The sequence below is a fragment of the Chelonia mydas genome, chromosome 4 (genome assembly GCF_015237465.2).
Source record: "Chelonia mydas isolate rCheMyd1 chromosome 4, rCheMyd1.pri.v2, whole genome shotgun sequence".
In the NCBI taxonomy this organism is placed as follows: domain Eukaryota; kingdom Metazoa; phylum Chordata; order Testudines; family Cheloniidae; genus Chelonia; species Chelonia mydas.
The window spans coordinates 132,502,891-132,647,069 of record NC_057852.1 but is presented as its reverse complement, the minus strand read 5'-3'; the positions used below and the strand labels follow the sequence as shown (position 1 = coordinate 132,647,069).

At 43.4% G+C, this 144,179-nt stretch overlaps 1 long non-coding RNA gene across 1 annotated transcript; it reads left to right on the top strand.

Annotated features, from left to right (window-relative positions):
• The first annotated feature begins 28,048 nt into the window (after positions 1-28,048).
• Positions 28,049-141,034, top strand: LOC119566154. Its single transcript, XR_005225262.2, has 3 exons — positions 28,049-28,196; positions 29,975-30,029; positions 140,922-141,034. It is a non-coding gene; the product is annotated as an uncharacterized LOC119566154 (long non-coding RNA).
• Positions 141,035-144,179: the final 3,145 nt, after the last annotated feature.

Genomic DNA, 144,179 nt, shown 5'->3' with positions numbered 1-144,179 from the left:
CATAACCACACTCTGTGCACATATCTTAGGACTATCAAGTTCAGACCATCACGAAGTTTCCTAAAAGACCTTACTCTGTACGCTTTAATAGTACAATACAGTATGCGACAGCTGGTTCAATGGCTCGTTTTGGGGTTTAAGCTTCTGGTCTCCCTGTGGGGTGTCTGGACCCTGATTGCCACAGCACTATGGGCCTGATTCACCGAATTGACATTGCCATTCAAATTCCATGCTGAACATGTCTGTAGTACTGAGGCTCATGTTGTATTTGATGTTATTTATTACTAGGAGCCACAATCATGAGCCAGGACCCCACTGTCCTAGGTGCTGCACAGACAGCCCCTGTCCCCAGAGAGTTTACAATCTCAGTAAGGATTAAGAAGGTGAATTATTAGGAGATTTTCATAACATGTGATGATTTATTCCAAGGAAACTCAGTATTCTGTGTGTGGGATTATATGTAGATGGCAATAGTGGGCTTGATTTACCACTCCATCACTGCAGGTCTCAGTACAGTACAATACAGAAATGGGGTTTCACCAGAGACTGCACTCGCCTTGAAGCAGACTGTGCTGTTGAGAAACAGCTCTGAAGGAGATGCAGCATTGCACGCACTAGTCGTGGCAATAAAAATGTATGCACTCTTCTCTAAGCAATGAAAAGTTGCAAAGGCAGTTGTCAGTCCCCAAGTGATGTTCTCCACTGGGGTAGATTGTGCCTACCTCAGGGACAGCTTTGTCTGTAAGAAGGTGCCATTTTACATGAACCGAGATTTACAAGTGCCCACTGACCCAGATTTCCAAAAGAGCTTGTTTAGACACCAGGACATTTCCTAGCGTTCTCAGCATAGAATCATAGAATCATAGAATATCAGGGTTCGAAGGGACCTCAGGAGGTCATCTAGTCCAATCCCCCGCTCAAAGCAGGACCAATCCCCAACTAAATCATCCCAGCCAGGGCTTTGTCAAGCCTGACCTTAAAAATATCTAAGGAAGGAGATTCCACCACCTCCCTAGGTAACGCATTCCAGTGTTTCACCACCCTCCTAGTGAAAAAGTATTTCCTAATATCCAACCTAAACCACCCCCACTGCAACTTGAGACCATTACTCCTTGTTCTGTCATCAGCTACCACTGAGAACAATCCTCTTTGGATCCCCCTTTCAGGTAGCTGAAAGCAGCTATCAAATCATAGAATCATAGAATATCAGGGTTGGAAGGGACCCCAGAAGGTCATCTAGTCCAACCCCCTGCTCGAAGCAGGACCAATTCCCAGTTAAATCATCCCAGCCAGGGCTTTGTCAAGCCTGACCTTAAAAACCTCTAAGGAAGGAGATTCTACCACCTCCCTAGGTAACGCATTCCAGTGTTTCACCACCCTCTTAGTGAAAAAGTTTTTCCTAATATCCAATCTAAACCTCCCCCATTGCAAATCCCCCCTCATTCTTCTCTTCCGCAGTCTAAACAATCCCTGTTCCCTCAGCCTCTCCTCATAAGACAGGTGTTCCAGTCCCCTAATAATTTTTGTTGCCCTCTGCTGGACTCTTTCCAATTTTTCCACATCCTTCTTGTGGTGTGGGGCCCAAAATTGGACACAGTACTCCAGATGAGGCCTCACCAATGTCGAATAGAGGGGAACAATCACGTCCCTCGATCTGCTGGCAATGCCCCTACATATACATCCCAAAATGCCATTGGCCTTCTTGGCAACAAGGGCACACTGTTGACTCATATCCAGCTTCTCGTCCACTGTAACCCCTAGGTCTTTTTCTGCAGAACTGCTGCCGAGCCATTTGGTCCCTAGTCTGTAGCGGTGCATGGGATTCTTCCGTCCTAAGTGCAGGATTCTGCACTTGTCCTTGTTGAACCTCATCAGATTTCTTTTGGCCCAATCCTCTAATTTGTCTAGGGCCCTCTGTATCCTATCCCTACCCTCTGGCGTATCTACCTCTCCTCCCAGTTCAGTGTCATCTGCAAACTTGCTGAGGGTGCAATCCACACCATCCTCCAGATCATTTATGAAGATATTGAACAAAACCAGCCTGAGGACCCACCCTTGGGGCACTCCACTTGATACCAGCTGCCAACTAGACATGGAGCCATTGATCACTAGCATCCAGCTGTGACACTTCTGGCCTGACTTCCACTACTTAAACCATGACCCCATTGAGTTGCTTGCATCTTGGATGCTTTGTTTTTTCTCTTTGCACTGGTGTTGGCTTCCCCGGAGCCAGATCCAAAGCTCATTGAGGTCAACAGAAAGTCTTCCAAAGCCCACTGAAGGCAATGGATCAGGACTGTTATGCACTATTTTCCCAGGGAATAAAAGTCCAGTGCCTTTATACATTTACGAGTACATTAAAGAATGCTGCTGCTCTATGGTTTTATTTCCCACTTTCAGAGACTTGATAAAGTGTTTTTTAAAAGTGGCTGTTTTTCAGTTCTTTTCCTTTTCTGACATCTCACTGAAGAGTTATAAATTTCAATGCCTGGTAAGCAGCATTGTAAGATAAGGTGGAAAGTCATATATTCTTTTACCTCAGTGTCATTTCAAAATACAATGTGAAGGTGAGGGGTTGCGTGAAACCTCAATGAAGCTGGTGAGCATAACGGCCAGCCATCATTCAGGATAAATAAAAGAAGCAATTATAAGCTTTTTTTGGAGAAAGCTGAAACAACAGGAGCCATCCCCCAGCAAAGGCCACATGCAAGGCCGGTGAGTGAGTAGCTAAGCTGTGTGAATGGACAAGTGTCTCTGGAGGCTGAAAGCAAACAGAGGGCAGGGTATTGTGTGTGTGTATGTGCGCACACACAGATGCAGCCAAATACGCCACAGAAGCAGACTAAAAAAGGCAGCACAGTACAGGACAGCCATAGAAATACCTTTGTAGTATGATCCAGAAAGAAAGCGAAGAGAGCTTTTTGGACGAAGTGCTGGCTGGAAATTAGGCTTTGAAATATTGAGCAAGGAAACTGTCTCCTGTTTGATTTTTTTACTGTGTTCAGGGAAACAGGGCTTTGTGTATATTCTTTGTAAATAAACAAGGTTGCATCTACAAAATACCCGACACCACCACTTATTTCTCCTTCTAATGAAAACACCCACAAGGCCCCAGATATTGGCTAACCAATTAGCTCTAAAGAGTAATACTAACAAGAATGTTTACACTGATAAGGGGCACAACAGGTTTATCTGAAAAACTGAGTCATGATGATAAACATGTAACAAATTATGATTCAGATACAAGAGCCAGATTCTGCTTTAAGTTACCTCCATGTTGATTTGGAATAACTCCATTGAAGACACATGATGGTGTAAATGTGGAGTAATTCATAATAAAGAGCAGAAACTGGTCCAAAGTACCTAGAACCGTACAGAGAGCAGAATACAGGCGTCTAAAGTATCGACCAAATGCCACACGCCATCTTTTAAGGTCTTTGAGATGTTTGGAACTATGTGAGGCATTATGCAGCACTTATTTCATTTATGACTAAATTCTCACTGCGGAGCTAAATAATTTTTCTGAGAAAGGGTGGGGGGGCGGGGAATCATTTGGTTGCAAATCCTAATAAGGCAAGGAGCCATTTCACCAAATAGAAGAAGCATGACTGAGCACTGATGAGACAAATTACAGAAACAGGAGTATGTACAAACTAGCCCAGCCACGCATAAGGCAACAATTTAACAACTGAGTATCTCCGGTTTGATAGTTACAAAAATAAAATGTGTGGCATTGTTTTGACACCTTGTGTACAAATACAATTGTTCATAAAATTACATCCCATGCTTTACTTTGCCCCTGTGTGCTGAAAAGGCTCATGCCCTGAAAAGTGGAGTGTTCCCAATACTTCACCAGCTTTTGAAATAAGTTGTTTGCAAAGTGTGTAGAAGATAAGTATCATTATATATATCCTAAGAATTATGAAACAGTTCATCCTGATTAATGATCATATGTTTTCAATACACAATCTGATAATCTCTAATCAGACCTGTAATGTTATCATGGAGATTCAAGGGCACGAATGGCAGTTGGGTGCCTGACTCCCAATACTGTCTCTACAAATCTCCCCGTTTACCCATTTGGGTAATTCTTCCAATAAGGAGTTTGATTTAAACTTTAGGCTCTTGGAGGCAGAGACTGTCTTTTACTATGTGTAGACAGTGCATAGCATGATGTAGACCGATCTCAGTTAGAGCCTCTAGACACTAATAATAATATTATGGCTTCTTAATCAACTATTAAATATAAGCTAAGTCACATCTAAAATTATGCCCCAGTCCTGCCATTGGAGTCGTAATGGTGGACTCTTGTGCCCATGCGTAGCTACACTGGTTTCCACAGGACTCCACACAGGCATGAGGGTGCACTCCTGTAGATCCAGCTTCATGACTGGGACCTTTTAAAGCTCTTTGTGATAGAGACTGTCTTTCTATTTGTTGTGTCAAGTGCCCAGCACTACAGAAATAACGTTACCCCTTTCGACCCGAGTGGGTAGCCAAGTTCAAGGTGTTGTTGGGTTGTTCCACTTAGGAAGAGAAATTGCAATAAAGAAAATAGCTGATTCCATCAATCTTAGAAAGTACAACATAGGAACCAAATGTAACCCAGGCCCGCTTGGTGTGACATGCCGTCCTTCTAGTGGCAGCTAGACCAGCTAGAGATCGATGGGCCTGCTACAGCCTTGGCTAAGAGAGATGTGCTTTTAGCTCATAAAGTAGAGGTTCCTGCATTAAGCACCAGAGGTCCCAGGTTTGATCCTGAGGGCCGGGGCATGTCGGCGTTACACAAACAGGGGATGTCTTCACTTACAAACTCAAGCCTCTTTAGTCAGCACCCCCACTCTAGACTTCTCTCAAAGTCCCACACTATGCTTGTCTAGGCTGTGTCTGTTTCTCTCTGTGTGCTGTCTCCTGCTTCTCTTTTCCACCCATCCTCCCCTGGTCAAATACGTAGAGGATCCCTCCACCAGGTCATTCACATTTCTGGGCAGAGCAATGTGACTGTGTTTTGGATTTGTAGGCTACTATTATTTCAGTCACTTCTTCAGATTCATCCTGAATGAAAGATGATGTTATATCCAACCTATAACAACAAGGTTTAACTGAACCTGCAAAAATAATCAATGGGAAGTGTTCCTATGGATTTCCTCAACTTTAGGTCTAGCCCTCCAACAACGCTGCAAAAGTATATCTGCTGCCCTGTCTCACTTCCCAGTTTACATAGCCTAGCAACAACTGATAATATTTATGTCATAAAGAACAATAATGCTTCCTTATGCTTGAGGACATTCATAAAGGAAACAGTGTAATGAAATTCCTATGGAATCACACATTTGATCCAATCTGATAACCAACATTGTTCATTGCAATTAACATGACTGGAATGGTGACCTAAAAGATGTATTACACCAGGCATGTAAACTTCATCAGCAAACAGCATGCTTGTTGATTTCTCTGCAGCCTGCTAGGTGTAATCTAATTTTATAAACTTTCTTTTTGTAAAATCTACATTACACATCACTCTTCCCTCCGCACTTAGGTAAACACATATGAAAACAACAGCTGTCCAATAACACTAATGTCTCTAGTTTGATGTGGGACATGGAGGCAGCCAATACATCACAAACACTACAGTTAATTACTTCCCACTTAGCTTTGAGGCCTGCACGCAACCAGAAGCTGACAAAATGGAGGAAGCCAAAATGCAGTTGGGTTTAAAGAAAATACACCAGTGACAGACAGTAATGAACTCTGGGCGAGCAATAACGGATGTTTAATTGTAACAGCAGCAAGATTGTTTGTGTTGTGATGCAAAGCTCTGAATCCAGTTGGGCCAAGACGCTGAATTTTCAGCTGATGTCATTTGGTTTTACGAAGGGAAACAACTGCTGATCAGAATCTAGAACGGTCTCTTTTGGTACCATCATGGGCTTAATTCTGTGACCATTCTCCACTAGCCCGACTTAGCAGCGGTATGATTTATAGAGTTTAAGGCCAGAGAAACCATCTGATCTAGTCTGAACCCATGAAGAGCACAGGTCACCATCACTACCCAGCACCCACACACCAAACCAACAACCAGAATTAGGCTAAAGTATTACAGCCCACAGGATATTAAGCTATTGTGTGCCACAGGCAGATAACAGGAGGGACCAAAGTACACTGACGTCCTATGCCCCTGCACTGGCAGGGAATTGATTAAGCGAGACATACCCAGCTGATTCTGTATGATGCATGGAACCTCACAGCATCATCTCAGGCATTGGCACCCTGACAGCAGGATTGTCCGGCTATGTAGACTCACTCCTCAGGCCCTACGCTACCAGCACTCCCAGCTACCTTCGAGACACCACTGACTTCCTGAGGAAACTACAATCCATTGGTGATCTTCCTGATAACACCATCCTGGCCACTATGGATGTAGAAGCCCTCTACACCAACATTCCACACAAAGATGGACTACAAGCCATCAAGAACACTATCCCCGATAATGTCACGGCTAACCTGGTGGCTGAACTTTGTGACTTTGTCCTTACCCATAACTATTTTACATTTGGGGACAATGTATACCTTCAGATCAGCGGCACTGCTATGGGTACCCGCATGGCCCCACAGTATGCCAACATTTTTATGGCTGATTTAGAACAACGCTTCCTCAGCTCTCGTCCCCTAACGCCCCTACTTTACTTGCGCTATATTGATGACATCTTCATCATCTGGACCCATGGAAAAGAAGCCCTTGAGGAATTCCACCATGATTTCAACAATTTCCATCCCACCATCAACCTCAGCCTGGTCCAGTCCACACAAGAGATCCACTTCCTGGACACTACAGTGCTAATAAACGATGGTCACATCAACACCACCCTATACCGGAAACCTACTGACCGCTATTCCTACCTACATGCCTCCAGCTTTCACCCTGACCACACCACACGATCCATCGTCTACAGCCAAGCTCTGCGATACAACCGCATTTGCTCCAACCCCTCAGACAGAGACAAACACCTACAAGATCTCTATCAAGCATTCTTACAACTACAATACCCACCTGCGGAAGTGAAGAAACAGATTGATAGAGCCAGAAGAGTTCCCAGAAGTCACCTACTACAGGACAGGCCTAACAAAGAAAATAACAGAACGCCACTAGCCGTCACCTTCAGCCCCCAACTAAAACCCCTCCAACGCATTATTAAGGATCTACAACCTATCCTGAAGGATGACCCAACACTCTCACAAATCTTGGGAGAAAGGCCAGTCCTTGCCTACAGACAGCCCCCCAACCTGAAGCGAATACTCACCAACAACCACATACTACACAACAGAACCACTAACCCAGGAACCTATCCTTGCAACAAAGCCCGTTGCCAACTGTGCCCACATATCTATTCAGGGGACACCATCACAGGGCCTACAGATATTAAGAATTATAACATTAATAAACCAGTCGGAGAACACTTCAATCTCTCTGGTCACGCAATCACAGACATGAGGGTCGCTATCTTAAAGCAAAAAAACTTCAAATCCAGACTCCAGCGAGAAACTGCTGAATTGGAATTCATTTGCAAATTGGATACTATTAATTTGGGCTTGAATAGAGACTGGGAGTGGCTAAGTCATTAAGCAAGGTAGCCTATCTCCCCTTGTTTTTTTCCTACAAACCCCCCCCAAGACGTTCTGGTTAAACTTGGATTATTGCTGTGCACATTGTAAGATGAGCTATTGCCAGCAGGAGAGTGAGTTTGTGTGTGTGGTTTTTGGAGGGGGGTGTGTGTGGGGGGGTGAGAAAACCTGGATTAGTGCTGGAAATGACCCACCTTGATTATCATGCGCATTATAAAGAGAGGTTTCAAAGAGGGATGAGCTATTACCAGCAGGAGAGTGAGTTTGTATGTGTGTGGGGGGGGGGGGGGGGAGAAGGGTGAGAAAACCTGGATTTGTGCTGGAAATGGCCCTACTTGATGATCACTTTAGATAAGCTGTTACCAGCAGGAGAGTGGGGTGGGAGGAAGTTTTGTTTCATGGTCTCTGTGTGTATATAATGTCTTCTGCAGTTTCCACGATATGCTATGCATCCGATGAAGTGAGCTGTAGCTCACGAAAGCTCATGCTCAAATAAACTGGTTAGTCTCTAAGGTGCCACAAGTCCTCCTTTTCTTTTTACGAATACAGACTAACACGGCTGTTACTCTGAAACCTGATATTAAGAACCTTGTTATACACTACCTCCCATGGCTCCCAAGTACACAAAGAGCACACTCATTGCTAAACCCATTAAGCCATGCCTGGTCCAGCCTCCTTTCTCTGCCTCTGGAAGGCACTAGGAGAGAGCCAAAGGGTCTGTAACTATGCCCATTTGCTAAACTCTTGGCCCAAGGTGAAGGAAGTTACCACCCATCCACACAGCAGCCAGTCACAACCTGCCTCTGAAATTTGTCCTGATTATTGTGGCCTTTTATGTTCTACTGGACAAAGGACACCTCTCCATAAGCAACAGTGTTCCTCCTTGTACTCATAGATAGAGTCATAGATTATCAGGGTTGGAAGGGACCTCAGGAGGTCATCTAGTCCAACCCCCTGCTCAAAGCAGGACCAATCCCCCATATTTCCCCCGATCCCAAACGACCCCCTCACGGATTGAATTTACAACCCTGGGTTTAGTAGGCCAGTGCTCAAACCACTGAGCTATCCCTCCCCCCTCATTATATTTCCTTGTGATTTAATAACAGAAGTAGCACTCAAGCCATGTGTGAAATAAATTAGATACACAAACTTATTCTGGGTGAGAATCAAGTCAGAGGCTGCTTAGCATCCCACAGTAACTTATGGCCTGTGCTGTCCTACCAAGTTCCATGCCAGTGAAAAAGTTAAAGTTGCAGAAACTTGATCCTGTGGTTTAAAAATATTCACTAGTGTATGAAAAGTTATGGAAAGGAAGGAAAACGATAGATTTTAAATGAGAAAAGTAAACCACTTTCCTTCTCATCTCCAGGCAGCATGTGTTTGGACACAACCCCAAAGTAAAATCTTGCAGTTGGTATTTTAACTCTGTAAACCCTTCAGGATAAGTAGACAATGTCTATTGTGTGTATTATTCAGATTCTAATATATAAACAGTATTGTTAAATCTATTCACCTAAATCTGGGTTATTGCCGATTATGTACTCTGTGTATCATATGTCTTTTAAAAACAAACTTTATATTTGTAGATAATCTAAGCACTATACCCAGATGTACAGACACTCTTTTCCCAACCTATGTACTATATATTTTTTTTAACATCACCCCTGCTGTGCCCACACCACAGAGGAGTCTTTTACAGCTGTCAGGTAGGAGAGCTCAGAGATTAACGCTGAAGGACCCACATTCAAACCCCGGTGATGACCAAGACAAATATTGTTTCACAAATGCTACATCAAAATTCTCTTCTGCCAGGTTTGTGTAATGTTACGGATAGTTTTCCCCACTTCTCATCCCCTTTCAATCCCTTCTAGGTCAATAATTGATCTCAGCTGACCTGCCCAGGCCGAGTTTACAAAGGGTGGCTACCCCAAGAGCCAAAGAATTCTTGAACAGAATTTCCTTTGTTGCAATTAATAAATCACAAGTAATGAATGTTAGAGAGACCCTGGAGCTCTCTTTCCAAATGCTTGCAGATCTGAGCTCAGCAGGGAAATTCATGACCTCTAACCGCTGACCCTTTCAGGATCATCAGCGAGTGAAGAGCCAGCGCAGCACTACAAAAACGGATGTTTGATAACATGTGCTGCCTTCCTCATTACCAAGAGCTCCGGCACAGAAACGCTGGGAGAAAATATACCTAAGCAGGCTGAGCCAGCACATAACTTTATGCATCAGTCTATGGTAAGTGGCCCGGATAGCTGCTGCAATTACAACCAGCCTCTCCATGCTGTGCAAGAAAAGTGAATTGTGTTAGCGGGCATAAGTACCCCCTTTCTAACTGCAAGGAATCTAGATTCTCTTTTCAGTCTTGGTTCCCCTGTGGATACTAAACTCCAAAACAAGCAACCCAAAATATGTCAAAATCTGAAGGGCTCACTTAGATTTACTCTATGCTAGGACTGTGTGAAATATTCAGTTTGACCTTCAAGGGAGCTGAGAGTCAGCCTCCGTTTGGAACCAGCTGTGGCTTGCATTCATGAGCTTTCTGTTGGACTTTGGACACAAAGGTTTTTTCGCTTTAATTAGGTATGTGTTGCTGCTCACTGGAGCATTGCTGTGGAAGATCACATGGTATAGGTCATATGCCATGTTCTGACATTGAATCCCACTTCAGAATCCAGTGAACCAAGATTGACCCTGTACCAATATACTCCATTCAAACAAGCAGAGTCTGAAAACTAGAGCTGGTTGGAAAAATGAGATGAAATTTTTGCAAAAAACGTAATGAAATATTTTCCCCTTGTTTTTTTGTAGTCTAAAATTGTGATGAAAAAATTATTCAAATTCCAGCTGCTGTTTTTCATCAAAATGTCAATATTTTGAAAATTTCAACCAGCTGTACTTAAAATTTAAACTTACTGTATTATCTCAGAAAGAAATCCAAACCGATTTGCCCTGAACGAAATATGTCAGCTGTAAGACTGGGGAGTCCATGAGAACCAGTTGTTGCTATGAAAATACACACAGAATATATCTAGATTTGTCACTGTCTTTGTCCCTTTGATTCTCATTTCCAATTTTGTGGAGCATTGACTTCAAAGGAACTACTCACAATCTTCACTTTAAGGATATATGTTAGTGCTTTGCTCGATCAGGACAGAGTGCTCAGCTTCTTGCAGGATCAAGCTGATGCTGCTTGATTTATGGTTCCTTTGAGCCTCTCCTCTTATTCACACTAATAAATACATCTCCAGCCTTACAGACACTTACTAAAAAAAAATTGATAATGGGTTAGCTTCAAGTTTTAGAATATAATGACGAATACAAGGGGCTTATAGATAACTTTTCAACACTAGATCTTAAAGGATTATGCAAATGTGGGTAAGCACTCTGTTTTACAGATGGGGAAATTGAGGCACAAATGGGGTTAAGTGACTTGCCCAAGGTCACACAGGAAGTCAATAGAAGAGCCAGAAAGGGAACTCAGCTCTTATTGCTCCAATCTAATGCCCTATCCATTGAACCATACCTCCTTACATTTTATTTCAGGCTAGAAAGCCTCCAAGAACAGTCTTTCTCATTTCAGAGTGGTAGCCGTGTTAGTCTGTATCAGCAAAAACAACGAGGAGTCCTTGTGGCATCTTAGAAACTAACAAATTTATTTGGGCATAAGCTTTCATGGGCTAGAACCCACTTCATCAGATGCACAGAGTGGAAAATACAGTAGCACGTAGTACATGTAAAGATGGGAGTTGTCTTACCAAGTGTGTGGGGGCAGGGGTCAATCTAACGAGACAATTCAATTAACAGTAGAATACCAAGGGAGGAAAAATCACTTTTGTAGTGGTAATGAGGGTAGCCCATTTTAAACAGTTGACAAGAAGGTATGAGTAACAGTCTTATATTATTTTGACATATTTCCCCAGCCTGGTCAGAATCAGGAATTAAAAATAATTTACTTTTTACTCGAGGAGCGCGTGTTAATTTAGCACTAGAATGACACCCCTGGAGACTGAAGAACATATTCATCCACAAAACAGGTGTAGCACAGGCAATGCCAGTGAAAGCTTCTGTACCTTTTCCCAGCCTGAAATCTGTGTGAGGGATAGGTTGCAGTCCTTTGCCTCTCTGCTTAGAGTGCCACTTGTGACAGTATTTTTATTTTTAATGCGGATACTAGTGCACTGGGGCATGGACTGAGAGCACAGAATTCATTTCAGCTGGACCGCTGAACAGCCATCAGCTGGTAATAGCTTTTTCTCACTGCCAACTTGAGCTTGATTTGAACTGGCCTACAATAGGGTGAAGATTGTGTATCCCATTAGCAGTCCCTGAGCTATCCAACCCTTTTGCATTACATTTTCCCTTTGGTTTCCACAGTAGATTCAGACTTCTGGTCTGCACTTACAATATTTCACACAATTCCGTTCGTCTTAGTATCTCTTTTTCATTTCTTTGTTCCTCCACCTTTGCTCCCCACCTAACTGTCCCTTTTGTATCTTGCTTCCATCTTTGTCTTGGATTCTACTTACACTGTAAGCTCTGTAGGCCTTGCTGGAGCCCTAGCTAGGGTGACCAGATGTCCCTATTTTATAGGGACAGTCCTGATTTTGGGGTCTTTTTCTCATATAGGCTCCTATTACCTCCCATCCCCTGTCCCGATTTTTCACACTTGCTGTCTGGTCACCCTAGCTAAAAGCATGAACCAAAGTAGGCCTTGTCAGAATAGTAATACTAGGTATCAGCGAACCAAGTAAGCACATTCCTGAGAGGATGGTACAGGAACACACAGAACCCTCATAAAGATAAGGACGGGATGACAGGATAATGGATGAGGATGTTGTGTTCAAACTATTAGGTGCAAGGAACATATGGAATGTAATATGTAACATCTTCGTATCAATATGTGGAAGGAGGGGCATCTTTTTATTGGCCTAAGGCAGGACATTATGTTTATTGATCTTATACTTTGTCACGGGCATACATACGTTAGTGTACCTGTAACCTGTTGGACAGGGCACTAGGGCCATGCCTTGTTGCAATAAAACTTTGCGAGCCTTCACCACTGAATTGAGCCTGTGATATTTCTTTATGGGTAACACCAGCGTCTGTTAAATCACAAGCTACAGTCTCCATTCGTGCAGAATATGCAGGAGTCCCAACTGCAGCAGCACTAACTAGCTCTTTGGGCTGTGTTTATACAGTGCCTTGCATAGTGAGGCCCTGCTCCCTGACTCCTGGGTGCTACCGCAATATAAATAATCTTCTGGACACATTCCTTTCTGGCCCTGGCAAATATAATATCCTAGAGCTCCACACGCACCAAATGACCAGCTGGTCTTCACGGAAATCTTTCCATGAAGCCTTCCAATGACACCCCATCACAGGAACAATTCTCATTTAGGGAAAATGAGCCAACAGCAACAAAATTCACAACATTCTTGAACTTGGATGCTTATGTGGTAACTTGCTGTGCTGTATGCCTGACATTGTTTGTCTATTTCCCACTGCAAGTGTAATGCTGACAGACGCCGGTTGTCAGCAGGCAGGATCGAACCGGGGACCTCTGAAGCTCAGTGCATGAGCCTCTACTGCATCAGCTAAAAGATAACTTGCTGTTACCAAAGGCTGTAGAGCAGACTTATTTTCTCTTTCTTTCTCTAAGTAGTCTTGGTGCCACTAGAGGGGACAGAACACCACACCCAGGTAGTGTGTGGGTTACACAAGCTCTGTGGAACAAGGACTGTGCCTTTCTCTCTTTTGTATAGAAATAACCACACTCTCTGGCCTCACTAAATAATAAAACATGACTTGAAAGCAAGTGAGGCCACCATGCACGGATAAACATATGTGGGCTAAATTTTCAGCAGCCCGAAACAAAGCCTTTGAATTTACACAATCCTTTGCAAAGTCAAATATTGTGATTGCATGTGCAAATAGGGTAGGTTGGCATCTAACTACCTCTTTTGTATAGAACTAAATCAAGATGCAGCAAAGCACTTAAGCATGCAGGCATGTCCCATTGAGTTTAATGGAACTATTCACATGTTTAAAAATAAACACATATGTCAATATGTCACAGTTACAGGATTAGCTACACCTTTGGCCGGTCTTCAGCCTCTTCCCAATTCACCTTTCAGGTGACAGGCCCTAAACCTTTGCTCCTATCATGGTATAATCCTGCAATTCTCCCACTAATGAGCAGGTCTCCAAGCTACTGCACATATATTTACCAGCCAGGCAAGTCAAACTGAGTCTGACACCTTCAAGAGAGTTCCCGTCCGGACATGTGACAGGTAGTATAATACTTGCTTATAGAAAGCAAAGAATTTATTGGGACACTCCAAATAACAACTCCAGCATGCGCAGGAAAGACTTACTTCCTCCTAGCTCCCTCCTACTTCCCCCTGAACCAAGGCCACATTGTCATCTAAACGAGACAACTTAACACTAAGCTAAATATACAGCATCACCTGTTGGTGGAGGTGCTTTCACTGATCATTACAGTCAGTAAATGCAGTGACCCAGAACAGCTTCTTCCAAACACAGTATTATTTATTCATCCATCCATAGGAACATCACATTCAGAGAAAGGGGTTCAAACATCAAAGGGCCTACATGCATGTCTTACCTAAAGCGTAGCATTTCCCTTCCTGCTTAGGCTATTCCAGCTTTTCCCAGATGTAGTGTTCTTTTTAGTGCTCTAATGAAGGCACAGAGTATGAGAAAGATAATTCTTTATTGACATTAACACCTACTCTGTTCCAGCATGTCTGAATAGGAGGGAGAGCTGCTAAGAACCAAACTGAAACCTTTTCAGGTAAATATATCAACTCAATAATAATAAGATAATATTTAGTCCTGCGTTGAGTGCAGGGGACTGGACTAGATGACCTCTTGAGGTCCCGTCCAGTTCTATGATTCAAAGCCCCTGGGGAGACAGGGGGAGAGAAAGAGGCATCACAGGCTAACAGATAACCCTGCTTCTGGGAACTGGGGTTCCATTTAAGTCCCTGGAGACACCACTCACCCCTGTTCTTCCAGGCTCCCCTTCTTATTCCCTTCCAAGTTCCTTTGTCTGTCTTGAATTTCCTGAACCTAATCAAACTGGTTCATGCACCCCACCAAGGGTTGGGGCAGGGATAGACTTAAAATAAATTAGTTTTCTGCACTGACTGGTAAGTACTGGTGATTGGCTTATCTAAAGCCCTTGTCTGCCTTCCTGACGATGGACATGACTTAAGCTCTTGTAGGAAGTAACCCTTTGAAACCTGTAGGCCCACATGCTGATCTCTACAGTGCCCCCTCATGCCTGGACGCAGCATTGCCTTCAGACCTGCAGTGGTTTTTTCCAGACTGCATCTTCTCTCAACTCCCGCTCTGGATGTTCTGTAGCTTGGTCTCCAGCCAAGTTAAATAAAAGTCTAAACCCTTTCCAGGGTAGCAGAAATAAAGCTAAATAAAAAGTCCAAACACATCTTCAAATTAACAGCTCTTCCACCTCTTTCAGACTCCGCTATAGTTCCCCTGTTGGCCCTACCTCAGGGCCAGGGCCGTCCCTACCAATTATGGTGCCCTACGCAGCCTGAGCACCTGCTTCTGCCAGCGGTGCTGGGGAGGCAGGAGCTGTGGGGGGCCACTTTGGGGGACGGCCCCAGGGATTAGCGGGGGGCCTGGTGCTGGCATCAGGAAGCAGAACGACCCCGCCCCATCTCGCTCTGCTTCCCCCGCCCCAGCTGTGTCACTTGGGGGAGAGGGCTTGAGGGAAGGGGTCCGCCTCCCCGCACTCACCGGCGGGGGGAAGTGGAGCAACTTGCCCCAGTCGTGTCGCTTGAGGGAGGGGGAAGGACCTCCCCCGCACTCACTGGCAGCGGGAAGTGGAGCGATGTGGCTGGGAGCTGGTGAAGTGGAGCGGGCTAGGGCCGGGTTGCTCCCCTTCCCGCCGCTGCCGGTGAGTGCGGGGTTGCACTCAGCTGCCTAGGGCACCATGAAATTAGGGGCAATTTGGTGCCCCAAATTTCATGGTGCCCTACGCAGCTGTGTATTCTGCATATGCCTAGGGATGGCCCTGCTCAGGGCTTCCTCTGCAAAAGCCTTGCCTGGTACTGTAGTAGTCATCTTACATTGTATCCGGTCAGCTAACCCTATCTCAGGGCTTCTCTCTGCCAGAGAGACTTGCCTATACTGCAATCTTTCCCCCTCCCATCTGAGGGCCCTCAGTCTTCTTTAGGGTTACCATACGTCCGTATTTTCCCGGACATGTCCGACTTTTTGGTTCTTAAATCGCCGTCCGGGAGGAATTTTTAAAAATCTAAAAACGTCCAGGATTTTGCCATTATTATTTTTCCCCAAAGAAGAGTTGATCATTCAAGAAAGAGAGTGAATGTTGATCACTCGAGAAAGAAAGTGAATGTTGATCAGTTGAGAGAGAGTGCCTGCTTTCTCCCCCTAGCTCCCAGCGCTTGTGCCACAAAACAGCTGTTTCGCATGGCTGGGAGGGAGGGCGGAGGAGGGGGAATGCAGCGTGCTCAGGGGAGGAGGCAGGGCTGGGGTTGGGATTTGGGGAAGGGGTCCAATGGGGCAGGGAGGAGGTGAAGTTGGGGCGGGGACTTTGGGGAAGGGGTTGGAATGGGGGCGGGGAAGGGGTGGAGTTAGAGCGGGGCTGGGGGTGCGAGCAAATACCCTCACTGTTGAGTGTCCTCTTTTTTGAATGTTCAAATATGGTAACCCTAGCCTTCTTATAAGGCCTAGCTCTGCCTCCCGTGGCCAGGAGGCAATTAGTTAGTCACCCCACCTTCCAGGTGCAGAGCATGGCTAATTAAAGTTCTTCCCCTGGTTTCGCAGGTGGTTGTGGTTAAGCCTCATCACGAAGCATCAGACAAGCAGTATAACAATAATCAAATAAACAGCAGTATACGTAATATTCATAAAAAATAATAAAGTCAGTTCCTGCACTTTTTAGAGTGCTTTGCTGGAAGGGGGCCATGGAAGCCACTTTTTGAAAATTTGGTCTATTGTTGTTATCTTGCATTTAAAGTAGATAATTCTGTCTTCTGTATATTTGAGAAAACAATGAGGAGTCCGGTGGCACCTTAAAGACTAACAGATTTATTTGGGCATAAGCTTTCGTGGGTAAAAAACCCACTTCTTCAGGTGCATGGCTCCATGAATCTGAAGAAGTGGGTTTTTTACCCACGAAAGCTTATGCCCAAATAGATCTGTTATTCTTTAAGGAGCCACCCGACTTCTCGTTGCTTTTGTGGATACAGACTAACATGGCTACTCCTCTGATATTTTGTATATTTATGAAAATTCAGCGGCATCTTGAGGGCAAATAGCATTACGGTCCATGGGGAAATGGCTTTTGTTCTGAGTTATCTGTGACTCTTTTCTAGAGAGGGGTGTTTTTTGTTTCTCAGGAAGTCTCTCTTAATTTTTTTTTCCCAAATATCTGCCTAAAATTTCTTATTCCCACTCTTTCTTCTTCCTCTTATGTGGCATCTCCATTACTGGAGGTTTGCAACAACGGTAAACCATTCTGCACGATGCTCTGCTGATTTTTGTATGGATCAATAGTCCTTCTGATTCACCTAATATACCTGATCATGCATCCAAGATCCTCTTTTTCTGCCTTGTGTTCTTCTGCCATCATTTTTTCCTTCCAGTGCCCATAAATATACATTTCCTGTTAAATCCCTTAAAATGTATCCTGCAAATCATTTTTTTCTTTTCATTAGCTCTCTGGCTAGAGTTTCTTGTGTTCCAGTCATCCATAATACTTTTTTCCTTGTTTACATGATCTATCCATGATAATTTCAGAATTCCTCTATGACACCATAATTCCAAGGATTGTAGTTTCTTTATTATCGATAGTTTGTCTATGTTTCAGAGCCATAATTTAACACAGACCAGTCTTTACACAAGGAATTTCTCTGTGTTCCAAATAGTTATACTATGTTAAATAAACAAACAAAAAACCCCAACCTATATCTAGCTGCATTTTTATTGTGAAAGATATTTTTTATGAATCCTGTCGTCATCATCCTTTTAAAAAGTCAAGGTAACTCATCTGTTTTAAGTAGATTAAATATATATTTTTCTATTAAAAAATCTAGGACCCAGTGGGAAACTCTTATCCATTCAAAGGCTCTTAATTTGCCTGCAGAGCACTATCAGAGAGAGAGAGAGGAGTGCTCTCACCCCCAGTCGGTCGTGCTTTAAAAAAGCACTGATGAGCTTCAGAACAGAGATAGATTTCACATGCGGATTGGGACTGAGATGATTGACCTTTTAGTCAAGATTTACCAGAAAGTCTCTCAGACAATAGCAAATGCTGATTTCCTTCGCAACAGGGGATTTAGAGTCAGCATTCTGGGGAGGGATTGACATTTGTGGCATGAATCCACTCTGCAAATGAAACTTGTTTTTTTTAAACGTGTGACCCTGCAAAACAATCAAATCACAATTAGTAAAGATTTCCTCCAATAAGGAAAATCAAAGGCAATACGGAGGGATCACTGTTACTAGATAGTGGCATTTTTGTATGTGGTACTTTATTGACAAATTAAATACAACGTACTTGCCTTGAGATCCAAGGGCCAAATCTTGCTCCCCTTAAGCCCAATGGGAGTTTTTACATTGCCATTTCCAGACTTAGAATAATTTTAAAGGAGCAGAGTTTTATTCATCATTGTCATCTAGTGGTTAGCGCATGTGCTAGGTGTTAGGAGCCCTGAGTTTTAAACCCAGCTCTGTTACCCTCGCACTGAGTGGTCTTGGGCAAATTATTCATCCTCCCAATACCTCAGTAAATCCTTCTGTAAAATAGGAATATTGCCTTCGTCAGAAGTATGTTGTGACACCTAGTTATTAGGGTCAGCTTCTGATATGCTTACTCAGGCTGAGTAGCACTTTACTCCATGGCCTTCAGTGGGGCCAGTCATATGGTAAGATGCAGTGTGAGTGAGGGCATAAGAATCGTGGCCTTTATCGTTCATAATGGTTTTGCCACTTCAGAAATACCTACAGCTTATTTAGTGCTTGACATGTGCAAAGCACTGTACATCCTGTTGCCCCTCAATGCTCCCATAAGAGAAGCATTTTATCCTCAGCATTTTATAGCTGTAGACATTTTTTTTTGAAGCGGGGGTGGTGTCTGGCCCAGCCAAGGGAGCAGCTGGAGTAGCAACAGTGAGAGCTCAGGGCCTAGCAGCACCAGGAGCAGGAGCAGCAGCCCTCTCCCTCCTTCCTCCCTCCAGGCCCGAGGGCTACAGGAGAGTGATCCTATTGGGATCCAGGAAGTGGGCGGGCGGAATTGCCTGAAACATCACTGTGAAACTGGAGCCAATGCAGGATGAGAACCTAGCTCTCTCCAGTTCCCAAATTCTTGCCCATTCCTCAGTCCAGACCAACTGCCTTGAGAGTAGCCCCACTATTGAGCGTGGTACATTAGAGAAGGGTAGACCTCAATGGGTTTTAGACTTAAGTTTTGACACAAATAAGCACCTAACAGTTCAACTACTCATGCAAACACTCCAATCTTCTTTAGTTTGTAGAAGCTGGGTAGGAAAGCCTGCAAGATCAAGCTTACTCACTAAATTGCTTTGTCCTTCTGCTTCAAACATTTCAGAACCTTAGTAAAGGTTCTATTTCAATTTAGGCATATGTGTGGCGGAGGGGGTTATTTTATCAAATGACAGTGAAACATGCTTTCATTGACCAACCCAGTACCAGCAAAAAATTATCTGAGACTATTCTTTAGCTACAGATTCAACAACATTGTTCTGGAAACCTTGAGGATTCTTTAAAGTTGATTTTTTAAAAAAAGTATCTCTGGAGAATGTAAAACAGATAATTTGCATCTAAGAGTTTTAAAAGAGCTGGAAGAGGAGCTCACTGGACCATTACTGTTGATTTTCAATACTTCCTGGAACACTGAGGAAGTTCCAGAAGAGTAGAAGAAAGCTAATGTGCCCTTTTTTTAAAAGGGAGAATGGGATGACTTGAGTATTTATAGGCCTGTTAGCCTGACATGAATCCTGGGCAAGATAATGGAATGGCTGATAAGGGACTCAATTAATAAAAAATGAAAGGAAGTGAAGGTTGCAGGGTATCCATATGTCTGGATTTTCCCAGCAGCCTCCCACCTGGGTTGGGGGCTGAAAGCTGGAGCCAAAGCCTCCCGCCTGGGTCGGGGACTGGCAGCTGGAGCTGCAACCTCTCCACACCAGGGGGCTGAGAGCTGGAGCTGCAGCCTCCCCGCCCAGATCAGGAGCTGACATTCACCCTCACTTCTGCACTGCCTTCAGAGCTGGGCTCCCGGCCAGCAGCCACAGAGCTACCTGCAGCCCGGGGAGATTCCCAGAGGTGGGTCTGACCCAGCTCCAGGAGTGGTCCCTGCAGAGGAAGAGGAAGTCCCATCCCACACCAGCCGAGGCTGGGAGTAGCAGCTGGAGCCCGGCACACATAGGAACCCCTTGTTGGGGTGCTCCCAAACTTGCATCTCCCCTACAATAGCCAGATTTCATAGGGGAGATCAGATTTCATGATCCGTGACACATTTTTCATGGCCATGAATTTGGCAGGGCATTACTTATAGGGACAAACTCAAGAAAATATCCCCAATGGCCAGAGATGGGACATGAGATGGGGAGTGCTCTGAATTACTACACCAATTGCTGTTCCAGGTGTCTGGGTCTTGCCAACATGCTGAGCGTCCTTCTGCCATATCTGGAGTCGGGAAGGAATTTTTCCCCAGGTTAGATTGTCAGAGACCCTGGGGTTTTTTTGCCTTCTTCTGCAGCACAGGGCATGGGTCATTTGCAGGTTTAAACTAATGTCAATGGTGGAGTCTCTGTAACTTGAAGACTTTAAATCATGGTTTGAGGACTTCAGTGACTCAGCCAGATTATAGGTCTATTACAGGAGTGAGTGGGTGAGGTTCTGTGGTCTGCAAGGTGCAGGAGGTCAGACTAGATTATTATGATAGTCCCTTTTAGCCTTAGAGTCTATACATCTGTGAATCATTTAGCTCAATCTATTTAGTTTAAGAAGGAGAAGGTTAACGGGTGACTTGATTTGTTTATAAGTACCTACACGGGAAACAAATTTTTAATAATGGGTTCTTCTATCTATCTAACAGAATCCAACATGTGGAAGTTAAAGCTTGACAAATTCAGACTGGAAATAATATGTACATTTTTAATGAGGAGAGTAATTAATCATTGAAACATCTTATCAAGGGCCATGGTCAGTGTTCCCTCTAATTTTTCCCTTGCATGGGAGGAGTAATTTTTGTTATGTGCACCAATATGGAGGTGATGTGGGACTGGAGGTAAGGGGTCCGGCTGGGGGTGCAGGCTCTAGGGTGGGGCCAGGGATGAGGCTCAGGGCTGGGGCAGAGGGTTGGGGTGCAGGGGGTGCAGGCTCCGGCTGTGGGTGTAGGCTCTGGGGGTGGGGGTGGGGCTGAGGGGTTTGGGGTGCAGGAGGGAGCTCCAGGACTATGGTGGGGAGAGAGGACTCCCCCCAGCTCTCTCTCCCCACAGCAGCACCTGGGCTGGGGGGGAGAGGCACCTCTCCCTGCCGCAGCAGCTCCAGGGTTGGGGCCACGGGAGGTGCCCCTCCCCCAGCTGCGGCAGGTCTGGGCCGGGGCTGGATTCGTGTCAGGGGATGGGGGCCACGGCAGGTCTGGGCCAGGGCTGGGTTCGGGCTGTGGGAGGGGCGCCCTGGCTGTGGTAGGTCTGGGCCAGGGCTGAGTTGGGGCCGGGAAAAGGGCACCCCGACTGCGGTAGGTCCGGGCTGGGGCTGGGTTTGGGCCACCCCTCCCTTGGCCGCAGCAGGTCCAGGGCTGAGTTGGAGCCGGGGGAGGGGCACCATGGCTGCAGCAAGTCCCGGCCGGCCGGGTTCCCTGACCACCTGCGGGGCACTAAATAGGCTGCTGCACGGCCGCGTAGCTTACAGGGAATTTAGGTCATGGTGGATTCTCCATCACTGACCAATTTTAAATCAAGATTGGCTGTAATTCTAAAAGATCTGCCCTAGGAAGTTCTAGGGCCTGTGTTATACAGGAGGTCAGACGAGATGATCATAATGGTCCCTTATGACCTTGGTATCTATGAAACAACAACAAAAAAGGGTTTGGGGCCCAGATCCTCAATATTCTTTAGGTACCTACTGCCCACTCCCATTGAAATCCATGGGAGTTAGGGGCCTAAATACCTGTATAGATCTGGGTCTTGGTCGTTAGATTAGGCTTTACTGTATTACAGCGTATTGCTACCACTATTAATCTTCCCCCTCTTGAATGACATATGACACGGTTTCTTTTCCTTTTTTGACTAAAAGGATCCACAGCTGTCCCCCTTCTCAGATAAATGCTTGAAGCTTTGAAGGATAAAAATAACCTGCGGAGCTATTCTGTAGTCATGGCAAAAACTATCTTCTGATTATTCCCCCTCAACCTTTGACGATGTGGGGAATATGAGTCATTCTGCAGTCAGATGATCATCTCCAGAGCTATTTATGGCTTCTCCAGCTATGGCACATATTTAACAGAAACCTGTCACTTTTAGTTTCCTGTGTGCAAACAAACATATTCTCTAGCAGATCAAGGGACGTGATCGTTCCCCTCTATTCGACACTGGGGAGGCCTCATCTGGAGTACTGTGTCCAGTTTTGGGCCCCACACTACAAGAAGGACGTGGAAAAATTGGAAAGAGTCCACCGGAGGGCAACAAAAATGATTAGGGGACTGGAACACATGACTTATGAGGAGAGGCTGACGGAACTGGGGATGTTTAGTCTATGGAAGAGAAGAATGAGGGGGGATTTGATAGCTGCTTTCAACTACCTGAAAGGGGGTTCCAAAGAGGATGGATCTAGACTGTTCTCAGTGGTAGCAGATGACAGAACAAGGAGTAATGGTCTCAAGTTGCAGTGGGGGAGATTTAGGTTGGATATTAGGAAAAACTTTTTCACTAGGAGGGTGGTGAAGCACTGGAATGCATTACCTAGGGAGGCGGTGGACTCTCCTTCCTTAGAAGTTTTTAAGGTCAGGCTTGACAAAGCCCTGGCTGGGATGATTTAATTGGGGATTGGTCCTGCTTTGAGCAGGGGGTTGGACTAGATGACCTCCTGAGGTCCCTTCCAACCCTGATATTCCATGATTCTATGATTCTAGGCGTGAATTTAAAAAAATGTTACTCTCATGATTCGTGATGATTTTTAAAGACTTTTGAGAGACCAAGGAGGCTCCTTTTTCTCAGTGTGGCTAAACTAGCGACACATGCCTCCTTCAGAAAGAAATGCAGTTTACACTTTGCAGGGAATTAACAGGGAGGCAGAGGAAGGTGGAATCCACCCCATTTGGCGGGTAGCAGATCTGCCATGCTGCAGCGGCTATTCCAGCTACGGGCTGGAAAAGTGAGCACTGCACCCTGTGGGTCTGTCTATTCTCCGATCACAGGGTGTCATCACAGCTCAAGTAGATATACCTGAGCTAGCTACCTCAGCTACTGGAGCAGTGAAGCTGGAGCGCCAAGGTCTTCAACGAGGATTGTGCAAGCCCACCCAGAACCCTGGGGCTCTACTCACAGGGCTAGCCCATGCTCGGGCACTTCACGCCAGTACCGGAGCTAGGTAGGTTAAATCTCGAGTATGTCTACTTGAGCTGTAATCGCACCCTGTGATTGCAGGATAGACAGACCCGGTATCTACAGACTCCCTGTAAAAGATGTGTTGAGTCATCAGATCAATCATTACTGCTTTTATTTATATTAAAGTAGCGCCTAGAGCGGAGGCTCCAACTGAGATCAGAGCCCCTCTGAGGTAGGCACAGTGCAGACGCTCAGTGAGCGAGAACCCTGACCCTAAGTGCTTGCAATCTGAATAATAAAATCTGCATCTTTAGGCACCTGTCTACCTTTAAAAATCTGGCCCTCAGTGACTTGCCCAAGGTCACACAAAAAGCCAGAGCTGAACCCACATTTTCTGAGGCCCAGGCAAATGCCTTAGCCACAAGACCATTCTTCCTCATATATAAGTATTGTGGCCAGGCTTTCAATAATCCCCTCTTTCCTAGCCTATTTGTCGCTGCACAGAGAAGCCCCCCGGCAGTACATATGAAGTGAAAAGGCTGTTGTGACCATTCCTTCCCCACCCAAGGTGGGGTGTAAGCAATGCAAAGGGCCTTATGCTGACTTTCCATAGCTGGATACAGTTTGTACATGTAGAAATCAACCATACCTGAAAACCTTAAAATAATCATGAAGGAGAATCTAAAAGGATTTCTCTTCTCCATTGAAACCCTAGCCTTGGGCACCAAGTCTCCTGAATGTTACATGAAGAGTTGGTATCAGTAATAAGAGGATTACTTTGCAGGTAAAGACTGGGGGAAGAAAGTGGTGGTTTCAGTGTGGAGTGTTTGTGCAAATATTTTTGTTTGTTTCAGTTCACCAGAGATCCAACCCTTTGAGTTTTAAGGTTCAAACACCCAAACGCAGCGGATTTCTCCAGATTTATAACAAAATTCTACGACAGTCATTTGTCTCCAAGTTCATGGTCTGTGAAGCTTAGCAGATCTCGCATTGCACCTGGACTGAATGTCGAGTATGAAATGGAACACAAACCCAGTGAATTCACGTGGGTCTGGGTTCCTTGATAAAAAATGCCTATTATTCTAGTGTGGACACATGCCACGTGGTTATGTTTGTGGCGATAATACTGTATCTTACATGAATATAGTAGAATCTTTCTTCCTAAAGGATCCTGAATAGCTTTGCAAATTTTACATGGAAATGTAGATATTTCACCCATTAAGGCTCTAATTCAGGAAAACACTTAAACACATGCTGAAAGTTTTTTTTCCCCTGTACCAGGAATTGATGGCTTGAGACTATGGTATTTCCCTCCTGTAAAATATATAGTGAAGAGCACCTAGGCTGACAGAAGATGGCCCATGTAGGGGGTAACTTGGAAATAAGAAAGGAGCTAAGGCATTTAAATGCTTTTGCCCTTCCTTGGGGTTAGAGGTAAGAGTGACAGGAATGATAAAGGTATTGTAGGCAGGCTGCTGGCCTGCAACCAGACATTTGGTTAGCTGTGTTTTGTTCTGAAGTTTACCTGTATGTGCATGCGCTTAGTCCTGAATATCACAATCACATATATAGGATATGACAGATTGGAGGCATGTCTCCATTTTGTTCTCTGAATATCATTTTGATTGTAACCTTCCTTGTAACCTTCTCTTTGCATAGGAGCCTCCAGCGTGGGTAAAGCCATCCAGGTGGTGTTGAAAGCCAGCCAGTTCTGACAAGGACAGTCTATTCTGGACACTGTGGGCTTGTGCCAGGGAATGGGTCACCTCTTCAGCCCTAACAAGGGCCATCAACTCTGAACAACTCTTCCCTAGTGGAACAATGGGTTTGCTGCCGGTAGGGGTCATTAATTTTGGATGGACTCTCTACACAGAAACCAGTCTCTCAGGAGTGGGCTTGAATCCCCGATCTAAGCACATGGCTGGAAGAGCTGCCACTGACCACCTGACTAAAGAGGAGAGACTTTATTTAAGGAGGGAAGCCACTTCTCTGAGGAGGGAGGCTGCTCCAACACCACAGGCAGAAGACCAGGCCAAGTAGCCAGGAAGAGCTGATCTGCCTACAGATTTGGCCAGACTCGGGGTGGTGAGAACACTGATGGGGATTGTGTTCAGGAGTTTGTTGTTTTCCATGGATCTGAAAGTCTCTTGTGCTTAGTTAAGAGTAAAATGTATTTGTATAAGAAATTCCTTTGCTAAGCCTGTGGGCCTTGCTTTACTGCCATGTTGTCCCTGATGGGTATAACTAGGAAACCAGAGCTCCCTGTCAGGCAGGCTTGTGGGGGTGGGGGGAATGTGTCTAAGAAACTGGGGGTTCAGGGGGGCTGAGGTGCTGATTCTGGGGTCTCGGCAGTTGGACTGTGGGTCCCATTGTCCAAGAAGGGTGTCAGACATGGGTCTGCACCTAGGAGTGCACCTGAGAGACCCAGAGCCAGAACAGTGAGCGTTAACTGCCCAGGCACATGGGTTTTAGAGAGAGGTGGGATTGAGCGGTTGGATCCAATCACAACTGACTGGTGTCCATCCAGAGAGTGTGATGGGACCTGGTTGTGGCACAGAGTAATTAGTGAGACAACATAAGACAGGTAACTCTCTATTTAAACAGCTTCACAAGCATCCATCTTTACACCCATTTTACCTCTCTAGAATTGCTTCGATGGACAGCCTGGGTCTCCATGGCATTGCAGCTGCAGTAACTCCCTCTAATTCATTTTTTCCTCGGTTCCCCAGTGTGTGACTACAGCTCCTCCCCCCTCCCCCATTCCTTTCCTGACAAAGTCACCTTTTTAGAGTTAGCTCACCGTGCTTAAAAGATGAGTGCCCACTTCAGTGAGGAGACAATGTTCTCTGATGAACCATGTGAGGAAATTGCAGAGGGGAAGAATTGGATTCCGATTGCGTAATTTCCACAAAATACCGGCAGGCCAAACACATTTGTATAAAATGTGACCCATAATTGTTATCAGAACAGATTGGCTATGATGAGGCAACAGTAAGAGCAGTGCTTTTATGGCAATTGAAACCCTTTCTGGAAGCTCAGGGACCATTTAAAATTGAGACAAATTTGAACAAGCCAAAGATGAGGCTCTGTGGGATGCCCATGGTTAAGTTATCAGTCATATAAACACTCTTGGAATACTTAAGCTCTGATACAAGCATGCAGAAAAGCTATGGCACTCAGGTTAGCATCAGCATGGCTGTGAGCTACCGTTGCTTCTTACAAAGAGACAGGTGATTGCGCTGTCAGAAGTTGCCTCTAAATCATAAAGTACAATCCTCATTTAACAGCCCCTTTTCCAAAAGGAACTTGACGTGATCAGTACATTCAAGGAGAGCAGCTGAGGAGAGAATGCAGAAGTCTGAATCAAGGCTGATATTCATTAGGATAATTACCCAGGACCACCTCAAGAAAGTAATGCAGATGAGCAAAAGCATCCCATGTAGTATTTTTAAAAAATGCCAGTCGGGTTGAAATAAAACAGTAATTATATTTGAAATCAGCTCTGCAGATAGCACTTCCATGATGTGTGACTTTTTGTTCTGGTGACAGCCAGAGAAAAGATACTCAGATGCTTATGAAGGCAAAGATAAGAGATTGTAATAGACAATATTGCCTAATGTAGTTTTCATTATAATATTGGCTGAGTGTATAACAAGTTTCATGTTTGCTATGTCCCAAGTTAATGAGGAATCGAGACACTGAGATTCGACAGTGAGCTGAATCTACCTGAGTCATGTCAGTACATATATCTGGGGCTTTATTGCTCAGGTTTCCCCAGTATGCTTATTCACATGCATACAGAGAGAATACAGAAAAGAGCCACATCAATGATTTGAGAGCTGGAGAAAATGCCTTACAGAAGACTTAAGTGGCTGAATTTGTTTATCAAAAAGATCGAGAGGTTCTTCGTGGGAAGAAAATAGTGGATGCCAGGGCCAACCAGAGTGGGGCCAGGAGGCCCATTTGGCCTGGGCCTCAAGCTCAAAGGAGGCCTCAGATTTAGACACTTGTTAATTTTTTGGCATCTGATAAGTTTCGCAACTTGCTTTTATGCGCATGATTTTTCCTCAATAATTAGTGCATGTGCACAGGGAAAGGCTAGAAAAGCATTTGTTCAATAAAACAATATTCAGATTATGTCTCACTCTCTTTTTTTGGCACCTTATTTTGTTTTCATGTGTCGTCATTTTTTATTTTTATTATGGCTAGGGGCCTCAAAAGCTGGAAGTGGCCCGGGCCTCTGTGGGCCTCTGAGAGGGCTTGGGGGGTGCGAAAGCATTCTTTAATCTAACAGGAAAAGTCATAACCAGAACCAATGGCTGCAAGTTAAAATCAGACAAATTCAAATCAGAAATAAGGCATACATTTTTAACAGTGAGGGGCACTAACCCTTGAAACTAAGTATCAAAGGAAATGGTGGATGGATCCTCCATCCCTGGGTGTCTTGAAATCAAGGCGGGATTCCTTTCTGAAAGACATGCTTTAGCAAGTTACTGGGCTCAATACAGGAGCAATGGGGTGAAATTCTTTGGCTTCTGTTATATAGGAAGTCAGACTAGAGGAGGTAGTGGTCCCTTCTGGCCTTAAACCTCTGTGAAATCACACAGCATTGACTAAATTCCCAAAGTCCTGCCCTAGCATGCACTGGGTGAAATTTCAAACGGAGGATAGATTATCTAGGATCAGTGTCATTTTGTGTGGTTGGTGCAAAGTTCTGGGCCCTGAAATAGAGTGTAGAGACCCCATGTTGTGGCAGCCAGGAAGGAGTTAATAGATGAGCCAGTTACCTTTCCAGCTGCGACTGACTAGCCAATTAACCCCAGCTGGGATAAAAGACAGCAGCTGAGGCAGTGCAGGGTGATTGAGAAAGTACACCAGTAACAAGCTGGGTAAAAGATACATTGAGAAATGCTACTGAAATGCCAAGGTGAGATAGCTTGAGACTACAGCTCTGGGACAGACACCTACAAACAGGCAAAGGTAGGAGTGAGAAATCTGCTTAGGCAAAGATTGTAACTTGCCAGACATAGTTTTAGTCTTAGAAATGTATTTTTACGTTTACTTTACTACACTACCCCCTGCTAATATAACAAACATCCATAAGTAAGAGTGCCAGGAAAGGATAGTTTAATAAAGGGGCATGTGGAGAAGGATGGGCTGAGGGAGTTCAAATTGTGGTGTTTAGTCTTTGATGTATTATAGCTGTGATTTGTAGCAAGGTGTGTGCCGGTGGGTGGAGAATTAAGGGGTATTTACTGAGTTTTGTTATTGCTGAGCTGTGTGAGAACTCCTGACACACTTGTCGGCTTTGCCAGTAAACTCTTCAAAGCTCTGCCAGTCCAGATTTTGCTTTGCGGGTAACAGTGAATCCCAATTTCCCAAGGATGTCTCCCTGCAGTGTCCAGGCCTTTCCTGGAAAACTCTCAAACATTATTAATCTTGTTGCTCCTTTAAAGAGACAATACACTGCAATTCACTAATTTAACTGGAGTTTGACAAACACTCATTTCAGTTTTCAGAGTAGCAGCCGTGTTAGTCTGTATTCACAAAAAGAAAAGGAGTACTTGTGGCACCTTAGAGACTAACAAATTTATTTGAGCATAAGCTTTCGTGAGCTACAGCTCACTTCATCGGATGCATTCAGTGGAAAATACAGTGGGGAGATTTGTATACATAGAGAACATGAAACAATGGGTGTTACCATCACTCTCGTTACAGTGTGTATGGTAACACCCATTGTTTCATGTTCTCTATGTATATAAATCTCCCCACTGTATTTTCCACTGAATGCATCCGATGAAGTGAGCTGTAGCTCACGAAAGTTTATGCTCAAATAAATTTGTTAGTCTCTAAGGTGACACAAGTACTCCTTTTCTTTTTACTCATTTCAGTCACAGCACTGAACTGGTTTATAGTGAAAGTAAAGTGAGTTTATTAAACAGTCATAGGTTTAAGTGATACCAAGTATAAGGAATAAGGATAGAAATGGTTACAAACAAACAAAAGTAAAAATACATTTCTAAGACTAAAATTCTCCTCCCCTACCCCTTTGTTCTTATAATCAGTAAACCTTTGGAATCTATTCTTTGAGAAGTGTACTTGATACAGTTTTATAATGGTGATATTGTATATAAGCAGTTGAATCCACTGATTGTGTCATTTAAAGTTCAGACCCCTGTCTTCATAGCCATCTGTTACCCTGGATTTGAGGGGTGTGTACCCCAGAATATGATCAAGCTAATTGCAACCATATTATGTGCATTCAGCCACCATGAATTAATACAATAACTCGGTACTATGTGGTGTTCTAATTTGAAAGCAGGCTTTTAGAGACAAGGTCAAAACTATCTGGCAGTTTCTGCTAATCAGAATGGGAGGAGGGGAGAGAATAATGGACAAAAACCTTGAATTTGGGTGCCTTTGATATAGAAGTGTTATGATTAAGATTGTTAGGAATGTTAAGTAGTTTATTGAAAGTTAGGAAACGTGGTGGTTTGGTAGTGGCCACTATGACTTGTGTTTTTTATAAATTAGTTATAAAAGACTAGCTAATATAGTGTACTTTGGCACAGTCCTCTGAAGCTTTCTTGAGATGTTTTTCCTGACACCTTTCCTCCCTGGCAGGTAAGCAACTGGCCACTGAGAACCTGCAGTTAATAACTCAATACCATTCCAGATTTTAGATAAACATTTGTGTGCTTAAATCCAATAAACTGCAGTTTTAGATTAATGCAAGTAAGCATGCTCCATCTTTTCAGATGGAATTGCTGTGTTCCTATTGATTTACTCCTGAGACTGCCTGGAGTGAAACAGGTAAGTTACCACTGCTGTGGGTTCTGAAAACTGTGGGTAACATCTCCCTCATTTGTTAAGCTGATGGCTTTGTTCTATGTAAATATAACTTCATTGCCTCTGCCTGATGACTAGGCTGGTCAGACAAGCAAATACACAGTCCTTTGTGCAAGCCAGACTCTGATTATCCATTGCCTGTCAAACATATTTTAAGAACACAATTCTAGCACATATTTATAACTTTGTATACACATTGTACCTATATCACACAAGAATACTACTACACACAAGAATACTAATCCGTGAGTTACTAGTTTTCCAGTGAGGTGACATGCCACTTTTTGGGTATCTAGCATGACAACCGTGTTAGGTATAGTGAGTATGTTAGGCCTGAAGAGTTGCTGAGAGTGTAGCAAACCACTGGTGGGCCTCTGTGCCACAAACAGGTAAAGACTGATTAAACGTAAAATAACTAAATCCATCACTGTCTCCTAGTTCCACGCACCACAATAAAACAATCCATTCTTTGAGCAAGCTGGATTGAAAGCTTTTACCAGTGTTCCTTCAAATAATCCAGATCTAATAAGTGAACAGAAATTAATGTGGATTTGTTCATATCATTTGAGATTCTTGGAAGGCCCATGCCTCGGAAGGTTCTGTTGTGACTGTAAGGATTGCTAGAGGAGGGTGAAAAAACTTTATCCAGAAAATGTAGCACACTGTTTAAGAACATGGCATTTCAGTACTAACTAGGCAGGAATCACATTTAGATTCATTTCACTGAAATTTAATTTTACAAAAACACTAATCCAAAGCAGTTTAGAACGAAGTTGGAGGTGACAGCCTCAAGGATAAACAGAAGGCATTTAAAAGACTGGTAATGCATTCACAGTGAGGTTATTTGGCATGTTAAAATAAAAAAAAACTAAATGAAATTTAAATATAAAGCAAATGCAAAACAGAATCCAGTGGTTGAGGATTAAATCCTGCGGAATCTATAGGGGGCAAAAAACCCTCAACTGACTTAAATTGTGGTTTTGTTTTGCCTGAATAAGAGATTAGTTTGGCCAGAGATTTCTATTTAAGCTAATTGGTACAAATACCTCTGGCAGTTACAACATACCTATGATGCGGTGTACAGAACCCACAACAGTAGCAGCTGTGAACGGCTTAGTAAATGAAGCATTTACCTTTCCAACTGTGAGTAAGTGGCTGGTTGGAGACAGCTGGGATAAAAAGCTACAGCTTAGGCAGGGAAGGGTGGTTGCCGGAGGGTCCCTGTAGTAAGAGGAATGTAGGAAGAGGGCCTGAAACATAAGCCCATGTCTCAGAGAGCTGGTGTGAGGCCTGAGGCCTGGGCTAAAGTAATGGTCAAAACTTGCTAATATTAACAAGTTAAGTTGTGAGCAAGAGGCAGGCCCTGCTCACAGAATCTAGCAAGAACAGGGCTGATACTGCAGAAGCACACATTCCTAAGTAGTGCTAGGCATAAGAATATATATGCAAATACATTCCAGAAAGGTGGTATGAGAACGCATTGATACCAAACACATCCCCCAAAGATAACAAGGACATACTCACCCATCCTGAAGATAAAGTCAGGACGACAGCATGATGGATAGACATGTTTTGATCAAACCAATGTACAAGGCAATGGGTGTCAACCTAATACATCGGGGCAGTATGTAGCTTGTTTGTATCTGTGTATAAAGATGTATCTCTGAGGGAGTGTCTTTGGCCAGCCGAGGGGGCAGTGGAAAGTCCAGCCACTGACAGCTGTGTCCATTGTCATGGGCATACCTGTTCTAATATAACTGTAGACATTGATCTGGGGAGACAGGACCATGCTTCATTAACAATAAACTTGGCTTGGTGCCTTCGCACCTTAACTGATTTTGTGGCCATTGGATGGTTCGCTCGAGGTCTGCCGTGCCAGCTGTCTACGTAGAGCTGGGATGGCATATGGAGGGAACATGCACGCAGCCGAACATAGAATCATAGAATATCAGGGTTGGAAGGGACCCCAGAAGGTCATCTTGTCCAACCCCCGGCTCGAAGCAGGACCAAGTCCCAGTTAAATCATCCCAGCCAGGGCTTTGTCAAGCCTGACCTTAAAAACCTCTAAGGAAGGAGATTCTACCACCTCCCTAGGTAACGCATTCCAGTGTTTCACCACCCTCTTAGTGAAAAAGTTTTTCCTAATATCCAATCTAAACCTCCCCCATTGCAACTTGAGACCATTACTCCTCGTTCTGTCATCTGCTACCATTGAGAACAGTCTAGAGCCTAGACTTCTAAACATCTGACGACACTCCCCAGCAACGTACTGGGAAAAACCTGCATGAGGAGTCAGGCTTCCAGGGAGAGGGAGCCAGAGAGTACAGCTCTATGAAGGATGCCTGCAAGCGGGCACCAGTAGGAACAGCCTAGGGAAGCAGCAAGGGATCTTAAGAAACAGTCCTTGGCTGCCAGGATCTCTGAGCTGGAATGGGGAGGCCAAAGTTCCCCTATCACTTCCCACCCGACAGGAGTAAAAGTGAGAGCTCCTGTGTGCAAAGGGATAAGGGCTATTAAGTCTTCAGCACCAACCTGGAGCTCAACATAAGCTCACTGGATACTTTTTCTGTTTGAACTTTCTTGGTTACCCTGCAAGGGGCAAGATTACGAGCTAGCCAGCCAGAGTTTCTGAGAAGGGGTAGATTGCCATGAGCCTGGAGAGTGATGACCAGTGGGGGAGAGAAGGGAGGTGACAAACACTGCTGTGCTGGCTTGGCCACAAGGGGATGCACTGATCAGTGAGTGACCCTGCGACAGTACCTTATTTCACCATAGTATCCCTTTTGGCTCTAAGGTTGCAATTAGGAAAGTCAAGAAGGTATAATAGTAGCACCTAGCTCTTGTAATGCTTTTCATCTGTAGTTTTTCAAGTGCCTTACAAAAGAGATCAGTATCATTACTGACCATTATCTTAATGGATTGGCAATGGGATTGAGCCTCTCAATTGTGGAACAGAAACGTATTTCTGTCTAATGGCAGTTCCCTGGCTTTTTTGATTATAGCTGAGCTGCTTCGTAATAGTGACCATAACATTTAACATCTGCGGGAGGGGTGACACCACAATAGCCCACCAAAGTCGCATTTCATTTTTGTTTAGTTCACCTTCCTGAAATTAAAGTTTGTTAAATAGAAATTAAAGGTACAGTGCCAAAAATGAAATCCCTGCAAGATGCATGGACATTTTTAAAGACACCATGATAGAGGCTCAATTTAAATGTATACCCGCAAATTAAAAAAACAGAGAACCAAAAAAGTGCCACCATGGCTGAACAACAAAGTAAGAGGCCGTTAGAGACAAAAAGGCATCCTTTAAAATGTGGCAGTTAAATCCTCTTGAGGAAAATAGAAAGGAGCATAAATTCTGGCACCCAACTATTAAAAAAAAAAAAACGTAGGAAGGGCAAAAAAGAATTTGAAGAACAGATAGCCAAAGACTCAAAGTAATCGAAAGCTTTTTTTCTAAGTACTTCAGAAGCAGGAAGCTTGCTAAACAACCAGTGGGGCCACTGGATGATCAAGAGGCTAAAGGAGAACTCGGGGAAGACAAGACCATTGCACAGAAACTAAATTAATTCTTTTCATTGGTCTTCACAGCTGAGGATGTCAGGGAGATCCCCAAACCTGAGTCATTCTTTTTAAGGTGACAAATCTGAGGAACTGTCCCAGATTGAGGTGTCTTTAATTTATGCATTTGTTCCAAAACCACCTCTAAAAAGTAATGAAGTCATCAGGACTAGATGGTATTCACCCTAGAGTTCTGAAGGAACTCAAATGTGAAATTTCAGAATTTCTAATTGTGATATGTAACCATCATTTAAATCCACTTCTGCACCAATGACTGGAGGATAGCTAATGTGATGCCAATTTTTAAAAAAGTCTCCAGAGGTGATCCCAGCAATTATAGGCCGGTAAGATTAATTTCAGTACTGGGCAAATTGATTAAAACTATAGTAAAGAACAGAATTGTCAGACACATAGATTAATACGATTTATTGGGGGAAGAGTCAACATGGTTTTGTAAAGGGAAATCATGCCTCACTAATCTACTAGAATTCTTTGAGGGGCTCAACAAGCATGTGAAAAAGGGTGATCCAGTGGATATCATGTACTTAGATTTTCAGAAAGCCTTTGACAAGGTCCCTCACCAAAGGCTCTTAAGCAAAGTAAGCTGTCATGGGATAAGAGGGCAGATCCTCTCATGGATTGGTTAATGGTTAAAAGACAGTAAACAAAGGGTAGGAATAAATGCTCAGCTCTCAGAATGTACAGAGGTAAATATTGGTGTCCCCCAGGGGTCTGTACTGGGACCAGTCCTATTCAACGTATTCATAAATGATCTGAAAAAAGGGGTAAACAGTGAGGTGGCAAAATGTTGATACAAAACTTCTCAAGATATTTAAATCCAAAGCAGACTGTGAAGAGCTACAAAAGGCTCTCATGGTGACTGAACAACAAAATGGCAGATGAAATTCAAGGTTGATAAATGCAAAGTAATGCACATTGGAAAGCATAATCCCTACTATACATATAAAATGATGGGGTCTAAATGAGCTGTTACCACTCAAGAATGAGATCTTGAACTCATTGTGGATAGTTCTCTGAAAACATTTGCTCAATGTGCAGTGGCAGTCAAAAAAGCAAACAATGCTAGGAATCATTAGGAAAAAGATAGATAATAAGACAGAAAATATCATTGCCTCTATAAATCCATGGTACACCCACATCTTGAATACTGCGTGCAGATGTGGTCACCCCATCTCAAAAAGACATATTGGGGTTGGAAAAGATACAGAAAAGGGCAACAAAAATGATTAGGGGTATGGAACAGCTTTCATATGAGAAGAAATTAATAAGACTGGGACTTTTCTCTTTGGAAAAGAGATGATTGAGGGGGGATATGATAGAGGTCTATAAAACCATGCCTGGTGTGGAGAAGGTAAATAAGGAAGTGTTTATTCCTTCCCATAACACAAAAACTAGGGGGTCACCAAATGAAATTAATAGACAGCAGGTTAAAACAAACAAAAGGAGGTATTTGCTGTGTGATCTGAGATCTTCAGGTAACTGGTGCTGGACTACACCTAAGTATCAATAGTAGTAATACTCATTTGGTTTTATTACCAACGAAATTGTGTCTCAGGTTGTCCTGAGAAGAGAACTTGAACAAAGAAAGCAAATGATTCCTTTCTCTGAGGCTCCTTGCAGCTTTTCTTCTCTTTCCTCTGACTCAGGCTTTGGCCTCCTCCGAAAGAGACTGGGAGGGACAGATATGGAATAGGAGTCACCCAAAACAGTTGTGCAGTAGAACCAATGTTCAAGCTACTGGCCCTTCTGCCTTCAGTTTGCATTTGCTCTCTACAGCCCAGCTGTCTCCACGCTGAGGCAGGGAAGATGCAATCTGATCCTATTAGTGATTCTGAATGCTGATCTTGATATAGGTTCCAAAGCAACCTGGGTCAGCGAGCTGGGGAACCAGATCGCGTATCTTGATTAGCATTTGTATGGATTTGCATTTACAGTAGAACAGGCAAAGCAATAAGCCATTCCATAAATAAGTGAATGATGCACATGTACAGCACTGTAACTGATTAAAATCAGTGGTTATTGCCAATGTCTAAGTTAAAAATCACATCCTGAATTGTCCTCCTCCTTGCACGCTTACATTACAGTGTAATGTCAGCTTCCATCTTGCTGCAATGATAAGCAGGAAGACCTACAACTGGGGCCAGATTCTTGCTGCTTTCAATGGATTTGCACCCACTTGCACCAGCTGAGAATCTGTCCCCCTGGAATTTAAATACCTTGAGATGGGTAAGATTTGGACATGGCCTATTGTTTCTACTATTCTAATACATGATCCAAGCAGAATGCTAGGCTCTCGTCAGACAAGTCTAAAGACAGGGTGCCTGCATCTTTAAATAGACCCTTCAGAACAGGGCTTACAGAGCCAGAAATAGAATTAAATGGAGGCTCCTGGACTCTTGCACCAGAGAGAAGATAGAATAATGTGGTTCTAAGTAGGTTAAATCCAGGCATGTGTCACTAGCTTGCTTTCACAAAGAGAGCCTGTGGGCTAATGGGTCATGTTCTGCCACCCACCTAATTTCCTTAGCGGGTTTTCCAGCGGTAACCCCAGACACTCCATGGTAAGTGTCCCATCCATAAAGGATATGGGCCTGTTACAGCCATCAATTGAGAGTCAGGCTCTTTGAGGGGATTGTTACTGGCCCAGCTTTACACCTCACTCAGTGGCTCTCCAATGGAATTGAGCTCATGACACTCCTGCTAGGAAGCATGAGTATCTCTCTAGCATTCCCTCAAAAGCCAAGCACTCGAGTTGAGAGCTGTAACAGGCTCAAATCCTTTGCGGACTGGACACAAAGGGGAGAGACACTGCTGAGTGGGTTACATGGGCACACACTGGACGCCCCGCAACATCTTGATACATCCATTGCAAGATATTGTCCCTGTAATGTTTCCTGGCAGGCCTTTCCAGGATGTGCTTAACTTAGCCAGCAGCTTCAGTTGCGCACAGATCTTGTACAGAGCCTCTCTTGGCTCAAAAGTAGCCCCAGTCAATGCTGCATAGGCATCAGGAGCGATAGGCTAAATAGATCAGAAAAAAAAAAGGCTTTCCTGGACCTTTGCTTGTTTCTAAGGCTAACTGAAAACTCAGTATTCTCAGTTGGGTACAGATAACTTCCAACATGCCCAAACTTTGATTCTTATTTATTATGCAAAAAGAAAAGGAGTACTTGTGGCACCTTAGAGACTAACCAATTTATTTAAGCATAAGCTTTCGTGAGCTACAGCATCCGATGAAGTGAGCTGTAGCTCACGACAGCTTATGCTCAAATAAATTGGTTGGTCTCTAAGGTGCCGCAAGTACTCCTTTTCTTTTTGCGAATACAGACTAACACGGCTGTTACTCTGAAACCTGTTATTTATTATGATAGCCCCTAAAAGCCCCCATCAAAGACTAAGACCCCATCGCGGTAGGCATTGTACAATCACAAAATAATGGCCCCTGCCCCAAAGAGCTTACTATTTAAGTATAAGAGGAGACAACAACTGGATACAGACAGATGGAGTACAAGGAAACAAAACATGAGATAGCACGATTGGCAGTGATCTCAGTACACCAACAGTCTGGCCCTTCTCCAGTAATTTTTTTATAAACCTTGTGGCAAAGGAGATTTTTAATGAAAGATAATGAGTGAGTCTTCTCTCAGGTGTGAGGAGCAGCAAGGGAGAAAGCACAAAGGTTCTTGGTTTGACAGTCTTAATCAGTGGTCTTTAAATGAGGTCTTTCAAATCCAAATCTGGGTCCCTATCTCAATTTTGTGAATTGTCCGAGTCTTTCTAGCGTCCCTTACCAAAACCTACATCCAAACACGCACTAATTTTGGGATGTCTGCAATCTTGATCTGTGTTGCAGCTTCAGCTTATCTCAGGTTATTTCCAGGTGGAACCAAGTCAATAAGTTTTAAAAAACACTTGGAGAAACACCATTTTTGTGTGCGTGCCAGCAGGTACTGGAAAGGCCACTGTTGGGTGATTATAGAGGGACTCTTCTGAATAACTCATGAAGGTGAAGAGTAAACCATGACAATATTCCAACTCTAGCTGTAATGATTTGTAAATCCAAATAGTAGATCAGATTCCATTTTCAAAGTAACTTCTGCTAGGAAAGAGGCCAGATCCTCACTTGTTTCAAATCTGTCCAGAACTACTCAAATTAAGGAAACCCACTCTGTTTTTAGAAGGAAGCTAAGACCTTTGTTTACATTCCAAAGTTCACAGAATCAAAGGCCATGTCTTGGTGTGTGAGAATTCTGAACACTGGCCTGTATCCTTCAAGTTGTATGCCCCTGCTTTGTCCCATTGACTTCACCTGCTCAGAAGTCCACTTGCATTTAACAGCTTGCAAGATGAGAACCCTAGTTTGTTCATTTGCATTAGCATCGGGAAGCTGTTTGTTATGCTCTTATGTCTTCATTAAAAATGAATTAGCAGCATGGTAAAATATTAGAGCGCTATTTTTATCTAAATGCAGCATTGCTGGATGTTTTCCTTAACTTCTGGGAAAGTGTTTATAATAGACCATGATACTTTGAAAGGTAATTGAATTTACGGTTCATGTAATTTGACCATAAACTATCCTTTGTGGGAGGAATTTACTTACTGATAAATTGACCAACTAATTGCTTTTTGCTGAAGTTGTGTCATTTGTTCTGCATGCCAAGTTGCAATTTCTCTCTTTAAAAGTCATACTTGCCCTTAGCATGAGAATAATTTGCCATATTTACAAGAGCATGACTGCCTGTTATCCAGATGCATTAACATTTCCCTAGCAGCTTAAAAACAATAAGTTCAAGAGTAGCTTTTTAAATTTTTTTCCTGAGCCTGCTTTGCTCTCCCAGGCTGACCTCCGTAATTAAAGCTAAATGATTTTCTACTCTGAATGCCAAGTGCACTTGAGATCCTGACACTTGCCACGTGTTTTGGTGAACAGGTGTTCACCTTTCCATTTACAGCTTTGTAGAAAGACCACCCTATCACAGCCTGTTTTACCTGTGGGCTTTAACGTTAGGAACCTCTAGCAGACCCAGATTCCATTGTGTGCTTTTGATCAACAATATGTCTGTGGTAAGGTGGTCGTTCTAGAGAGCTATAAATGGAAAGGGAGGCTGGTCCTGCGGTTGCATCATTGGTATGGGATTCTAGACAGTAGAGTTCAAGTCCTGGCTTTGCCACAAACTTCCTACATGGCCCTGAACCAATCAGCTCCCCTCCATGCCTTAATTTCCCCATATATAAATTGGAAATAATAGTACCTACTGTGTCATGTCTACCTAGAATGAAATGTCTTTGGAACAGTATTCCTGAGGGCATTCTGCATATAACGTTTTAAAATTGTGTCAATGAATAAGTGCAGAGGCTCCGGCAGGGAGCACAGGCCATTGGCTGCACGAAGGTAGGAGACCTCCCTGCAACCTCCCCGGGAGACAGACTCGGTGGTGAGGCTGCACCTGACCTGACACAGCACAAGGCCTGGGCCTGCCCCTCTGTGCCTTGCGAACCAGGTGTGGGGCAGGCAGGCTCAACCAGGCAGTGTGGAGGGGCTCACTGTGGGGGGGATCAGGTGTGGAGTGAGAGGATTGTGTGTGGCACAATCTGGGTGCAGACAGCTCAGTGGTTGTGTGTGTGTGGGGGGGTCCTAGGTGTGGGGTATCTGGATGCGCAGATGCTTATGGAGGATGGGGTTCCAGGTTCAGGGTCAATGGGACTCTACAGGGGTTTCCAGGTGAAAGTGGTTGGGGCTCAGTGAGGGTCTCAGAAGGGAGGGTCTGAGTACTGGGGGAGTGGGGATTGGTAGGCCTGGGTGCAGCTAGTTGGGGGTCAGTGGTGTGGGGGTTCAGGGTGGTGCAGGGGGTGAGGCTCAACAGGATGGGGGTTTGAGTGCAGGGAGCTCAGTGGGTGCAGGGGTGGGGGTCTGGAGGCAGGGGGTCTGCATGTAGGGGGCTTCAGATGCAGGGGTTGCGGTTCAGTGGGGTAGGGTTTGGGTATGAAGGGCTAGGGAGGTTCTGGCTGTATGGGGTGAGGCTTGGCAGGGGTGTCTGGGCATGGGAGATCTGGATGCACTGGGCTTGAGCAAATGGGGGAACAGCTCCCCATACAGTGATCCCTCCCCCCGCAGCTGAGGAGCAATGGGGGCAGGAAACAGGGGAGGATGCTAAGCTTCCTGCAGCTGGGGGAGGTTTCTGGGGGTGGGTCTGACACAGCCCCAGCCACTCCTTGCAGGGGAAGAGGAAGTCCCGTCCTTTCCTGCCTCCAGCCCAGCCAGGAGTAGCAGCTGATCCCGGCTAAGAGTAGGAGTCACTGGCTGGGGTGTCCCCAGCCCTGAGGTGACTTACTTCTTGGCCGGCTGCTCAGGGTGCCTGAAACGATGTACAACTAGGTAGTGGTGTGTGACTGCTCTTCCCATTTCCCTGTCAGTCATTTTTCTACAGGAAAGTAAAGAAATCTGCGGGAGACATGAATTCTGCACATATGCAGTGGCGCAGAATTCCCCCAGGAGTAGAGCAAGGATTGTCTTCAGTAGCTTACACAATTGGCCTCTGATCTTGGGTCTGGAATATAGGGGCTACTTTAACACCAATATATTGATTTGGAAAACTGAGGTCTTTGGGAAGAGGGTTTTCAGGGGAATGAGTGGCAGGAATGGAGATCCTAAAAGTGAGGAACCTGAAGGACGAGCTATTCCTGTCAACCTTCCAGAGGCAGGTACCCTACAATGGTAGTACTGTTTCTGCTGGGAATCTTTTTCTGCTGCAAATGCCATAGGAACAAAGCATGAAAGAGATCTGTCACCCCCCTCCACTTTACCTCTACTTGCCGTGATGCATCTGCCACACCTTCATGTTTTTGTTTTATCCTTATCCCTTTGCTTGGAGTGCCTGGGGAGTAGCAGTCTCCATTAGGCCACACTGGAGTTAATTGGAAGGACCCAGATGGAGAGGCAACTGCTCCCAGGAAACTGAAGTCATGTGATCCGGTTGCCACAACAGCCTGAGCGGGACTTGGAACTTGGAGATGAGAGGAAGCCTGTTCTTAGCAAAAGATCTGTTCTGTTAATTTAGATGGAAGATGTGGGCTCAAAGCGTTGAAGGTGCTAACATGACCGTGTTACTGTCCAGCTTTGAACAAGGTTCAGGGTCTCGTATACAGAGACCATAGCCCGCTTAGTACAATGACAAGTACATTACTAAAAGATTTTTAATAAAGATACAGATAAGGAAAGAGTCAAAGCACTTGAAAAGTAAGGCTTTTATTTTAATAACATTTCTTGTTTCCTTTCTCTCTAGCTGGGGAGCGTTTCAGGAAACCTATCTGACAGTCTGGTAAATGGTATTAAAGATGGCAATCTTTCTTTTATTGGGTAGTCGGGGAAGAGAATAATTTGGCAGAAATGAGATGGAGCTGCTGCTGTTGCTGTTTGTTGAAGTCTGATCCTGTTTCCTAAATGACACCACAAGATGAACATAAAAAGCGAGAGGAAAGAACAACAGATAGACAATGCAGCATCTATTCTTGGTGTTGCCTCTTATTTGCAATCTCACTTCTGGAGAAACACAGGCCTGGCACACGGTCTTATTTGCCATTCCAAAACCTGACAACTTGAACCAGCATCAGGCCAGTTAGGGCATTGTTTGTTTGTTTTTTTAACTTCCTTTCTGGTCAGAGTTATAGCAGTGTCACAAAATTAGTTAGGCTGATGACTAAGCCAGGCTCCTATTAGACAGAAGGCAAAAGAAGAGATATAGGCTTAAAAAAAAAAAGGCGGGGGGGACAAAACATGGTGTGATGGGATGAGGTGCCAAAGTGTCTCATCCCCGGAGGTGGCTGGGATTTAACCAGAGCTAGTAGAGGTGGCAATATCATCTGAGGCCCCCTCTCTGGCCAGGTCTGGTCAAGACATCTCAAAGGCCCAACAGTAATGGTAGATAAAAGACACAGTGGGGTCCCAGGAGACAGCGAGTGGTAGAAGCCCCAATGGTAAACCTTGCTCCATTGGTTGCTGGCAGACAGCTGCTGCTTTAGCTAATTTCCCTCTCTTCTTCCCCCTCCACCACCCCCCACAGTTTCTTTAAGAACCCAGAAGGGAGTGATGGGTGGAATAGCGTCTCCCTCACTATTTTGTCCACCAATTAGGCTGAATTTCTGACACCCAAATTTTGGGTTCATTGATTTTTGGGTTCTACACGTTTTTGTTTCCCTGACATGACCTTAACACATTCCTTGAATTAAATCAGTAGGCCTCTTTGTTTAAACTAATCCAGTCTGTCTCCCATTTTCACCTTCTCCGATGAACATTTATTATTGTGACACTTGGTGAGAAGTGAGTGGAAGCTCACAATTGAGTTTAGAATTAGGGTAAATTTGCAGGCCCAATTATTACAACCTGTGCCCCACACCAGCTCCTTACCAGTGAAATTTCTGGAGTGCAATCTCAACTAGTCTAAATAACCTTATTAAGGCTTTCATGGGCCCTTCATGCTGGGTTCTTCTCCATTATACCCTTCCTTTGTAGCTACTGCAGTCATATTCGCTTACCTTGGACCTGGCAACTTCTGGAAAGACCATTATGCTATGGCAAAATCAACTGTACCTAGGAACAGAGAATCTTAACATCTTCCTCCTCTCCCTCCTGGTGTTAAGTTTCTTCATGTATGATAACTCCCCCCACAGCCATTGTGAAATGAACAGAGGTGTTCAGACCTATGAACATCACAAAAATGATGAACATTCATCAATGAACATTCACCTATGATGTGTGACCAATACTTACACAGACGTGGGCCTGAGCCAGAATCCTGGAACTGGACCATTTCAACTTGGAGGATTTGGATAATTATTTGTATTACTGAAACACCCTCATCATGGACCAGGACCTCACTGTGCTAACTGCTATATAAACACAGGACAAAGATGGTCCCTGCATCCAAATAGCTCACAGTCAGAGCTTTCTTCTAGACAAGACCACAAGGAAGAGTAAAATGTCCTTAGACCTCAGGAAGCTCCTGTGCTCCTCCTAATAACAAAGGTCTTAGGCACCACAAAGCGGCTCATGCCGCATGCTATGCAGCGGAGGAATATGCACAATAAACATTACAGTAGCATTTCAGCCTATTGTGGAGTGGGTCACCTGTATCCCCTCCGCACCCACCAAGGCCACTGATTTAACAGCCTTGGTTTTGGCAGCTGTTGTTCTTACAGGGCCCTGGAGGAGCTGCTAGTTGAGAGAGACCAACATCCATTTGGTATACTTAAAACTTACAAAAGGTAACTAACTGCAAAGGACTAAACCAAGACACAAGATAGGATCAGCGGCAGATACCCTTTTGGAAAGCTGCCACCTCAAGCTTCCATCACACACTGTGAGGAAAGAGAATGGGGTTTTTTTCTGCAGAGTCCCAGAACTCTTTCCTGTCCAGTCCAGTCCACCCAGGTGCTTCCCACAGAAGGGTGGATGATACTCCTCAATGTGCTGGGAAATTACAATCTCTCAATTCCTCTGTAGACTACATGACTACAGCTCCCAGTTTGCCTTAGGACATGTCTATGCTACAAAACTAAGTCAACCTAATTTGTGTCAGCGTACAGGCACCACAGTAATTATAACGCTTGTGCATGTCTACACTTTGCTCCTTGGATCAGCAGTGGGTGTCCTCCCCAGGAGTGCTTGTGTCGATTGTTCTGTCAGTGTGGGGCACTGTAGGACAGTTCCTGAAAGCCAGTGGCAGTCGATGTAGTTAGGCTGATGTAAGCAATGCAGTGTCTACACTGATACTATGTCGACTGTGATGCTGTATCACTCACAGAGGTGGAGTTAAGTTGGTGTAGCAAGGCAGTTACATTGGCGGGAGCCAAGTGTAAGTGTAGATGCTCTAACACTGCACAGTGCATTCTTCATAGTGATGTGATATAATTATGGCATAATTATGATTCATTTTGTACAAGATGGGTCATATGAGGTGTTATTGGGAAAAAATATGAATTGCTGAATATGATTATCCTATTTGTATGTATCATTTTTGTATGTCATTATGAATATTGACTATGTATCTGTATTTAAAATATAGTTACACCTGGGTGACACCCACTAGGCAAAATGCTATTAGGAAAAACTATAGGCCGTAAGAGAGGCTTATCCCCCTCCTGATAAGCCTTCTCAGGAAGGTAACTAACTGCAACTGATTAATGCTCCAGACAGCGTGTAAGTAATGGCTGCTATAACTCTGCAAGGGCATGTGACCAGGCCACATGACTCTGGACTCCATTTTGTAATATCTGTATTTTTCCACAGATTGGTCTGGAAACCAAGCTTAAAACAGAGTTCCCACCATATGCTAAAGCTAATAAGTCAGGGAGAGACATCTGTGGTTCTTTCCTCCCCACACAAGAAAACTCCTGGAAACACCTAAGGAACAAAAAGACTGAGCTGGGGGAAATGCTGGACCCAGGCTAAAGGGATTTCTAGCCTTTGTATGAAAACCTGGGGATCCCAAGCTGCAAAGCAAGTGTAGCTTGGGCCTTGAGAATCTGAAAGCCTGCTTGTATCATAAGCCAAGGTGAGAATTTGCTAATTCATATCCTAGTTTTCTAGTATCTTAGGTTTAGTTTACATTTTTGTTTATTTACTAGGTAATCTGCTTTGATTTGTTTGCTATCACTTAATCTATATTTTGTTTTTCCTTCATTCAAACTCACTGGTTTAGATAAAGTGCTTGGAAATCTTAGCTCAAGGGGCAAAAACTGTTGCATTTCCTTTCTACATTGAGGGGGAGGTAAACTGGATAATAAATTCATACTGGTTGGGGTTTTGACCAGGGCAGGACGGTATAGCTCTGGGGTCCTAGGCTGGGAAGCTGGTGGTTATTTTGGCTGTAGTCTTGTTGGTTCATGCAGTGGCTGGTCACCTGCATGTAACAGGTAGGGACACACCCAGCTGCAATGTGAATGCTGGTGGAAGTGCAGACCAGGAGCAGGTCTGCAGCTTGTCACAGCAGCACAGTGGGAGAGGGAGCCCAGGCTGGTGTGTCAGGGGATCCGTGGTACCCCAGTTCCAGGGGGCACCCTGGGGGGAACCCATCACAGACGCTTCCAGAGTTAGGTCAATGTAAGCTGCCTTGCATCAGCTTAACTCTGTAGCACAGAGCAAGCCTTAATACACTGGGAGCTATAGTCCTATTTCCTCATAGGCTCCTCAGTAAAGTGGCAAATGTACACAATGGAAGTAAGTTTTAAGGAATAAGTTATTAGACTTGATTTGAGTGATGTTTTCTGTGTAGAAATCCTACACTAGAACTAAAGGGGTGAAGGAGCAGCTCTGGGACTAGGTGACTCAGCTCAGCTGCACCTGAAAACCATGTCTCAGATGGTGGCAGAGCTCAGAAGGGAGCTGATGGCAGGGAGAGACCTAGCCTGAGAAGTCCTGGGAAAAGGCACTGCAGAAACCTTTGGCCAGGGGGGAAAGAGCTGCCTGCTGAGAGCCTAGAGGGACCAAAGCTTCAGTTATATTTTCTTTTACTGTTGTGAGACACATTGTGTAGGACTTTGGCAAGAGAGTGGCTGGTAGGAAGTGGCCTGGAGAGGCAGCCTTAAGGTGCTCCTGCCTGCTGGACACTGGTACCTCTTACAAGGCCTTGAGCCTGAGCCTGGGTTCCTCCATCAACCCTTGTCATTAAGGAGGGCATGAAAAGCTTCACTTCTGGACTCTCCCTGAGGAAACGAAAGGGCAAAGCACTTTGGAAACCCCTGGCTGGGATTGGATGCTTGCAGGGGTCAATAGATGAATACCCAATCTTCCCTGGAATCCTGTCACCGTGGAGAGGGATCAGACTGACTAGTGACCTGACCGGAGAGTTGGGTCAACCTCCATCAAAAGACAGAACACCACAGGGTGGACAGCAGCCCAGAGAAAAGATTAGAGTCATGGCAAACACAGCCCTTAACCATGAGGCAACACCACCAGCAAACCCCATCCATCACATTCTCAGTCTCTTTTGTCGATTTTTTGCAGACATTATTTAAAAGAAAAGTAATAATTACTCATCAATTAACTGACTTAGGTCCTCTTAGTGTAATTTGCAAGCACATGGGACTAACTCATGAGCTCTGACGCATTTTATTACCAGGTGAGCAAATCTTTTGTTTTATGGACTTTTATTTTTCTTGTTTCACGTTGAGGATCAAAGTGCACAGAAACCCAATAAAGATCCCTCAGCTGTGGCTAAAATAAAAAGCATCAGAACAATCCCAAATATAAAAATCTTATTAAAGCTTTTATGATTTTCACTGAATGAGCTATTTCTCTTGACTCACACTAATCGTGTAAGATATAAAGAAAGTTAATTATCTCCATTTCTCTTGAAATTTCATCCATTAATTCATTTCTGAATGATAGCAAGGATCCCCCCACCCTCCAAATTGAAACGGCCATCTTCATTCCTCCTCCTTTGTTATGGTTTGATTCCTGTAAAGTACATTTGGTACATAATTAAAAGTTTAACAGCATTGTAAAACTAAATTAAACACTTTTTTGTAATTCAGATTCCTCTAGGGTTTCTAGAACTTCAAATCCTGTTCTGGTTTATAACTTCAGCCACATTTGCTATGCATGCAAGATTCATCCGTCATCCAAAACTACATTTTGGAGGCATAGGCTTCTTTTGATCACCAAGTTTTAGATGTATCTGTTTCCACTTCTTTGATGTTTTTGAACTCCTGGCCAATTATAAAATTTTACTTCTGAGTTTGTTCACTATTTTGAACATTTGAGATGAACTCCAATAACTCCTGAGGCTGAAAACCCTATGAACAAATTGCATTTTAATGGCTTATTCCAATGATATTGGAGCAGCTTGCAATACTAAATATCATCCATAAGAAGAGATGGATAAGTAATTGAACAGAGTGCTAATGGCGGGATATATTGCAAATGTGATAAGTCTGCATTCAGAGTAGTCTGATGGAAATGTCCTGCTGCTAGAAAACGGCCACCTAGGAACATCTTACTTATGTGAGTAACTATTGGCATTGTGAGAAGGGGATCATAAACTGGCCCCAGATCTAAACTGGTTTGTCTCTAGAATAAAAATGGCCAACATTTATACTGCATAATGCCTGTGCAATGCACACAGATGGGTGTGTAACGGCAGTACGACCAAGCCCACTTAACAGTGTAGCCTACCTTAATTCATTATTGCTTGTGGATTATTACAAACGTTGCAGAAGACCATCCAGCTTCATTGAAACTATGCTAATAAAGGCAGGGACAGTGACTTAATAGTGTTGTCCCACTGTTTTTTTGCCACTGTGAGGCCTGTAGTAGCTGCTAATCGGAATTTGGAATATATCTATAGAAGTGAAATACTTCACCAGGAAATCTGTCATCTTCATGACATTATTGGTGCTTACAGGTCCCTTGTTTATATTTCTGTTCTCCACCTCTTGTTCTTCATCAAAATCTCCTCCTTTTTATTATGCTAGATTTTTAAAAAGAAATTAAAACTAAATGACATGAAGGTTTTGTTTTCTTGCTAACTTCACAGATGGTGAAGCCCCAATTCATTGAATGCTGGTATCAATATTAATCCTATCCTCTTCTCTCTGCTAAATAAGACTTATCCTGATGGAAAGCCAAGCATATTTGACAAATATTTACAATTCACAGACAAATAGGGTGATGCATAAAGAATATGACTTTTGCTCTTCCAGATGGCGAGTTAAGGTTACAACACTGAAGATGAGCCCCCTGGGGTTTTACTCCCTCCTCTGCCACTGACCAAATATTTTACCTTTAGCAAGTCACCCAGCTTCTCAGTGTCTCAGAATATTCATTTTCCAAATGGGGACAATGCTTATCTACATCCTGGAAGGGCTGTGAGGCTTATTTCTTGAAACTTTGAAGTATTTTAGGAGCTTAGTGTAGAAGGTGGCAGAAGTTCAATTCAAATATCTTCAACCTTTGTTAGTCTCTAAGGTGCCACAAGTCCTCCTTTTCTTTTTGTGAATACAGACTAACATGGCTGCTACTCTGAAACCTTAGGTTTCATTAGAGGATAGTTAATAGTTTAAAATCCATGGATTTGACTCTCTCCCAGCCGTTGAGAGTAAATAAGAGGCTGCAGACCTGCAGATAACCATGAGTGGTGTTAGCTGCAAAGGGAACCTTCTTGCCTCTCCTCATCATAGGTCTGATGTGTAGAGACTACCTGCTCTCATCCATGCCTTCTCCACTCTTTGGTACTCTGCTTCTCCAGATTGATTTAAAGCAAGAGGGAGCCTCAAACCTTCAGGTCATACATCAATGTTTTATTAGGTATATTTTGTTGCCTAGCATCTAGCTGGGCTGGCTAAGCATATTTGTCTGTCCTCCAACATCCCTCAGGTGCATAGGCCATCCACCAGTTTTCACCATTTATTTTGGTCTTGTGCGGGCTTGTTCAGGTGTCTGTCATGTTGATGGATATGGCTTCTTTCACTGTTGTTCTGTGTAACGTTTCTCTTGGTTGCCCTCTCTTCTCTTACCAGATGGTGTCCATTTAATTACTTCGATGAGGAAGTTGTGTCAGTGGCATCCTTCAAAGTATGTCCTAAATAGGTCCATTGTTTTGGTTTGGTTTGGTTTGTTTTTGCCACATTGGGTGTTTTATGTTGGCTTGCTAGACGTAGAATTTCTGAGGTTGCAAGAAACATTTTTTCCAGTGGACTCTGAAGATCTTCCACAGGCATTCACTTTCGAGTAAGTTGATCTCCTCAACTTCTGTTACAGATATCCATGACCCCCCTCCATAAAGGGGGACAAACATAACACCAGTGTTAAAAAGTCATGTTTTTGCATCAGTGCCAATCATTCTATTTTTTCCAAATCTTTCAAGTTTATGGAAGTTGTTTGCGTTGAGAGAGACAAGGTTGGTGAGGCTTCTTTTATTAGAATGACTTCTCTTGGTAAGAGACAAGTGTTGAGTCACACAGAGCTTTTCTTCTGGTCCGGAAAGGATACTCCACAGCATCACTAAAAATGCAAGGTAGAACAGATGGTTTGGTATATGTAGTTAACGCATATTGGAAGGGGCCATTCAAGATAGTGGCCCATTAACGCTTGCTAAGTAATGACTATCAAAGCAACACCTAGCTTGGTGTCACCATCATTGCATATCTTTCTCCCTAGACAGGTTAAAATGACTTACAAGTGTTTCTCCATCTACTCTGCTGCTGCTTTTGGCACTCTGATCGGCTAGCCATATATTTTTGTCGTCTTGTTTTTGCTGGGTCCTTTCTTCCATGTGTTGAACTTAGCAGGAAAATGTCAGCAAAAACAAGGTAATCCCAGTTATCAATTGTCGTCTCAGTTTACCTTCCCCATGACTTAGTCAATGGCCAGTGGAAACAACATTGAGAGCATAATATACCCTTGCTTTACGTTAGTTGTCTCTGCAAACCATTGGCCGATGTTGCCATCATCATTTTTGCTGGTATTCCATAATATGCCCTAGTTTGCTAAGGACTGTCTCTGAGTAGATTGCCAAAAACCTTCTGGAAATCTACCAAAAAAAAAAAAATCTTGAGTTGCTTGCTATTCCACACTTTTTTTCTCAGACATTGTTATATAACACAGAATGGTCTGCATGTGATCTCGGTTGTCTAAAACCTTTTTGTTCCTGTGATGTCCTGTCCCTTTAAATTTTCAGGGACCCTTTTCTGCCCCTCACCCCTCTCCAGTGTGTTAGTTTGTTGCCAGAGAACACAACAGCATACAGCTGTGTATCTATCTGCTCCCTTTGTCTCCTTCTTTACTGGGTCCAAATATAATAGTTCCTATCTAAACTGGCGATCTCATTCTTCCTTGATATACTCAGGATTATGCTGGACACGATTCTTCCAGGCTCTAAGTAATGTGATTCCTCTCCAGTTATTGCAGTTGGTAAAGTCACCCTTTTTTGGCAATTTTACTGTAAGGCCTCCTTCCACAGGGCTGGGTTCCCTTTCATCATTCCACATTGTATCCAAAAACCCAAGGAAAGTCTGGAGGCTGTTTAGTCACTTGATTTAACCATCTCAAGTAACATTATCCCCTCTATTTACTTTCCCATTTTTAAGTTGATCAGAGATTTTTTTCCCCCTTAACTTCTTCTCTTGTAAGAATTACTTAGCATATTATGTTTCTGCAAAAATAAATCCTTTACTGCTGGTCAACACCCCCTCCGAGTTATTGTTTCAGTCCATCTGCAGCCACAGAAAGATGATATTGTATACACTTTGCAGATTAACTCTGATCCAGAAGGGGTTAGTAACATGATATTCTGAGTAGTTTCAAACTGGTCAACAGCTAAGAAGCTCATTTGACAATAGGAACAAGAGACCCTGAATTATCAAACTGTGCCAGACACAACCCCTGGTAGAAGAAGGAGATAGCTACTGAATGTACCAGGTTTGTGAAATGCTGACCTCTGGAAGCTAATCACTGTGAAGCATTAGAGTAGCAGCTGTGTTAGTTTGTATTTGCAAAAAGAAAAGGAGTACTTGTGGCACCTTAGAGACTAATAAATTTATTTGAGCATAAGCTTTCGTGAGCTACAGCTCACTTCATTGGATGCATTCAGTGGAAAATACATTGGGGAGATTTATATACATAGAGAACATGAAACAATGGGTGTTACCATACACACTGTAACCAGAGTGATCACTTAAGGTGAGCTATTACAAGCAGGAGAGCCGGGGGGAAGGGGGGGGGAAGACCTTTTGTAGTGATAATCAAGGTGGGCCATTTCCAGCAGTTGACAAGAACGTCTGAGGAACGGTGGGGTGGGGGATAAACATGGGGAAATAGTTTTACTTTGTGAAATGACCCATCCACTCCCAGCCTAACTTAATTGTATCCAGTTTGCAAATTAATTCCAATTCAGCAGTCTCTCCTTGGAGTCTGTTTTTGAAGTTTTTTTTGTTGAAGTATTGCCACTTTTAGGTCTGCAGTCGAGTGACAAAAGACATTGAAGTGTTCTCCAACTGGTTTTTGAATGTTATAATTCTCGACGTCTGATTTGTGCCCATTTATTCTTTTACGTAGAGACTGTCCAGTTTGACCAATGTACGTGGCAGAGGGGCATTGCTGGCACATGATGGCATATATCACATTGGTAGATGTGCAGGTGAACAGGCCTCTGATATTATGGCTGATGTGATTAGGCTCTATGATGGTGTCCCCTGAATAGATATGTGGACACAGTTGGCAACGGGCTTTGTTGCAAGAATAGGTTCCTGGGTTAGTGGTTCTGTTGTGTGGTGTGTGTGGTTGCTGGTGAGTATTTGCTTCAGGTTGGGGGGCTGTCTGTAGGCAAGGACTGGCCTGTCTCCCAAGATCTGTGAGAGTGATGGGTCTTCCTTCAGGATAGGTTGTAGATCCTTGATAATGCGTTGGAGAGGATTTAGTTGGGGGCTGAAGGTGATGGCTAGTGGCGTTCTGTTATTTTCTTTGTCGGGCATGTCCTATAGTAGGTGACTTCTGGGTACTCTTTTGGCTCTGTCAATCTGTTTCTTCACTTCAGCAGGTGGGTATTGTAGTTGTAAGAATGCTTGATAGAGACCTTGTAGGTGTTTGTCTCTGTCTGAGGGGTTGGAGCAAATGCGGTTGTATCGTAGAGCTTGGCTGTAGACAATGGATCGTGTGGTGTGGTCTGGATGAAAGCTGAAGGCATGTAGGTAGGAATAGCGGTCAGTAGGTTTCCGGTATAGGGTGGTGGTTATGTGACCAGCGCTTATTAGCACCGTAGTGTCCAGGAAGTGGATCTCTTGTGTGGACTGGTCCAGGCTGAGGTTGATGGTGGGATGGAAATTGTTGAAATCATGGTGGAATTCCTCAAGGGCTTCTTTTCCATGGGTCCAGATGATGAAGATGTCATCAATGTAGCACAAGTTGAGTAGGGGCATTAGGGGACGAGAGCTGAGGAAGCGTTATTCTAAGTCAGCCATAAAAATGTTGGCATACTGTGAGGCCATGCGGGTACCCATAGCAGTGCCGCTGATTTGAAGGTATACATTGTCCCGAAACGTGAAATAGTTATGGGTGAGGACAAAGTCACAAAGTTCAGCCACCTGGTTTGCTGTGACATTATTGGGAATGATACTCTTCCTGACGGCTTGTAATCCATCTTTGTGTGGAATGTTGGTGTAGAGGGTGGCCAGGATGGTGTTTTCAGGAAGATCACCGATGGATTGTAGTTTCCTCAGGAAGTCAGTGGTGGCTCGAAGATAGCTGGGAGTGCTGGTAGGGTGCCAATGCCTGAGATGATGGGGCGCCTAGGATTTCCAGGTTTATCGATCCTGGGGAGCAGATAGAATACCCCTGCTCAGGGTTCTAGGGGTGTGTCTGTGCGGATTTGTTCTTGTGCTTTTTCAGGAAGTTTCTTGAGCAAATGGTGTAGTTTCTTTTGGTAACCCTCAGTGGGATCAGAGGGTAATGGCTTGTAGAAAGTGGTGTTGGAGAACTGCCTAGCAGCCTCTTGTTCATATTCCAACCTTTGCCTTGTTCTGCATTCTTTAGTAACATTACCTAGCATTTATGTATCAGAAAAGTACTACTGAATTAAATGGAATTATTCAAGGAGTAAGGTACCATTCAACATGAGTAAGGATAGCAAAATTGGGCCCCAAATTATTGCTAGTTGAAATCTGTATCAGGTCGACTTAATGTCAGTGGGAGTATTTCACACATTGGAGGAGATTGATAATGTTAATGATTAATCATAGAATATCAGGGTTGGAAGGGACCTCAGGAGGTCATCAAAGCAGGGCCAATCCCCAATTTTTGCCCCAGATCCCTAAATGGCCCCCTCAAGGATTGAGTTTTCAACCCTGGGTTTCGCGGGCCAATGCTCAAATCACTGAGCTATGCCTCCCACCCTCCCTTGCTGCCATCTCCCTTAATATCAAAGGCTTGTGACTGGTCTAAATGGATTTACCTACAATACATACTAGGAATAATTACATGGAAATTGAGATGGTAAAATGTGGCTTAATAGCAGGGGGAAAGGTCCTGACACTGAGATGCATTAGAGTAGAAAAGTTTCCAAAGGGAAATAGTAGAAGGCTCACTACTTTGAAATTTCCCCAGCAGACTTCACCAAATGATGGCAAATGTATTGTAGGGAAAATCCAGCAGGCATATCGATTGGGTGACCCAATAGGTCTTTTCCATTTTTAACTTCCAGGGGTGTGGCTATGTCCTTAATGATGCAGTCTAAAATTCAAAACTTATTAGGCTAATGGATGAGTTCATGAAATGTTAATAAATGGCATGTTTTTTCCTTACCTCTTAACACAGTTGCAGAGCCGCAGGGGGCGAGTGGGGCAATTTGCCCCAGTCCCCGAGCCCCGCAGGGGCTCCCGCGAGAATGTCTGAGGTTTGAGACAGGGAAGGGGCCCCCAAAATTGCTTTGCCCCAGGCCCTCTGAATCCTCTGGGCAGCCCTGCATGGTTGCTCTCTGTACCCAGTCCATTTTGCTTGTGAACCCTCAGGAGCTTGTCCAAAGATGACTGATTTCAGGACCTTAAGTACCACCATTTGTGACAAAAAACATAGATAGAAGCTATTACTGTTGGAGCTGATTGCCATAAATGATTCGTACAAACTAGTGTTTGTAAGGAACCCCAACACAACAATGCCTAAAATTCTGGCACCATCTTAACAAGCTATCACAAAATAAATTGGTTTGAAAGAGATTTGAATTTCAAAATATTGTTCCTCAATGTTGTTTCAAGTAATATCTGGAGCTTCAACTAGAAAAAATGAAAATATTTATTACTAGGAATAAACATGAAACCTGGCTTGAGGAATATGGTGGTAACTTTGGCCCAGTTGTGGAATACAAAAGAGGACATGGTGGAATCTGCAAAACCTCAGTCTTTGGAGTAAAGTGCAATTAAAATAGCTAGCTCCTAAATGTCATTACTTGTTCCATATGTTATCCTTGGATAGCCTAGTTACATTCTTTAAATAATAAGAAACCTCCATCTCAAGATTGTTTTGGATAACAAAAGGCATAGAATAGAAAACTAAGATTCTTGCAGTTGAAGACAATCATAGCTTATAAGGCTGGTAAGAACCATTGTGGTCATCTTGTCTGACCTCTTGTATAATATAACATAGGCCATTAGACTGGGCTGTATTAATTCTTATTTGAACTAAAGCAGATCTTTTAGAAAAACATCCAATCTTGATTTTAAAATTGCCAGAGAAAAAGAATCCACCACAACCCTTGGTAAATTGTCCGATGGTTAATTACGCTCTCACTATGTGTGTGTGTGGGGGGGGGGGGGGGGGGGGGGGGAGGAGGGTTGCTTTTGTTTTTTTAACAAAGTGTACCCTATTTCTTGTCTGAATTTGTCTAGCTTCATGTCTAGCCCCTGGATCTTGTTAGCTCTTTTGCTATGCTGAAGAGACCATTATCAAAGTCTTTCTTTTTTCCCTAGGTAGGTATTTTGAAATGTGATGGAGTCACCCCTTAGCCTTCTCTGTGCCAAATTAAACAGATTGGGGGAGTTTAAAATTACCCAGTGTATTTTTACACTGAACAAACCCAAATGTTGATATCATCACAGACTGTTAGGATATAACAGATCCATGAAAATATACCACTGTGGTCAAGATGTCATCCCAAAGAACAGGATCATAGGGGGCTAGCATTTACCTCCAATAAAGAAGGATTTAAACTAAAGCCATGTATCAAGGCACATCTCAAATCTTGGAATAAGTATCACAGAATTTTGAAAATTTATCAAGGTGACTTTTTCTTAACTACAGTATTTGGAATAAATCTTATATAAAAATAGCAAGAAGAAAATGCGGGAATTCCCATCAGTCTCAAAGATTTAAATCTCTCCTAAGATCTACTACTGCCATGATGTTGCCCCCCCCCCATCCTTTTTAGCTATCTAATGGCTGGGTAGAGGGACAGTTAGCTTTTTTTTATTAAATATGTGACAGATTCCTATTGAATGAAAGTTTGCTTGTATGGTAGCATTTCTTTTCCCCACAACCTGGCTCTGTCTTTGTGTAAGATCTTTTGGGCAGGGAGTGTCTTCATATGTATTTGGACAGCACTTGGCAGGTGATGGGTGCTACACAAATAAAAAAAACACACTATGTAGAGTTTATGGGACACATCTCAAATGACCAAAATAATCTAATACCTAAGTGGTTTAAAATAAGCCTTTAGAGAAAACAGAGCATATATCTACAACTGGTCATTAGACCTTGAAGTCAAAATTTGTTTGAGCAAGAACATCACCTCTAAGGAAAAGGCATGGAATTATATCTGGTCCTTCCCCTGTAAAGCATGCTGGGATGCTAATTGTAGGATAACACATCTTGCTCCTTTTGAACAAACTGTAGAGGACCCCTGAAGTTTAATCCCGCAGAAATCAAACGTATTTTGTGTCTGCACCTGGTTATTGGACGCTGCCACTGAAACTCTTAACAAAATCTTGGGAGCAAAACCTAGTATCCACTGTAAAGAGAAGATCTGGAATATCTTTCTGTCCTAAACCTACAGCATAGAAATGGATTCTAGCCTCTGATCAACAGAGTTTTAAACTCTGTTCAAGTTTTACTGGACTCCTGAGCTATAACAGGCTGGCGCTTCAGGCTCTCTGATCATTGCTGTCAATTTGTGAAACCATTTAGGAACAGTACATAAATGAAAGGACCTTGGCCAAACATTCTTTCAAATAAAGTACACTTTTTAAATACAGATGTCATCTGACAATACTACTCTGTATACTGGGAAATCCATATGCCTTGTTAACTTACAAAGGGAGTGGATTTTACAGTAAAGTACCATTACCAGGTCATTATCGTACATACCATGGAAAGTCATCTAGGAGCCCTACAGAGATCAGCCCCCCATTGTGTTAGGTGTGTACATACACCTAGTAAGAGGCAGTCCCTGCTCTGAAGAGTTTACAGTCTAAATAGACACAGGATGGGAAAGGAAGCAAAAGCGAAGTGATTTTGGCCAAGATCACACAGAAGGTCAGTGGTAGAGCTGTGTTAAAACCCAGGCCTCCTGCGTCCCAGTCAGATGCTCCATTGTCTGAATGATGCTGCCTCCTAACTATTACTAATAAATTAATAAACTGGGACTGAAATAAATTAGCAAGGAAAAGAATAGTGGTTGGATTTTGATTTTTTTTGGGGGGGGAGCTAACCCCCTTCACTTTCACCCCACTAACTCCGTTGCTGTTACAGCAGACACCGTTCTATCCCTTATCTTGGCTCAGAACTCCCCTCAGCCTTAGTAGGTGCTCCACATGCTAAACAAAGCTGGACTCTGGCCCAATGAGTGCAAACCCACACCATTTCAAGAGTCACATTGCAAGGCCCAGTTGGTGGTTAGCCCTTATTGTAAATGCATCCTCTTTTAAATATGCAGGTGTGTTGTGCTAAATATTCCACCATCGGGTGCCTGATCTTTTAAAGGGAGTGACGTCTTAGCCCATCTGTGATACAGCCAGTTTACCTCTCCAGGTGGAGAGAATGAAATTAAATTGTGACATATTGTCAAGTGACTAAACCAGGCCTCTGTTGGGAGTGAGGAATGGGGGAGGGAAACAAAGCCTTGGAACAGCTGCTCGAAGTGGGAGGAGGGTCTGGGCTCAGCCTAAGAGGGGGGAGAAGAATGGTCCTCTCCTGAAGCAGGAACCTGGGTAAACTTGCACAGTCTGGGGGAGGACTGAGACACTCCTCACCGGGAACTACAGCCTGCAGACCTGCAGGGAGGAGGAACTGTGCCCAGCTGGAGTTTGGGTGGAAGAGACTGGATTATTTCAGTTTAAGTGTTTTAAATCAGTCAAGGATCAATTTGAGCAAAACCAAAATCAGTGTCCATGCCGTCTCCTACGTTGGTTTAACTAAATGGGTTTAAAATCCAAACTCACGCAACATTTTATTTTAGACAAGGCCGAAGAATAATCCATTTTCCCCCAGCAGACTTGGTTAGACCCATTTGGCATGTTAACTACCTGCTTTTTAAAAGTCTGCCAAACTTTTTGTGAGTACCAGATTTTTGTTTACTGGTCTAAAAAAAATAAAATAAAATAAAAATGATAGCTCTATGCAGATGAGCAAAGAAGAAATCAATTAATTGCAAAACCTCCTACTTTCACTTATGTTATCCTGGAAAGGAATTAAAAAAACCCACCAGATCAGTTAAATACTGGGTTGGATAAGCCCTGGGAAATCCAATCAGAGATGCACAATTGTGACAATATAAGGCCCTCACTGGATATGACCTTACTCTGGATACAATCTGGACTGAAGGACAGCAGTGTCCCCTCAGTTATCCTACCTGGGGTGCCGTTCACCCTGCTTCACTGTGAGAGCAACCACTCCCAGTCTGCTCTCACACAGCTTCCAGCACGTAAATCACTCCCAGCTAGACTGAATGTGTGCTATAGCCAGCCATTCATGAATTACATTACAGGGCAACACCAACAAACTCCTAGTCCCAGAAAGTGCATCTTGTACTGCCCAACACCATCCTGGATAATAAAAGCTCATATAAAGTCCATCATTTCATTAATAGAAAATGATATGCACAAATCTTGTTATCCCAAATGGAGTTTCCCAAACACATCAATCCAAACACACTGGTTTAGATAAAACACCAAAACAAATGTATTAACTACAGAAAGATTGTAAGTGGCCATAAGTAATAAGGCATACAACTGATTGAGGTGGAATGCTGACATGACCTTGGGGAGGAACTTACAAGGAAATAAGTTAGGTGTTAGTTGCATTTTACCTTTTAACAAGCTAAATGTGACTACAGAGCAAAAGTCCTTCTCACCACATGTTCCAACAATCTTACTAGGTGAAACTCTTTCAGTCAGCATCTCTACCCCTTCCTATCCCAATCTGTTTCTTCCCTTGTTCTTAAGGGTTTGATGTTGCCATGGGTAGAAAATAAGGGAGAGGTGATTTGGGGCATCGTCCTCCCCTCTTATTTCACTTTCTCTTGCACAAGAATCCTGTCCAGCTGATGTTCAAGAGACATAGTTAGTGTGGCCAGGAACTTTAAGCTGTTTCTTTGTCAAAATGTAGATATTTTACTCACACCCTTTAAGTGGCCAGTCTTTGGCAGGAGAATCAGGTGATGGTCCCTTTGATTCCGTTGGCACCTGGCTGAGGGATTAGCTAGCCTTTTTGTCTCTGGAGAACTTGTTTGTGACTGCCCTTCAGAACATGTTGGAACATGTCTTGGTAATATTACACAGTGGAATCTTGTAACTTTACATACAATGTCATCACACATATTTTATCAGGAGAATAATGATCAGCAAATCATGAGTTTTCAAATGATACCTTACACAGTATGCTTTGTAACATTTAATATAGTCTTGTAGAAGGGGTGAACACAGAATATAAAGTTGTACATAAGGCTAATGAGAACTCATTCCTGAAACCAATACTCTTGTTTTTTCTAATGTGAATGAAAAGGTCATAATAGCACCAAAGAGTCTCTAGCTATGAAAAATGGTTCCTGAACGGGAGTCCAAACAATATATTTTTTAAAAAGTCTTGAAGTATGAATAACTTGTCCTAGTTTACAGACTGCTAAAAATGCTTTTTATAATTAACTTAGTTTCATGATGGTTTTAGTTACAGTCATGGTCTTGAAGTCAGTAATGGATTCCCAAAGTATGAAATTTTGGCAAAATTATCTTTTACTGAGATTACTTTGAAAACATAATTATCTGGAATAGATTCAAGTAGTAATAAATCGGGGGGGGGGGGGGGGGGGGGGGCGGAGACAGGGAGGAGAGAAGGGGAGATGCTTGCAGTGCAGGGAAGAATCAAAAGGGAGCTATGTTCCCATCTGTGCACAAGGGAGTTGCACAAGTAAATTTCCATTTGTTTAACTCCCCCACACATCACTGGAGAAACAGCTCTCTGAGTCTCTAATCTGATTGTAGCTTGCAATAAGAGAGAAAAAGATCTGAGACTATAATAACTCTGAGTTTGGGAAATCAACTGGATGATCACACAGGTCCTAAATTGCAAGTTTTCTAATTTATTCCAGTGCGTGCTGCTGTTTGTACAATAGTTAACTTTCTAGGAGAGTTACTTCACGTCAACTACTGTAGCAATCGGCTCTGTAAAAATAGTATTTGTAGTAGGAACTGTACTGTTAGAGATTCTGTTCTTTCCTTCCCCCCAGTTCCTACTGAACCACTGGAAGCTAGGTCCATGTGTTAGAGTAAGGATGTTAAAAGGTCCTTTTTAGTAATTAATCAGAATTTATAGATCAGATTCCCATGTATTGGTGTCAGATTAAGAATCGTCTTTAACTTTCCAGCCAATTTTGTAGAAACTCTGACTCAGAAATGAACGGCAGTCTCATTGTGGTTTTCTGTGATGTGCTAAAATGAGTAAATTCCACATAAATTCTTCACTTGTTGTACACTAATCTTGATTCATTAGAAATTATTACCATCACATGGTTGTAGGCATAGGCACCAACTCCGTGGGTGCTCCAGGGCTGGGGTACCCATGGGGAAAAAATAATACGTGCTTAGCACCCACTGGGTCCTGTGGATCAGTGCCTCTCCCTCCCCTCCAGCACCTCCCACCTGCCGCGGTCAGCTGTTCAGCGGCATTCAGGAGGCGCTGGAGGAGAGGGGGAGGAACAGAGGCAGGAACATGCAGGGGGAAGAGGTGAGGTGAGGGTGGGGCCTGGGGCAGAGTGGGGGTCAAACACCCCCCAGGAACAGAGGAAGTTGGCACCTATGGTTGTAGGATTTTTTTTTTATTTCATGGTTAATTCTGTGGAAAACTGGTGATTAGATCATAGCAGTGAGAGATGGAAGATCCCTTTTAAAATCATTGCATTACCCCTCTCCCCTTCAAGTGCAGTGTGTAGTGTGTATGTGAGTGTATAGATAGCTACAGCTCTTGACCCAAGGTTCAAGAATCAGAAGTGCCTTCCAAAATCCGAGAAGGACGAGGTCTGGAACATGCTGTCAGAAGTCTTAAAAGAGCAACACTCCCATGCAGATACTACAGAACCCGAACCACCAAAAAAGGAAATCAACCTTCTGTTGGTGGCATCCAATTCAGATGATGAAAATGAACGTGTGTCAGTCTGCACTGCTTTGGATTGTTATCGAGCAGAACCTGTCATCAGCATGGAAGCATGTTCTCTGGAATGATGGTCAGAGCATGAAGGGGCATACAAATGTTTAGCATACCTGGCATATAAATACCTTGTGATGCTGGCTGCAACAGTGCAATGTGAACGCCTGTTCTCACTTTCAGGTGACATTGTAAATAATCGGGCAGCATTATCTCCTGTAAATGTAAACAAACTTGTTTGTCTTACTGACTGGCTGAACAAGAAGTAGAACTGAGTGGACTTCTAAGCTCTAAAATTTTACATTGAAGTAAAAAATAAAAGTTATGTAAAAAAATAATTCTACATTTGTAAATTGCACTTTCACGATAGAGATTACACTACAGTACTTGCATGAGGTGAATTGAAAAATACTATTTCTTCTATCTTTTACAGTGCAAATATTTGTAATAAAAATAATGTGAGCACTGTACACTTTGTATTCTGTGTTGTAATTGATATCAATACATTTGAAAATGAAGAAAAACATCCAAAAATATTTATAATAAATTTCAATTGGTATTCTGTTACTGTTTAACAGTGTGATTAAACCTGTGATTAATCGTGATTAACTTTTTTAATCAAGTTAATTTGTTTTGAGTTAATCACTTGAGTTAACGATGATTGACAGCCCTACTCACAATGTAATGAACCTGAAATATTTGAAATACACTTTGAATTCATAAAAAGGACAAGATTACAAGATTTTGAGTGAAATGGAAGATCTAAATTTTCAAAAGTCACTAGTCATTATTGATGTCTCAGTCATCGGGTGTCCAGTCTGAGACATTTTCAAAAGGCCTGGTTTTTTAGGGCGGTGCTCAGCAATGTCTGAAAACCAGATCCTGAAGGTATCTCAAAGCAGACTTCCAAAAATTGCCCCTTCTGAGAATGTAGGCCAGAGTGTTTTCTCAGATGGTTTTTCCATTACCAGTGATAATCCAATGAAGGATGTGCGTGTGCATGCGTGTGCTTGCTGTGACAGATGTGAGACCTGGGAATCATGAGGTCTTCAAAAGATTATTATATTGAAAGACGCCAGGCAGGCATGGACTACTGGGACAATAAATGTTAAATATGTTTTGGGGGTCCTGGCTTACTGAGCTGGTTTCCTGGGGAATCTCTGAGCCGTAGTTAATGCAAATTCCCCAACACTGATTAGGCAAAAACCCAGAGGTTGAAGCTTCACCCTCTGAGAAGAGGGCCATTTACTGGTGTTACCTGTTACAGGAGGCCAAAGATCAAGGTCCTGAACCATATACAGAAATAGCTTCCCCACATAGATATGTATGTATAGACTGTAATGAAGTCAACCCCTTAGCCTTCTTTGTTAAACTAAATAGATTTGAAGAGCTCAATCTATTTAGTTTAACAAGGAGAAGATTAAGGGGTAACATGCTCAGTCTCGAAGTACTGGGAACAAATATTTATTTAATAATGAGCTCTTCAGTGAAGCAAAAAAAGGTACAACATGGTCCAATGGCTGGAAGTTGAAGCTAAACACATTCAAACTGGAAACAAGGCAGACATTTTTAACTGTGAGAATAATGAACCATTGTCTTGTGGTGGATTTTTCATCACTGACAACTTTTAAATGAAGATGGGATGTTTTTTCTAAAAACTATGCTCTAGGCATTATTTGGGGGGAGTTCTATGGCCTGTGTTATACACGTGGTCAGATAAGATGTCATAATGGTCTCTTCTGCCCTTAGAATCTATAAGCTGTCCCAAGATGGTTCTTAGATTTCAGATCAAGAACAGGAACTTCTAACTAAGAGAGCAAACCCAGTTGAGGGGTTTGAAAGACTGACATCTACCAGAACCCTATTTTCGAGTTGGGGTTACCTTACTATGCATATAGGACCATTTATTGTCTTGTGTATGTTTTCTGTGTGATGTTTTTACCCAAGAATGAATGTACTTTGCTTTTTGGAGGCTGGTTGATAACTGGTATACACTGTTTTAGCCCCTGGAGAAAGAGCAAACCATAGGTCTCGGCCCCCAGTCAGACCTGCTGAGGAAGTCACAGTGAGGTGCAGAGGAAATGAAAGCCTAAACCGCTGCTCTGGAGTGAAAGAGATGTGAGTTTTTCCCAAGAGAGGTGATAGCTAGGAGGCATGAAACCTTAAGTGAGTGCCATCAAGGATGCCACGGAAGGGCAGGGGGTGAAGCTAACCCTGAAACTGTGACATGAGCACAATGCTTCTGGAAGGTGCCAGACTGATGGATCTGAATACTCTGTAGGGGGCTGTAATTGACACAGCAAGATATTCGATCATAAAGGATTAGTGCCTGTGCGTTATCAGTTCGAATGTATTTATAGTGATCAGCATCGGAGTCAGGAAATACTTGTTCCAAAGGAGAGTCTGAAAGAACCTATGCATTTCTCCAGAGAAATAGCAAAGCAGGCTTCAATCAGTGGATGGGTTTCTTTGTCTCGGTTACGTGTTTTTGGAATCCGCCTGCCCCCATAGATGGTACAGCAGGATAATTTTTGTCAAAGCAGCTTTTTTTTAGCATTGACTTCTTTGCTGCCAAAGAGTGTCATGGAGCGAAACTGATGTTTTGCAGAAGATCTGGCAAGGCTTCTTCCTCATCTCTGTAGAAATCCTCACCATCTTTGCAGCAGCACAGTACCGATTATTGCAGAACATTTTGACCATTTGTTTGATCACTGATATTTGGAGTGTCAAGTAGGAATATTTTTATTTTATTTAGTCCACGCACTGCTTTGTCTCCCTATCAGGTTTCCAGAAACCATAGATTGAGAATCTCCAAGGTAGACGGCCCTCTTCTTTCTCTCTCCCTTCAAAAGCGGGGTGATGTGGCTCAGTCAATTGTAGAGCTGATTGAATTCTTTTTTGCTCTTTGTCCAAAACAAACATTTTCATTTTGGTTGAAAATTTCCAGTTTTTCCAATAGAAAAACTGGAACATTTCAAAACACCCAAATATTTTTTTTTTAAAGTGTCACCCCTAACTAACTAAATATATTCCCCAAACTGGCTTGTGAAAACAAACAAACCTGGAGTCTTGGCTTTAGGTTTTTTGTTGAAAAAATGAAAAATGTTTACAAGAACAGAGGTGGTGACGGGTAAGGTAGTGGTGGTGGGGGGGAGGGGGTTCAACACAATTAAAACTAAAAAACCCACGAAGAATTATTGCCTTTTTTGATCAGCTCAAATTAATTTCTTCTTGCTGCCTCCTGCTCACTCTGTCATTTATTTCTGCCCTTCCCAGCAACAGCCTCTGTTCTTGTCTAGTCTCTTGGATCCTGCTTGTGTTATGTCAGCTTCAGAGAAGGCAGCAGCTTCTTAGAAGGTATCTGCTCCCCTCAGCATTAAAACATTAAGGAAGAGAATGGATGTGAGAGACAGCAGCTGGGTTTATTTTATCTTAATGATGCAGCCTTAAACTTCAGCTCCCGCAGAGCAGGTACCTCTGGGGCTGAAGATAAACATTATTTAGAAACCTATTGTTTTGTTGAATGTATCCATCAACAGATTATTGTGCTTAGCCATGTCGCTTCATCTTTCTCTCTGCTGAAGGTACAAGTGCAGCAATCCTCCATTCTCCTGCTCTACTTGTTGACTTTGGATTCAGGGGAAAAGCAGTTTTTGTTCAGTTACCCAAACGTGAATAGGAGTACTTGTGGCACCTTAGAGACTAACCAATTTATCTGAGCATAAGCTTTCGTGAGCTACAGCTCACTTCATCGGATGAAGTGAGCTATAGCTCACGAAAGCTTATGCTCAAATAAATTGGTTAGTCTCTAAGATGCCACGAATCCTCCTTTTCTTTTTGCGAATACAGACTAACACGGCTGCTACTCTGAAACCAAACGTGAATGTAATTGCAATATTAATTCTGGAGGGGGATGTTGTTGCTCTGCTGGATGAGTGACACTTCGGAAAAGAGACAAGAGGCAGTGAGGTAATATCTTTTACTGGACCAACCTTGGTAGAATAAAAGATGTTACCTCACCCACATTATCACTGTAATGTCCTGGGAACAACGCTGCAAACAATGTTGGAAAAGAGACAATTGATGGACAGACTTTAAATGCTGATAATCAGGATTGTTTTAATTCAGTGTAGATATTACTCACCTCACATTGACTCTGGCACCTTCTGCTGCTTGTGGGAAAGAGATGTACTGTCCATGAGCAGGACTGAGAACCAGGTGTTCCTGAGTTCTGTTACCAACGTGACCATCAATGACCTCTACGGACTTGAACAAATAACCTACGGCTAGACTCTTAAAGGTATTTAGGTGCCTATAGATGTAGATAAGCATCTAGGGTGGGATTCACAAAGGTATATAAGTACCTAACACCCACTGGAATCCAATACATTTAAATATCTGGCCCTTAACCTCTCTGAACCAGATGTTCAGGCATACCTCCATTGTAATAAGCCCTTATATGGTCCCTTCCATTTGAAGATCACAGATCATTTTACAAACACTAAGGGCCAAATTCGGATGATGATACACATTTTCAGTAGCCCCTTACTCCACAAGTAGTTCTGTTGACTTCAATGGAAAGGTTTTGTGGAGTAAAGGTATCAAAATCTGGCTGTAATTGACTAACCATAAGTGTCATCCCCAATTTACAAATATGGAAGCAGAAACAGAGGTGAAATAGTTTACCCGAGATAACATAGCAAGTCAGAATTCAAATTAGAACCCAGGCCTCCTGATGCCTAGTCTTGAGCTCTAACCACTGGCCCACACTGCCTCCCTCATGAGATTGTGCTGAAGAACAAAGATAAGTACAGTCACACCCTCAGCCTTTATCTGCCAATGCAGCAGAGACCGAAATGGGAAACTTCTCTCCATTTCTCTTCCTGTAACATACTCCTTATTCCTTGGAATTGCTTCCAGCTCCCAGTGTGTGTCAGTTTGCCTCCTTCTCTTCCTTCAGATCTCTCCTTAAAACTGTGCACCTTCCTGAAAGCCTTTCAGTGATAATCCACTCTAATGTTAAAAACAGATGGGACACTTTCATATTGGCCCCTCCGCCTATGTCACTGATGCGTGTCACTGTCTGCTTTGGGGAGGTACAATGTCTTTTCTGCTGCTCCTTCAAGTGTTTTTTTGCCATATGGTAGAGATCTGTGCTGACTGGCCTGAGCTCAAGCTCTGCTGATGACTCAGACTATGGTCATTACAGCTGCACAGGCTAAAATGTGGAGGAAGGATTGTCTTGTGGTTTATGGACTAACCAGTTTATTTGAGCATGAGCTTTCGTGAGCTACAGCTCACTTCATCGGATGCATAGCATATCGTGGAAACTGCAGAAGAAGGTCTTCTGCAGTTTGCACGATATGCTATGCATCCGATGAAGTGAGCTGTAGCTCACGAAAGCTCATGCTCAAATAAACTGGTTAGTCTCTAAGGTGCCACAAGTACTCCTTTTCTTTTTACGAATACAGACTAACACGGCTGTTACTCTGAAACTTGTGGTTTATGACTCAGGAGATCTCATTTTAGTTCCAGCCAATGCCATAAGCTCTGTGTGACCTTAGCTGAGCCGTTTCTCTGTGAAATGGGGTGATAGTGTTACCCAGGGTTCTTTCAACCCAAAGCTCTTGGTAACTTTTACTTTATGTGAGGTGGTGTCAGGAAATAAATCAGGGGAGACACGGCTGTCTGACCGATAGATGGCTGGCACAAACAGGACAACACAAGAGTGCTTTCACTTAGAGCTAAACTTTACTTAGCCTCAAGCACTTACATACGTCCGCAACAGGTTAGTAAAACACCCCCGACCCTCGATAATCACAGAAGCTGAGTGTGGCTCTTGAGTGGCACAGCGACAGCCCGTTTGCTGGTAGGGATCACAAGATGTGTCCAGAGGAAAAGTCCCTGAAGAGCCCCGTCTGAGGAGTCCAACTATCTCAGACTTTCCCCCCTTATTTATACATTAGTATTACAATGACATATCACTTAAAGAAAACCTGCTAAACAAGCAGTTTCTAAAGGTCAAGCAAGAGGTTTCCTTCTGCTCATCAATTAACCAGCTGTGGGTTTTTTCACAGTGTGCATGCGCTGGAGCCCTTACAAACACATTCCCTCGGGCACATATAGACAAGCTTCCTGTTTTTCTAAAATACATGTATCGGCAATTTCAACATTCTTAGCAGGAAGGATGCGGGGTCAAGCTGGCCTTTCTGTGGCACCCAAAACCCCATCCCCTCCTACCTTGGTTAAGCTAGGGCCGCTGCATGGCCAATTTATGGCCTGCTGACTTGGCTACCGTTAACAATAAGCAATAGTGATCCAGGCACTTTACTGATTTGCCAAAATCTCCCCGTAAAATAGCAGTTCCCTATCTCACAGGGTGTTGTGACAATCAATTTATTAATGCATGTGAGGTGCTCAGATACTATAACAATGGGGACCAAGCAGGCAGTGGGATAATTATACATGAATGGCATTGTACATTTGTATGTTGCTGATTGCAAGTCACAGTGAAATTTGTGAGGTACACAGGCTTGTTTTACCTTCACAGGTGAAGGTGGAGTTAGAGGGAAATAGGTAAGTAGGGAGATAACAAATGAGGAATATACAGACTTTTTTCCTATGGTAGAGCAAGCAAAATATCGACTTAAACATGAAATGAGACAGAGAATATATGTCATAACACATTGGTTTAGAAGAGACTGCACAAATATTTTGCTTCATTAACATTCATTCATTTTCGGTCTAAGCTATTTCCCAAGCAGATTAATGTCATCAGGAACATGAATACATTTAAAAACAACGTTACAGCCAGCATAGCTAAAGCCTTGTTTAAAGAATAAATGAGAAACAGCAGTTTGTAATGGCAATTCATCTCCCATAGTGTGTGGTTAATGTGAGGAACAACATTTAACGTAGGTCTGGCATTGGGGGGATATGGGGGGCGGGAGAGAGACGCTCTACAAATGGGAAGAATGCTGGCCTGCTGAGCCTAGAGGCAACATGTCAGTAAATCAATCTGACAAGAGATAAATAAATAAGAGATCTGTGTAGATCTGAGAAGCAAAATTGTTACACAAGAGAGGGGTGGCTGTGTCATTTATTCTCTCGGGTTGGGCATCACCCAGACATATGTGGAGAGTTGATCCAAAAAGCAGTGGTAGTGTTTCTCAAGATGTGTAAATAGGGCAGATTAAGGGACATGACTGATCAGAACCTTTGCCCAAAACACCAAATGGAAACCCCTGAGATATTGAAAAATTCATCCATATGTAGTCACCTAACTTTAGGCACCCAATGTTGAAATTATTGGCCTAGGGATTGAACAAACTATTTTCCCTATTATCAGAGGGGTAGCCGTGTTAATCTGTATCCACACAAAAAAATGAGGAGTCCGGTGTCATCACTTTTCTCATAACCTCAGCCATACAGAACGCAACGCCATCCACAGACTCAGAAACAACTCTGACATTATAATCAAAGGGGCTGACAAAGGAGGTGCTGTCGTCATCATGAACGGGTCGGATTATGAACAGGAGGCTGCCAGGCAACTCTCCAACACCACATTCTAAAGGCCATTATCCTCCGATCCCACTGAGGAGTACCAAAAGAAACTACACCATCTGCTCAAGAAACTCCCTGCTATAGCAAAGGAAGAAATCTACACAGACACACCCCTAGAGCCCCAACCAGAGGTATTCTATCTGCTACCTAACATCCACAAACCTGAAAATCCAGGACGCCCCATCATTTCAGGCATTGGCACTCTTACAGCAGGATTATCTGGCTATTTGGACTCTCTCCTCAGACCCTACACTACCAGCACTCCTAGCTACTTTTGAGACACCACTGACTTCCTGAGGAAACTACAATGCATTGGTGATCTTCCTGAAAACACCATTGTGGCCACCATGGATGTAGAAGCTCTTTACACCAATATTCCACAGAAGGATGGACTACAAGCTGTCAGGAACAGTATCCCTGATGAGGCCATGGCTCACCAGGTGGCTGAGCTTTGTGACTTTGTCCTCACCCACAACCATTTCAGATTTGGGGACAACTTATACCTTCAAGTCAGCGGCACTGCTATGGGTACCCTCATGGCCCCACAGTATGCCAACATTTTTATGGCTGACTTAGAACAACACTTCCTCAGCTCTCGTCCCCTAGCACCCTTCCTCCGCTTGTGCTACATTGATGACATCTTCATCATGTGGACCCATGGGAAGGCGGCCCTTGAAGAATTCCACCTGGATTTCAGCAATTTCCACCCCACCATCAACCTCAGCCTGGACCAGTCCACACAAGAGATCCACGTCCTGGACACTACAGTACAAATAAGTGATGGTCATATAAACACTACCCTATACCATAAACTTACTGACTGCTATACTTACCTACATGCCTCCGGCTTCCATTCAGGACACATCACACGATCCATTGTCTACAGCCAAGCCCTAAGATACAACCACATTTTGCTCCAATGTGACAGACAGAAACAAACACCTACAAGATCTTTATCAAGCATTCTTAAAACTACATTACCCACCTGGGGAAGTGAGGAACCAGATTGACAGAGTGAGATGGGTACCCAGAAGTCACCTACTACGGGACAGGCCCAACAAAGAAAATAACAGAACGCCACTAGCTGCCACCTTCAGCCCCCAACTAAAACCTCTCCAGCACATCATCAACAATCTACAACCTATCCTGGAAAACGATCCCTCACTCTCACAGACTTTGGGAGGCAGGCCAGTCCTCGCTTACAGACAGCCCCCCAACCTGAAGCACATACTCACCAGCAACTACACACCACACCACAGAAAGACTAACCCAGGAACAAATCCCCGTAACAAACCCTGTTGCCTACTTTGTCCCCATATCCACTCTAGCGACACCATCAGAGGACCCAACCACATCAGACACACCATCAGAGGCTCGTTCACCTGCATATCTACCAATGTGATATATGCCATCATGTGCCAGCTGTGCCCCTCTGACGTGTACATTGGCCAAACCGGACAGTCTCTACATAAAAGAATAAATAGACACAAATCAGGAATGGTAACATACAAAAGCCAGTCGGAAAACACTTCAATCTCCCTGGACATTCAATAACAGATTTAAAAGTAGCCATCCTTCGACAAAAAAACTTCAAAACCAGACTTCAAAGAGAAACTGCAGAACTACAATTCATTTGCAAATTTAACACCATTAATTTGGGCTTGAATAGGGACGGGCTGGCTCACTACAAAAGCAATTTTCCCTCTCTTGGTATTGACATCTCCTCATCAATTATTGGGAGTGGACCACACCCACCCTGACTGAATTGGCCTTGTCAGCTCTGGTTCTCCACTTGTAAGGTAACTCCCTTCTCTTCATGTACCAGTATATTTATGCCTGTATCTGCAAATTTCACTCCATGTGTCTGAAGAAGTGGGGGGGTTTACCCACAAAAGCTTATGCCCAAATAAATCTGTTAGTCTTTAAGGTGCCACCGGACTCCTCATCATTTTCCCTATGGAATAAACACTTTGCAATTCCATAGGCATGATTAAGATTCATTGGGTCACAGAGGTAGTTATGAATCAAATGCCATGTTTCTTGCTTCTATCTTTCGTTCTTTAGTCCATGCTACTGAAATGAACAGTCACAGCACTGTCCTGATAATTTTGGGAGAATTGCATACCAAGGAAAGCTTAGGATATAAGGAGTACTTGTGGCACCTTAGAGACTAACAAATACAGACTAACACGGCTGCTACTCTGAAACCTTAGAATATAACTTTCTATTTATCACAACTAATCAGTTCCTTTGTGAAAAGCAGCTACTGGCTTACTGCTTGTGATTCACCATCGTGGAAGTGAGTTGTGCACATGCTTTACTAAGTATGTGGGGATAAATTCTGCACTTAACTGCATGTTCAAAGATCCCATCGAAGTAAATGGGAGCTGTGTGTGTGCATCAGAGGGCAAAATCTGGACCTTGAGTCACTCTGCTAGTTACAGTAGTAAGAAATATGCATTCGTGTTCTGGATTTTTTTTATCATACTGTGGGTGTGCTACAGTATTTCTGTGCTTCAGGGACTCTTCATAAAGAAATGTAGGCACTAAACATATATTCTATTAATGTTCATATTGTCTCATGAGGGGCAAATTATATTCATTATGTTGTTACCATGGGGGTATTTTTGTCCCATTTCTTATTTTAAATATTTATCTTTTCATGAATATATTCTTTTCAAAAAATTGTACTGCAGAAGCTATTTGCTTAAAAACAGAATGCCAAGTACATAGATTTCATATAAGAAGTTAAGTTTCCTATCATTAAAGTCTCTAGCCAGTCCTGTCAGTAAAGAGCTATATTTTGCTGAGGTTCAGATGTGAACAAACCCAGACGCACCAGACCAAACTCAGTCAAAAATCTGAGGTTCCCTAGGTTTGGGGAATTTTTGTCTTTTGCATCAATCATATGAATCCACAATGTTTGCCTGGTATAGCGTTAATGTGAAACCATAACGTTGGGCTTGTAAGGTTTGCACAAAGCTGACCTGCAATTCTTGTAAGGTTTGCACAAAGCTGACCTGCAATTCTTGTAGTTAACGAACCCCACAATGAAACTGAATAGGATCAGTTTGAGTTGTAGTTGCAGAGATTCAGTAGAGTTTTACTGGGAGCTAAAGGTGTTACCATCTGATGGATAGACAAAACTAGACAAGCCATTTACAACACACACTTTGCTTCTCTACAAAAGAAAAAGGACACTAAACTTTCTAAACTACTACATGCCACAAGGGGCCACAGCAATGGTTCCCTCAACCCACCCAGCAATATTGTTAACCTATCCAACTATACTCTTAGCCCAGCAGAAGCAGCTGTCCTATCTCGGGTCCTCTCCTTCTGCCCCTCCACCCCCACAAACATGATAAAGTTCTGTGGTGACCTAGAATCCTATTTTCGACGTCTCCGATTCAAGGAATATTTCCAACGCACCTCTGAACAACATACTAAGCCACAGAGACCTCCCTACCAACACTACAAAAAGAAGAATTCTAGGTGGACTCCTTCTAAGTTGAGACAGCAGACTGGACTTCTACATAGAGTGTTTCCGCCGACGTGCACGGGCTGAAATTGTGGAAAAGCAGCATCACTTGCCCCACAACCTCAGCCGTGCAGAACACAATGCCATCCACAGCCTCAGGAAACAACTCTGACATCATAATCAAAAAGGCTGACAAAGGAGGTGCTGTTGTCATCATGAATAGGTCGGAATATGAACAAGAGGCTGCTCGGCAGCTCTCCAACACCACTTTCTACAAGCCATTACCCTCTGATCCCACTGAGGGTTACCAAAAGAAACTACACCATTTGCTCAAGAAACTCCCTGAAAAAGCACAAGATCAAATCCGCACAGACACACCCCTGGAACCCTGACCTAGGATATTCTATCTACTACCCAAGATCCATAAACCTGGAAATCCTGGGCGCCCCATCATCTCAGGCATTGGCACCCTGACAGCAGGATTGTCTCGCTATGTAGACTCCCTCCTCAGGCCCTACGCTACCAGCACTCCCAGCTACCTACGAGACACCACTGACTTCCTGAGGAAACTACAATCCATCGGTGATCTTCCTGATAACACCATCCTGGCCACTATGGATGTAGAAGCCCTCTACACCAACATTCCACACAAAGATGGACTACAAGCCATCAAGAACACTATCCCTGATAATGTCACGGTTAACCTGGTGGCTGAACTTTGTGATTTTGTCCTTACCCATAACTATTTTACATTTGGGGACAATGTATACCTTCAAATCAGCGGCACTGCTGTGGGTACCCGCATGGCCCCACAGTATGCCAACATTTTTATGGCTGACTTAGAACAACGCTTCCTCAGCTCTCGTCCCCTAACGCCCCTACTCTACTTGCGCTATATTGATGACATCTTCATCATCTGGACCCAGGGGAAGGCAGCCCTTGAGGAATTCCACCATGATTTCAACAATTTCCATCCCACCATTAACCTCAGCCTGGTCCAGTCCACACAAGAGATCCACTTCCTGGTCACATAAACAGCACCCTATACCGGAAACCTACTGACCGCTATTCCTACCTACATGCCTCCAGCTTTCACCCTGACCATACCACACGATCCATTGTCTACAGCCAAGCTCTACGATACAACCGCATTTGCTCCAACCCCTCAGACAGAGACAAACACCTACAAGATCTCTATCAAGCATTCTTACAACTACAATACCCACCTGCTGAAGTGAAGAAACAGATTGATAGAGCCAGAAGAGTTCCCAGAAGTCACCTACTACAGGACAGGCCTAACAAAGAAAATAACAGAACGCCACTAGCCGTCACCTTCAGTCCCCAACTAAAACCCCTCCAACGCATTATCAAGGATCTACAACCTATCCTGAAGGATGACCCAACACGCCACAAATCTTGGGAGACAGGCCAGTCCTTGTCTACAGACAGCTCCCCAACCTGAAGCGAATACTCAACAGCAACCACACACCACACAACAGAACCACTAACCCAGGAATCTATCCTTGCAACAAAGCCCGTTGCCAACTGTGCCCACATATCTATTCAGGGGACACCATCACAGGGCCTAATAACATCAGCCACACGATCAGAGGCTCGTTCACCTGCACATGTACCAATGTGATATGTGCCAGCAATGCCCCTCTGCCATGTACATTGGTCAAACTGGACAGTCTCTACGTAAAAGAATAAATAGACACAAATCAGATGTCAAGAATTATAACATTCATAAACCAGTCGGAGAACACTTCAATCTCTCTGGTCACGCGATTACAGACATGAAAGTTGCGATATTACAACAGAAAAACTTCAAATCCAGACTCCAGCGAGAGACTGCTGAATTGGAATTTATTTGCAAATTGGATACACTTAACTTAGGCTTGAATAGAGACTGGGTGTGGCTAAGTCATTATGCAAGGTAACCTATTTCCCCTTGTTTTCCTAACCCCCCACCCCCCTGTTCCTCAGACATTCTTGTTAAACCCTGGGTTTGTGCTGGAAATGGCCCACCTTGATTATCATACACATTGTAAGGAGAGTGATCACTTTACATAAGCTATTACCGGCAGGAGAGTGGGGTGGGGGGAGAGAACCTTTTGTAGTGATAAACACCCATTTTTTCATGATTTGTGTGTATAAAAACATCTTCTGTATTTTCCACAGTATGCATTCGATGAAGTGAGCTGTAGCTCACAAAAGCTTATGCTCAAATAAATTGGTTAGTCTCTAAGGTGCCACAAGTACTCCTTTTCTTCATCTGATGGCTGTTGATTAGCCTAGGTCATGAGTTCTCAGCCACGGGACTGTGAACAGGTTTCAGGGGTTGTGATCATGATTTCTTTCCTTATGGCTAAATGGATAGGTGTAGGGTGGAGGTCTCAATATTTTTTTCAGGTGTAACATGGGGTCATGTTATGGAACAGACTGAGAGCCATTGGCTTATTGAATAAATTTGATTTTTCTCCGCAACTTTTCGAGTAAAAAATACAATTGTAAGAGACTAATATGTATCAGCCTCTTTGTATCGGTATCTTAGGCACTTACATCGCCCCATTTTTATAGTAACTGAGCACCCTGTCTATAGCGTATTTATCCTCCACACTCCTTTGAGGAATGACAGTGCTATTTTCCTCCATTTGACAGATAGGGAACTGTGGCCCAGAGAAACTTAATGACTTGACCAAGATCCTCCTGGGATCTGTGGCAGAGCGAGGAATCATACCCGAGTTGCCCAGTCCCAGACTAGTGTCTACTGGGTCATTTTTCCTTTCTAAAAGCTAAAGGTTGCATAATTTTGACTTCTTCCACAAAGGCTTTCCCAGGATTTGACCTCAGACCCTCTAATGTTGTAAGCAAGTGCTACACAAGTGACTACGCTTGCCTATCTCTATCTTCTTTACTTTATAATTTACATCACATGGTGTTAAGCTGAAGAGAAGAAGGCTCTTAGAATAAGGTAAAGAGTGCCCATATGTTCCTGTGTAAACAAGTCAGGGAACATTTGGCTTCTTCACCTTGGAAAGGCCATGGATTTAGCATCTTGTTGACTTCAAGCCAATTCTCTAATTTGTCAAGGTTTTTTTTTTAATGCTACTCCTGTCCTCCAAAGTGATTGCAACCATTTCCAGTACGGTGTCCTCCCTGAATTTTATAAGCATATTCTCCACTCCATTATTCAAATTATTAATGAAAATATGGAATAATATCAGACCCAGGACAGAGCCCTGCAGGACATCTCCAGATACATCCTTCCAATTTGATTGTGAACCATTGGTAACTACTTTTTGAGTACACTCATAAGAGTGGCCATACTGGGTCAGACCAAAGGTCCATCAAGCCCAGTATCCTGTTTTCTGACAGTGGCCAATGGCAGGTGCCCCAAAGGGAATGAACAGATAGGTTATCATGCCCTGTCACCCAATCCTGGCTTCTGGCAAACAGAGGCTAGGGACACCATTTCTGCCCATCCTGGCTAATAGGTCCATCAATGGCTATCTTCCATGAATCTTATCAAGCTCCCTTTTGAACCCCATTATAGTAATGGCCTTCACAACATGCTCTGGCAAGGAGTTCCAGAGGTTGACAGTGCGTTGCGTGAAAAAAATACTTTCTTGTGTTTTGTTTTAAACCTGCTACCTATTAATTTCATTCGGCGGCCCCTCGTTCTCGTATTATGAGAAGGAGTAAATAACAATTCCTTATTTACTTTCTCTATATCACTCATGATTTTATAGACCTCTATCATATCCCCCCTTAGTCACCTCTTTTCCAAGCTGAAAAGTCCCAGTCTTATTAATCTCTCCTCATACGGAAGCCGTTCTATACCCCTAATTTTTTTTGATACAGGGCGACCATATCAGCATGCAGTATTCAAGGTGTGGGCATGCCATGGATTTATATAGAGGCAATATGATATTTTCTGTCTTATTAGCTATCCCTTTCTTGATGATTCCCAACATTCTATTCACCTTTTTAACTGCCGCTGCACATTGATTGGATGATTTCAGAGAACTATCCACAATGACTCCAAGATCTCTTTCTTAAGGAGTAACAGCTAATTTAGACTCCATCATTGTATATGGATAGTTAGGGTTATGTTTTCCAATGTGCATTACTTTGCATTTATCAACGTTAATTTCATCTGTCATTTTGTTGCCCAGTCACCCAGTTTTGTGAGATCCATTTGTAGCTCTTCTCAGTCTGCCCGGGACTTAACTATCTTGAGTAGTTTTGTATCATCTGCAAATTTTGCCACCTCATAGTTTACCCCTTTTTCCAGATTGTTTATGAATATATTAAATGGGACTGGGCCCAGTACAGATCCCTGGGGGACACCATTATTTACCTCTCTCCATTCAGAGAGCTGAGCATTTATTCCTAACCTTTGTTTCCTATCATTTAACCAGTTACCAATCCATGAGAGAACCTTCCCTCTTATCCCATGACTGCTTATTTTGCTTAAGAGCCTTTGGTGATGGACCTTGTCAAAGGCTTTCTCAAAATCTAAGTACACTGTATCCACTGGATCTCCTTTGTCTGCATGCTTGTTGACCCTCTCAAAGAATTCTAGTAGATTGGTGAGGCACAATTTCCCTTTACAAAAACCATGTTGACTATTTCCCAACAAATTATGTTCATCTATGTGTCTGACAATTTTGTTCTTTACGATAGTTTCAACCAATTTGCCCTGTATTGAAGTGAGGCTTACTGGCCTGTAGTTGCCAGGGTCACCTCTGGAGCTCTTTTTAAAAATTGGCGTCACATTAGCTATCCTCCAATCGTTTGGTACAGAAGCTAAGTTAAATGATAGATTACATATGACAGTTAGTAGTCCTGCAATTTCACATTTGAGTTCCTTCAGAACTCTTGGGTGAATACCATCAAGTCCTGGAGACTTATTACTGTTTAGTTTATCAATTTGTTCCAAAACCACCTCTAATGACACCTCAATCTGGGATTCTTGATGTGCAATGAAACACCTCCCCCCAATGCCATCTGTCCTTCCTGAACAAGCAGTACCCTCTATCCCGATATTCCTGTCATGAGATTGTCATAATTTAGCTTATGTACTAATACTTTTAGTTCTGCCTGTTTATGTCCCAATCTCCTTGCATTTGTGTATAGACGCCTCAGATTTTGTTGAAGTGGGTTTTTTACCCATGAACGCTTATGCCCAAATAAATCTGTTAGTCTTTAAGGTGCCACCAGATTCCTCATTTTTTTGTGTGGATATAGACTAACATGGCTACCATTCTGATACTTAAGATGTTGAGCAGACTCCCCCCACTGATTTCCCTGTTGTTGCTCCTCCAACCCTGTGTGCTACCCACAATATCTGACCTTCCAAAGTCATCTTTTTAATGCTTACCTATGGGCTTTTGTCACTTACCCCTTTGAATTTAAATCCCTCTTCACTAGGTTGGCTAGTTAGTGTGCAAAAATGCTGTTCATCTTCTTGGCCAGCTGGACCCCATCTCTTTCCAGCTCCTTCCCAAAACTGCTCCCAAGGCCAAGGAAGCCAAAACCCTCCCATTGACACAATCTGTGTAGCTATGTATTCATCTCCAGGCTGCAGAGATATATCCAAAGAGCACTGCTGTGTTCTCTTTCTTGTCGGCTGCCTCTATAAAGCTTCCCTTAGGAAGTTCCAAGCTAGTGACTGACATAAAAGGACTGTGTTATTAAATTAGTATGTGACATTTAATCTGCACCACACCCACTGATACCAAATTCTCCACACTCCATTTCACATTCCTGACCTCCATTTTGAATAAGCAAGAGTCACTCCACCGTTGGAAGCTACAGGTCACATGATATTACCAAGCATGTGCAGTCAAAAGTAGGGGAAAGGTCAGCTGAGTTTCGAAAGTAGGGGAAAGATCAAATGAAGTAAACAACCAAAGTAGGGAGAAGAGCAACTGAGCATAACTCGGAGGTAAATGATGGCAGTGAGCATGTGTGTAATGTTTTGAATGTTGGCATGCATTCAAGAATGTTTGGAATGTTGGTACTGAGTCTATGCAGTAAAGATTTGATGTCATGTCTAAAATAGAATTGAGAAATGGTATAAAGGTCAGTGTGTCAGTGGGTAGCTGACAGGATAGCTGAAGAAAGGAGTAGGAGGTGAAGAGTGGACTAGAGTGGAGTGGACGTGGTGGAGAAACACGGAGCAGAGCAGAGAAGAACAGCAGTGGCAGAATCATCAGCAGCACTAACAGGAATAACCACCAGTAGCAGGAGTCCTGTGTCAGCAGACAGAATAAGCTTGTCAAGTTATAATTGTAGTATAGTACAGCGTAGTGTTAGTGTGTGGATTAATAAAGACGTATGTGTGTGCATTGATTGTGAAAGAAATGTATAGGATTTAAAACATTTAGAAAATGCTATCAGCAACCTGTGATAGACTGGCCACCTGTGACAGGGTGCAACCACTTAGACTCATTTCAACTGTACGTTATTGCGGTTTGGAATGCTTTTTAACTTTGCTATAAGGGATTTGTGTTCTAGATCATTATTGCTAGGAGTTATTATTTGCCCCAATAAAGAGGTGCCATGCTTTGGAAAAAAAACAACTGTCTTTGTGTCAGTCATTTATCAGAAGGCTGTATCTGTATCCTCCAGGTATTTTCTTAGCCACCTTGGATGCAAACTACTACCTTTGGAAAACAGATTGGTTGTAAAAAATGCTGTTTTGAAGGACTCCCTTGGTAAACCCAGATGGGGGCAATAGATTAGTTATGTTCTGGGGGTACCATAAATCTGTTTGTGGGGCAACACCACAAGCTGGAATGGGAACAGAGCAGCTAGAACCTCCATGGACCACTTTGACAATGGTGATGCTTTCCACTTCCTAGCACCTTTCCTTAGAGTATCACAAAGGTCTTTATAACCATTTAGCCTCATCACACCTGTGAGTTATGAATTTCTGTATCCATGTCACAGAAGGATAAACTGAGGCACTGAAGTCAAGTGATTTACTCAAGGTTACACAGCAAGTCAGTGTCAGGACTGAGTCTTGACCTCTTCTTTCTCTAATCACTTGATAAACTTACTTCATATGCTACCCCCATGATCTTTCGTACAAACAAGTTCAGCTTGCTCTTACTGCAGGTGCTAAATCCATGGTCCCATTGAAGTCAAATGGAGTTTTGGTGCTGCTGTCAGTACAGACCAGGATTTGGCTAGGAAGGCCCGATCCTACAACTGGATTGATTTCATGGGGCTTCAGGAGGGCAGACCCATATGTCTATGCAGAGCAGATTTGCCCATGGAAAATTAATAGAATTTCCTTGTAAGAATTCCAGTGCATCCCAGGCTACACCACAAATTTTATTAAATTCAGATAAAATTGATTTTCAGTTGCTGCACTGTCTAAATACACACTAAATCCTCTGAGTCGCTCACCCACAGCTCCAGATAGTCCTCAAGTAGAAAATTGAATTCGTTTTCCCAAATGCTCATCTTGCTTCTGTTTGCAAGAAACCATAACTGGTTAGATCCTCAGCCGCTATAAATGAGCACTGTTCCATTTCCTGTGGTGAAGCCATCCTGATTGGCACCAGCTAAAGATCCCGCTCACAGAGTGGGTCCAACATATCATCATAAAACTGGTATTAGTGGGCGAGGGCTTCTTATGAGTTCAGTGATTCTTTCACAAGTAGGTGAGCTGAAGGCTGCGGAAAAATTCCTGTGTCAAGTAATTGTTTAAAGGTGCTGTTAGCAAGGGGACAGTCAAAAGGGGTGGAGAGGGATACTAGGATATAGATATTCAGGCCTGTCTGTGAAGGCCTATACTCTAAGAATTTAGGTGTATTCTTATCACTTACCTAGTTATAGAGGTATAAAAGAAAGAATCAAAATCACTGTCTGCTGGTGTAAGGGCCTTCTCTTACTGTGACAGCCTGAGGCCCTGTGCTTAGGCTAAGATCTCTGGCTAAGCAGCAGAGGCAGCTGTAAGCTGGGAAGCGACCGGTCACATCCTCACATTCCAAACTAGTCACATTGAAATAAGGCAATCTGGGGCTGTTAGAAAGGTGATCTGATGTATCACCTCCAGAGAAAGGGAAGAGCCTAGAGGATGTAAAAGGAAGTTTAGTTTGATAGTTTTCTGTTCAGTAAGAACTCACTTATGTCGTTATAGACGTAGTAGTGAAATCCTCACTTCTGTATTGTTTTGTCATTATAGTTAACACTTTGCTATTGTTTATTTGCATGGTCTCTGTCTGGTTCTGTGATTGTTTCTGTCTGCTGTGTAATTAAGTTTGCTGGGTGTAAACTAATTAAGGTGGTGGGATATAATTGGTTAAATAATCATGTTATGATATGTTAGGATTGGTGAGTTAAATTTCAGTAAAATGATAGGTTAAGGTATAGCTAAGCAGAACTCAAGTTTTACTGTATAGTCTGCAGTCAATCAGGAAGTAAGGGGGGGAATGGGAACAGGGAATGGGGATGGGGAAATTGGAATCATGTTTTGCTAAGGGGGGGAATGGGAACAGGGACACAGGGAAGGCTCTGTGGTGTCAGAGCTGGGAAGGGGAACACTAAGGAAGGAAACTGGAATCATGCTTGCTGGAAGTTCACCCCAATAAACATTGAGTTGTTTGCACCTTTGGACTTTGTTGCTCTTTGTTCATGCGAGAAGGACCAGGGAAGTAAGTGGGTGAAGGAATAAGCCCCCTAAGATGGGACTCCACTGCAGCTGGAGACCCTATGAAGAATTCTCCCAGATTCCACCTGTGCAGAGGTTGTGCTTCCATATCCACACCTAGAGAGCTCTGCGAGTTGCTGTAGGAGATGGGGCTAAGGGCATGTCCTTGCCTTTCAACCCAGAGATGTGTGGGGAGACTACAACACAGCAGGTAGCCCACATAATTCTAGTCAACCCCTCTGTAGTGGTGAAATGGGGTATGTGCTTATCTATAAATACCCCTGTAGACACACACACACTAAGGATTGTTAGAGAGCTTATTCCTTCACTCTCCCACTTCCCTGGTCCTTCTCGCATGAACAGAGAGCAACAATACCCGAAGTCCGAAGGTGCAAATAATTCGATGTTTATTGGGGTGAACTTCCAGCAAGCTTAAATACAAGTTCCTTTTTCCTTATTTTCGAATCCCAACTTACTTCCTGTTTGCCCCTAATTTATATAGTAATATTCTTAGCTATACCTTAACCAATCATTCTACTGAAAATTAACTAACCAATCCTAACATATTGTAACATGATTAGCTAACCAATAATTAGATTACACCCAGCAAAATTAATTATACAGCAGACAGAAACAATCACAGAACCAGACAGAGATTATACAGACAAACAATAGCAAAGTGGGGACTATAAAAACAAAACAATACAGAAGTGAGGATTTCACATCCCAGCTATTGATAAGTGAGTTCTTGCCAGACAGGATGCTATCAAACTAAGTTTCCTTTTATATTTTCTAGGCACTTCCCTTTCTCTGGAGGCGATAGGAATACAATCCTGTCCTGATAGTGCCTGACAGCCCAATAGCACCTTATTTCAATGTGACTAGTTTGGAATGTGAGGATGTGACTGTTCACTTCCTAGCTTATGGCTGCCTCTGCTGCTTAGCCAAAGGCCTTAGCCTAAGAACAGGGCCTCAGACTGTCACAGTAAGAGAAGGCCCTTACACTAGCAGACAGTGATTTTGATTCTTTCTTTTATACCTCTAACTAGCCAAGTGATAAGAATACACCTAAATTCTTAAAGTACAGGCCTTTACAGACAGGCCTGAATATCTATATCCTAACAAGGATCTGTGTGCTTTATCAGTATTAAGGAACTAATTCCCACAACACACTGCTAATATAAGGAAGCAGACAATAAATAAAAAGTGTGAGTAGAGCAATGGACTGAAATTTGGGGGACCAGGGTTTCATTCCCAGCTAGTCATTGACCTCTGGGTGTTTCACCCCTCTCTGCCTTGGTTTCATCAACTGTAAAATGGGGCTAATGATGCTGATGATCTCTTTTATAAAATGCTTTGAGATCTACTAAGGAAAAACACTGTAGATGAGCTAGTTGTTGTTGTTATGATTAAAAGATTGTTTGCTACCATTTGCTACCAACATAGGAATTACCATATTGGAGCAAACCAGTAGCCCATCTACTCCAGTAAACAATCTCTAAAAGTGGTCTGTACCAGGTGCTTAAATAGAAGGTGGAAGAAACTCTGAAGTGGGCAATAGTAGAATAACCAGTCTACAAGGAGAGTTTCTTTCTAACCCTCTCAATGACTGTTTTTATTCTATATAGGCTCTTATGCTGTGCTCATCAGTGTAGTACCCGAGCACTTCTTATGCCCTGAAGCATGAGGGCTTATGATCCTTCCAAAATTACTTTGTTTTAATCCTGATGAAAGTTGTGGATATTCTCCTATCTTCTTGAGGGGGGGAGGGTGGTGTGCATACTTCTGCAGGCTGAGCTGATTGTGCATACCAGGGCTCCTTGCATCCCTCCATTCCCACCCACAAGTTGCCTGTGCGCCATCCTCCACTATTTCAGGCAGGGCTCTGTCTTCTTCCCGTGTTGGGGGGTAAACACCCTGCACTGGCAGCAAAAGGGTAATTAGGTGCCTGAAGGATAAATTAGCCCACTTGGTGGCACCTGGAAGGTGGAGGAAACCAATTCATTAGCTGGGGAGAAACTCAGAGCAGGCTGTGAGAAAGAAAGCTAGGAGAACGGTAGGCTTTGGGAAACTCCCCTAAGAAGGAAACTCTGATAAGAGGCCAGGAAAGAAACTGAGAAACCACAGGGACAGAACAGACCCTACAGGGAGCCTTGATATAGGGCAGGGAATGCTTTGGGAGTTGTTGCTGGCTACCAGAGCCAGAGCGGACTCTGCAGAGCCCAGAAAGTCTCATAAACCCTAAGGCTAGAAGGGACCATCATGGTCATCTAGTCTGACCTCCTGCACTTGCAATCCACAGCTGGAGCGGCTGTTGACAGAGGCTTTTGTTGGGGGAAAGCCACCTATACCATGTCCAGTCATGAATGTATGCAGGGGTGAGTCTACTGCTTCTATACCAGAGCCTCCCATTTTCTCCATGTCAGGGGCTCTGTGTGTCCCCTTCCACATGCCAATGTCCCCCACTCTCAGCACCATGAGAGGCGGTCTGGTCTGACTCGTGAACAGCAGGTTCCCCCATGCTCTGTATCATACCAAGGGCTCCTCCTCCTTCTGCCCCCCCCCCACCTTTCTTTTCCCCTGATTTGAAAAAGACGGGTGGGCAGTCAGTGCCCTCTCTTCTCCCATCTGGAGGAGGCTTTGAGGAGGTAAGATGTCAGGAAGGAGGAATGAATAAAGCCTTTGCTCCCAGAGCCCTCTGCCTGACCCTACTGGATAATCATAGAATCATAGAATGGCAGGGTTGGAAGGGACCTCAGGAGGTTAATCTAGTCCAACCCCCTGCTCAAAGCAGGACCAATCCCCAACTAAATCATCCCAGCCAGGGCTTTGTCAAGCCTGACCTTAAAAATATCTAAGGAAGGAGATTCCACCACCTCCCTAGGTAACGCATTCCAGTGTTTCACCACCCTCCTAATGAAAAAGTTTTTTCCTAATATCCAACCTAAACCTCCCCCACTGCAACTTGAGACCATTACTCCTTGTTCTGTCATCAGCTACCACTGAGAACCGGCTAGATCCATCCTCTTTGGAACCCCTTTCAGGTAGTTGAAAGCAGCTATCAAATCCCCCCTCATTCTTCTCTTCTGCAGATTAAACAATCCCAGTTCCGTCAGCCTCTCCTCATATGTCATGTGTTCCTAATCATTTTTGTTGCCCTCCACTGGATTTTTTCCATTTTTCCATATCCTTCTTGTAGTGTGGGGCCCAAAACTGGACACAGTACTCCAAATGAGGCCTCACCAATGTCGAATAGAGGGTAACAATCACGTCCCTCGATCTGCTGGCAATGCCCCTACGTATACATCCCAAAATGCCATTGGCTTTCTTGGCAACAAGGGCACACTGTTGACTCATATCCAGCTTCTCGTCCACTGTAACCCCTAGGTCGTTTTCCGCAGAACTGCTGCTGAGCCATTCGGTCCCTAGTCTGTAGCGGTGCATGGGGTTCTTCCGTCCTAAGTGCAGGACTCTGCACTTGTCCTTGTTGAACCTCATCAGATTTATTTTGGCCCTATCCTCTTTAATTTGTCTAGGGCCCTCTGTATCCTATCCCTACCCTCCAGCATATCTACCTCTCCTCCCAGTTTAGTGTCATCTGCAAACTTGCTGAGGGTGCAATCCACACCATCCTCCAGATCATTTATGAAGATATTGAACAAAACCGGCCTGAGGACCGACTCTTGGGGCACTCCACTTGATACCGGCTGCCAGCTAGACATGGAGCCATTGATCACTACCCTTTGAGCCCGACAATCTAGCCAACTTTCTATCCACCTTATCGTTCATTCATCCAGCCCATACTTCTTTAACTTGCTGGCAAGAATACTGTGGGAGACCGTGTCAAAAGCTTTGCTGAAGTCAAGGAACAACACGTCCGCCGCTTTCCCCTCATCCACACAGCCAGTTATCTCGTCATAGAAGGCAATTAGATTAGTCAGGCATGACTTGCCCTTGGTGAATCCATGCTGACTGTTCCTGATCACTTTCCTCTCCTCTAAGTGCTTCAGAATTGATTCCTTGAGGACCTGCTCTATGATTTTTCCAGGGACTGAGGTATCTGCCCCACGGCTCCCAACAGGCAGAGCAATTATTCCCCTGCTGTCATTCAGGATGCCAGCAGGTTGAACTCTGGGAGGATGAGCAGGGGTTTTGTTATGCTACAAAGTGTTAATAGCTGCCCTCAACAGATGACAGCAGCTCCATGTGTCCCCCATAGTCCCCTCTTTCAATGTTCTGATTGTCCCACCAATCAATACAGTTCTAACCATTAATGCCCGGTGTTCCCTGAAAGTTTAGAATCAATTGGATTCAAAAGTTACCACGTTGCAGATGGACAAACAGAAATGCTGTCCAGTTGAGAATAAGGCCTCACAAGCTTGCCCCATAAAAAATGTTTCATTTTCCTTTGAGCCCTGCTAAATTCTTGGCCTCTGTCTTGTGTCAGTGAGTTCTATGGACTAATTAGACGGTGGGGGAGGGGGGGGGAATATACATGTTTCCTTTTTGTCAGCTTTAAATACAACAGAAAGCAATTGTGTTCTCATGCTGCCACACTCCCGTTTAATATAGGCTAGCAGGAGTCATTCAGCATAGCTTGCTTATCTGAGTGCTACTGGTGTGCATCCTGCTGGTAAGGAAGATGGCAAACCTCCTTTTACAATAGACAGTGAGTTCATACCTAACTCTACGCACACTCACATCAGCCTCTATACGTGGCTGCTTCTTTGTTTTGGTTTTGCTTCCTTTATACTAACTTAACGACTTACATAACAGTTGTCATGTTTTGCTGAGCTGAACTGCCTTGCGTATGTTCCCTGAATCCAGATGCATGATGCTTTTCCTTCTACCTTGAATGCTGATGAATAAGTCAGCTGTGCCTCTGACGTGGAGATGCTAAACAATAGATCAAACCAATGTATGTATTTGAGCAGAATTTCCGGTGGTTGGAACGTTTCCATGACAGCTAAAGTGAAGGGTCTCTGGACATGCTTAGTGCACCCTCTTGTGTTTATTTGCTGTAAATACATGATTTCTTTAGAGTTACAGTTGATCCACAGGTTTCAGAGTAACAGCCGTGTTCGTCTGTATTCGCAAAAAGAAAAAGGAGTACTTGTGGCACCTTAGAGACTAACCAATTTATTCATTGATTTCACACCCTCACCGGTGTCTAAATTCAGTGTCAGTCAAGGCTTCTTCATTGGTGTCTCAGCAAAGATTGGGGTGGGGAGAAAGAAGAGACACTTGCATTTGGGAGTGGAGGGAATTCTTGGCAACTCGGTGTTTGGCAGAAGTTTGTGTCCGATCCTCAGCTGCTGTAACCTGGCTATTCAGTGATTTGTCAGAAGATTGTGTCAAATCTTCAGCTGGTGTAAATTGGTGTAGCTCTACTGAGATCAGTAGAGCAATGCCAATTTATACCAGCTCAGGATCTGGCCCTTGATATAACTGCTTCATGACTGAGAAAGAAACAAAGTGAAAACAGCCTGGGAAATTAACTCACATAGGTCTGCTGCATGAAATAAAAACTTTTGTTTTAATCTCCAGCCACTCTGAATAATTCACTTATGTATTCAATTCACAATCCTTTTCTTTGGGTCTTAAAAGCACATTGAAAGGCTTTTCAGATCATAATCAACGGTACATGGAATCTAAAGAGATTTTCCAGGTTCTCCTTAGTATGCTTGTTGGCCTGCCATGGGCAAATTGCCCATGTCTTTCTCCCTGTTCGGCTTTTTACCACTTCCAGGCAAGGAAGAAATCCTTCAAATAATTATCCATTTTGATGTTGTCAGCATAATTTCTTCTTATTGATTTTCCTTTCTGGCTTCAGCCCTACTATTGCAAGTCTACCATAGTGACAGCTTTTGAAAGAGCCTCAACTGGACATCTGAGGTGCCTATTTACAGTGAGAAAACGATGAGAGAGACTTCCATTCCCTTCTCAGTTATGCGAAATGGAAATCTAAACTTACCTGAACAAAGTTGCCCTCAAATTTTCTTGGTTGGTTCATTCCCACTCCTCCCCCTTTGCATTGACTGATCAAGGCTTATAAGGTGGCCAATAACTCCTTGCACAAGGAGGGCTAAAGTATATTCTTACTTTATGTGCTTGGCACTGTGACTGGGTCTATCAGGCCTTCTCTGCCTCTAGCTGCAGGCTTCAGTGCCCTGACAAAAACCCATTCAAGTGGCGCTACCAACAAGACTTAGCCCCCCAGAAGCCTAGACACAGACAAATTGGGAGCCAGCAGGCCAGTTAAGAAGGCTTGGCTGGCTGCTTCCTTTCAGATTCCTTCAAAACTGCTTGGTTTCCACATTTTAAGCAAAGGCCTGGGCATGGCCTTGAGGTTCGGGAATAATGGTGTGGTTAGAACTGAAAACTGAGTTGAACCTAGTTCTAACCACCCCACTATTCCCGAACCTGAAGGTCATGCCCAGGCCTTTGCTTCAAATGCGGAAACCAAGCAGTTGCCACTTCTGTAAGTTTGCTAATTTAGAGGTGCAGACAGCCAAGTTCTGTTGTTTAACCATTTAAAGACTGATACTGAGCTCATGGTACTTGCTGTTCTGCTCTGGGCAGGCTGCTATAGGCATGCATTGAAGTCAAAGGGGACAGAGAACAAAATAAGTGTAACCCTTCTGCCAGGCCAAGTTGATAGCAGCAAGGGCCAGGTTCAGTACACAGGGGTTCCCTCTCATCAAAGCAAATGCAAAACTGGCTCGAGCCCCACCCAGTGACCTGGGAAAATCTTACACACCCCCTGGGCGCCTCAAAGAGGCAATACTTCCCCTCTCGCAAGCACAGAGTCTCGGTGTAGCAGTGAATCTTTAATAACATGAGGTAAACGACATCAGCATTAAATTGGGGAAACACCACAACTAGTGTTCATTAACCAAACCATGAGCAAAGACCCACCCCAGCAAAATTGGGCCACATCCTTTCCCTCGGGTTCTTGAGTCCCAGAACCCAAACGTCTCTTGAGTCCAGCAATCCACAAATCACCCAGAGTTCAAAAAGTCCAGCCCCAGAGTTCAAAAGTTCATCTGCAGAGTGTTACTCCCCAGTCTGGCTAAAATGTGCCTGTGCGTGGGAGAAAGAGGTAAGGGGCACCTTATGTGTCCTGAAGCTGACTGCCCCACAGGGCTCTGCTCTGCTCCGCTGTCTCACGAACGGCTCCGCACCACCATGACCGGCTCCGCTCTGCACAGCTCGCCGTCTCACGAACAGCTCTGCTCAACTCGCCGTCTCACGAACACACCGCTGTCTCACGAACGGCTCCGCTCTGCACAGCTCACCTCGCCGTCTCACGAACACTCCGCCAGCCTATCCACGAACAGCACCGCTGCACTCTGGTTCTTCCGGCTCCCCACTACTTGACACAGTGCTCAGTGATTTCAGCTCATAGTAGTGGGAGCCTTAGTGCTGGTGCACCATAAGGCCAAAGTGAATTCAGCACAGTACCTGTAGCAAGACCCTTAATAGACCCAAAATTAGCTCTGACATTCCACAGTGGAGAGAGACAGAGTGCAATTGGTGTTTCAGGCCCTCACAAAGGGGCCCAGACCACCAGGTACAAATACCTGTCTCAAGCCTCTCTCCATTCACAGAGTTTTGGAACCCATGTCCCTTGCTTAGCGAGTGCTACTTAGTTGATGGTGAGTCCCTCCATCATAACAAAAGGCCAAGTACAGTTCCAAGCACAGTTCCCATAATCAGGGTAATAACAATTTATTCTTCCCGCCCCAATAACAGAGGCACTGGGGATCCCACAACAGCCAAAGTGACCATTTGGGCAGCTATGGCCTCATTCTAGGCGGGGTGGGTGTGCCTATGCAAATGAGATCAGCCCCTGAAGTTCTTTTCTACAACTTGCCACACCTCACCACCAGATGTCAGGCTGGAGCTCATCCTGACTCTGCTTACATCAGGTCAACATGTGCAACACTGCAGAGAGTTTTAAGGGGGACTGCCAAAATTCTGGGCTTAGCCACATCAAGTGCAATGTCATACTTTGGCCCATTTATGTATCTCAGGCCTTAATGCTGCTGTTATAAACAGAACTACATTGACAGACAGTCAAAAATGTCAAAATTTGAAATTTTCTGACAAAGAAAGGGGACAAACTTTTGTGAAAATCTTTGCAAACAATATCCCCCCACTCTGATTTTTGTAATGCAAAACCTTTCAAAGGTGACTGGAGAAAAGTCCTTCACCTCAATCTTGTGCTGTCATCCAAAAATCTCTGGGTGTGTCTGAATGGTTAAGTCAGTAACCAAACTGAACAGCAGATTTCTTACATAGGTCTTATGTCTGTTTTGTAAAGCACTCAGCAAACTGTTGGCACTCAGCACAATCACCTGTAAAGAAGGTCAAGAAAGAGACTCCGGGCACTATGATAAAACCACCAAATGCATTTCTGCTTGTCAGCTAAAGAGGCATTTTCATCTGGATGAAGGCCCAGTGCAAAAATGTGAATAATATATATGATACTTGATGCTGCCTCGGCACTGGGGTCTGGACTCTATGACCTCCTGAGATCCCTTCCAGATCTACATTTCTATGATTCTCTATTTTTTTAAAAGAAACGGGGGTGGGGAAGAATTATGGTTAATTTCAGATGAGGAATGAGGCATGTGACGTAACTTTGGCCACTGCTGCTGTGGTAACCAACTATGACAATGTGTCAGACAACAAGTACACTTTAGACAAAATAAACTGTTTCTGAAAAGTGTGGGAGAAACAGTTGGATTTTGTCTTAAAATGGACTCTTCAGCATTTGCTTTCCCCTGGGAAATTACACTATTTTGACATTGTTAGTGTTTCCAATTTTTGACATTTTGTTTTTACACTAAATTAGGGGCAAAAAGTTCAAATTTTTTCATGATGCAGAAAGCTTAAAAAAATTAAAATCAGAAATTTCAAATCGTTTTGATTTAGCTTAGTTTGACAGTGAACTGTCAGCCAGGCTGCGGTGCCTCATGGGAATTGTAGTTCAGAAACCTCATGTCTCTCTTCTCGTCTATGAGCCAGACTGCTCAACCAGATTACATCCAGTAATGAGCTGCCAGAAGCTCAAGAACCGGTTCCTTCACTCGCTCCAGGTCTTCGGCAGCACTTCGGCGGCATGTCCTTCACTCCCTCTGGGTCTTTGGCGGCACTGAAGGACCCACCGCCGAAATGCCACCGAAGACCTGGAGCAAGTGAAGGACCCGCTGCCGAAGTGCCGCCGAAGGCTCGGAGTGCCGCCGGGTCAGTAAAAATTCACATGGGAGCCTCCCCAGCCGAGAGCTCAGGCGGGACGGACAGGACGGTCCTGTGGGCCACATCCTGTCTGTCCCCCCTGAGCTTCTCCAGCCCTTTAACAACCGGTTCTAAACCAGCTTCAAAATTTAACAACCAGTTCACGTGAACCGGTGTGAAGCGGCTCCAGCTCACCACTGATTACATCTCTCATGATGCCCCATGGTTAAGAGATTCCTATGATGCCCTGTGACAGTTCAACCATAGGGGAGATTGTGGGGTGTCATAGGGTTATTGTAACTGTTGTCTGCCTCTTTAAGGGCCAGAGGTCTGTGTATCAGCCCTGTTTATGAATCAGATGTGGGTGGGAAGGGGACAGGTGTGCCCTATTCAATGCTGCAGGAGAATTGCAAGAGGGGACTGTTGATGGGGGAGCTGTCAGAGGGATAGGGTCTTCTCTGCCTGGCCCTGAAGGAAGAGGCCAAACCCCGTCAGTCAGATGGGGATAGGCATCTAGCTTAGGAAGAGGCAGACAAGGGGAAGGACTTTAGAGAAGAAGGCTGAGGGTCAGTGGCTTGAGGGGAGATAGGCCTCCAGGAGAAAGCCCTGGGAGGTTGTGCTCTATAAGAGGAGCAGGGAAGAACTCTGCAGAGCCCAGGTGAGGGGGTGAAGAGTCCATAGAAAACTGAGCCTAAGAAGAGAGCTAGAGTTTACGTTCTGTTATATTTACTTTCCACTTGGGAGAGTGGAACTGAGGATAAGCCCAGCTGAGGTAGATGATCTTTTGATCTGGTGGTATGTGAGACATTTGGTTTGGACTTTGTTTACCCTGGTAGTGCGGATGGAACTGAGGGTGAACTGGATGAAGGGGCCAAGTCACCATACGGGATGCACTGAAGCCTGAAGGAGACAGGGCTGAGTTGCTGCAATGCCAGTTCATGCTGGGCAAGCGTGCTTCTGGGATGGTGAATCTTATTACAGAGATATAGTTCATGTTGATAGGAAGGTCCCAAACCAGCTCTACTTATTTTATAAATGGTCATGGTGGTTTATAGACAAATGAAAGAATGTAGGTCAAAATGTGCTCTGAGGTACACCAGTGTAAATCTGGAATAACTACAATGAATGTAACTTCCAGAGGAAGAACCATCAGTAGTGGCAGGAGGCAGTCAATTGTATGTGGGTAGCTGTATTACCCTCGATATAATGCAGTTTATGATGGTCTGATGTTAGTAGCATCATCCTAAGACTCATAACAATAAAACTCCTGCAGGGAAAGCTTTGATATTCTCTAAAACCCACAGGGAATTCCAGGATTCTGCATTTTATGCCCCGGGAAGTTTTGTGTAATAAAAGATCACAAGGTACCTACAGGATTTCAAACACTGAACTCTCCACTCTTGCTACTATACCAAATCATACAAATTATAGAAGCCCTGTTAGGTTGTCTAGCCCATCTTGTGACAATGTGGGACTTCTCCCTGCTATCCACTGTATTGGAGTATTTTGTCCAGAGCAGTTTTGAATGTCCCCGGTATTTCTAACACATCCTTCAGGCAGTCGAATACCACCTGAACCTGCACATGTCTCTTGAGAGGCTCTGGATTGGAGCTGAGCTGAGCACCTTTCAGGAGGTGCTCTGCCTCTCGAAGGGTCAAACCCATGCATCTCTCCATTGGAGTATTGCTCCTGACATTAAAGCTTGTGTTTCCCTTTGCTTAATTTAATCCTACTGCTCCTAGTGATGCCCTGTGGGCCACCTTAAACAATTCCTCTCCATTCATGATGTTTACCCTTCAGACTTACTCCCCTTTTCCTTAGTTCAACATCATTGTTCTTCTGATCTTTTCTCAAAAGTCAGCCCCTCCAGCCTTCTATTCATTTTTCTTCTTGGAATTCCCTCCAATTTGTCAACATGTTCCTGACTTGAAGGCGCTTAGAAGTGAAATCAGCTTTACACAGTTAGTCAGCATGGCTGCCTTTTATAGGTGGCTATAGTTTTTTTGCTACTTTGCCTGCCATTATCATTTCTGGCTCAACTTTCTTGCTTTTACCATAGACTCATAGACTTTAAGGTCAAAAGGGACCGTTATGATCGTCTAGTCTGACCTCCTGCACAACGCAGGCCACAGAATCTCACCCACCCACTCCTGTGACAAACCCCTAACCTATGTCTGAGCTACTGAAGTCCTCAAATTGTGGTTTAAAGACTTCAAGGTGCAGAGAATCCTCCAACAAGTGACCTGTGCCCCACACTGCAGAGGAAGGCAAAAAATCCCCAGGGCCTCTGCCAATCTGCCCTGGAGGAAAATTCCTTCCCGACCCCAAATATGGCGACAGCTAAACCCTGAGCATGTGGGCAAGACTCACCAGCCAGACACCCAGGAAAGAATTCTCTGTAGTAACTTAGATCCCGCCCCATCTAACATCCCATCACAGGCCATTGGGCATATTTACTGCTAATAGTCAAAGATCAATTAATTGCCAAAATTAGGATATCCCATCATACCATCCCCTCCATAAACTTATCAAGCTTAGTCTTGAAGCCAGATATGTCTTTTGCCCCCACTACTCCCCTTGGAAGGCTGTTCCAGAAATTCACTCCTCTGATGGTTAGAAGTAACAGTAACTTCGTCTAGTTTCAAGTCTATGCTTCCTGATGGCCAGTTTCTATCCATTTGTTCTTGTGTCCACATTGGTACTGAGCTTAAATAATTCCTCTCCCTCCCTGGTATTTATCCCTCTGATGATTGCTCTCTATAAATATATATCTCCCCTCAGCCTTCTTTTGGTTAGGCTAAACAAGCCAAGCTCCTTGAGTCTCCTTTCATCAGACAGATTTTCCATTCCTCGGATCATCCTAGTAGCCCTTCTCTGTACCTGTTCCAGTTTGAATTCGTCCTTCTTAAACATGGGAGACCAGAACTGCACACAGTATCCCAGATGAGGTCTCATTAGTGCCTTGTATAACGGTACTAACACTTCCTTATCTCTACTGGAAAGGCCTCTCCTGATGCATCCCAAGACCACATTAGCTTTTCTCACAGCCATATCACATTGGGGGCTCATAGCCATCCTGTGATCAACCAATACTCCGAGGTCCTTCTCCTCCTCTGTTACTTCCAACTGATGCGTCCCCAGCTTATAACAAAAATTCTTGTTATTAATCCCTTGCACTTTTCACTATTAAATTTCATCCTATTACTATTACTCCAGTTTACCAATCTCCTTAAAACACATTTCAGGGTAGCAAAGGTTTGTTCTTGCTGGAAACATGGATGTAGCTGAGGGAGCATATTGAAAACGTGTTCCCCAAACATCCCAACCCCCAACTACATGCTTATAGTTTCTGAATATTTTACACTACTATTGGCATTAAAACGCCTGTTGTTACCCCTCTCAAATGTTCATCAGAACAGCCTGAGGCAACAACTTCAGACACACACTTGGGGATGCTTCCTAAGGTTACTTATGAACATCTGAATGGTTAGATGCCTGAAGCATTAATAAAACGTAACCTGTCCATGTGAAATAGGGCTCTTAACGAAGGGTCCAGGAAGGACATCAGTTTAGAGAAGGAAAGGGAAAAAACAACCTTCCCCAGCCTGTTAAAATGTCAGCTGCAGTCTAATACCCAGACTTACCCAAACGCTTTGAACGTAAATTGCGTATGTAAACAATGGGAGGCAGTTGTGGGGGCAGAGAAACCCGTGCTGTTTTATTATTTTCCTAATATTCACCGTCTCTCAAGGTGAAAACCAACAACCCGGCTTGCTATCAATAAATATTTAGCCCTTTCAAATAGCAAAATAAGACTGAATCTGCATCAGTATTATTCCCCTTTGTAATGTTTTCATTAAGGCAAGTGTTATACAATACATATTTTTGTATTTATCATGCACACTTAATTAATTTACATTGTATGAACATATTGTTATCTATGAAAAGATACCTTCGCAGTGTCCTTAAAACCTCATTAGCTTCTGCTTAATATCCATTTAAACTTGAGTTTTATTCACAAATGCAAATTACAAACATTCTTAATTGCATGTCACAAATCACTGTGATTACAACTCCATTTCCTCTGTCTTGACGTAATGCGGATTTAATATTTTGCTAAATCACCAGCCTAGATAATGCATAATGACTTATCACTTATACAGAGGCAAATCTTTCCCATTGTACCGTGGATTTGGTCAATATGTGCAGCGAGGAAAGATATCTTGCAACTAGCAGGGACAAATTAATATTAGCCATTCTCATGGCCCAGTGTAAAAGCAATCCAGCACTCACTTTCAAATAGGAATCAGTAAGCAAAATAAACGCCATAATGCACATTTCAGCTTTATTTTGTGCAACGGTGTCCCATAGAAACGGTATCCCAAAGCCTATTCAGTCTTAAATGATACAATTAAAAGGAACATAATAGCCAAGGGAGAGAGACTGGAAGGTCCAGATTGTGTCAGTTACATATCTGGCCTGCTTTGGCCATGCAGCAGACTCAGAGTGCAATTCTAGGCTAGATCATGTCTTTAGGAACAGCCCTGATGAATGGGTGTTGCGTAAGATGTACTACTCCATTTGCTGCCTAAGGAGGGATTATGCTTCAGAGACGCACCTCTCAGTCATAATGCCTCTCCTGTTTCCTCCTTACTCTGAGCAGGGAAAGGTAGTCATTTTTCTGCTGGCCTATACCATTAATAACTTACCACTACTAACCTTCCTCTGCCACACCTGTTCCTTATGAATTTACGCTGGACAATGAGTATGGGGTGTGGAGAAGAGGCTGAACTCAATCCCTGCCCAACTCTGATGGGGAGGGAGCAAATGAATACATAGATCTGCTGACCATTACGCGCCGAAACATGGCTTCTGGCTGAGCTAGAGCCCATCTTTTAGAAAGACATCAATCTTGATTTAAGGACTTCAAAAGATGGAGACTCCACCAGACCCCTAGTGAAGCTGTTTGAATGGGTAATTACCCACACTTAAAAATTTGCACCTCATTTCTAGTCTGGATTTGTCTAGCTTCAGTTTCCAGCCTTTGACCATGGTTATATATTTGTTTGCTAAACTAAAAAGTCCTTTTCTATCAGAAGTCTTCTCCCCACATTCGTGCTTATCACCTGCTTAATCTTCTCTTTGATAAATGAAAGAAATTGACTTTACACATTTGCTGTAAGGCAGGTTTTCCAGACCTCGCAGCATCCTTGCCGCCTTTCTCTGAACACTTTCCATTTTGTCAATGTCCTTTTCAAAATATGGACACCAGCCCTGGACACACTAATGCCAGGTGGAGCCCAGATGTACAGGACAGTTACAGGTGACAGGAGCTGTAGAGGAGAAGCCTGAATATGATGGGACAGGGAAGCCACTGTTAATTGAGTGAAGCTAGCTGAAAGGGGAGTTGAGAGACACAGGTCCTTGAGCAAGACCACTCCAGAACTTAAATATTGTATGTGTTTCCTCTAATGTACTTAGCTAACTTGACAGCTGAAATATCCCTCTGCCCATTTTTCACTGTAAATACTTTATTTACAGGTTTATAGCTGGGATCTTGTCTCTTACTGTTACCGGCTTATGGAGTTGAAAGTAATTAATCATAATGAATAGAGACTCTGCCAATGAAGGAGGGATGTGCAGTTCTGCAGGCTGTTAGTGAATAAAGACACTTTAAAGGCATTCTTAATTATTTGCTATTTGTCACCAGTTTTCAAGCAGAAAACCTCCAGTTCACCCAGCTGCAAAATGGGCACCTGATCCATTGGGTTAGGGCAGTCAAAGGCAGTCAGACCTGATGCTGGCCACATCACTTTCTTGTGTACTGTTGGCTGTGAAACTGACATGCCTTAACTACATCAGCGCAATGAGCCATTGGCTTGGGGGAATGTGACATTGCCCAGGATGCAACCTGGACTGCTGTGTCCCCTTACCTCTCCAGTCTTTACACGGCTTTGCTGGTGAACAGCAAGCCCTCCAGGCTCTGCTCAGACACATGTAAAATCACTCCCACGTGAATGCTATGCCCAGCCATCTGTGAATTACATACAGGGTGACACCTGCATATCTCCAATCCCAGGCTTTGCTGCCCCAGAAATGTGTGTCCCACGCTGTTCTACATCCTTCTGGACAGTGTAAGCTCATAGATAATCTATCATTCCAACACTGGGAATGATTACACATCAGGCTTGTTGACTTGAGCACCTGAGAGATTCCCAAGCACTTCAGAACACACTGGTTTAGATAAAACAAGTTTATTAACCAGAGAAAGATCAATTTTAGGTGAATACAAGTGATCAGGCATAAAATCAGAACTGGTTACAAAAGAAATAAAAGGATGAATATGCAAGCTAATTCCTAAACTTTACCAGGGCTAATAGGTTTAAAATAGGGCTGTTAAAAAAATTAAATGTGATTAATTGTACTGTTAAACAATAATAGAATGCCATGTATTTAAACATTTTTGGATGTTTTCTATATTTTCAAATATATTGATTTCAGTTACAACACAGAATACAAAGTGTACAGTTTGACTTTATATTTATTTTTGATTACAAATATTTGTGCTGTAAAAAACAAAATAAAGAGTATTTTTCAAATCACATCCTACAAGTACTGTAGGGCAATCTGTTTATCATGAAACTTGAACTTACAAATGTAGAATTATGTACAACACAGTAACTGCATTCAAAAATAAAACAATGTAAAAGTTTAGAGCCTACAAGTCCACTCAGTCCTACTCCTTGTTCAGCCAGTCACTCAGACAGACAAGTTTGTTTACATTTGCAGGCGATTATGCTGCCCGCTTCTTGTTTATGTCACCTGAAAGTGAGAACATATGTTCGAATGGCACTGTAGTAGCCAACGTTGCAAGATATTTACATGTCAGATGCGCTAAAGATTCATTTGTCCCTTCATGTTTCAACTACCATTCCAGAGGACATGCATCCATGCTGATGAAGGGTTCTGCTCGGTAATGATCCAAAGCAGTGCAAATCGATGCATGTTCACTTTCATCATCTGAGTCAGATGCCACCAGCAGAAGGTTGATTTTCTTTTTTGATGGGTTGGTGTAGTGGGGTGACTACCCCGCTCCTGCCCTGAAGGGGTTAAAGCAGCCCGGGAGAGGGCTGTGAATGGGAAAAGCAGGCTGATGGGGAAAGCAGCCACAGCAGTGGCCAGTTCAGTCAGGGCCTAGCTGGCCCTTATAAGAGGGCTGAGGGCCAGAGGCAAAGACAGACCCTCTCTCTAGCTTCCTAGAGAGAGAAGGACCTGGCTGCCTGGGAAGCTAAGAAGGGTACCTAGGGTGGAGCAGTGCTGGGGAAGGGCAGAGGGAGCTGGGGAGCTTCAGCCTAGCAAAGCCCCGGGCTGCAGGCCTAGTGAAAGGCCTATGAAAGGGTACAAGGGCTGCAAAGGGGCAGCCCAGAGATAGGCAGAGGCAGCTGGTCCAACCCCCCTTGCCAATGATGAGTGGTTCATAGACTGCAGTCTGCCTCAGGTAACAGGAGCTAGATGGTGACTGGCAGTGGCCACTGAGGCAAGGTGGGGGTAGAGGGTTGGGGGATCCCCTGGTGGGGAGACTCGGATTGTGGGTTACTGCTGGGGTGGAAACTTTACGAGGAGGGCACTGGGGTCCAGGAGGGACACAGGGGCCAGCGGCAGGTGAGACACAGGGCTGCAGAAGGCGCTCTGGAGGCTGGAGAGCTAATTCCCTGGACAACCAGCAGGAGGAGCCACAGCGGTGAGTCGTCAACCCTCGACAGTCGGGTTCTGTAGTTTCCGCATCAGAGTGTTGCTCTTTTAAGACTTATGAAAGCATGCTCCACACCTCGTCCTTCTCAGATTTTGGAAGGCACTTCAGATTCTTGAACCTTGGGGAGAGTGCTCTAGCTATCTTTAGAAATCTCACATTTTTACCTTCTTTGCATTTTATGAAATCTGCAGTGAAAGTATTCTTAAAATGAACAACATGTGCTAGGCCATCATCCAAGACTGCTATAACATGAAATACATGGCAGAATGTGGGTAAAACAGAGCAGGAGACATACTATTCTCCTCCAAGGAGTTCAGTCGAAATTTAATTAACACATTTTTTTTAATCGAGCGTCATCAACATGGAAGCATGTCTTCTGGAATGATGGCTGAAACATGAAGGCGAATACGAATGTTTAGCATATCTGGCACGTAAACACCTTGCAATGCTGGCTACAACAGTGCCATGCGAATGCCTGTTCTCACTTTCTGGTGACATTGTAAATAAGAAGAGGGCAGCATTATCTCCCATAAATGTAAACAAACTTTTTTGTCTGAGTGACTGGCTGAACAAGAAGTAGGACTGAGTGGACTTGTAGATTCTAAAGTTTTACATTGTTTTGTTTTGAGTGCAGTATGTAACAAAATAAAATTCTACAATTGTAAGTTGAACTTTCATGAAAAAGAGATTGTATTATGGTATTTGTATGAGGTGAATTGAAAAATACAATTTCTTTATCATTTTTACAATGCAAATATTTGTTATAATAATAATAATAAGTGATCACTGTACACTTTGCATTCTATGTTGTAATTTAAATCAATATATTTGAAAATGTAGAAAAACATCCAAAAATAGTTGTTAAATTTCAGTTGGTATTCTATTGTTTAACAGTACGATTAATCGCTGTTAATTTTTTTGAGTTAATCTCATGAGTTAACTGTGATTAATTGACAGATCTAGTTTAAAAGCAAGAAAGGATTTTTTTTTAATCACCAAATGCCTATTGCAGTCTGTACTGTCTGGGAAACCTCCAGCCAGGACCACTCCCCAATTCAATTATGCTACTTTTGTCTTTCAAGCGATCTCAGTGCTGTGAGTAGAGATGGAGAGGGGATGTGGAGGTCGCTCTCTCTTATTTTTGTACCCTCCTCCTTCCTTGGAGAATTATACCTCACCGGGGTACAGACAGTCTCCCGTGTACATGAGGTTTGAAGTGTTTCTGGGATGAAATATAAATTATTTGTTTATACCTTCCCTCCTGCTGGTGGTTGGCTAGTTAAGCAGCTAATGTCTCTTTAGCACCTTGCCAGTGTGCCAGTAAGCCTTTGTCGATAAGAAAATAGTTTGTGAGCATTCCCCAGAAATACAACATATTTCAGTAACAATCATATAGCATAATCTCATAATTTTACATGAAGTCATGTTACACACACTTCAACAGGGATAATAATATTCAGCAGATTATGAGTTTTCAAATGGTACCTCACAAGGCATACTTTGTACAAAATATATTATAACCTTACAAAAGTGGTGAACATGGGATACATGGTGTCACAGGGAACTTTGACTTTGAAACCTCTGCTAATGGTACCCTTGCAGTACTTAGGAGTTGTAAGCAAATGGAGATTGGTACCAGGCAAAAAAGATGATCTTTAACCCATCACCTTTATGCTACATTAGATTTTCAGGTTTCAGAGTAACAGCCGTGTTAGTCTGTGTTCGCAAAAAGAAAAGGAGGACTTGTGGCACCTTAGAGACTAACCAATTTATTTGAGCATGAGCTTTCGTGAGCTACAGCTCAATGAAGTGAGCTGTAGCTCACGAAAGCTCATGCTCAAATAAATTGGTTAGTCTCTAAGGTGCCACAAGTACTCCTTTTCTTTTTATTAGATTTTCAAGGTCTCAATTTGAAGAGAAGAAAGACAAGCCTAGGACAAGGAGGAACTGGATGCAAAGATCTAGGTAAAATCTAAGCACCAAATGAGAGAAGTAAAGATAGGATAGTATAGCTAAAAGAGGAGGAGTAAAGGCAGGGAAATAAAGTAGAAAACCATCAGAGACCTAGAGAAGCCACTAGACAGAATTTGTGGAGACAAACTTTAGAAATGTAAAAGTCTTTTAGGAAGGACAAAAGAACAACTACAAAACTCCTGGGGTAGAACGCTGTTCCCACACTGAGTTATAATGACCACGTCATGACAATAGTTGTGCTCAGGGTCCAGAATGATGGGGTGAAGTTGAGCAAGAAAAGAAAAATGTAGAAAAAATGTTCCAACATAGTAAGATCTATCAGACTGGGGAATATTCTTCTAAGGGAGTGGTTCCCAAACTGGGGTTCACAAAATGTTACAGGGGGTTCTCAGGAAAAAAATTCCCTAATGGTGGACAGAGCTGTCCCTAGGGACCCCAGGCAGCATGGGGCCAGCAGCCCCGGAGCCCCTGGACTTCCAAGAGCTAAGCAGATCAAAGCAAGCATATCTATCACACTGAGGAGATTTAAACTTCAAAACTCCTCATAAGAAATGGAAAGGGAGGTGGATATTTTTTGCTGTTTTTAAAATTAAATAGGCAGCTAGTGTTGTTTTTAAAATTATTACGAAGAACAAGTTGAAGCTTTGTTGTAACGTCCGTTGTTTGCCTGGACTTCTCAAGACATGAATGCTTGTATAGGAGGAACCCTTTGAGTTGGCTTCTTAAATATCATCATGCTGTTTTACATCTGATACTCCTTGATGAAACATAGGAGCCTTGTCTTATAACAGACTTATTCAAAGTGGTACAAGCTACGAAAGAGAGATCTTGGAAGAGTGTTGCCATTTTCATAATGTAGTAAAAATACTGTAATGATAAATAATAATAATAAATAGTGTGTAATAAGCATGTCATAAAAACAAATTTTATATTTCCAAGATCACTGCTTTTATAATTTATACTCAGGTAAAAGAGAAAATCCCTGGAAATATTCATTTTTAGGAGGGGGTTTGCGAGACTTGACATTTTATTGAAAGGGGTTCACAGGTTGTTAAAGGTGGGAACCACTGACCTAAGAGAACAGATGAAAGACCAGTCACTTCAGACAAGCCTAAGATGCAGAATCTATAGTGCTTGGTAAACTATAATAAATTGACTGTATGTTAGATTGGAGAAGACATTCTAGTTTCTATGAGCTAGATTGTAACTTGAGCTACAGACACATGGAGAAGAATAAGGGGGGTTATTTATTTGTGTTTATTACATTACTATCTAGTGGCCAACTGAGAATGAGGCCGTACCACACAGCTTCAGAGTAAGAGGCAATCCTGCCCTGAAGAGTGACAACAGCTCCTGAGGTTAGTTGCAGAGCGGTGCAGCCCTAGGTTGCACCTAAAGTCACAGTCCAGTCCTATTATATTACATGTCCTAATATCTGATAAATAATACAAAATGGTACAAACAGGGACCATGGTATAAGGCATATACACAAGGGAGTATAGTTATGGTTGAGTTTTCAGCCTTAACATTGATTTTCTCTGTTTGAATATTTACAAGGAATTATTATATCCGCACTGTAGTAAAGATTATTTTAAAAAAAATCATTGGAAAGGCAAGTCCTTCAAGTAAAAATTTGCAATATGGGATAATGGTCAAGGTACAGCACGCTAAGTGAGTAGTACTAACAGCCTCCCTGTAAGTGCCATCAGAGAAAACAATCTTTAACATAATGATCCAGAAAGGAGGCTTTGGAAGCAATTGAAGACACGGCTCTTTGACTCTATTCGGAAGGATAGCCTGCAAAAAGGCTGCAGACGAGAAATGCTGAGAGACAGCACCGTGTCTATTTGAAAACGGCGTATCGAGGATGCGTACAGAAACAAAATTTGATACATCTGGCATGAGCCACTTTGGGTCACTGTTCTCTCGTGATTAAAAAAGTCATCCTATCATGGAAGTTTAGAAGCACTGTACTGCGGTTTGCTGCTGCTAAAAGGAACGTAGGTACACAGAGCATCACAGCAGTTCCTTTAGGCTGGCACTCCTTAACCAGATCTCTGGCCTGTAGCCCCATGATCACTCCATTCTGAAGGGAATGTGCTATGAGCAAAACTGCATGCAGGGAACTGTTTTTATTCAAGGCGAATCATGGGCCTGTCTCCATGACGGTGGAAGCTTACTTGGCAATGGAACTGCCATTCAGTTCCGGCAGGGCAGGGCAAGAGTTGGCTAGTGATGGGGCTATGGTTGGGGAATCCTCAGCTGCATGTAGTCCCTTATCCTCACCAATGGGAACGGAGCATTTCTCCAGCTATTCTTCTGCCCACCAGTGCATTTCCCCAGCACCCAGCCCTGTTACTCACGCTACGTGTTGTACAGAGAATCTGCACCTGACTGAGCGTGGATGTGCTGAGAAAGCTGGTTTAGTACACTCCATTTAATCAGTGTGTGCTTAATCGGGATGGCTCTTTTAGTGGGATATCTCCCATGTAACCAGTTTTGCCTAATGATACTCAGTGCAATAACTGATGCTTAATTAGAACAGTCATAGCTATCACAGGAGTTTAGAAATGGATAAGACAACTTAAGTCATCTCATCCCTCTCCCTCTGAATACAGCAAGCGGCTTAAACCTGTTGCCGTATGTTGTGGTTTGAGTGAGGTGTGGCAGCACAGAAAGCAGGACTCTTGACACCAGCTTTTGAGCAAGTAAATACAATGAACCTCATCGTTTACATAGATTGCTTGTATAAATGGTCAGCAGAGGGATCAAGGTCCCTGATCAGCAATAGCTCTGCTTCCTCACATTAAAAATTAGAATCACCTTAATCAAGGGAGCCTAACAGGTGATTGGCGGACTGATCACAAGCAATCCCAACGAAGGGCCTGATCCTGCAGTCCACAGCCAGCCAAAGCTCCTATTTATTTCCCTAGTCGATGTTCTTACCTAAGGAATGAGCCTTACATACAGCCACGTAGAGTATCACACACAAAGAGACAAGAGCATCCTTCTGAGGGAGGTTAAGCAAAAGAGAATTGCGCCGGAAAGAAAGAAAAAAATCCAGTGCAGAATGGGCAACAATTTAAACAAAAGAGGACGCATATTTAGACGCATCCGATATGTATTACACTCAACACAGAGGAAAGGAAAGTGAACAAGAAAAGCCTAGTTGCAAACACAGAACAAGAAAAATCTGGATTACACCCAAATGAAGCAAGCGCGAGCCCATTTCAGTTGGGAGTGAGAACAGGGATCATAACCAGCAAGAAGAACAAACAAGATACTTCAATGGTAGAAGGTCAAGATTCACATGTGATGGGATCTACCTACTAGTGACTAATGAATCACTTCATTTTATAATCCCAGAGAACCTCAACCCCCTCTGTCTGGTATCAGCTGCTACAAGTCTGATGGCAATGTGGCTGCAAGTGTTTTGGGATGGAGGAGTAAAAATCGGTGTTTGAGATTTGTACACAGGAGAAATCTGATAAGAATGAGCTAATCAGTTTGGGTAACATAACGACTGCGATCTGAACCTTTATCCACTGCCCTCCCCAAAACACCAAAACCTAAACAAACACCGGACCTTCTGATGATGGAATATTGGTGCCCATCACTTCTATCCCCCCATCCAGGTTCTAATCTAGTTCTTCTATCCTGTTAATTGTGCACCTGAAACTCCCTCTGCAGTCGTAGTGTTTGTTCCTCGAGTCATGGAGCTTTGTGCACACGCTACTGACAGTATGAGCAGGCCCTTGGCCTGCTTCTGCTACGGATGTTTGAGTACCTCCAGTAGTATCCTCCACTAGACAGCTTGCCTGGGTGTGGATGCTTTCTGGGGGGGATGCAGGGTTGTGAGGTATCTCACTACTACCTGCCCTTAGTGGGAGGGATCTCTGTCTGGGCCTGCCAGAGGTCAGCTACCTGCCACCTCTGCCCCAAGCAACACAAGCACTCCCCTCTCAGCCAGTGCAGGCTTCGTTGTCCCTCATGCAGGCTAGCGATAGGGATGGTCCAATGCCTGAGTCCTCTGAGCATCCCCCTGTGGCCTCCAGCCCTTGATATACTGGATACTCACAGAATTACCAGGGTTGCTGTCCCCAAAGAACAGTCCACTGTAGCTTACTAGTTACACCTTAGAACCCAGCTCTGCTTCACACACAGCAATGAGATTTGTTTATAGAAAAAGCAAGTATAACAAGGAATAGAGATTCACGTGATACCAAATAGAACTGTTGGAAAGAAAGGGTTACGTATAAAATCAAATCGTTTTTTCCTGCAGCCCCTGGAATATATTGATTAACATTTTGTTCAGAATTCAAATGGTCATCCATTGTGAACCATATAACACTGAATTTGCATATGTCTGGTCAGAGAGAGAAAGAGAGAAGTATCTCTCCCTCTGCTCCCCTCCCCTACCTGATAGGAGTATGTGAATCACTTTTTGGTGACCTGCCATAACTACAAGGCCTTAAGCACATAATTTCCAACATATATATGTATACATACACATACACACACCTTCTTAAATATTTTCCACACACACACATTTTGCAATGACTATGAAGACCAGTCTTCAGTAAAAACCTTACATGACAGTCTTTGGTGAACTAGAATGTAAATACCAGACCCTAGGGCTCCCTGTAACTTGTACGCCCTCTGTGCCCTCTACAGTTGGTTGGCTTCAAGAAGTCCTTGGGTCACACTGGGCACCTCTACATTGTCTGTGCTTGCTGTCTTTTCTGTGGTGCTCTTACTAAAGAAATTGCAGAGGAATCAAGGGGGCTGGCACTGCATTCTGAATGGTGAAGGGATGGCTGGAGAACCTGCTGCTATCAATTCCTGCTGCTGTATAGGGGCCACTACCGTGTGTCATCTTTGAACAATGCTACCACAGGAAGGAGAAACTCTGAAGCTGCTGTTGGTATTATGCCTTCCCTGTAGAAAAAAGTACAAGGTCAGTGAGTGGGCGGAGGTTCAGATAACTTAATAATGATTTAAGAGTCATTCATCACAAGCATTTAGGAAGGCACCCGTGTTAGAAACTGGCCTGATCTATGGCGTTAACACCCTTAGGCTTCCTTGGGAAAAGTGTCCCAGGATCACTGGTGATTATAAATGGTCAGGGTCTTGCTTTTTAGAATCTGATTAGTTCAATCAGCTCCTCTCACCAAATTAGATATCAGTTCCATGCTGATTCAGAGGGAAGAGTACCCTCTACTGAATTGCCAATGCATCTTTGTGGGAGCGTTAGGATTTTCTTCAAAAGTCGCTCATCCCGTTTTAGTTGATAGAATCTGAGAAGGGCAGAGCCTGAGCTATTAATGACTTCATTTCAGTCCAGGCAGCATAGCACAGATCATTTGATGTTTACCCACCTACGAAGAGAAGCTCTATAGCTTGAGCCTGAATAAGTTATTTTAGATTAATGGAAACAACAAAATAAGAAAGAACCAATATAAAGTCTCCATGAAACAGAGAGAGTGGTGCACAACTCGATCGGTAACAACAGGACCTTGAACTGAATCTGTTCTCCAAAATAGAAACCCTCAGAGCAGAGAGACAGGCAGATATCTTAACATTTTGTATGTACACCGCAAATAGGGAGAGTTACTAGACTGCTATAAACTTCACGGTTACTTGTTGAGTTAGTTACTTTGTTACTTTTGAGATAAAGTCAGTCCTCATCAGTGTTTAACAGAATTTTCTACTGCTCTATAGTTAGGGGAAGGAGGATTCCTGACCTGCTTTCTCATTCATGTGCCCAGATATAAACTATGGTCTATTATATCCCCCATTAAGAGGGAAAGCTAAGTTTAACAACACTCCTGGATGGCTCATCAGTAGGATATGAAGAAAGGATCATTTGATCTAAAAGCATCAGCTGTTTCTATTCCAACTAAAGGTTCAAGGATCTGAGCTAAAGGCCGCTGAATTCAATGAGTCTTTTCATTGACTTTGGATTGGGTTTACGTCCATTATTTGGAAGCTATAGAGAACTGGGAAACCTCTAATGTGGATGAGCCATTAGTAAAGGAAACCCTGATTGTGTAAATAAGACTTCCATATAGTTGAAGAGTTGTTTCTGTTATACACCGCTGACTTCAGACTCTTGTAATTTTCTGTCAAAGATTTCCCTTTCAGGCTGGACTCTTCCGTCATTGGTCTCAGCCAAATTTTGATCTTTTTTTCTTGACTATCTGAGGCAACTTCATTCAGCCAATTACATATATTTTTCCATTTCAAAGAGAATTCTACCCACACTTTTTTTAAAGTCACAGCTAAAGTCAAAACAGCTGCAGCTTGAAAACTGGCATGTAACTATCTCCTAATGAGCATTAGCACTTTTGCTGGGATTGGGGAAAAAATAAAGTTCAAACATCACATTCAAAGACTTTCAGTGGGTGTGTGATAAGCAATAGAGCTTAACATAGCCTTGTCCAGGAGGAAACTAGATATGTAAATAAAATTATATATTATGTTATTTTAGTGTCTTTCCTATGTTTGTACTGTATCCTGCAATGTTAGCAATTCCGCACTTTTTCAAAAATAAAATAAAAAGCTCAAAACATAATTGGGTATTTTCTATTGTTTCAAAGATACTACCCCAGCTCACATTGGCTGCTCTACAGACACACAATAAGAGACAAAGACTCTCTGTCCCAAAAAGCTTACCATCTAAATGGACAAAAAGTAGGGGAAAGGGATCAAATATACAAGTGTAACCCTTCTGCCACGTGGAACAAGCAGCAACCAGGGCCGGGTGCAATATCTAGGGGTTCCTTTCCATTGATACAACACAGAAGCGGATCGAGCCCCCACCCAGTAACCTGGGAAATTTACACACCACCCCTAAGTGCTTCTGAGAGGCAATACATCCCCACTCACAAGCACAGAGTCTGAGTGTAGAAAAGAAACTTTTAATAAAAGGAGGGAAGTAACTGGATGTTAATTTGGGAAAACACAGCAGACAGGGTTCATAAACATAAACCATGAGTAAAAGGCCCACTCTCAAGTAGATTGGGTAGTGTCCTTTTCCCCTCAGGTTCTTAAGTCCAGCCACCCAAAAGTCCCTTTCACCTGCCTGTCACGTGCCTGACCCTTCTGTGCACCCCACTCACAGTTGCTGTCCTTGGTCAGTATAGACCCAGAGTTCAGAGGTGCATCTGCAGGGTTCACCTCCCACCCTGGATGGGGTAAAGAGGTACCTTACTCGCTCCACTGCTTGGGCACTCACTTGCTGCCCCTCTCTGCCAGCCACCCTGCTGGCCGCACTTGCTCGCAGCTTCCACCGGCTGCCTGCTCACCGCTCTCACCACGCCTCTCCACCAGCCGCCCTGCTGGCTGCTCATCACGCCTCTCCACTTCACCAGCCACTCATTTAACATAACAAAGAAGCTCCTAAAGAAGCCTATTTAGCTCTATTCTTTGAACAATGGGAAGAACAAGTTAATCAATTTAGGGAGGACCCTTGATAAGAATCTGCAGCCTCCTGCCTGGGGATTCCTGTCCCCGCCCCTCTTACTTTCACAGGGCTCTGGCATTTGAGCCCCTGTCTTAACGAGGTCCTTTCAGCTGAAGATGACCCCCCTCATTTGGGAAAGGTTAAGCACAGTCCTGCTTCTCTGTATTCCCACAATAATTACAACATTTTGATAACAGCATTTCACTACCCTTGCATTAAGTACTAAAGTGATTTGTACCCAACACCAGCCAAAATTGGTTACTTTGACACTGCTCTACGTACTGAATATCTAAGCACAGCAGGAACAAACTGTATTTACATAAACATACCCAAGTCTGTCCCCCTCCCAGCGAGCTGTCAGGGAAGCATTCAGACCCTGCTTACACATGCATAAGCTTGGGAACTAAGTTGGGGAGAGATTAAGGCCAGGTTTTTTCAAAGGAGCCCACCTCAATGAGAGTTGAATGCTAAACTCACTTGCAACCCTTTGAAAATCCCAACCTAATGGATTAGAGTTAGAAACAGGAAGCCTGGGTTAGAAGCAAGACTGAAACCAAGGTTTCTCGAATCCCTGTCCAGCCCCTTAGCCACAAGACCAGCTCAATTGTGACAGTTGTCATGCTGCCCCGTTAACTAGGTGGAAGCAGAAAACTAGCAAGTAGCAGCAAAAAAGCTACTAGAAAGTAGCAGCAAAAAAGGCGGGAAAAGTCAGGACAAGGTTGACAGTAACGTCATTGAGTCATGAACAAATGTTTTATGCACATAAAATTTATATTTATATATGTTATTACTTTAGTTCTGCCTCACATCTAGCAAGCAGGGCACAGGAGTGACTTTATAGGAAGGATTTGTATGAGGAGAGGCTGAGGGAACTGATTTATGAGGAGAGGCTGAGGGAACTGGGGTTATTTAGTCTGCAGAAGAGAAGAGTGAGAAGGGATTTGATAGCAGCCTTCAATTACCTGAAGGGGGGTTCCAAAGAGGATGGAGCTAGGCTGTTCTCAGTTATAGCAGATGACAGAACAAGAAGCAATTGTCTCAAGTTGCAGTGGGGGAGGTCCAGGTTGGATATTAGGAAACACTATTTCAGTAGGAGGGTGGTGAAGCACTGGAACGGGTTACCTAGGGAGGTGGTGGAATCTCCATCCTTAGAGGTTTTTAAGGCCCGGCTTGACAAAGCCCTGGCTGGGATGATTTAGTTGGTGTTGGTCCTGCTTTGAGCAGGGGGTTGGACTAGATGACTTCCTGAGGTCTCTTCCAAACCTAATATTCTATGACTATAATTCTATGAAGTGGAGAGGAATGAGTTTGAGGAGGGGGTTGCAAGTGTAACCCACATGCCTTCTGGGTGTGGTGTTCTGTCCTATCTAGTGGCACCGAGACCACTTAAAGAGAGAGATAAAATGAGTCTGCTCTACAGCCTTAGCTAACTGCCAGTTGGCTTTTAGCTCATGCTCATGCACTAATCTCCAGAGGTCCCAGGTTCACTCCCGCCCACCGACGACCAGAGTCTGTTGGCATTACACAAGCATGAGGGACAGCTTAGAAGAAGGCATGGAAGGACCTGTGGGACAAGGAGATACATAGATTTATTGAATTCTGATGGTACTGGAAGAGTGGAGGGGAGGGTTTGAAACTATACCACGTCCACAATGTAAGCAGAGGCTGCGTGATAAAGGGCCACTACTAAAAGGGAATTACATTAAATGCGCTTTATAACCATGAGGGTGAAGTTATTGCAACATAAATAATGGTAGGGACTGTGCGAAATTCCTTAGCTGAAGAAGAAAAAACCTAAAATCCTTTTGTTCTCATGTGGTTTTCAATGGGAGGGACTGAATTATTAAAAATAAGGCCAAGATTTTCAGCCTACTTCCAGACATGCCTCTCAGTAAGGACCTGATCCAAGGCCCCCTGAAGTCAAACGAAATACTCCTTCTGACTTCAGAGGGTTTTGGATCAGGTCCTAAGGGTATTATTGTCACTTACAGTAACTTTACAACCCTTTGACACTGCAAGAGCAATATAAAGCCATCTTAGTGTAAAGGAGGTTCAGGCCCTAAATGAGGAAACAAATGAAGAGAGAGAGAGAGAGAGAGAGCCTCCTCGGGAGATGATCCCATACCCTGCAAGCCTCCATTCTTGGTTTGAGAATGAAGCAGCTTCAATGCATCTTGCTTGTAATATTGCCCAGAAGCCATCCAGCATAGAGAGGCAACCTAGCAGGCTCTGCAGATATACAGGTGCATATTGCTAGCATGCTACTTTATCCTACGTTTATGACTAATAAAATCCAGTGTCTAATGCTAGGTGGGTTGAAGCTTATTCGGATACTCTCTTTCCCTGAGTTTATAATTCCTTGCACAGATAACATTTAGTGCCAAAGATAAAATGTGCTTAAAGCAGAAGAATTGGCTGATGAGTAATCCCTGCTTCAAAATGAGAAAGCAATAGCTATTACCCAGTTGCATGGTTTTTTGCTCTGTGGGTTTCCTCTACAGGGTGGTATAAAACTTCTAACCAATCTGGCTAATGATAATATCCACAAAATGAATTTCTTCAGACTGGCAATTAAAATTAAATTTAACAGAAGGTCTGACGTAATTAATGAAACCTTGGGGAAACTTCAATTCCTCTTCAGGCCCTAAAACATATACACAAGCTGATATCAGTACGATATGGGTCTAATTCCTAATTGTGTGTGTGTGTAATTTTTTTTACCCTAATGGTTTATTATGATTAATGGGATCTGTAAACTTCAGCGCCACACAGCAGATATTTTTAAATAATATTGAAATCACATTTCTGATGTTAGCTATCAGGAGGAAAAAACTGGTTCATGGTTAGTACAGTAATGAGGAGGCTAAGTTAATTGAGTGGCTAATTCCACCCTCTTAAAGCAATGCAGTATGTGCCAGGCCATCTCTGTGAGGGATTATTACTGGAAAGATATTTGCTATGAACCTGACCCAAAGACCATTGAAGTCAATGGAAAGGCTCCCACTGACTTCATTGGATTTGGCCCCTCTTTATGGGTACACAGATAAACCTATTGGCACATTTCCCCAAAATACCAACATGATCCCACAATCATAGAATTCAAAGACGGCTACAGGCTAGACTGGCAGGTATGGATTGGCCTGGACAGTATGTTCCCATTAAAAAAATGTGTTAAATACATAATTACATATACAAAACTACATTCAAATAACAGAACATTGTGATGTCAAGCACTCAAAAGTTGAGAAGTGCCAGAATTGAGGTTCCTTGTGCAATCTCAATTTGCTCTCCCTTGTGTGTATGCATTATGAGATAGCCTTTAATTACTTGATCACATGCTATTTTCCCCACAGGTGACTGCATCATTCAGGGCATGGGATGAATGGTGCTTATTTAATGAGCAGTTCTTTTGTTTTATCTTCCTTGTTCACTGTGTGACCCCATGCTGGGAGAGGTAAAACATTGTTAGTAGCTGACAAAATAGCTACTTGCTGGCCTATGTGAAAAGGAGTTCAGTGGTCTCAGGGCAGCTCCTATATGTAATCTATCTATGGCGTTCGTATCACCGTAGTATCTGAGCATCTCATAAACCTGAATGCATTTACATTCACAGTGCCCCTGGGAGATACAGAAGTGCTATTATCTCTGTTTTACAGAGACGGGCTAAGGCACAGAGAAATTACGCATTTTGCTCAAGGTCAACAGGAAGTCTGTAGCAGAGCAGGGAACTGAAGTTGGCTTGCCTGAATTCCAGGCTAGCCCTCTAAACACTGGACCACCCTTCTTCCCCCAAAAGCCACTATCCTCATTAGGATTCTAGTTTGTGTTCCCACAAGAGAGGCCACGGTTGGCTCCAAACCGGTCACAGTGATTGTGAGGTATGGGGAAGCTTCCCCTTTGTCTTTTCTTTCCCTGTTCTCTGGATTAACAGGTGACGTCCTTCTCCAGTGCTGTGCTGTCAATTTGGCATCCTTTGATATACTAAAATTCACTTAACATGAAAAAAACAACCACCTTGCATGGAAAGTATGAGGTTTCTACCTTAGCTGACATGTTCCTATTGAAAGTGCAGTCTTCATGTGTCATCTGAGTGTAATGTGACAATGTAACCAGACCTGACAAATCATCGACTTGCCACGTCAAGCCAAGGAAACTTGAAGGACACTGTTAAATTTTTTGCAGCTTTTAAATCTTTTACATTTTCATAACAGGCAATGCAAGTCCTAGGTCTTTTCAAAGTGGCACAATGATCTTTTATCATTTACTTGCTCAGAAGTCTGATGCCAGAGCCTTGTAAAGAGATGCACGGTTATTTCAGCTGTCTCACTTTGATGTCAGGGCTTGTGGGTCCTATGAACTGAACAATAGAAGGGGATGGCCTTTTTCTCTGAGGTACAAAGAAGTTTGGCCAGGGACAACCCCTACAAGAAAAATCCTAACAGCCAAGATCAGGAGAAAACTTATATTTCATTTGTATTTATGTTAACATTAAAGGCAGACCCCAGAAAGCAGGTAAGATAGGACTCTATCCAGTGGGTCAGTGCTGATGACAGCAGCATGGAAACTCCACTTCACTTTCTTACAGTAAAATTTATTTATTTTAAGTTAACAGTGGATTGGGCACATGGGACAGTATATATAACACTTGCATGATATATGGCACATGGCCACTTTTCACTGTCACCCCTTGAAAAAGCCTGGCACTGTCATGGCTAAATTGGGCTCCTTGGAACTATTGATGCTGAAATGGCCTCTGGATGATGAATCTCAAACCTGAGAGGTTTCAAAAGGTCCAGTTTAGGCTCACTAGAGCAGGGAGGGCCTGGGGCATGAGCCTTGTGTGTGACTGCTTGTGAATTTTGGGGGAACCAAAACAGGTAAGTAACCGTTTTCATGTTCTCTCCACAGGTACTAATGCGGAGAGTGGACTAGATGATACATCTAAGGGAAGGGAACAGAAGGAGACTCCACCGATTGGAAGGCATGAGATGCCCTGTCCTAGGGATAGGGGTTCCATGACCACCGCTCCCAAGAGAAGGAGGCGGGTGGTGGTGGTCGGGGACTCTCTCCTCAGGGGGACTATCTATCAGTGAGTCATCTATCTGTCGCCCCGACCGGGAAAACCAAGAAGTCTGCTGCTTGCCAGGAGCTAGAATTCACGATGTGATGGAGAGACTGCCAAGACTCATCAAGCCCTCGGATCGCTACCCCTTCCTGCTTCTCCACATGGGCACCAGTGATACTGCCAAGAATGACCTTGAGTGGATCACTGTGGACTATGTGGCTCTGGGAAGAAGGATAAAGGAATTTGAGATGCAAGTGGTGTTCTCGTCCATCCTCCCCATGGAAGGAAAAGGCCTGGGTAGAGATCGTCAAATTGTGGAAGTCAATGAATGGCTATGCAGGTGGTGTCAGAGAGAATTTGGATTCTTTGACTATGGGACAGTGTTCCAAGAAGGAGGAGTGCTAGGCAGAGACGGGCTCCACCTAGTGAAGAGAGGGAAGAGCATCTTCGCAAGCGGGCTGGCTAATCTAGTGAGGAGGGCTTTAAACTAAGTTCACGGGGGAAGGAGACCAAAGCCCTGAGGTAAGTGGGGAAGTGGGATACCGGGAGGAAGCACGAGCAGGAGCGCGCGAGAGGGGAGGGCTCCTGCCTCATACTGAGAAAAAGGGACGATCAGCGAGTTATCTCAAGTGCCTATACACAAATGCAAGAAGCCTGGGAAACAAGCAGGGAGAACGGGAAGTCCTGGCACAGTCAAGGAATTATGATGTGATTGGAATAACAGAGACTTGGTGGGATAACTCACAGGACTGGAGTACTGTCATGGATGGATATAAACTGTTCAGGAAGGACAGGCAGGGCAGAAAAGGTGGGGGAGTTGCACTGTATGTAAGGGAGCAGTATGACTGCTCAGAGCTCCGGTATGAAACTGCAGAAAAACCTGAGAGTCTCTGGATTAAGTTTAGAAGTGTGAGCAACAAGGGTGATGTCGTTGTGGGAATCTGCTATAGACCACCGGACCAGGGGGATGAGGTGGACGAGGCTTTCTTCCGGCAACTAACGGAAGTTACTAGAACACAGGCCCTGGTTCTCATGGGAGACTTCAATCACCCTGATATCTGCTGGGAGAGCAATACAGCAGTGCACAGACAATCCAGGAAGTTTTTGGAAACTGCAGGGGACAATTTCCTGGTGCAAGTGCTGGAGGAACCAACTAGGGGCGGAGTTCTTCTTGACCTGCTGCTCACAAACCGAGAAGACTTAGTAGGGGAAGCAAAAGTGGATGGGAACCTGGGAGGCAGTGATCATGAGATGGTCGAGTTCAGGATCCTGATGTTAGGATATAGATATTCAGGCCTGTCTGTAAAGGCCTGTACTTTAAGAATTTAGGGGTATTCTTATCACTTGGCTAGTTCTAGAGGTATAAAAGAAAGAATCAAAATCACTGTCTGCTGGTGTAAGGGCCTTCTCTTACTGTGACAGTTTGAGGCCCTGTTCTTAGGCTAAGGCCTTTGGCTAAGCAGCAGAGGCAGCCATAAGCCAGGAAGCGAACAGTCACATCCTCACATTCCAAACTAGCCACATTGAAAGAAGGTGCTATTGGGCTGTTAGGAATACAATCCTGTCCTGAATACAATCCTGTCCTGATAATTCCTATCACCTCCAAAGAAAGGGAAGTGCCTAGAAAATGTAAAAGGAAACTTAGTTTGATAGCATCCTGTCTGGCAAGAACTCACTTATCAATAGCTGGGATGTGAAATCCTCACTTCTGTATTGTTTTCCCACTTTGCTATTGTTTGTCTGTATAATCTCTGTCTGGTCCTGTGATTGTTTCTGTCTGCTGTATAATTAATTTTGCTGGGTGTAATCTAGTTAAGGTGGTGGGATATAATTGGTTAGCTAATCATGTTACAATATGTTAGGATTGGTTAGTTAAATTTCAGTAGAATGATTGGTTAAGGTATAGCTAAGAATATTACTATATAAATTAGGGGCAAACAGGAAGTAAGTTGGGATTCGAAAATAAGGAAAAGGAACTTGTATTTAAGCTTGCTGGAAGTTCACCCCAATAAACATCGAATTGTTTGCACCTTTGGACTTCGGGTATTGTTGCTCTCTGTTCATGCGAGAAGGACCAGGGAAGTGGGAGAGTGAAGGAATAAGCTCTCTAACACCTGACACAGGGAAGAAAGGAAAGCAGCAGAATACAGACCCTGGACTTCAGAAAAGCAGACTTTGACTCCCTCAGGGAACTGATGGGCAGGATCCCCTGGGAGAATAACATGAGGGGGAAAGGAGTCCAGGAGAGCTGGCTGTATTTTAAAGAATCCTTATTGAGGTTATAGGGACAAACCATCCCGATGTGTAGAAAGAATAGTAAATATGGCAGGCGACCAGCTTGGCTTAACAGTGAAATCCTTGCTGATCTTAAACACAAAAAAGAAGCTTACAAGAAGTGGAAGATTGGACAAATGACCAGGGAAGAGTCTAAAAATATTGCTCGGGCATGCAGGAGTGAAATCAGGAAAGCCAAATCACACCTCGAGTTGCAGCTAGCAAGAGATGTTAAGAGTAACAAGAAGGGTTTCTGCAGGTATGTTAGCAACAAGAAGAAAGTCAAGGAAAGTGTGGGCCCCTTACTGAATAAGGGAGGCAACCTAGTGACAGAGGATGTAGAAAAAGCTAATGTACTCAATGCTTTTTTTGCCTCTGTCTTCACGAACCAGGTCAGCTCCCAGACTACTGCACTGGGCAACACAGTATGGGGAGGAGGTGACCAGCCCTCTGTGGAGAAAGAAGTGGTTCGGGACTATTTAGAAAAGCTGGATGAACACAAGTCCATGGGGCCGAATGCACTGCATCCGAGAGTGCTAAAGGAGCTGGCAGATGTGATTGCAGAGCCATTGGCCATTATCTTTGAAAACTCATGGTGATCGGGGGAAGTCCTGGACGACTGGAAAAAGGCTAATGTAGTGCCCATCTTTAAAAAAGGGAAGAAGGAGGATCCTGGGAACTACAGGCCAGTCAGCCTCACTTCAGTCCCTGGAAAAATCATAGAGGAGGTTCTCAAGGAATCAATTCTGAAGCACTTAGAGGAGAGGAAAGTGATCAGGAACAGTCAGCATGGATTCACCAAGGGAAAGTCATGCCTGACTAATCTAATTGCCTTCTATGATGAGATAGCTGGCTCTGTGGATGAGGGGAAAGCGGTGGACGTGTTGTTCCTTGACTTTAGCAAAGCTTTTGACACGGTCTCCCACAGTATTCTTGTCAGCAAGTTAAAGAAGTATGGGCTGGATGAATGGATTATAAGGTGGATAGAAAGTTGGCTAGATTGTCGGGCTCAACAGGTAGTGATCAATGGCTCCATGTCTAGTTGGCAGCCGGTATCAAGTGGCATGCCCCAAGGGTCGGTCCTGGGGCCGGTTTTGTTCAATATCTTCATTAATGATCTGGAGGATGGTGTGGATTGCACCCTCTGCAAGTTTGCAGATGACACTAAACTGGGAGGAGAGGTAGATACGCTGGAGGGTAGGGATAGGATACAGAGGGACCTAGACAAATTGGAGGATTGGGCCAAAAGAAATCTGATGAGGTTCAACAAGGACAAGTTCTGAGTCCTGCACTTAGGACGGAAGAATCCGATGCACCGCTACAGACTAGGGACCGAATGGCTCGGCAGCAGTTCTGCAGAAAAGAGCTTAGGGGTGACAGTGGACGAGAAGCTGGATATGAGTCAACAGTGTGCCCTTGTTGCCAAGAAGGCCAATGACATTTTGGAATGTATAAGTAGGGGCATTGCCAGCAGATTGAGGGACGTGATCGTTCCCCTCTATTTGACATTGGTGAGGCCTCATCTGGAGTACTGTGTCCAGTTTTGGGCCCCACACTACAAGAAGGATGTGGAAAAATGGACAAAGTCCAGTGGAGGGCAACAAAAATGATTAGGGGACTGGACTATGTGACTTATGAGGAGAGGCTGAGGGAACTGGGATTGTTTAGTCGGCGGAAGAGAAGAATGAGGGGGGATTTGATAGCTGCTTTCAACTACCTGAAAGGGGGTTCCAAAGAGGATGGCTCTAGACTGTTCTCAGTGGTAGCAGGTGACAGAAAGAGGAGTAATGGTCTCTAGTTGCAGTGAGGGAGGTTTAGGTTGGATATTAGGAAAAACTTTTTCAATAGGAGGGTGGTGAAGCACTGGAATGCGTTACCTAGGGAGGTGGTGGAATCTCCTTCCTTAGAAGTTTTTAAGGTCAGGCTTGACAAAGCCCTGGCTGGGATGATTTAGTTGGGGATCGGTCCTGCTTTGAGCAGGGGGTTGGACTAGATGACCTCCTGAGGTCCCCTCCAACCCTGATATTCTATGATTCTATATTCTATGATTCTAACCTGTGACGCCATCATTGGCAGAGCAGGTCATGGGCCAGCCCCATCTCTCTACTAGTGGGAACAGAATGGGGAAAAACATCTGGTCCCATTTGCTCCCCCTACCACTTCCTATCTCTGCATGCAGACTGGAGGGTGAGGAAGTTCACTGCCTGCACAACAACTCTCCACTGGTAATGTGACCTCAAGCATAGACCACTCAGCCTTGAATATCTGCCTGCAGCATCTTGGAACCCTGCCTTTACTGGGCAACATGTAACTGTGTTTGACACAGAGAAGGGCTCTACCTGAAAAGTCCAGTTCCAGATCCTCCTTTCAGATCACTCAAAGTTCAGACAGATATCACTCCAGGATTTTGGCTTGCCCCATCGTACAGACATAGAGGGGGAATCTGCAAAATGAAGATCTGGATTTTGAACCTTCCTAAGGTTCGTGGATGTCTGTTGGGTCTGGGGGAGGTGAGGATTGGCATGGGTTGTCTCTAGTGGGAATGTCCAGAAGTTAATCACTTTTGGTTTGTGGGTAGTATCTCAGTTCACTTACAGGTCTGATTCTCCTCTTGCTTGTATAGGTTTTGCACTGATGTAATTCTACCCTTTCCAGTGGAATCACTTCTGATTTACACTGGTGTAAGTGAGAGGAAAATCACAGGTTCCTTCCTCTCACTTCTTTTCCCCTCTTCTTCTTTTAGTCTATTTTCTCCTTCCTCTTCTCCTTTTTTTATTCCCTCCACTGGCTTCAGTAGCTTAGTCCATGCCAGTTATTTGGTTTTTGTTCACCTTCTGTATAATTGGTTCTGAAAGGCTTAAGCTAAACAAAGAGGAGCAACCTGATAAACAACTGCTGCTAGAAAGCCAAGCACAATAAAAGATAGCAGTAAGGAGCAATATTTGGGAGTAGGATGTAATTTTAAAGGTCGATAATGCACCAAGGAAATTTTGCCTGAAGCATGGCTCACATTGATAACTAAGAGTTTGGTATCTTTGGATTTTTTTTTTTTTTTTGTGAACTGCTAAATGTGTTTAACAGCCTACCTCTGAATTTATCATTCTATCTCCCATATCTTGCTTCAGGCTAACATCTTTCCTTTTTCTTCTTCCTCTTCCCAATTTATCATCCGAGCTTTTAAAGTCTTTTCGCATGTCCTGAAGTTCATCCGTTTAGCGTTTATTAAAATTATTTTTCATTTCTAGATCTGGTGGAGTCAACGTGTGCCAGGGCTCTCAGTAGCCATGATAGCAAGAGTGAGTTTTGCCTTTAGATTGTGCGGCAGTGTGGTCTAGTGAGAAAGGATCAGCCCCCCTAGCGGATGAGAGCTGTTACCAGCTCTGTTAACATCTTACTGTGTGACCTTGGACAAGCCATTTCACCTCTCTGGGCTTCTGGTTCCCCCTCCCATTCTTCGTCTTGCTCTATTTAAACTGTGAGCTCTTGCAGGTAGAGTCTGTGTGTTATACCAATAAAATAAAAACCAGCAGGATCTTATTAAAGGGGATAAGACAAAATGTCATATTTATTGTGAATGCAGAAAGAATCATAGGAGGCAGTCAGTTATAGCTATAACATTTCATTCAGTTTCACATTCATTCACACATTCGTTCAAACACACACACAGGTTCTGCAGCTGCTGTATAGTTACCAGTCCTGAATGTAGCTTGAGTTCGTGGCTTGGGTTCCTAGCTTGTGGCGGCTAACTGGCCAGGAAAGCCAGGCACAAGGAAGAGCTGGGTCTCTGTTGGGCGTGCACCGATGCCCTTCCATGTTGGCAGCAGAATGTTACCCTCCAAAGTCTTCCATCTCCCCCATCCGTTTTGTAGGGTTGAGTTTGAATCCAGAGTCTATCGGTCTTGCTGTGTCACGCTGCCTCTGGGTCCGGTGTGATTGATCACCCGTCAGTTGCAGACATGACTTTGAGCCTAGGACCTGGCTTTGATGTTTCTTCAATTGTACTTTTGTTCTTTTCTTTTGAGGGTGGACTCCTCTTGCTTTGTCAGGGCTGTCGTCTGCATCTTCAGCCCTTGGGTGTTTACACTTTATTTCATCAGGACAGGCTGGGGCTGGAGGTTGATTCCATCATCCATACATACCTCATTCACACATCTAAACTACACTAATAAGATTACAGCACGGTTTTGCAAAAATGAAGGTCGCAGCAAGCTTTTACAAAACGGAGTGAGCATTTTAAAATGGAGTTTGGGACAAGTTAAAATGGAGTTTGAGTTACAATATGGACAAGTGTAAGGAATGGCAAACAGTGAACAGAAGTTACAATGGAGACAAGTATAATGACAAACAGTGAGCAGAAGTTACAATGTTGAAACAGTGTAAGTTTCAGCAATTTAAGCAGCAATTGGCTTGAAAGTGAAACTCAATTAGCCAGTTATTGGCGTAACCGGTTTTATGAATGAATGTTGTTTCATTCATAAAAATGTGCTTATGAAGTTATATTAATAAAGTGAACAATTAAAAACAATTTCATTGATCAGTTCTACATCTGTCTTACATTGTGCCTAGTGTAATGGAACCCTGATCTCAATGGAGTTTCTGTCATTGGGGTCTGATTATCTGAATGGTATAGGAGACACGGATTTCATTCAAATATTTGAGAGTTCAGCTAATCAAGAGGGTAGGAGCCATTCAGCAGAGGGATTGCCTCCCCCATGGCCAGGGGCTCTTCGTTCTCCTCCAGGCAGTCTCTGCTCTTTATCCACAGCGATGCATCATCCAGACTGGGGATAAGGAAGGGATTCAGTTAATGCAGAGGTTAAACATGTTTTCAGATAAACTGAATTATACTGTACTACTCATCATATTAAAAGCAAGCAGTAAAGGGAACCCTCAGAGCATGAGGAAATCCCCAAATCTGCATGTGCAAATGGAAAATGCAGATGCAGAATAGGAAATTAAGAGGCTGATTCTCCACTGCTCAGTACCTTGTCATCATTTGCTTCTGTACAAAATGAGTGTAAAATGCTACCACTCTGATCCAGTAGCATTTGAAACTCTCTTTGTATTCACTTTGCACAGGAGTAAATGACAACACAAGATACTAGGCAGTGGAGAATCAGCCAAGGTGTATGTCTACCCAGTGTTGTGAGTACCTTTGTGAGATGCTCCCTTATCTTCTGCAAAGCCCGGGTGGTATTGTATGTGACTAGAACCTTTCGGATGTCCTCAGCAAGGGCCTGGGACTTAGCCCCCTGGGTAGGAGCTAGGGTTAGTGCGTGCATAGCTATTCATTTGCCTATGACAGGGGTTTTTTGGCTTGGGTTATACAGAAGGTCAGAGAAGATGATCAGAGTGGCTCTTTCTGACCTTACAATCTATGACCTCCCTCATTGTACCAATATATTTCTACAGAGACAGATCACAGGCAGACTGCACAGCTCATGCCAAGTATCATGCCTTAGAGGAAACAGGACTATAAAGACTGAAGATATATTGGATGTATCTTTTAATTAAAGCTTTGGACACACTCCTGAGCCGATAAAAAAGCCCATAAAGTATTCAAGTAAAAGCCATTACTATTATAAAGTTCTAACATTAATATTACAAGACTTCTTGATTTTTTTATTTGGTTGTTAGGGGTTGGTTATTTTGTAGACTCTTCCTTGTATAGGGCTTGTCTCTGCAAACAAAGGTCAGAGGAAGATTGCATTTTCAACTGACAGGCAAACACAAAAGGCAGTTAATTCCAACAGCACTAATTAATACTGCTAAAAGAACAATGCCCAGAAGGCAGCCACATATGGCTCTTAACATAAGAAAATAATCTTAGCAAAGAGAGATTATTTTCTTGTATTAAGTAATTATATCGTGCTCTAGGTGCTTTCTCTCCATCCTCACAGTGAGATATGGTAGCACAATAAAGTGTCAAGGCTTTAAGTTGGCCCTATCTAGGACTCTGTGAGCCTAGCTGCTGTTCATATACTCATGTTATTAGGCTTTCATGACACCAATTACCTTCCTATTAAAGATTTGAATTTCCTGTGCAGAAATTCACTTTTGCCTTTTCATTAAGATTTTATTTTATACCGAAATACTTGGCTCAGTAAAACTCAGCAGAAAATTCAGGCCAGATTGAAGTGTTTCTCAGGATGAGTAAGGCTATAACTTCACTGCAAAAGAACAACAACAAAAAACACCAGGTATTGTGGAGTTTTTTTGCGGCGGAGTGGGGGTTACAGCTGGGTAACCTGCATTAACTATCCCACTGTAAAATCATAAGTGGAGACAAGGTTCCTCTAGTTTTTAACCATAACCTTGTTGAGGTCAGTATTACTCCCCCAGCATTTGCCTACAGTTCTGAAGGTTGCGGATTCGAGTCTCGCTTGATCTCACGCTGAAAGGCTACTCCAGTTCAGCCAGCTGCAAAATGGGTACCTGATCCATTGCATTAGGGGAGTCGAAAGCGGCCGGACGTGATGCTGGCCACATCGTTCCCTTTTGTACCATTGACTGTGAAGCTGACGTGCCTTAACTGCATCAGCGTGCTTAGCCGTTGACTTGGGGGACCTTTGACACGGTTGATGCGCGTAGTTTACCCCACAGTAATAGAATAGGCCCTTGTCTCCACCAAGATGTTACAACTAGTTAGTGAATATATTAGTTCTCCTATGGTAAAAATGCACCTTTTTTGAAGACAAAGCCTGAATAAACGCCTTATGCTCTGAAAAGCGCCCTCAACCTTTCAGAATAAGCCTTGCAAGAAGACTAGATCCAGATTGTACCCAGTTAGAGCAGGTCAGAAGTTTTGTTGTTGTTTAACAAAAAATGGCATTTTGACACAATGGAAATGCTCATGAAAAAACATGTTTTTGCTGAACAGTTTCTGGTTTTCATTGAAAACCAAATTTCATTTTTCTGTCACCTTAAGCCAAACAGTTTCAGTTTTACACCAAAACATTTCAGTTTTCAGTGGCTGAAAACTGCAAAGTTTTCTTTTGAAATGAAAGGAAGGGATTGGAGTTATTACTATTCATCCAATCATCAGGTTGTAAAAGAAAAATGTAGGGTGGGGACACGCTATCTAAGGCTTGCGTATACATCAGTTTTATGATTAGTGACAACACAATAAAGTCCCTCCATGTTACTGGTTACTCTTCTGGCTGATTGTCTCCATTTCATTAGCCTGACTGGGCATCAGGATGTGGTGGCCAGTTCATCTGTCTCATTTACCCCATCTAATTGGTCCAGCACTGTATGTACACTCACCAGGGTTGCAATATCAAAGACTTGCACACATATCGATGTCCCCCAAAGTAACAGCAAGCTGTGTGTGGAGCCCTACATGACTGTGTTGTTTATGGTAGCCTTGATTTGAATGTGGTGTCACTGACCCCAAATTCTTAATTGTACTAAAAGGTATCTTCTTACATGATTTAATACACTGAGGCTTTTCCTTATTACCCACAGGGGACAGGACCATGTCAAATCATGGAAATATAGGGCTGGAAGGGACATCAAGAGATCATCAAGTCCAGCCCCTTGCACTGAGACAGCACCAAGTAAGCCTAGACCACCCCTGACAGGTGTTTGTCGAACCTGTTCTTAAAAAAAAGCTCCCTTAGAAGCTGAATTTGAGAAGCTGCCCATCCTTAATGATATCAGGAATTTTGCCTTGCTTAATGCTTTTGAGTGCTGTGACTATGGTGGTTGACACATATCTCCTATAGGCAGAGCAAATCATTTTCCTGCCCAACTGTCAAATCATGAAGTCAGACCCCAGGATATCTTGTGGTTCCAATAAAAGGGCACGCACGAAAACATAAAGTCTAAACATCAATCCTGTTGCTACCAGAAGAGGTTCACAAATTAAAGGAACACGGTTACTTGTAAAATTTTCAAAAGCAAAGGGTTTTCCTGAAGAGAGAGGAGGAGGAATACGGGGTGGTGGTTGTTTTTTTTACATATCCAGGATTAAAAAAACCCCACTATATCTGTTAACGTATTAAATGAATCACCTTCAACTAATAACTTACGTTACCAATAAACAAGCAATGAAACATCCTCTCTCTCTCTCTCTGAGCTGTAGCTCACAAAAGCTTATGCTCAAATAAATTGGTTAGTCTCTAAGGTGCCACAAGTCCTCCTTTTCTCTCTCTCCACTCTCTCTCTCTCTCTCTCAATGCTTTCATTTACCCCTAAAGGTTTTACTTTTGCTCTTTCTCCTACTTTCCCTGCCATACTTTGAGGTCAGAAGGATGGTGAGCAGGATTTTGTTTTTATCCTGTTTTCATTTATTAATTGACCTTTTCCATTTATATCAGGCACAGTCTTTTTAGACAGATGCTGAACTTTATAAAAGCACTGATAGGCTCAAAGGGGCAGCTAATTAAAATGTATAGTTTAATTGCTAAACAACAAAGCCAATTGATAGTAGTTACTTGTGTTTGACTTGCATTTTGCTCTAGAGTTTAAGATCCATTATTCACATTTAAAATTTAAAAAAATAATACTTTAAATGTAATTTATTTATGTTTTTACATTTTTTTGTCTTAGGACTGGGAGCCATGGGCAACAAATATTAATAGTCATTAAACCAAATTTTAGATTAACAGCAATTTGTTTATCTGTTTCTTTTTTTTTACAGACAAAGACTTCCAGGAAAGACACTTTTTTTTTTTTGTTTACTGCAACATGTTGGCCGCTGGCCAAAGAGTCTTAAATGACATTTTTGCCCTTTGCTCTTCACTATCCCTGTCAGCTTTTCAACTTGGACCTAATGATTACACAGGAATTACACTTAACCACAGAAACCACAGAAACATTTAACGACTTAATACCTTTAACTTTAAATTATATGGTGCATTACCTGAATAATACCTTTATTCCAACAAGGTTACTTTATCTCACATTTACAGTGATTTAACTCTTTAATGATTAAGGCAGATTCTTAGGGGAATCTTTTGAAAGCCAGTTCATTTTAGACACACATTCTACATACACCTCCATCCTCCTAAGCAGGGAGCTTTTGTTAAAGCCGTCCACAATTGTACACATGTGTTGCCTCTCCTTTTAAGTGTTCTGCTTACAATTTAGATTAATTTACTTAAATGAATTTTTAACTTAGACTCATGTGATTACATGGACATCCCACTCCCTCTGCAGGAAGAGGGGTGATGTGCACGGATCTCACCCATATGTTGTTTTGCAAAAGCGTTTTATGGCAAATTCACGTTTTTAAATTATTTAGTTGGGTAGCAGCTTTTTAACCAATAGCCAACTGTATTTTTTTTCAACTTAATATAAAATTTGTTAAAACCACACTGCTTTTCTTTTTAAATTGATCATTTTGGTTAGACTTAATATTACAGTTTTCTTTTAGGAGTTTTGTCTGGATCTCTTATTAGACTTATTAGACTTTTTATTCCACGCTGGTAGTTTCTTCAGAGAATCTTTTTTATTTGTGCTTGTAGCTTTACTCAGTAACCATAACTGGTCCCACTCATAGTCAGATTTCTGATAATAAGAAATGTTTTCCCTATGGGACCCAGATAGGGTGGAGCAGAGAGTCACAACACTATGGGCCCCATAGCAGCGATCTGTCCCTTCAATACATGAATTTGCTGCCTTAATTCTTCCTGCTCCTCTTTACACCTGATTCTCCTGTAAAACGGCATAAGTACTTTGTAAATGCTCGGCTTGCTCTTTCTAGGGTGTCCTGATTTTATAGGGACAGTCCCGATATTCAGGGCTTTTTCTTATATAGGTGCCTATTACTCCCCACTACATCCCGATTTTTCACACTTGCTATCCAGTCTCCCTAGCTCTTTCCAACTAACCTCCTGTTCTATCTCCTCTCCCCATCCTCTGCTCTCCCCTGTCTGCACTGATCTTGGCAGTCTTTTGAATTTCTCTTTGGTTTCTTGTACATGGTAGGCTAGTGAAGCATTCAGGCCTCTAATTGCTATTTTAATTCTACATTTTGCTGCCTTTCCTTCTCTAATTTCTCCCCCAGCTCCTTAAGCTTCCCCTTTATTTCCTTTACCCTGTAGTTGCAAGCTCTGGCAACCAGGAGAAGATACTGCATTGCTTTGCCCTTTAGTTCTTTGTCCTGTACCTTTCCTTTAATGCCCTTTGCAAACAGTGATTCCACGGGACCCCACGGGTCTGGGTGGCACACAGTATCCAACGCTCTCTCTGCACCTCCACGGAACCAGATAAACGTTTTAACTAATGACACTAGAGTTCCTTTAACTTAATAAATTGACATTATGCTACTATTTTTTACTGAGGGTGGTGTTATGCCTTTCTCCCTTCTCTTCTATTGATATATGTATTCATTTTGCTATTATTCCTTTACGGTGGTTCACCAGGGCAGTGTTTCGCTTAGTTATTTTATATGTTCTGGTTAAGCCCCTATCTCTTATTTTGATGCTTCTATATCTATGTATCTGATCTGAAAGGCCTGCATGGAGGGCGTGCTATGCTTCTGAACATCCAGTCAGAGTCCCACCTCTACTCTACGTAGTCCTGCTCCTGGCCGGTAAATTGCAACTCCATCCTGCCAGATCAGTCAATGGCCACCTGTCAAGGTCCCTGATCTTGCACAACTTATTGATAATTAATAATAGATAATTAATAGATTATTAGTAATATATTGATAATCAATGACCAATTGATAACCAATAACTGAGAACAATTTTAACCAAGACTGCAGGTTTAGTGAGCGGGGTTTTCCAAGAGTCTCGTTTAGTTTAATCCTAACAAACCGATAAATCAGCTTTGAATTTGTTGATTCAACAGCAGTTTTAAAAATACACTAAAGATTATTGCTCAGCCAAATTCCACTTCTTACAATTAGCTCAACTGCAAAGCACCAGGGGACCCTAGCTCCCAGGTGAATCATAAGTTCTCCCTTTGGACTATCACACAGTTTTTTTTCCTACACACTGTGGACAGGTACATAAAAAGACAGGCATCCTGTTTCCTGGTGTAATTTGGTGGTCTGTAGCAGACATCAAATAACATCCCATCTTGTGCTTCATCAATCGGACATTGATCCATAAACATTCAAGATCATTTTCTTCTGAGTTATTAGTGACTTGGAAAAAGGTAATGACATTTTTTGACAAAGCTCTGGTCTACACTATGAGTTTAGGTTGAATTTAGCAGCCTTAGATCGATTTAACCCTGCACCCGTCCACTCGACGAAGCCATTTTTGTTGACTTAAAGGGCTCTTAAAATCCATTTCTGTACTCCTCCCCGACTAGGGGATTAGTGCTGAAATCGACATCACCGGGTCCAATTTGGGGTAGTGTGGACGCAATTCAACAGTATTGGCTGTATGGGGAGACGAATCCATGCTATCAGAACTCCATTCCAAAAGACGAAATGCAAAATATTTGCAAAAATCTCCAAGGGCATGATGGACAGAGGCTACAACAGGGACCCGCAGCAGTGCCGCTTGAAAATTAAGGAGCTCAGGCAAGCCTACAAAAAAACCAAAGAGGCAAACGGATGCTCCAGGTCAGAGCCCCAGACATGCCACTTCTATGATGAGCTGCATGCAATTCTAGGGGTGCCCCTAACACTACCCCACCCCGTCTGTGTATACCTGCAAGGGGGGAGTCTCATGCAACAGGGATGAGGATTTTGGGGATGAGGAAGATGATGATGAGGAGGAAGATAGTGCACAGCAGGCAAGCAGAGAAACCATTCTCCCCGACAGCCAGGAACTGTTTATCACCCTGGAGCCAATACCCTCCCAAGGCAGGCTCCTGGACCATGAACCCGGAGAAGGCACCTCTGGTGAGTGTACCTTTGTAAATATAATACATGGTTTAAAAGCAAGCATGTTTAATAATTAATTTGCCCTGAAGACTTGGGATGCATTCGCGGCCAGTACAGCTACTGGAAAAGTCTGTTAATGTGTCTGGGGATGGAGCAGAAATCCTACAGGAACATCTCCATGAGGCTCTCCTTGAGGTACTCCCAAAGCCTTTGCAAAAGGTTTCTGGGGAGTTCAGCCTTATTCCGTCCTCCATGGTAGGGCACTTTACCACGCCAGGCCAGTAGCACGTAGTCTGGAATAATTGAATAACAAAGCATAGAATCATAGAATCATAGAATATCAGGGTTGGAAGGGACCTCAGGAGGTCATCTAGTCCAACCCCCTGCTCAAAGCAGGACCAATCCCCAATCAAATCATCCCAGCCAGGGCTTTGTCAAGCCTGACCTTAAAAACTTCCAAGGAAGGAGATTCTACCACCTCCCTAGGTGACGCATTCCAGTGTTTCACCACCCTCCTAGTGAAAAAGTTTTTCCTAATATCCAACCTAAACCTCCCCCACTGCAACTTGAGACCATTACTCCTTGTCCTGTCCTCTTCTACCACTGAGAATAGTCTAGAACCATCCTCTCTGGAACCACCTCTCAGGTAGTTGAAAGCAGCTATCAAATCCCCCCTCATTCATCTCTTCTGCAGACTAAACAATCCCAGTTCCCTCAGCCTCTCCTCATAAGTCATGTGTTCCAGACCCCTAATCATTTTTGTTGCCCTTCGCTGGACTGTCTCCAATTTATCCACGTCCTTCTTGTAATGTGGGGCCCAAAACTGGACACAGTACTCCAGATGAGGCCTCACCAATGTCGAATAGAGGGGAACGATCACGTCCCTCGATCTGCTCGCTATGCCCCTACTTATACATCCCAAAATGCCATTGGCCTTCTTGGCAACAAGGGCACACTGTTGACTCATATCCAACTTCTCGTCCACTGTAACCCCTAGGTCCTTTTCTGCAGAACTGCTGCCTAGCGATTCGGTCCCTAGTCTGTAGCTGTGCATTGGGTTCTTCCGTCCTAAGTGCAGGACCCTGCACTTATCCTTATTGAACCTCATCAGGTTTCTTTTGGCCCAATCCTCCAATTTGTCTAGGTCCCTCTGTATCCTATCCCTACCCTCCAGCGTATCTACCACTCCTCCCAGTTTAGTATCATCCGCAAATTTGCTGAGAGTGCAATCCACACCATCCTCCAGATCATTTATGAAGATATTGAACAAAACCGGCCCGAGGACCGACCCCTGGGGCACTCCACTTGACACCGGCTGCCAACTAGACATGGAGCCATTGATCACTACCCGTTGAGCCCGACAATCTAGCCAACTTTCTACCCACCTTATAGTGCATTCATCCAGCCCATACTTCTTTAACTTGCTGACAAGAATACTGTGGGAGACCGTGTCAAAAGCTTTGCTAAAGTCAAGAAACAATACATCCGCTGCTTTCCCTTCATCCACAGAATCAGTAATCTCATCATAGAAGGCAATTAGATTAGTCAGGCATGACCTACACTTGGTGAATCCATGCTGACTGTTCCTGATCACTTTCCTCTCATGTAAGTGCTTCAGGATTGATTCCTTGAGGACCTACTCCATGATTTTTCCGGGGACTGAGGTGAGGCTGACTGGTCTGTAGTTCCCAGGATCCTCCTTCTTCCCTTTTTTAAAGATTGGCACTACATTACGCATGGCAGCGTATGGTCCCGGTGTTTGCTGGCATTCAAGCAACATCCGTTCTTTATCTCTCTATGTTATCCTCAGGAGAGTGATCATCCCAGAGAATTATGCGGGGGTGGGGGGTGTAGTTGGGTTTGTGCTGCACATTAACCCAAAAACCGCAGCCCCTCCTTTTAAATGGCCAACCCAACTGGTGCTTGGTATGGGAAAGGAGGGCACTGCTGTTTGAAACCATTCCCACATGTTATGAAGGTTGAAGAAGCTGAAAGATTGTGGCTTACCATTGCTGCCTGCAAGCCGAATTCTGTTGCCCGCCCCTGTGTGTGTGATCTCTCATACGAAACCGGCAGGCCCTCAATATAAAAGGCAAAATGCAGCCTTGTACCGAAAGCACATGTGCTATGTAATGTTAACAGCTTGGTTCACCGTGAAAGAGTCTACCCATTGTTCTCTAAAATGTGTCTTTTTAAATACTACTCTCCCTTTTTTTCCTCCCGCAGCTGCAAATGTTTCAACATTCCCCCTATCATCTCCGTCCCAGAGGCTAGCACAGATAAGATGGCGAAAAAAACTCACTTGCGATGAAATGTTCTCTGAGCTCATGCAGTCCTCCCACACTGAAAGATCCCAGCAGAATGCATGGAGGCAAACAATGGCAGAGTACAGGAAAGCAGAAAATGAATGCGAGGACAGGAGGGACAAGCGAGATGAGAGGTGGCAGGAGCAAGAGGAGAGGTGGCGGCAGCGTGATGAGAGGAAGCAGGATGCAATGCTGAGGCTACTGGGGGATCAAACTGATATGCTCCGGCATCTGGTGGAGCTGCAGGAAGGGCAGCAGGAGCACAGACTGCTGCTGCAGCCCCTGTGTAACTGCCCGCCCTCGTCCCCAAGTTCCATAGCCTCCTCACACAGACGTCCAAGAACACGGAGTGGGGGCCCCTCCGGGCACCCAACCACTACACCCCAGAGGACTGCCCGAGAAACAGAAGGCTGGCATTCAATAAGTTTTGAAGTGCAGTGTGACCTTGTCCTTCCCTCCTCCCCTCATCCACCACCCCACCCAGTGCTTCCCTCCTCCCCCACCCCTCCCGGGCTACCTTCGCAGTTATCCCCTTATTTATGTGATGAATTAATAAAGAATGCATGATTTTGAAACAACAATGACTTTATTGCCTCTGCAAGCAGTGATCAAAGGGGGGAGGGCATTTGGCTTACAGGGAAGTAGAGTGAACCAAGGGGGCAGGTTTTCATCAAGGAGAAACAAACAGAACTTTCACACCATAGCCTGGCCAGTCATGAAAATGGTTTTCAAAGCTTCTCTTATGCGCAGCGCGCCCCACTGTGCTCTTCTAATCGCCCTGGTGTCTGGCTGCACTTAATCAGTGGCCAGGCGATTTGCTTCAAGCTCCCACCCTGCCATAAATGTCTCCCCCTTACTCTCACAGATATTGTGGAGCACACAGCAAGCAGCAATAACGATAGGAATATTGGTTTCGCTGATGTCTAACCGAGTCACTAAACTGCGCCAGTGCGCTTTTAAATGTCCAAATGCACATTCTACCAACATTCTGCACTTGCTAAGCCTGTAGTTGAACAGCTCCTGACTACCGTCCAGGGTGCCTGTGTACGGCTTCATGAGCCATGGCATTAAGGGGTAGGACATTCCCAAAGGTTATTTTCTGGTCTGGGAAATAAGTCCCTTCCTGCAGCTTTTGAAACAGACCAGAGTTCCTGAAGATGCGAGCATCATGCACCTTTCCCGGCCATCATATTGATGTCGGTGAAACGTCCCTTATGATCCACCAGTGCTTGCAGCACCATTGAAAAGTACCCCTTGCGGTTTTTGTACTGGCTGCCAAGGTGGTCCTGTCCCAAGACAGGGATATGTGTTCTGTCTATTGCCCTACCACAGTTAGGGAATCCCATTGCAGCAAAGCCATCCATTATGACCTGCACATTTTCCAGAGTCACTACCCTTGATAGCAACAGCTCAGTGATTGCATTCGCTACTTGGATCACAGCAGCCCCCACAGTAGATTTACCCACTCCAAAATGATTCCTGACTGACCGGTAGCTGTCTGGCATTGCAAGCTTCCAGAGGGCTATCACCACTCACTTGTGAACTGTGAGGGCTGCTCTCATCTTGGTATTCTTGTGCTTCAGGGCAGGGGAAAGCAAGTCACAAAGTTCCATGAAAGTGCCCTTACGCATGCGAAAGTTTCCCAGCCACTGGGAATCATCCCAGACCTGCAACACAATGCAGTCCCACCAGTCTGTACTTGTTTCCCAGGCTCAGAATCGGCATTCCACGGCATGAGCCTGCCCCATTGCCACCAGGATGTCCAAATTGCCAGGGCCCATGCTTTGAGAGAAGTCTGTGTCCATGTCCTCATCACTCTCGTCACCGCGCTGCCGTCACCTCCTCGCCTGCTTTTGCAGGTTCTGGTTCTGCACATATTGCAGGGTAATTCGCGAGGTGTTTACAATGCTCATAAGGGCGGCGGTGATCTGAGCGGGCTCCATGCTTGCCGTGGTATGTCATCTACAGGAGAGCAGGAGAGAAGAGTTGCAGCAGAAGCGGTGGCTGACGACAGATGCCACGAGAATAGATATTTATAGAGAACGACGAGAGGCCCTGCGAGGTGGATTCATGAGAGCAGGAGAGCAGAGTTGCAGCGGAAGCGGTGGAGGATGATGGTTAGCACCGCGCACATTTCCCGAGGAAGAACACACGTACCTGGGAGCCCATGACAGACAACATGGAGAAATTCGCTATTGAGACAATAGCAGAGCAAAGTTGCAGCAGACGCGGTGTATGACGACGGTGAGCAGTCCTACTGCACTGTCTGCTGCCAGCACCACCCAGGACACAACAGCGGCGGTGCCAGTGAGGTGAGCTGTGCAGGCTGCATGCTTGCCGTGGTATGGAGTCTGTGCGGAAAAAAGGCACGAAACAATTGTCTGCCACTGCTTTCACGGAGGGAGAGGCGACTGACGACATGTACCCAAAACCACCCACGACAATGTTTCTGCCCCATCAGGCACTGGGAGCTTAACCCAGAGTTCCAATGGGTGGCGGAGACTGCGGGAACTGGGGGATAGCTACCTACAGTGCACCGCTCCGTAAGTCGATGCCAGCCACGGTAATGAGGACACACTCCGCCGACTTAAGGCGCTTAGTGTGGACGTACGCAACCGACTGTATAAAATCGATTTCTAATAATCAACTTCTATAAAATCAACCTAATTTTGTAGTTTAGACATACCCAAAGAGTCCTATTCTCCCTCCTCGTTTGCCCACTCCGTCCTTCCTAAGTGGGTTATAACCATTGATTTTAGCACTCCAGTTGTGCGCATCGCCTCACCAGAGTTCAGTAGTACCAACTAGCCTGAATGTATACACCTAAATGAGCAATTCCAATTCCCTTTGTTTGTTACCCAGACTCACAGCATTGGTGTAAAGGCAATTAATGAATTTCCTCTCTTCATGTCCTTTGGTTCCTTGATTAATTTTGTTCTCAACATCTTGCTTCTTTACTATAGGATTGTGCATATCTTCCCTCTTTTTATCCTACCCTTTTGTTATTAGTTTAACACTCTCTCGACTACTCTAGCCAACTTGTCCCCAAAGAGCTTTGTTTCCATTCTACTGAGGTGGAGGCCATCCAAACTATAAAGTCCCCTCTCCCTACAGAAGGTGGACCTATGCTCCACAAAACCAAAACCCTCCACCACTTACCTAGTCAGGGCTTCACTTTCAGAATATTCTGCCTTCTGTCTTCCTTTGCTTGCGGGACAGGAAGGATCTCAGAGAAGATTGTTTGGTCATTCTAACCCTCTGGCCAATTCCCAGGAGCTAAAATAGCTGCAATGACCCTTGATGGATAGACTGTAAAACATAGAAACCAGAATCTAAACATAAATAAACAAATGACTGAAACTCTGTCAAAAACAAGCCAAAGTGTAGTTGTCCCTAGAGCTTCAGAATGGCAGCAGGTAACCTTCCTGGCCAGGTATGTCTGCTCTGTTCAACAAATCAGGCGTGTTCTTCTGGCAATGCTTCCTGTGTTCAGTAGAATGTACTGTCTGTTCCCAGTTACAAATTAATAGATTGTTCAGGCCAGAAGGAACCATTACAATCATCTCACCTGACCTCCTGCATAGCACAGGCCAAAGAAACTCACCCAGTGATTCCTGCATCAAGCCTTTAACCTCTGTTCGAGCTAGAGCATATATAATTTAAAGATACCCAGTCTTGACTGAGACTGGAAGTGATGCAGAATCCACCCTCTCCATAGGCAATTTTTTTCCAGTGGTTAATAACCCTCACTGTTAAAAATCATGCCTTATTTCTAGTTTGAATTTGTCTCACTTCACCTTCCAGCTGTTGGATCTTATGACTTTTTCAGTTCAAGAGCTGTCTGTCAAAAATCTCTTCCCAGATACTAAGAAGTAGCCTTTTTAAACAGCAATCTGTGAAGGGAAAAACTCAATAGAAACATGAAAACATCCCACATGAATTGCAGTGTGCTAAAGGATGGATTGTGGTGTAGTAGTCACTGGAGGGCTGGGCTCCTGGGTTCTATTACTGCAGTAACTCTACCATTGATGTTACATGTATTGATATAGTGTACCTGGATTTTCAGAAAGCCTTTTACAAAGTCCGACACCAAAGACTCTTTAGCAAAGTAAGCGGTCATGGGATAAGAGGGAAGGTCTTCTCACGGATCAGTAGCTGGTTAGTAAACAAGGGGTAGGAATAAATGGTCCATTTTCACAATAGAAAGAGGTAAATAGTAAGCCCCTCTCCCCAGAATCTGTACTGGGACCTGTGTTATTCAACATATTCATTAATGCTGTGGAAAAAATGGTGAACAATGAAGTGGCAAGCTTTGCAGACGATATGAAACTAGTCAAGATAGTTAAGTCCAAAGCAAACTGTGAGAAGTTACAGAAAGATCTCACAAAACTGGGTGACTGGGCAACAAAATGGCAGATAAAATTCAATATTGATAAGTGCAAAGTAATGCACATTGGAAAAAATAATCCCAACTATACATATATAATGATGGGATCTCAGTTAACTGTTATCATTCAAGAAAGAGATCTTGGAATCACAATTGATAGTTCTCTGAAACTTTATCTCAATGCACGGCAGCTTTTCCTAATAGAAAATAAGACAGAAAATATCCAAATTCCACTATATAAATCCATGATGTGCCCACACCGTGAATACTGCATGCTTTTCTGGTCCCATCTCAAAAAAGATATGATGGAACTGGAAAAGATTCAGAGAAGTGTAACAAAGATGATCAAAGGTATGGAACGGCTTCCATACAGGAAGAAACCAAAACAAGTATGGCTCTTCAACTTAGAAAAGAAATGAGTTAAGGGGTATGATAAAGGTCTATCAAATCATGAATGGTGTGAAAAAAGTTAATAGAGAAATGTTATTTACCATTTCACACAGTACAAAAACTAGGGGTCACTGATTAAATTAATAGGTAGCAGTTTTAATACTAACAAGAGGAAGTACTTTTTCACACAACACACAACTAATCTGTGGAACTCATTGCCATGGGCTATTGTGGTGGCCCACAGTTCAAAAAAGAAATGGATAAGTTCCTCAGTAGTTGTTAGCCAATATGATCAGGGACACATCCCAATGCTTGGGGCAACCCTAGACCTCTGACTACCAGAAGTGGAAAACAGGAGTGGATCACTCTATAATTGCCCTGTTCTGTACATTTGCCCTGAAGCTCTGGTATAGGCCACTGTCGGAGACAAGATACTGGGCAAGATGGACCACAATCTGACCTGGTATAGCAGTTGTTATGTTCTTATAGGTAAGATATCCCGCGGTGCAGTGTCATTAGTATTCGTGAGAACTCTCACCAATGGATCCTTTACCATCAACTTCAAAAGCCTACCTCATTGTTAGAGTGACTTCTCATGTCTTGGCTCAGGGAAGGGAGCACACTGTCCTGTTGTCTTCCTGTCCCTTCCAGAATGTTGTTTCAATTCTTCTGAGTACTGAATCCCCAACAAAGACTGTCCATCTTCCTTGGACTGTTGGAGAACTCTCTGTGGGCACACGTGCCTTTCTTACAGATTAGGCCAAGCTGCCATCCACAGGTGGGTCCTGTATATCTCTCTGTACTCTTGGACCAGCTGGATCCTGAGAGGTATCTTCCATAGTTTCCACTTTGAGGACCTGGTATGAATTGGAAACTTTTAGTGGAGTGGAATTCCTCCTCTTCTCTCTGGTGGCTACGGCCTACCCATCCTCCTCTGCCTCCAGCTGTGAAGAATACCAACATGACCTCTTGTCTCTGGTGGTTATGAATTGCCACACCTCCGCTATGACTTCCCATCTGTCTGATTCTTTGGTGGCCAGCTCCTTTCTTCCTTGAATCTGGGGACTGATGTTTTCTGACTAGGAACTCTTCAGCTTCTCTGATTCTCAGTAGTGTCTCTACTTGCCCCTCCTGTCCAAAATCTTTTCCTCCAGCACAGCCACCAACCTGCACTTCATGCACAGGATATCCCTTCTGACTTCAGGCAGGAAAGAAAACTTGGCTCATCTGTTGCAGGTGAAGACCATTGTCCTGATGCTGGACATCTTGATACTTCACATAGAGCTGAACTTGAAAGGAAAGCCTCTCACATTGCCTCTCCAAATGCTCTCCAAATGTCTCCTGTTTGTGGCCTCTGTTCATGGCTCTGAAGTTCACCTAGCAAATGCCTTTTTAAACCAAGCCACCCTGCTTTCCTCAGCTCCTCTCCTTACTCTCAGGGAGGCGATAAACTACTCAGAGACTTCAAACAGCAGCTCCAAAGATCAGAGCCTCCTGGCCTTTACCATAGGCACCAACAAACAAGACCTCTCTCATCTGCAGACTCTGTGCTTGGAGGCACAATCAAAAAACCCACCGATGGACCAAACGCAACACTCACCAAGTCCTGCTGCCTCCAAACACAGTCCAAACTGCACCGTCCAAAACTCTCCTATTAGCTGCTGCTGCTAACAGCTCTCAGGTTCACCTAGCAAGTGATTCATTTTTATAGCAAGTCACGGTGCTTTCACACCTTCTTTCGGAAGGCTATATTGTACTAGATATCTCAGGCTGATGTTTAGCCTACATTTTCCTTATCTTCTTCCCGGTTGCTTCCAATTATATGTCCTGCACCTGCTAAGTATTTATGGTTTGTACCTTTCAGCCATCACTTATAGGGTCATGAGGTTCCCACTCAGATAAGCGATGGCTCTCCTTTTCTTTGTTTAGAAAGCAATCCCTTCAGCTCCTTAATCATTACTGTTGAGTGTCTCTGCACTTCCTTGGCTCTGTCTGCCTCTTTCTGGTAATGAGATGTCCTGAACTGAACACAGACAGGGACAATCAGCTGCTTGATGTGTAGCAGGACGCCTCCACGTGAACAGGCCCAGTTCACATCTTCACAGAGTCAGCAGCTTTCGTATTGAATGAAAGGTTAGAATCTACAAAACTCAGCAACCGTTGGGAAAAGTAGCTAAATATGGATTTTCCATGCCCTCACCAATTTCTCTTACCTCTGTTAAATGCATTGGACTAGTCCTATTGTTGTTTTGCCATTGATTTCAATGGGCCCAGAGTTTGGCTGTTTCCTTCCTCAATAAAAGCAGTATCGTATTTTCAAAATGGAATGACATAAGCAGACTTTTGTCACAGAGCTTATCATCCCCCTGTCCTTTCTCTGTAGTCTTTGTGTAATAAGCTCTGCACTAGTACCTGAGCCTAAAGAAAGATAAACAGAGCTGGTATTAAACAATGCACACAAAGCTATTTCCTGCTGCAGTGAATCACTCCAGATGGTTCAGAATTCTCAGCTCATTGGATGTGGCTTAGATACTACCATTAACATTACTATGGATGGCTTCTCTTGCCTTGTCCTTCCTTTACTCTTTCTCTGCTACAATCTGCTGCCTTTTTGCTCAGCATCCCTTATGCCTGGAAGAGACTCCCTGTTTCATCAAGCCAGGCATCCGACACTCCTCCTGTGAATTCCTCCTTCATTCCATTACCCTTTCATGACTGATATTTACTCTTTATGCCAGCCACTCATGCAAGTGTGCACGGTCTTATCTTTGCCCAATAAAACAAAAATTCCAGTACTAGCCTGATGCATTTGCAATGATGAATTCCTCCCTGGTGGGACTCCATTTAAGTTACTGGGATACCACTGAGGACAATTTAACCGACTATCTTTGCTATTCCATCCTCTTCCCCTCTCTGCACTGCAAATATCTTAATTAAGCTCTTTGGGGCAGAGATGCGTCATCTTATACATACAAGGCACCAGACCCACCTTATGGTGTAGTATAAATAAATAATAACAAATCAACTTGTTGGTGTGTCTCCAAGTATGCGGAGCCAGGGGAAGTTAGTACAGCACTGTAGTAGCACTCAGGCAATGTGCGAGTATGCCCAATCTGCTTTATTATCATTAGTTCGTATTTGTTTAAACACAATGTGCTGTACAGGACAGAATTCCTGCGCCAAGGAGCTTACTGCATAGATGTCAAGAAAGAATTGGTAACCCACAGGAGGGAATTAACTTGTAGCTTAATTTAATTTTTTTTTATTATTATTTGTTTCATCATCATCATCATCATCATCTCATTTCTTGAAGGCAACTTAGAGATTGAGCGTTTAGGAAGGATTTGAACAAGTAGAAGTTGGAGGCCAATGGGAAGTGGGACAACATTCAATGCAAAAGGGCAGCAGTGGCAGAAGGAAACAAACAGGACTTCTAGGTTAGCACCCTTGGCAGAGAGAAGCTGGTGGGAAAACATGGAAAGAGACACTCAATTCTACAAGCCGTGGGAGAATTTTTCAAGGCCTTGAAAAGGGAGAACATTACTTTATGCTCTAGGCAAGGAGAGAGGAAGGCTGGTCTTATGGTTAAGGCACTAGGTTGAGACTCAGAACAGCTATGTTCAGTTCTCACCTCTGTCTCAGCCTCTCTGTGTGATGCTGGGAAAGACAATTTATCTGTGCCTCAGTTCCCAACCTGTCAAATGGGCATAATAATACCTAACTTTCTCTTTCTTGTCCATTTATATTGCATGCTTTTCAAGACAGGGACTGCTTCTTATTATGTTTACATACAGTGCCTAGCACAATGAGGCCCCAATCTCAGTTGAGGAATCTAGGCCCTACTGCAATTACCAGTAGGAATACTAATAAAGGGTGCTAGTAAACTTGTTCAAAGAGGGGAGTGAAATCATCAGATCAACAGGTGAGAATGATCATTTAGATTTTGGAGAGCCTGGAGAAGGGTGATTTGGGAATTATGGAAGTTGGTGAGAAGAAGGTTGCAGTAATGAGGGGGGAGATAATTAGGGCGTGAAGAAGCAAGCATTTTAGCTGTGAAGAAAGGTAGGCAGGGTCATATTTTAGATATACTGCAGGCAGCAGTGGTTTGATATGTGCCTGCAATCTCTAGGACAAGATTAAAACATGGCTGATGATTACCTAGGCATGTGTGCATTCTCAGGGGAGAAACACACCAATTAATGAGAAATATTGAACCTAGAGTCTATCTCAGCCCTCAAGACCTAATACCGATATTGGCAAGATGGATCATTAAAAGCAACACCTTTTGGCTTGATTTGCACAGCACCTGGAAGCAAAGGCGGCATGAAGATGGATGTGTTTGTTAAAAAGGAAAAGAGATTTCAAATGTCACTGTGAGGGTGGGGGTGGGGGCGGGGATGAGGGGGGAGAAATAGCACCTTCCTAGTCCTGTGATGTGCCCACAAATATATATATATTAGAAAAAGAAAAGGAGAAAGCTTTCTTCATTAATACTGGAAGCCCACAGACTGCTGAAAAGTGGCCCATGTTTTGGCTTCCTCAGAATAGACAATCTGCTGATAGAAATCTGTTGAGGGCTACACCACAATTACAAAAATTACTCATATCCACACCCTATCCTGACTGCTTAACTCCATTCCACCACACACAGCCTGCTCCCCATAATTCTGTTTGGCAGGGGGCAATCTTACTCTGTATTTGTTAACAATGAGATATTAGCATTTAGGACACGTGAGATTTTCCTCACGTATAACATTTGCACCCTGTTACCTAAGCCCAGATTTCAAAGAGAGTTAGGTACCTAAATACCTATGAGACTCTGGGACAAAATGTCTGGGTGTTTTTAATCAGAAAATAAAGCCTCCCAAATATGAAGTGGGGAGATTTTCCAAAGTGCCACAGGAAGCTAAGAGATCTTTTATCGGCCATGGGACATGTGCTCTTAAATCAGTCAGTCAGTCAGTCAGTCAGTCAGTCAGTCATTCATTCATTCTCCAGCTCACGAAGCACAGAATGCATACTTCAGATCACTCATTTCCAGAGAGCCCTGTGTGCTGCCAGTGTTGCAACCTGCTCTATTTTAAGGCAGAGTTGAGCGAGATCAGAAAGACACAACATCCCTTCAGAGTGTGTGCAAGGTTGTCCACAAGATCTTCTCCAACCAGCTTGAGTTGGCTCAAATGCATAAAGTTGGTGGATTGGCATATGAAGCAGATGGCGAAGCCACCTAATCCGGTATTGAATCATTTGGGAAGACATTGGAGGCTGGTTAGTCTGACACCAGACATCTTCCTTTGTAACGTGATGAAACCATCATATGCATTCAATACATCTCTTAAATCCCTTACATCATGTTTAAAATCTCCCCATAAGTGAAACTGGACGTTGGTGGGACTCAAGAATTGTCTTCTTTGGGACCTAACTGGAATCCTTGTTCAACTGCTTCTCTTCTATTCAGTGTTGTTTTCATGACTGTCCCATTCATGAAGATGGCATTACTGAAGCTCCTGAGTGTTTGGAGGCAGCTCTTACAACTTGAGGAAATCTCCTAGCAGTCCAGGTCTCGGCCAAAAAGCCTATGGTTATTTTAGTCTTACAGAAACGCTGTCTGGAATTCTTCCTATCCCCCACCCCCTTGGACCCACTGACTCACTACTTCTCCTTAAACAATCGTTCTAATACCTAATTCTAATACCTTACCTAGCTTAACTGGCATAATGATCTACCAACAGTAAAGCCCTTTGAAGATGAACGGTGCTATGGAAATGTTGAACAGACTGCCTAGCCCACACTGTCCTGGGCATGACCAACTCCTGGTCTAAAAGGAGGATTTTCATTCCAGATAATCCCAAAGAGCTGTACAGACTGCAGACAGTCTTTAACTGTTGCCTGAGCAATTGCAGAATGGTGCTCGAATGTGTATCTGGCCTTTTGAAAGGCAGATGCTGCTGCTTATGGAATCATTTGGAAGCAGCAGAAAAAATGTCTCAACCATTATGGCTGTGTGCTGTGTTCTGCACAATAGTTGTGAGACCAAGGGGTAAGTATTACCGATGGGCGGGAAGCTAAGGTGCAGAGTCTTGCTCCGTGGTTCGAGCAACCAGCAAGGCATCCCATAGAGAACACTTACACCCAGGGGAATATTGTTTATATTTTTAGTCTCATGCTTGAGCATGCGTAGATGTATAGCCAGCTGCCAGTCTGCATTTGTACCTCAGTGGAGAGCAGCATTGTTTGTGCCTTGACCGGGCATGCAATGTCTATTTATACCTCGTATAAAATATGAACAGTAGCCAAACTTCTTTTCCTGTAACTGTCTCAGTAAACTGTTGTATGTCGCACAAATGTGGACTCCTCTGTGCTAACCCCCAAATGCTTTTGTTTTGCTTGTAACCATGAAGCTGGACCTCAAAAAAACCATTCTTGATGCTTAATTATTATATTTGCTCTTTTTAGATCTAGCAATTTATCACTACACTCTTGAATGAACTCATGCAGGGAAATGATAAAAGACAAAAACACCCTATCACCTGTGGGTGAACAGTTTTCACAAAGCGATCACTCTGTATCTGACCTCTGAGTTCTCATCCTCAAAGGAAACCTGCACCACACGTTCAAAAGACGAGCCTGGGGGCTTAAATTCAAAACTTTGCTAGACACTAAAAACCATGGTCTTAATAAAGACACTAGATTTATGGCTTATTACGCCAATCTGTAACCTACTAATCCCCCTTTTTTGTCCTACGACTAGAGGGGTGCTAATGGGCCACTTCAACGTGAATGGTCCTTTAGAATATGTGCTAACTACTTATGCTAAACTATCTGTTCTATCTTGTATTTAACGCTGACAATTGGAGTACATTTCCCAGACCTGAAGAAGAGCTTTGTGTAGCTCGAAAGCTTGTCTCTGTCATGAACAGAAGTTGGTCCAATAAAAGATATTACCTCACCCACCTTGTCTCTCTAATAGATCTTTTGATGGCATTCTTGAAGGGATGACTAGTATCCCCTGGGAAAGTGATGAAAATGTCAAGGATATGTGAGAAACAGGCAACCTGCCATTGCTAAGATGAATTCATTGACTTGTTCTATTTTGCTTTGGAGAACGAAGCTTATTTCCAATGGTGAATGTTCACTACTATACAGAAGAACAATGTGCCCACGCTGGAATCTTTCTGCTTTTAAACTACCGCGGATGCTTCTTTGACAAATCCACTGACAAGTCTGGCACCAATACCAAATAAACTGCTAGAAAACCTGAAAGCAATCAGCTGGAATGTGAAATATTCTTCAAACCAAACCTAACTCTATGGTTCACTATCATGGGACCACAACCTTGTAACTACATCCTGCCAGTGAGCCTTGTGTAAAGCATCCCGACTGGAAACGTTGGGAAATGCTGCATAAAAATTAGTTGCCAGAATAGAGCCAAAAAATTGGCTTGTGATAAAGTTCTTCATGCTTAGAGTTTGGAGGAGTGATACAGCATCTGTTATAATGAAGAACAGGGGCTAAATTGAAGAGTAATGACACCCTTACTTTTGCAAAGTGCTTTGATGTCTATGGGAGAAGAGTGCTGTGTACGTGCTGAGTGTTAGTTCAGTTAACGTTGCAGGGAAGCTACAAGAGCTGCTCTTTTCTTCTCTCCCTCCCTCCAGATAAGACATACCCAAGGTTCTCATTATTTGTGATTAAGATTCCAAGTTAGCTTTGTTAGAGCAGGAGTGCTAGCCTCAATATGCTGGCAAAATTCCAAATGGAGAATTACTCTGTGCCAATCTAAATTCCTCCTGAAATTTATATTGGATAAAGCACTTCTCACTTCGCAGAGTTACTGTTCTAAGAGTGCTGTCCTCGAAACCAGCAGTAGCTGCTTTTCAGTTTGGGGAAGGGGGGTAAATAATCCTCATAGAAATCTAATTTTTAATGAGTGCTTTGGGATCTTGGACTTCAAGGCGCTATGCCCAGTATAGTAAATGTCAAATATGTTTTTCATTTATTACGTGCATGGAATAAAATCCTATAGTACAAAAAAGTCCATCAAATGTGTGGTTTCAATGAGCAATGTAACCACAGGCGCTGGGGGAAAATATGCTTTGGGCAATTCACATTTTCTTTCAAAAAAATTAATTATATCAACATTCTGCTCCATAAATAGCTTTTAATGAAATGACATTTAAAATGTGTATGATGCATATAAATATAAACAGCTGTTCACCTGCTGAAAATTCCATGAGCAAAAAATCCAAGCCAGATGAACTGAAATTAATAAAAAGCTGTGAACTTCCTTGAAATGTGTTTTAAAAGTTTCCAGTTAAGTAAATAATTAATTGGTATGAGTTTCTGCTTCAGTTCAGCAATATAAACTTTTGGAGCATAGTATACATGTCCTTTACTTACTAATGATTCTCAGCGCATCAAAGCCCACCTGTTAGGATGACCAGATGTCCCAATTTTATAGGGACAGTCCCGATATTCAGGGCTTTGTCTTAAATAGGCGCCTATTACCCTCCAACCCCTGTCCTGATTTTTCACATTTGCTATCTGGTCACCTGTGTTAGGTAAGGCAGAACAGCTGAAGAGAATATGTAAACACCACAATAAAACTGACAGTAAGGATACATTAAGGTGTTCAGGGATCTAGGGCAGTGTTCCCAGAATATAGTCCTGGCATTATTGCTTGTTGTCAGCAGAATGCTGGTTAGTCACATGGTGTTGGCTGTTGTCCTTGTTTCCAACTGATAACTCACAGTAGAATAAGCTAACAGTACAGTAAAAAGTTTCCTACTGTGTTTTTTTCACAGAATCTCAAAGATGTTACTCAGTCACCGGTGGGAAGAGGAAGTGGTTCATGAAATCATGAAAGGGAGGGGAGTTGGTCTACGAGACAAAGAAAAAAAATGAAGAAAAGAAACAATGAAAAAAATCCTGCACGTCATTCATTGTAACGTATTCAGTTGCAAAATCGGAAACGGAGAAAAAGAGGGGAAGGAGTAGAAGGAACATACTTTTTTAAAACCTGAAATTTTCAAACATTAAAAATTTCCATGAAAAGCCTGAAATATGTGGAAGGGTAATTACTTCAAACTTTTCCCCAGGTTTTTTTTTTTTTTTCCCCCTGACCAGTTCTGTGTATTTCTGTTGCAGGAAGGATTGTTTGTAAACAATTTCAAGTGTACACGTTAGCTGAGGTGTTCAAAGTCTGCCACTGCTGGGCTTTACATTTTTCTCCATACCCACACTGACTGCAGCCAGCTGCTTTTCCAGCACCTTTTGGCTCTGAGGGCCCAGGCCTTTGACATGATGGCACCTCAAGCCCCAGTTTAGCTCTTCTGAGGAAAGGAGCGAGATCTATTTCAGCAGCTATGTCCAGAAACATCTGCCCAATGGTACAGATCCACATTAGATCGGACCAAATTTTTCATGCAATAGGGTTTTTTTTTGCTGGAAAATGCAGATTTGGGTCAAGCAAAAGTATTCACAAATTTGGGTAGATTTTTGGCAAATAGTTTTTGTCCAAAAAAATAAAAAAAATCAGAAATATCAAGATTCATTTGTTATTTCCCAAGCAAAACGTTTAAACGTTTCATTTCAAAAAAATGTTTCCTTTTTGGAATTTTCCCTAAGTTTTGTTTAAAAACACATTTTATAATGTTAACAGCTCTTGCCCCCCAAAAAGTATCTTTTTTTTTCTTTTTACTTTTTTGTTTCCCTAAAGAAATTTTAAAAAATCATTTTTTTGGTTCAAGCTGAAATGATTCCCCCTGCCCTGGATTTGGCACCCAAACAAACCAAAGCAATGGTTATTCACGCAGCTCTAGTCCTTAGGCCTCTTTAGCTTCAATACAACATATTGCATTTGACAGAGAAAATAGAAAGTTAATCAGTATAAATTGTAACAATCTAATGACTGGGCAACAGCAGCTTCAGCTAGGCCAAATCTTGTAATTACAAGATAGTGACTAAACAGGATTAAACGTCTTACATGTTAAATTTCAGAGTAGCAGCCGTGTTACTCTGTATCCGCAAAAAGAAAAGCAGGACTTGTGGCACCTTAGAGACTAACAAATTTTTTTGAGCATAAGCTTTCGTGAGCTACAGCTCACTTCATCGGATGCATTCAAAGTCCTCCTTTTCTTTTTACATGTTAAAGGCTCCTCAGTCAGTTATTGTACTGACCAGTGCAGTGTTTCTTAAACTCCCTGGGTGAAACCTTGACTCCAGTGAAGTCAAGGGTAAAATACCCATTGCCTACAATGGAGCCAGGATTTCACTCCCATCTGACATTTATATTCTTTACATCCCACCACATAGTATCTGAGCACCAATGCCTAAGTGAGCCTTTGTACTCCAAAGCCTTATTGATATGGCAGACTTCTAGGCAAATAGCCAAGCACAGTGAGCTTTCAGACATTGCTGGTCCAGTTTCTGATCCCAATAGGGAGAGAAGGGCCTCCTCCCTTAACTGTTGAACAGTAATTAGCAAATTAATGTTTCTTCTTAGACTGTAAATTGTTCACAGGTGGGGCTGCTTCTTCCTGTGTGATTTCACAGTGCCCAGCACAATGGGCCCCCAAACCTTGCTTGGGGCTCTTGAGTGACACTGCAGTATAAATGTAGAATAATAATAATATAATATGAATTATAATATCAAAGGGAACTTTGTATCAGTGTACACATGCATTAGGGGTTTCATCCTAGGTGCTGTTTTCTTTCCCAAAGGCTAGCCATCCCCTGCTGTGGACTTGAGCAAACATCCCATTTTGAATAGGTCTATTAGCATTGTAATCACCTCTTCATCTCAGGAAATGTCTCTGTTTTCCCTAGCTGAGCAGTCGTTTTGCATACTTATTTTAGATACCAGCTAAAAGTTTAATCCTGCTGTAATAATTACAGTTTTTTATCCAACAATCAAGTTTTAGCTTGCCACAGCAAGGAAGCTTATCTAAGAAGCAAATTGTAGTAAGTAATCTAAATTCCAGGCACTGTCATTAGAACATACCTTGGGACATATTTTAGCTAGCATAGGGCTACCATATTTGAACATTCAAAAAAGAGGACACTCCACGGGGGGGATGTTAATTTGCTCACGTCCCTCCACCCCCGGCCCCGCCCCAACTCCCTGCCCCAACTCCGCCCCCTCACTGCCCCATTGGACCCCTTCCCCAAACCCCCACCCCGGCCCTGCCTCCTCCCCTGAGCGCGCCGCGTTCCCCCTCCCTCCAGCCTCCCTCCCAGCCGCTCAGAATAGCTGGTTCACGGAGCAAGTGCTGGGAGCTAGGGAGAAAAAGCAGGCACTCTCTCAAGTGATCAACATTCACTTTCTTTCTCAAATGATCAACATTCACTCTCTTTCTTGAACAATCAACTCTTCTTTGGGGAAAAATAATAATGGCAAAATCCCGGATGTTTTTAGATATTTAAAAATTCCTCCCGGACGGCAATTTAAGAACCAAAAACGCAGACATGTCCGGGAAAATACAGACGTATGGTAACCCTAAGCTAGCAGTGGAGTGATCGAGATAAGACTGCCTTTTAGCCATGGGCCTGATCCCAAGCCCATTGGAAAGACTGCCAGGGACTTCAGTGGTCTTTGAATCAGGACCCCTAGGACTGATCCATTGAAGTTAGTGGGCATTGGATCAGGTCCTCTTTGGATGGTGCCTTCAACTTATTCATTTCCATAGCAGTTTTCTGACACATACATTATGCATTATCGTATACGAGAGTATTGAAGGGAATGGTGACTGTATAGCAATAGGAATTTAAAGTGTCCCAAATATATATAAAAACTATCTACAGAGCTGTATATGTTCTTTGCCTGACTATTGAACTTAAAAACCTTGACTAGTCTGGTAGTCTGAGTACATTAACATTAGAATGGCAAAGGGTCAGGAGCAAGGACTGCTGGATTTTATTCCTAGCTCTGGCACTAATTCACAATATCTTGAGCAAAGTTATTTATAGCTTCTTTGTACCTCAGCTTCCCCATCTGCAAAATGGTAATAATAATGTCTACCTCACTGGAGCAAAGTGGGGCTTAATTAACCTGTGTAAAAGCA